Source organism: Aulonocara stuartgranti, assembly GCF_965226115.1.
Source record: "Aulonocara stuartgranti genome assembly, chromosome: 7".
Taxonomy (NCBI): Eukaryota; Metazoa; Chordata; class Actinopteri; order Cichliformes; family Cichlidae; genus Aulonocara; species Aulonocara stuartgranti.
Window position 1 is genome coordinate 39,635,748 of NC_138945.1, and position 141,186 is coordinate 39,776,933.

The 141,186-nt window shown below is 41.1% G+C and overlaps 12 protein-coding genes and 2 long non-coding RNA genes across 18 annotated transcripts in view; 7 read left to right on the forward strand and 7 right to left on the reverse strand.

Moving 5' to 3' along the window:
* The window catches only part of LOC309712238 (uncharacterized protein), a 31,255-nt gene extending 26,394 nt beyond the window's left edge, over positions 1-4,861 (reverse strand). The window contains exon 1 of the mRNA XM_082542901.1: positions 4,809-4,861. The gene's annotated coding sequence lies outside the window, so the exon portion shown is untranslated. The remainder of the gene's footprint in view (positions 1-4,808) is intronic.
* Positions 4,862-5,146: 285 nt separating this feature from the next.
* LOC309712255 lies at positions 5,147-18,149 on the forward strand. The gene is made up of 3 exons (XR_014278217.1): positions 5,147-5,336; positions 14,404-14,452; positions 15,020-18,149. It is a non-coding gene; the product is annotated as an uncharacterized lncRNA (long non-coding RNA).
* Positions 18,150-18,261: 112 nt separating this feature from the next.
* Positions 18,262-28,498, reverse strand: hsdl2 (hydroxysteroid dehydrogenase like 2). Its single transcript, XM_082542903.1, has 10 exons — positions 28,350-28,498; positions 26,894-27,057; positions 26,695-26,793; positions 26,473-26,587; positions 23,619-23,722; positions 23,427-23,525; positions 23,084-23,350; positions 18,820-18,969; positions 18,584-18,712; positions 18,262-18,491 (listed from the first exon to the last, which is right to left on the reverse strand). Exons 1-10 carry the CDS (start codon positions 28,364-28,366, stop codon positions 18,376-18,378), a joined length of 1,260 nt encoding a protein of 419 aa, XP_082399029.1. The 5' UTR covers positions 28,367-28,498; the 3' UTR covers positions 18,262-18,375.
* Positions 28,499-32,987: 4,489 nt separating this feature from the next.
* On the forward strand, positions 32,988-49,995 carry LOC309712237 (polypyrimidine tract-binding protein 3-like). The gene is made up of 14 exons (XM_082542900.1): positions 32,988-33,279; positions 33,974-34,037; positions 34,127-34,293; positions 37,527-37,670; positions 37,800-37,961; positions 38,070-38,180; positions 38,479-38,635; positions 39,202-39,261; positions 39,405-39,517; positions 44,867-44,900; positions 44,989-45,081; positions 47,166-47,388; positions 47,484-47,561; positions 47,970-49,995. The coding sequence occupies exons 2-14, from the start codon at positions 34,013-34,015 to the stop codon at positions 48,100-48,102; spliced, it is 1,500 nt and encodes a 499-aa protein (XP_082399026.1). The 5' UTR covers positions 32,988-33,279; positions 33,974-34,012; the 3' UTR covers positions 48,103-49,995.
* Positions 49,996-50,042: 47 nt separating this feature from the next.
* Positions 50,043-61,734, reverse strand: ugcg (UDP-glucose ceramide glucosyltransferase). Its single transcript, XM_082542906.1, has 10 exons — positions 61,326-61,734; positions 56,117-56,261; positions 55,740-55,842; positions 55,528-55,629; positions 55,329-55,441; positions 55,069-55,247; positions 54,906-54,992; positions 54,445-54,552; positions 52,599-52,677; positions 50,043-52,139 (listed from the first exon to the last, which is right to left on the reverse strand). The coding sequence occupies exons 1-10, from the start codon at positions 61,421-61,423 to the stop codon at positions 51,969-51,971; spliced, it is 1,185 nt and encodes a 394-aa protein (XP_082399032.1). The 5' UTR covers positions 61,424-61,734; the 3' UTR covers positions 50,043-51,968.
* Positions 61,735-64,366: 2,632 nt separating this feature from the next.
* LOC309712251 (molybdopterin synthase catalytic subunit-like) lies at positions 64,367-71,880 on the reverse strand. 3 transcript variants are annotated; one of them, XM_082542917.1, is made up of 5 exons: positions 66,195-66,310; positions 65,913-66,024; positions 64,805-64,961; positions 64,581-64,704; positions 64,367-64,493 (listed from the first exon to the last, which is right to left on the reverse strand). In XM_082542917.1, the coding sequence occupies exons 2-5, from the start codon at positions 66,022-66,024 to the stop codon at positions 64,386-64,388; spliced, it is 501 nt and encodes a 166-aa protein (XP_082399043.1). In that variant the 5' UTR covers positions 66,195-66,310; the 3' UTR covers positions 64,367-64,385. The 3 variants fall into 3 exon arrangements, with proteins under 3 accessions (XP_082399043.1, XP_082399044.1, XP_082399045.1); XM_082542918.1 differs by lacking the exons at positions 64,367-64,493; positions 64,581-64,704; positions 64,805-64,961 and adding exons at positions 66,413-66,551; positions 71,675-71,880 and having other exon boundaries at positions 65,914-66,024; positions 66,195-66,334; XM_082542919.1 differs by lacking the exons at positions 64,367-64,493; positions 64,581-64,704; positions 64,805-64,961 and adding exons at positions 66,413-66,537; positions 71,675-71,828 and having other exon boundaries at positions 65,914-66,024; positions 66,195-66,334.
* A 298-nt stretch (positions 71,881-72,178) lies between these two features.
* Positions 72,179-100,497, forward strand: LOC309712239 (uncharacterized protein). The gene is made up of 14 exons (XM_082542902.1): positions 72,179-72,509; positions 85,580-85,632; positions 85,737-85,849; positions 87,453-87,526; positions 89,068-89,266; positions 89,739-89,940; positions 90,026-90,194; positions 92,574-92,667; positions 92,759-92,794; positions 92,897-92,950; positions 93,091-93,218; positions 99,362-99,497; positions 99,737-99,807; positions 100,100-100,497. Exons 5-14 carry the CDS (start codon positions 89,071-89,073, stop codon positions 100,328-100,330), a joined length of 1,317 nt encoding a protein of 438 aa, XP_082399028.1. The 5' UTR covers positions 72,179-72,509; positions 85,580-85,632; positions 85,737-85,849; positions 87,453-87,526; positions 89,068-89,070; the 3' UTR covers positions 100,331-100,497.
* Positions 73,236-75,880, forward strand: LOC309712250 (uncharacterized protein). The gene is made up of 4 exons (XM_082542916.1): positions 73,236-73,787; positions 73,929-74,180; positions 74,749-74,838; positions 75,012-75,880. The coding sequence occupies exons 1-4, from the start codon at positions 73,658-73,660 to the stop codon at positions 75,269-75,271; spliced, it is 732 nt and encodes a 243-aa protein (XP_082399042.1). The 5' UTR covers positions 73,236-73,657; the 3' UTR covers positions 75,272-75,880.
* Positions 75,974-77,423, reverse strand: LOC309712252. Its single transcript, XR_014278213.1, has 2 exons — positions 76,904-77,423; positions 75,974-76,243 (listed from the first exon to the last, which is right to left on the reverse strand). It is a non-coding gene; the product is annotated as an uncharacterized lncRNA (long non-coding RNA).
* Positions 77,427-79,182, forward strand: LOC309709455 (uncharacterized protein; the record flags this gene model as incomplete). The annotated part of the gene is made up of 4 exons (XM_082538073.1): positions 77,427-77,924; positions 78,066-78,317; positions 78,886-78,975; positions 79,148-79,182. The coding sequence occupies exons 1-4, from the start codon at positions 77,795-77,797 to the stop codon at positions 79,180-79,182; spliced, it is 507 nt and encodes a 168-aa protein (XP_082394199.1). The 5' UTR covers positions 77,427-77,794.
* LOC309712249 (uncharacterized protein) lies at positions 79,174-82,498 on the reverse strand. The gene is made up of 4 exons (XM_082542915.1): positions 82,016-82,498; positions 81,623-81,874; positions 80,965-81,054; positions 79,174-80,792 (listed from the first exon to the last, which is right to left on the reverse strand). Exons 1-4 carry the CDS (start codon positions 82,143-82,145, stop codon positions 80,533-80,535), a joined length of 732 nt encoding a protein of 243 aa, XP_082399041.1. The 5' UTR covers positions 82,146-82,498; the 3' UTR covers positions 79,174-80,532.
* Positions 100,498-101,614: 1,117 nt separating the features above from the next.
* Positions 101,615-111,658, forward strand: LOC309711895 (uncharacterized protein). Its single transcript, XM_082542437.1, has 11 exons — positions 101,615-101,937; positions 103,948-104,146; positions 105,132-105,333; positions 105,423-105,591; positions 106,715-106,808; positions 106,936-106,971; positions 108,413-108,466; positions 108,639-108,766; positions 109,122-109,254; positions 110,316-110,386; positions 111,001-111,658. Exons 2-11 carry the CDS (start codon positions 103,951-103,953, stop codon positions 111,229-111,231), a joined length of 1,314 nt encoding a protein of 437 aa, XP_082398563.1. The 5' UTR covers positions 101,615-101,937; positions 103,948-103,950; the 3' UTR covers positions 111,232-111,658.
* A 9,571-nt stretch (positions 111,659-121,229) lies between these two features.
* capslb (calcyphosine-like b) lies at positions 121,230-128,622 on the forward strand. 3 transcript variants are annotated; one of them, XM_082539195.1, is made up of 6 exons: positions 121,230-121,535; positions 123,885-124,022; positions 125,580-125,757; positions 126,052-126,261; positions 126,415-126,531; positions 128,364-128,462. In XM_082539195.1, the coding sequence occupies exons 1-5, from the start codon at positions 121,336-121,338 to the stop codon at positions 126,514-126,516; spliced, it is 828 nt and encodes a 275-aa protein (XP_082395321.1). In that variant the 5' UTR covers positions 121,230-121,335; the 3' UTR covers positions 126,517-126,531; positions 128,364-128,462. The 3 variants fall into 3 exon arrangements, with proteins under 3 accessions (XP_082395321.1, XP_082395320.1, XP_082395319.1); XM_082539194.1 differs by lacking the exon at positions 128,364-128,462 and having other exon boundaries at positions 121,231-121,535; positions 126,415-128,355; XM_082539193.1 differs by lacking the exon at positions 126,415-126,531 and having other exon boundaries at positions 121,240-121,535; positions 128,364-128,622.
* A 75-nt stretch (positions 128,623-128,697) lies between these two features.
* il7r (interleukin 7 receptor) lies at positions 128,698-138,520 on the reverse strand. The gene is made up of 8 exons (XM_082539191.1): positions 138,246-138,520; positions 135,961-136,102; positions 135,727-135,875; positions 135,372-135,523; positions 134,642-134,798; positions 134,443-134,557; positions 134,292-134,364; positions 128,698-133,581 (listed from the first exon to the last, which is right to left on the reverse strand). Exons 1-8 carry the CDS (start codon positions 138,331-138,333, stop codon positions 133,180-133,182), a joined length of 1,278 nt encoding a protein of 425 aa, XP_082395317.1. The 5' UTR covers positions 138,334-138,520; the 3' UTR covers positions 128,698-133,179.
* Between the last annotated feature and the right edge of the window lie 2,666 nt (positions 138,521-141,186).

A 141,186-nucleotide genomic window follows, 5' to 3' on the forward strand; every position in this document is an offset into this window, starting at 1 on the left:
TCCATGGTGTACCGCCCCTCTTCCCCTATGACAGCATGGATAGGCTCCAGCCCAGATATGAGGAATGTGTTTTTCAAAAAAATAAATAAATCTAATTTTGTTCAGTGTTCAGTGTCAAAATAATTCTAAATATTTTAACATAGTAAAATTTCAAAGAGAAACTAATTTATACTTATCTTTTTTATGGCCAATTTGGTAAGCAGGTGAACACTTTGGAGAATCCAGGATTTATTTTTTTATTTTTTTTTTATTTTTTTTTATCTGCTCCGTTTTGCTCTTTTGCCATCAGAATTGTTGTCTAAAGGCGAAGAAAGATGCCCAACGGATTTACTTTACCAAATGGACCATCCCAGCCTTGCCGTAATGGTCAATTTGATTCACATTTTTTTGTTGTTTATTTTATTTCATTTTCACTCGCTAAATACGGGACAGACATGACTGGGGGGGAGGAGGGAGAAAGAAAGAGAGCAAGGGCGTAGATTTCGTTCTGGCATTGGTGGGGACGAATGATTCAGGGGTTTTTTCCTTTTTGTCTTTGCTTCTTGATAACAAAAGGATAAATGTACTTGCCTACATATGCTATTCTACATGCTTTTAACCCTTTAAGACCTACCATAGAACCAAGTCCGCCAGAGCTTATATTGTATTTTTACATGCTGTAGTGCCATTATTGGGAGCATTTCAAGTTGATATACATCAATACAACCATTATAGCCCAAATTTTAATAATATGTCTGCATTAAGTGCATAGTAATTACATACATTGCAAAAAAGTGCAATAAAGTACAAAAAAATTTAAAATCGTTTTTGTTTTTTTAACATATATTTCTAGTTAGAGAAATTTAAGAAGCTTATCCCTCAAAACTGCAAATACAAAAAAGTTGCACAAAATAGTTTCCCACCACAGGAAATTTATTTTAATTGTCTTCAAAGTTTTATTTTTGAAATACACCAATTTTTATATACTGCAGGAAAAACGAAAATAAATATTATAATGCAAATTTGCAAAAAAGCAGCATATGCATCAAAATAAACTATTTCCAGCAGTGCAACATGAGTCCTAAGCATCCCAGAAACGACACAGAAAGTCATAAAGTCAAAGATAACTTTTAAAAACACCAGTATAGGCTCATGAGGCCCTGATGGTAAAAAACTTCATTTCCACAAAATGACGTCACTTCCGGTTTTGGGCAGGACATGGAGGACATGCGATAGTTCGAGCTGATGGACGTAGGAAGTGTTATGAACAGCTGATCGGATCGGCAAAGCGTGTTTCTGGAATATTATGTTTTTGTTGCTGCAAGTGCTTTTTATGCAGTTTTTGCAAAGCTATATGTGGAAGGAAACTGTGACCTAGGACAAGCTGATGGCGTAAGATGTAAGTACAACTCCTCCAGTTTCATATGCAAAAAAAATTATTGCGCTAGCTTACGTGGTTGCAGAGCTACCGGGATTTAAAAATAGTTACGCAAAACAGAGCGTACCCGCTCTGACCGGCTTTAAAGGGTTAAACCATTTAAAATTACAATTGATAGTTTTATATGTGAGTTATATAATGCTAAATTACAATTAAACAAATGACTAAGTATTTTAGACTTTAGTTTACTTCAGCCATATTCAATATAAATCAGGTATCATACAAAAATAAAAATAACTTCAAATTCAGCAGGGCTGGACTGAGACAAAATATTGGCATTTTGACTAGTGACCGGCCCACCATGGTATTATAGGAAAAGTCATAAATCCTTTAAAGCCTTTATAATAAGCTTAAACCTACACCACCTTCCCTATTCTGGTATTCTAAACAGTAACACCTAATTTATAATTACATATACCTATAACTAATAGAGCTGCCAACTCCCAGCAAAAAAAGAAAAGAAAAAAATAGGGAACCACTCCCCCACCCTCTGCCTCAAGATGCTTAACTAACAAAACTGATTTAAATTTAATGCACGTATAAAACAAATGCACATAAATCTATTATTTTTCTCCAGTAATTAAATAGATTCAACATCTTTCTTCAACAGAATTGCAGACTGCACAGATGGTACTGTTAGGTTTTGTATTGTTGATTGTCATTTATGCTTAGAAATATTTAACCATATATGCTTAGAGGTGTATAATCAATTGTGTAGTGATAGGTTGTGTGATCTTTAACAGGCTGCAAAGGCTTGGTGTGTATTCCACACTGGAATGCACACCTACATCCTGGGAGCATGGGAAGAGGTCGTACCTTCTCTTATTGTTTTATGGTAGGATAAACGTGGCTACGTTTGTTTTAGTCTAAGTGCTTTTTTGTTTAGATGAACTGTTGGATTTTCCAGACCAGCAGGTTAAGGGAAGTTGTTTATGGGGTCACACTCTGACCCCACACACGCACACACACACACACACACACACACACACACACACAGGCAAGGTACTCTTTGTGTGTATGTAGACGTCGTATGTTAATGAACCTATGCATATTCATGTAACCACAATAAAAGGAGTGCTATGGGGAACCTGGCTGAGAGTCTGACGGAGGTCAAGTGGTGGAACGACACTTGGCTCCAGGCAGGTCTCCCTCATGCATGAGTAACAAGAAGAACTTTGCCTACTTCGTGTCTTGCAATTATTATTATTGTAATTATATTGCCTTCAACGTTCCAGCGAATAGGTTCAAGCTACAAACCTATCAGGTACCTTCCCAAAGTAAAGAATACTATAACTTACTAGGGTGTATACTAACTAGACTTAATATTTACTGAATACAATAATGGATTTCTATACATTTTACATCAGATGAAAACGTTAGTTGAAAGATTCAGATAATTATTTGTTAAAAGCGAGACATTTTAAATGAGAATAAGAAAGAAAAGTATTTCTTTGTGCCCCCCTTTCCCTGTTAATGGCCTAACTGGCCCCCTGGCAAAACTTTGCTAGATCCGCCCCTGCACAGTTACCAGCTGTCAGCTACATAGAAAAGAATCCTGGTGTTATTTGTCTCTCAGAAACAGTTCATAACTTCCCTTGAACTCATTCATGTTAACTAAAAGGTAAACCTGTTTCTCCATCACCTGTTCAGCTCTGATGATTCAGTAAGGACATCTCCTGGTTTCATCTTCATGTTTCCCTCTCACCACATATCCAAATCGACATCTTGACCAGCAGCTTTTACAGCTGTGGCTCCAGCAAACATCAGCTGATACGAGAAATTAATATTAAATAAATGCTAACAACAGCTGATCAAGCTTAAACGTGCTGCTGTTGTTTAATGCGACCTCCGCTGGTTTCCTCTTTCTGGCGCAGAGAGAAAAGCTGATCATTGATCAGTTTTAATGATTGAATTAGCAACTTTCTAGCTGAAGTGGTACGGGACAAATCGCGTTCCTTTTCACCTTAACTTTAAAGTTTAACCTCCTCGGCTGTAATCGGTCCAGCCCAGAGTCGATCATGACCAACTGGCCAATCCACCACCATTCATTTATACCGTTAAAAAAAGAAAAGGAAGAAATCCCCATTGGCCTGATACAGTCATGACAATAAACGAATATGAGTTCAAGGACTTAACAACATTACTTCAGTTACATTACACCAACATCTCTGATACATTAGCACTAAGGGAACACTGAATGACCTGGTGGTTTATGTCCATCTAAGATTACCACAAAGTAAAAGATCTCTCAGCAAAATTATGCAACATTTTAGCCACACTATTGCCCCGATCAAATCAATGAGTTGGGATTTTTTATTCTAAGCATGAGCTACTGTTACAGCAACAGACATTTATACTACTGGTGTCTCACACAACAACTCAATGTCCACTATGTGAAGGAGCCAAACACATGCCTTCTCCTCTCGTTAACAGAGATAAACTGCTGGCATATTGGTTTTACATCTATACTGTCCAGTTTCTCCTGGTGGACATGGCATACAGCAGCATTGTTTAATCTCATTTGAGTCATTGTTGACTTTAGCCATGTTTTTAATCTTCTGAGAGCACTGAAGCTTCTTTCAGCCTCAACTGAGGATACTGGGATGACTAAAATCAGCCTGACAATTGTCATGATAATAAATACTAGTTAATCTATAGCACCAAATCATCAGTCAGTGACCCGTGACCTCGCCTCTTCACCTCTGTCTGAGCTACAACATGGCAGAGCTGCCTCTGTCACCTGATAAATAACAATGAGACATTCCAAATACATGCAGTCACACATGTGCTTCAAATACAGTAATGAACCACCAAATCATCATCCAATTTCACCTGTGATCTTGCATCACCATTGCTCTCTGAGCTTTGTGTTGGTTCTTTTGTCACCTGACAAATGGGACATACATGACAATAAGAATAAAATGTGTAGCTGCTTCAGTGTTTCTGTCAAATTGTGCAGATCTTGACTCATCAGTAATGTTTGTAGGGTGAGTGCATTTTTACAACAATTTGTGTAAACTGCACTACAAGGTGGAATATTTGCAAAATCGTGACTACATGATATTTTGTCTCAAAAATTAACACTATGAATATGTCAGTACCATTAGGATGAAATTATTGTGTCACCGACATTTTGACGTTAGACCTATAATTTTAACAGCCTCTGTAAACTAATATCCTGGCTCGCTAGAGGCTGCCGTTTTCTCCGACAGCTTCAATCAATATTAGAAATGCTACTCTGGGAGGCCTGCCTGTTGTGCAGTTAGTTTCCAAAACACGTTATTAATGGTTACATACAATTTTAGACTGATGTGGGCCAAAGCCTAGCACAGCCTGTAACGTTATTATGACGGACACATTTTATGAGTGAACTTGACTTTAAGTCACTTACAGGTTTCTTTGAAAAATACTTTCTTATATCCAGGTTCTTCCTTTTGGCTGTCATCCTCCTCTCCTCCTGGCAGCGCAGGATTTCCGCTGCTAAAACTAAACAGAGCTCACTGAAAGGCACAGCCAATCACATTGGCCATATTTGTCACATGACGTACACTGTAAAATGTAATATTGTGTTTAATTAAAAATATTAAATAGGGTGAACTCAATTTTTAACAATTTTTTATTAGAACTCGATTTAAATAAGTTACCAGTACTTTTTATGCGAAAATGCTGATAAACTCAATTTATTTGAGTTGTCTTAACTTAGAAAAACTAAGTAAGCTGGAAGTTTTGCTTCTCAGTGCGGAAGGATGAAAGATGTGTTTTGAAAATGCCACGTGACTACCGTCCTCCTACCTCTCGGATCAGTCCGCATGTTCATGGTGCCAGCATTTGTTATGGAATATGTTGAGCAAACCTGGAGAAGCGTCAGTTCAAGAGATTATTGTCATTGCTGTGGATCTTTACCTGATACACTGACTTGGTGAGTAAATGTTTACTCTTATTCAAACTGATTTTGTGGCTTCTCTTAGTTTTGCACCAGGTTTATAATCTTGCTAGCTAGTTAGTGTTAGCCTAGCGTTGCTGCTGCTGCTGGGCTCATGTTACTTAAAAATTAACACCACAGCCTTAAAAACCTTACATAAAACTATGTCTGTGAAATTTTCTGTTGATTGTTTGAAATAAAAAAAAGTGAGATAAGAGCTCAGACAAAATTCTTCGGGAGGTGCAGCCGTTAGGGGTGGGGTGTGGTGTGGTGTGGTGTGGGGGGTATTTTCAATCCATAGCCATAACTAACTAACTAACTAAATAACTAATTATATATATCGTGTTTAACCTGAGTAGCAAAAGAGTGCAGGGGGCGTTGAAAAGAATAAGACAGGAGTTAGCTGTGCTCCCGGACTCTATCCGGTTGTTCAGTCTGACGTCACTAGCAGTGTCTGGGTCTAAACTCCGCTGCGGGTCCATATATCAAACGATCACTGTGGCATTACTGAGAGTTGAAAAACTGTCTAAAGTCTTTCATCTTTAATAAAATGATCAGCGTTCTGCTCTACCAGGTGTAACAATTGAGTTTAACATCCAGGCATCCATGAAAACAGAATTTATGACATTTAACGGAGTTAGAAGTTAGCAGGGAGTTAGCTCGCTAGCTTCTATCTAAATACAATATAGCATGTCCTGACTGCGGGGTTTTGGAAACAAATTCAAACGTACAGCTCTGTTATCACTTCCAGCATAAATGAAGACAGAAAACTAAACAGCAGTGACGTTTGTAGGGTTACTGAAGTTGGGCTAGCTGGTATATAATGATGTGCTACGTGACCGCTAGCGACACAGCTATGTTAGCATAATATAAACAAGCTAACTTTTTTTCCACTCGATAAAAGTTAACGTGAGTGTTCTCGGTGGTCAGAAACAAATGTAATCACATGGCAGGATGCTGTAAAAGGACCAAACTTCAGCCAGGAGAACAACTGAGATAATCCATCCACAATACGAGGTTAGTCATTCATATACTGCTGCATGGGCTGGGCTGTAGTTACATCCTAAGGTTTTAAAAACTGAGCTTAAATAAATGATTAGTGGTAATAAAAGCCGAGGGAGGTCAACAGTGATCACTGACTGTTTTAGGAGCTTTTTGAGATCAAATAGAAGAAAATACATAACATTAAACATGTTAACAACACAAAAGCCATATTAAACGCAGACTACTTTAGACCCGGAAGTAGGATTCGTCGCGTCATCACTGAACAACCGGATTGAGCCTTGACCTCCCGGCCAGCTATCGCGCTGGTGGATAACAGAGCTCTCCGAAAACGTGGAAGCACTTTTGCAAATATGTGATATTTTGATAAATTAAGTAGATATTTGAGCATTACACAGCTACATTCTCGCCTGAAAATATCTTAAAAGGTTATTTTGTGACCCAGAAAGGGTAGTCTGGGGAAAAGGAGGATCGCATTTGTCGCAGGTTGTCGGAGCCTGTGCGTACGGTGGCCCCTAGAGACAAAGCACTTGCAAACTCCAAAACACTTGCAAACTCCAAAACACATGCAAAATCCAAAACACTTGCAAACTCCGAAACGCTTGCAAAATCCAAAATACTTGCAAACTCCAAAACACTTGCAAAATCCAAAACACAACGGAAGTGCTCCAGGACGCTAGGGGCAGTGTTGAGCTTGATTTGCAAAATAAACGGCAAGTTTTTCTGTATGGGACGGTCTAGTCTCCGTTGCGCTTCCCAGGTTGCCTAGCAACCATGATACTAACCGCTGGAAACGTGTCATACAACTTTGTTTGACAGAAATGAAGGAGAACATATTTTGTTCATTTGTTTGTTTGTTTCTACAAGAGCTTTGTGTGATTTGATAAGTATCTGAGGCTGAGACCACAGGACAGTAAAACATGATTTTTGGGCTTCATTTCTGGACTGAACAGTCATTTAAGATTAGTTAGTAAATAACAATTAGCTAATGTTGTTCATGAGACTAAAGTCATATCACTTTGGTAATGTAAATATAATATGGCCAATATTATAGTTATTATATTAATCATTATTAGCTATTACAGCAGTGAACATGAACTCTGTGCCAAATACTGAGCCTCAGTACAGATTCAAGTTGCAGCTATTTACAGTGGGGCAATAAAGTATTTAGTCAGCCACCGATTGTGCAAGTTCCCCCACTTAAAATGATGACAGAGGTCAGTAATTTGCACCAGAGGTACACTTCAACTGTGAGAGACAGAATGTGAAAAAAAAATCCATGAATTCACATGGTAGGATTTGTAAAGAATTTATTCGTAAATCAGGGTGGCAAATAAGTATTTGGTCAATAACAAAAATACAACTCAATACTTTGCAACATAACCTTTGTTGGCAATAACAGAGGTCAAACGTTTACTATAGGTCTTTACCAGGTTTGCACACACAGTAGCTGGTATCTTGGCCCATTCCTCCATGCAGATCTTCTCGAGAGCAGTGATGTTTTGGGGCTGTCGCCGAGCAACACGGACTTTCAACTCCCGCCACAGATTTTCTATGGGGTTGAGGTCTGGAGACTGGCTAGGCCACTCCAGGACTTTCAAATGCTTCTTACGGAGCCACTCCTTTGTTGCCCGGGCGGTGTGTTTTGGATCATTGTCATGTTGGAAGACCCAGCCTCGTTTCATCTTCAAAGTTCTCACTGATGGAAGGAGGTTTTGGCTCAAAATCTCACGATACATGGCCCCATTCATTCTGTCCTTAACACGGATCAGTCATCCTGTCCCCTTGGCAGAAAAACAGCCCCATAGCATGATGTTTCCACCCCCATGCTTCACAGTAGGTATGGTGTTCTTGGGATGCAACTCAGTATTCTTCGTCCTCCAAACACGACGAGTTGAGTTTATACCAAAAAGTTCTACTTTGGTTTCATCTGACCACATGACATTCTCCCAATCCTCTGCTGTATCATCCATGTGCTCTCTGGCAAACTTCAGACGGGCCTGGACATGCACTGGCTTCAGCAGCGGAACACGTCTGGCACTGCGGGATTTGATTCCCTGCCGTTTTAGTGTGTTACTGATGGTGACCTTTGTTACTTTGGTCCCAGCTCTCTGCAGGTCATTCACCAGGTCCCCCCGTGTGGTTCTGGGATCTTTGCTCACCGTTCTCATGATCATTTTGACCCCACGGGATGAGATCTTGCGTGGAGCCCCAGATCGTGGGAGATTATCAGTGGTCTTGTATGTCTTCCATTTTCTGATGATTGCTCCCACTAGGGCTGGGCCATATTATACCGTTCACGGTAATACCGGTATAATGTTAGGCAACGATAGGAAAATGAAATATCGCGATAGAATGGGAGTAAAACGCGCATGCGCAGTGCCTTTGTTTTCATACGCACATGGCCGATTGTTGAGTGAAACAGATGAACCAGAATTGGTTTGTAAAAATGGTGCAACTTCCGTGATGTGGAACTGGTTTGGTGTTTATCCATCAGATACACAACAAAGCACATTTTTTTGCAGAACATGCAAGCAGCCGTTGTTATTGTCATATTTGTCGGACTAAGATGCTCTTAAATCTGGGAGTAATCTGGGTCCTAAACTCCGTATGCTTCAGGTCAAACAACACTGCAGCATCACTTAGAGTTAAAAACTGTCTAAATTCTTTCATCTTTAATAAAACGATCAGCATTGCTGCTTTACCAGGTGTAACTATAAAGTTTAACTTCCAGGCATCCATGAAAACAAAAGTTATTACATTTAACGGAGTTAGAAGTTAGCAGGAAGCTAGCGGAAGTTAGCTCGCTAGTTTCGCTAGTTACCTAAGCATGATATTGCATGTTCTGACTGAGAGATTTCTGAAAAAAATCAAACGTACAGCTCTGCTATCACTTCCAACATAAATGAAGACAGGAAACTAAACAGCAGCGACGTTTGCAGGGTTACTGAAGTTGGGCTAGCTGGTATATAATGACGTGCTACGTGATCGCTAGCGACACAGCTATGTTAGCATAACATAAACAGTGAAGCTGGAGGACGAACACTAACACTTTTCCACTTATAAAAGTTAACGTGAAGGTTCTTCATGGTTAGAGACAAATGCAATCGCATGGCAGGATGCTGTAAACGGACCAAACTTCAGTCAGGAGAACAACTGAGATAATCCATCCACAATACGAGGTTAGTCATTAATATACTGCAGCAACATGGGAATAGAGCAGCTGCCAGAGAATTCAACATTAATGAATCAATGGTACAGAAGTGGCGGAAGCAAGAAGAATGAGTTTAATAAAGTTTGATTTATCTGACTGCTTTGTTTCGCTTAATGTGCCTTATAATCCCGTGCACCTTATGGTCCGAAAAATGCGTACTGCACACTGCAGTTTAATGTTGCAAAGCACCTCTTTTTAACTTCAGTGGATATTATACATGGTTATGCTCAGGATATGTCAGCCCATTTCTACTGGAAATGCCTTTTGGTTAAACTTTCAGCAAGGAATTTGCATTTGCACTGTTACATTTTTATAAAGCTTTAATGTACATAAAAACCAGCTTCTTGTTTAAGTGAAAATAAATGGAAGGTTGTCTTTTTGCGCTAGTAATGTTGTGGAGTTGTATTTTGTCTCGCATCAATTATATCGTCGGTTATATCGTTATCGCAAATTTTCAAATATATATCGTGATAAATATTTTTGGCCATATCGCCCTGCTCTAGCTCCCACAGTTGATTTCTTCACACCAAGCTGCTTGCCTATTGTAGATTCACTCTTCCCAGTCTGGTGCAGGTCTACAACACTTTTCCTGGTGTCCTTCGAGAGCTCTTTGGTCTTGGCCATGGCGGAGTTTGGAGTCTGACTGTTTGAGGCTGTGGACAGGTGTCTTTTATACAGATGATGAGTTCAAACAGGTGCCATTCATACAGGTAACGAGTGGGGGACAGAAAAGCGTCTTACAGAAGACGTTACAGGTCTGTGAGAGCCAGAGATTTTCCATGTTTGAGGTGACCAAATACTTATTTGCCACCCTGATTTACGGATAAATTCTTTACAAATCCTACCATGTGAATTCATGGATTTTTTTTTCACATTCTGTCTCTCACAGTTGAAGTGTACCTCTGGTGCAAATTACTGACCTCTGTCATCATTTTAAGTGGGGGAACTTGCACAATCGGTGGCTGACTAAATACTTTTTTGCCCCACTGTATATGTCTTATCACCTTAAATCTTCACTCAAAGACAAGTATCTTTGACAGTGCATATATAGGTGTATCATATATAAGAGACAAATGTTGTTCCTTCAGTATGTTGGCATTACTAAATTTGGCTCATTGCTTATATATATTTATAAAAAGAAAATGTATAAGCTGTGATAACTGTTTCTGATAAAATGAAGAGTAGACTGATATATTAAATATTCCTTTATTGGGTGAGAAAATCAGACCATGTCATAACTGCTTTAAGTCATACAGAATAGATATCAGAGCCTTAAACAGGCGGACTTCTGCTAAATGGGTCAAACTGGGCAGAAAGTATACAAACACATAACATCCTTATAGAATATGATGTAACACTATAGATCAACTTACCTCAGAATATATAAAGCATATAAACAATTACACCAATATGATGCAACAAACACAGCAGTGCTACTAATCCAAAATACTCAAAGCTTCATAGAACTGAAACAAACATTTATTTTTAGCTCCATTCTGCTGCTGATACGTACTTTAGGTTTCTGAACATTACACTTGTTGCTGCCTTTCATAGTGTGTAACTTGAAGGCCCTGAGTACTTTCTCCCACACTGAAAACACTGGAATGATAAAATTATTTGAATATTACCTAATAAGACTGATTCAGGACAGACTGTTAGTTATTTCAAACTTTCCTAGCAGTCCTTCACAAACAGGGAACAGTCTGTCTATTCTCTCCATCTGTCAGCTGCTGCTGGCTCTTCCTCCTCCTCTTCCTCACACACTGCTGAGTTTGTCCTGGTGGATCATCAGGGGTGCAAAGCCTCACAGATGATGTGCAGCAGTGGGTCCCTCAGTCTGTCCTCACTCTTGACACTTGCAGTTGTCACTAGGGATGGGTATCGTTTAGGTTTTATCCGATACCGGTGCCAAATCGGTACTTTTGAAACGGTGCCGGTGCTTAAACGGTGCTCAAACCGGTGCTTAAAGAATGGAGAACACAAAATTGGTCCAAAAACCTCTCATGTTCAGCTGTTTTTTGTAAAAAGATAACCATGTTAGCCTTTTCTGCAGCTATAGGGCATATATGGTATCACTCTTGGCTGGAAGCAGTGCTTAAACAATGGAAAAAACACAAACTTTGTCCAAAAACCTCTCATGTTTAACTGTTTTCCACTTTTTCTTTGGCCATTTTAGCCTTTTTGTCCAGGGTAAAGGGAGTATCTGCCATCAAACAAGAAGACAGCCGCATGTAGCTATGATGATGTTTGCTAGTTCACCTTACATGCATTAATGTAATAACGTGGTTAGCCTACTCAACGTAAATTACACATGAACAACATTAAGCTACTCACGCAGAGAAGAACGGCTGCTGCTGCCATCATCATCCTCATCATTTCTGCTACACTGGCAGGGCTACGGGCCAGGACTCTCCTCTTCGTGTTTTTGGGGGATGTTGCATAACAGGCAACCCACCCGCAGTAGATGTGCTCGGTGTGAGGTCTCGCAGCAAGCTATCAAATACGGCGCATTTCTGGGCTTTTAAAAAAAACGCTATGCGTCGCCAGGTGTTTCATCGGATTTGAGGTGTTACCTCCTTTGACAGTATCACAGTATCAGCTTAAAGCACTTGTTGCAGGCTGCTGAGTTTGCATATTTTGCTGTGAAGTACAGCCAGACTTTTGACCGCTTCGCCTTGGACATTTTTAATCTGTAGCTGTGCTCTAAAAGAACGTACGTACCTGGGCCCGCCTACTATCCTCGGAAACGTAAAATGATTGGCTAGAAGTGTATCACAGCTCAGGAAAAAATAGCACCGAAATAAAGCACCGAAATGTGCGCTGCTTTTCGGTCTGGTTACTACCGTTTATGTCAGAACCGGTGCCATCATGGCACCAGACACCGGTACCCATCCCTAGTTGTCACACATGGAAATCAAATGTGTGATAAGCTGCAGGATTCAAACACAAGTGTAACGTATAAATACACGTTCATACTTTTATTACACAATCAGAGAGAAAGAAACAGAGAGAGAGTGCAGGACAGACAGACAGGTGTCTCAGGTGTACACACTGCTACAAAACAGCACAAGAGAATTCAATGTTTGTGTTATTACGAAACAAGAAGAGTTCCCAGATGGTGCAGTGGACACATGTGTGACTCCTGTGATTAAAGCATCTTTCTTTCAGCTTAACGAGTGAACCGTCAGCTCGTTCAAACACACGTTAAAGTCCGTTTGGCTCGACACCACCGAACAGAGGCAGCAATATAACATAGCTAACATTAACAGTGCAGTGAATCCTGCTTGTGCCGTGATATTCAGGACTGCAAACCGAGCAGCATCACTGACTTTCAGCCTGTTGTGTTTGTGGATATACGACTGACTTTAATTATCCATGAAATCATCACAATCTCTGTAAGATTAAGGTCGACTATTGTATTATTATATTTTAAAGGCTTTAAAAGCAAGTTAACGCTGAAAGTACAAACATCGCTAATGTCACACAACTTTGCCGACATGTGGCCAACAGTAATGTTTTAATGTTCTTCATTATTAAACTTTCGCACATAAATAAGTGACACAATATTCAGTACTTGCTTTTGACAGTTCACTCTTCGGCCGCTCCCTTCTGCCGTATTTTGCGGCAAAATTATCCACACCCACCGCCGCGCTATGAATTGTGCAATATATGGGACCACGAAGCGCGCACCGGACCACGCTTGATATTTGGGGAAATCGACGGCGCATTTGGAGTACGCATTTGAAGTACACTTCGAATTGGGACAGCCGTCGTCGCGTGGCGGTAACGTAATCGCACTCAAAATGCGTACTTCAAGCGTGCGGTCTCTTAATTGGGACACAGCCACTGTAACGAATAGAACACCTGTCCTGTCTAAGAAATAGATCAATAAAGTAAAAAAAAGAATTATGAAGGGACTCCGTTAAATAGGAAAAACAAAGGAATTCAACAAATTCAAATCTAAATTGAATTTGTGGCCAACAGTAATGTTTTAATGTTCTTCATTATAAAAACATTCGCGAATAAATACGTGACATAATATTCAGTACTTACTTCTGAAAGTTTACTCTTCGGCGGCTCCGCTTCCGCCATTTTTTTCGGCAAAATTATCCACACCACAGCCGGGCTATGAAATCTGCCATATGTTGGGCCATGAAGGCTACACCGACCCATCCTTAAAATTCAGGGAAATTAAGGACGCATTTGAGGGCCGTATTTCGAGCAGCCTTTGAATTGGGACAGCCTTCGTCATGTCGCTGTGACGTAATCGGCCTTAAAATGCGGCCTTTAAGGCTGCAGACAGTCCAAATCTGGTCATTGGTACTTCCTGGCTTATGTAGTTACTAGGTAACAAAAGCTCAACACTGCCCCTAGCGTCCTGGAGCACTTCCGTTGTGTTTTGGAATTTGCATGTATTTTGGAGTTTGCAAGTGTTTTGGAGTTTGTACGTGCTTTGTCTCTAGGGGCCACCGTATGTGCGTACTTGTAAGCGTGGCAATGGCGGAGGAGCGTGGCTAAAAAACTTATTACTTTTTCTGGGTCACAAAATAAAACTTTTAAGATATTTTCAGGCAAGAATGTAGCTGTGTAAAGTTTAAGTATCTGCTCGATTTATCAAGACATCACATATTTGCAAAAATGCTCTAACGTTTTCGGAGACGTCCATTTTTTTCATGCTTTGTGGCAGCTTTTGAACATCTGTGGCATCTATTAATGTCAAATCTAGCCTTTATTTAACAACATAAGCAATCTCTATGTTACAATAATTGCACAGCCATTAAGGATCAAATCAGTTTCTGAAAAATGTTCTGTTTTTTCTCCCTCTGCTTGCTTCTTACTGTCTTTGAGGCTCGGGACCAGCACTCCTGTTGTTGGACAGAAAGACATCAACTCAGCGGTAAGTATTTTGGTTTTCCAATACATTAGCAACTGTCAGTGACATTTATATTAATCAGGCTAAACTTTAATCATACTTTAGATCAGCCTGTTTTACTTATTGTTTTATTTGTGCTTTGGTTTGGGGAAGTTTTGCTGTTGACTCCAGTTAATTCTACAAGACATGCTGTGTAAGTAAACAAACAATAACAGTTTGGTCTGCATTTCTTGAAAGATCACATCCCCCAAACTTAGTTTAGAGGGTCTACACTGTATATAGTGAAGTCTGCAAGTTTTCTAACAGCAAAATTTGTTTTGTTCCCAAATCATTTTGCACATCATTAGAATGAAAGTTATTGGCCATGTTTGCATAGCCCTTTTTAAAACGATGCTTTCATGACATTATTGTGTGTCGGGTGGGGGTCAGGGCTATCCAGACTGACAATTGGGACATTGAATGTCACCTCTCTGGTGGGGAGGGAGCCTGAGATTGTCTAAATTGGAGTCTGTTTTATACCAAATGCAGAAAAAAATGTTTTAAGAAAGCAATTAAGTTCATGTTCCAAAAAATATGATTGTTTGCTTGCAGGACACCAGGAGAGATGAGTCCTCCGTCACAGATGGTGTGGTCAGTGAAGATGGTCGCCTGCAGGTTCAAGCTCATTGCATCTCCAACCCACATCCACTGCCACTGTACTTCAGGGAAGTTAAAGACTTTCTTCTGCACTTACATTTGGATCACCTCGATCCATGATAGTCATTCAGGCAGTAATGCCTGGACTGGAAACAAGCCATCCTTAAAACATTACAACATTCCAGCTCATGTGTTGGAATGAAAAACAAATGTGTTGTTTAAATCAGAGACTGCACTTGTGACAGAACAACAAATATTTTATTTTGATTATATAAGTAATGTAAGTACGAAACAAACTTGTGGTGGGCCTAAACTTATTTTCAGAATAATTACATCTGAGACTTTGTTTCATTGTGAGATTATAACAGTGATGGCAATATAATTGTTTGTTGTTCAGCAGAACAGTGTCCAGTATGTTGGCTGTTATACTTTGTTGTGTTTGAAAATAAAAGTTGGGCTGATTTTAACATCATTACAAAAAGTGTTGTTAATTATTTTTAATCATATTCAGGTTACCACAAATTGTTTTTTCATTTAGTTGAACTTGAAATGTTTGTCAGTAGGTAAACAATTAAAATTGTACAGTCAGAAACATCAAGTTATTCTTAATACTGCAGACTTGCAATGTGTAAGTTGTCCTAACAGTCATCTTAAGTAAGCTTTACTTACTCTTTTTGAGGCAACGAGTTTCCTCAATTTCTTTGAGTTCTGGGAACTAACAAGGCTGTACACTGTACTCAAAATGAGTAAGTTGCCCTAACTTGGTCATCTTACGTAGACTTGATCGAATTTTCTTGAGTTCTGGGAACAAATGAGCTTGTACAGAGTACTCAAAATAAATAAGTTGTCCTAATTTAGTCATTTTTAGCTAAGCTTTACTCAATTTTTTTGAGGCAACAAGTTTCCTCAATTTTTTTGAGTTCTGGGAACTAATTAGATTTTACAGTGTAGGACTCCAGTAGAGAACGTAATTTAACTCTTTCTGCACCTCTGGGTGAATGAGATGCTGACAGATCGCTTTTTTTTTCTTTCTATCGGGTTGTTTTTCTTTACTCGAAGAGATCAAATTATTGGTGGGGACAATTCAATAATCGCTGGATATTGGTGGGGACATGTCCCTTCCGTCCATGCCAAATCTACGCCCTTGGTGTGTGCCATTATCTATGCTGAACCAGACATTCCAGCAATAGCTGAGTGACAAGCAGATACAAAAGGGCTGACCTGTCACAATAAAACAGTCCCAGGTCAGTGCCACATATGCAGATGATACGCAGTTATATTTCCACCAGAAGGCAGAGAATACAAATGTAAATTAAATAACAGGAAGGCCTTACCAACATAAATATTAAGAGTATTCATGATATCAAGAACTACAGTATTGATAACTGACATTTGTTAAGTGATACAATTTAATGCACCCTTTTCTAAATAGAAGTAGTTTTTGGTTCCCAACTGGCACGTAAAAAAAAAAAAAAGGCAGACAGTAATAATGAGCTAGTTCTCACCTGCTGCTCCTTGTTCCTGATGTTGCTATCACTCTGTAGCAACGTGTTTTTCATGTCCTTACTTGAATAAAAGTGCTAAAGACAACACAGTTAGATAGCCATATATTTGCATCAACAAGGTGATTCCCAAAATGCCTTCAGCCTAAGCCTATCTTTGCATGCCGTGCTGTCCTTAAAAATGTTAAGGAGCCTGGACAAGTGGAGGACAGAAGAAGTATGAGGCCTAAAAAAACTGCAGTGGACAAACAGTATGTGAAAGTTATGGAATTGGAAAAACAAAAACCTGACACTGCATCTGGACCTTCTGCTGATTGTTTGCTGTTCACTAAAATCTCATCAGAAATGGTGTCAGAATGGTGGCTGTCAAGAAGACATTGTTAAGGCCTGGAAAAAGGGCAAAAAGGCTGAGGTAGTCAGACAAGAAGATGCAGCTGTCTGATGGATTTATGACTGCAAATTTGAAAATTGTGGTTTAAATTGTTGTCAGTATGTAAGGAGGAGATCAGAAGAGAGGTCCAGCAGCCATCTGTAAAACACTAATAATTGAAGCAGAAAAAAGCCTCTAAAATTAAGATGACCCATCAAACATTTGTGGACATGCTATTGCATCAGTCTTACCTACAAACATTTGTTTACAGATGTTCTATAAAGTCAAGTTTTTAGTTTTTGTGTTTTACACTACGGGGCCACCGTAAAGAGCTCACAGGAAATTTAAATCATTAAAGTTTCACTGAAGCCTTCCTGCATGCACACTGGCAGCGTCATAGTTTAAAGTCAGAGACAATCAGGGCGCCTTCAGAGCAGCAGCGCCCCCTGGTGTTCCCGATTTGTATGAATAAAAATGCGTGCATTTTAACTTCGGTTTTACATTTTAAAGCTGATGCACTCAGGAATCTTTGAGTTTTTTTGTTAGTGTGTAATTAAAATTAGTTTCTGTTTTTAGCACCATGAAGAAATTAACCTGATTTAATTTCGGACAAGACAGAATAAGGTAGAAAGGAAAGTGGGAACAAATTAGAGAACAGACATGCAGGATTAGGGTTGTACTTAAACCCAACATGGGCCACCTGCTCAACCAGGTAAGCAGATCCCAAACTGATTTATTAGCAGTAAATCAAAACTGGAAATTAATCTAAATAAAATAGTAAATAGTATCAAAGCTACTCATGCTTTTACAGATTCACATAAGACCTTATTCAGGATTAAACAGGGTCAAACCAAAGACACACATCCATCAATTAATTCTGAAGGAAACTTCTAGTTGGCCCATTAATAATCATCAACTTACACCCATCTGTATTTCTTTCATTTTTTTGCAATTAAAATCTGATAATCTGTTAGTGTTTATAACTACTGATATGAAAACACATTTCACTTCAAAATGTGAAAGACACAGAACTATTAAAAATAGTCAGTACTGCGTTAATCCCCTGCATGCACTCCAGCAACAGTACTGCTGCAGCAGTACTGGTGTCTGATATCTGGCTGTACTTGCCTGCTGCTGTCATAACAGCTGTTATCGAGGGGAATAGATCAAATCAGTCTCTGTATCAGGCTGTAAACACGTTTATTTCTGCTGTAAAGCTGGGCATTTTAACGTGGGGCTGAGTCACTGCTGGAGCCTATAGTGGACATTGGTTTCTGATTGGCTGTCTGAACTCAGCTGAAGGAAGGTATTGGACACACCCTGGATGTTATTAAGGTTGCTTTATTGAGGTGTTAATGTGTTTTTATTATTAAGGCAACATGTACAGGAACAAAGAGCAAGAGGGTGGGGCCTGTATACATGTGGGTGGGGTTTCATTTTCACAGTTTGGCCTTGTTCATGCGATTCATGAGTTTCTCCAACTTGATCGCCAGCGTCATGTCTCCTTTGATCTTCAGCTTCCCTGACATGAATGCCATCGTGGGCTTCAGTTTCCCTGAAATAACAAAACTGCAGCTTCACTAATGTTTCCTATAGTCATTTTTTTTTTTTTTTTTTTTTTTTTTTATTGCCATGGTGACAGGTTACCTGAAAACATCTTGCTGAAGTCACTGGAGTCCATTTTCATGACAACATCAGCTTTGGTGGGGGGCTCACCCTGCCCCACGCTGCCCGAGCCAGTCTTCAAGTCCAGAAACCAAACGCCAGTGTGCTCTCCTATATGAACATAAACAAGTGTTGAAGACACGCCCATTGAATCTCTTTATATGGACATAAATGTTAAAGACACGCCCACTGGACTTGCCCCTTTAATTCCTTGTTACCTGACAGGTCAAACTGATAGATGCCCTGAGTAGACTTGACAACGTCTTCATTAATGACTCCTTTGATGGCATCAAACGTGGTTTCCACTGGGCCTCCAGAGGTGGGCGTGGCTGATGATGAGGATGGTGGTTTAAAGGCTGGGGTTGCCCCTAGGAAAAAATAAGAAGGTGTTAAAAATGGTAAAGACCCCGGGGCTGCTGGGATGTCAAAGTCAAAGCCAACGTCTTTATTTTTTTTTAGTTTTAGTCTTTTCACCAGGTGACTGGCTAAAAGAGCTCCAGGGTAATAAACTTAATGTTCCCATTTATTCTTGATAATGTCACAGTGACTGAAAGTATTTCTCCTAACACAAATTATTGCACTGCATTTTATTTAGATTTGAATTTGTTGAATTCCTTTGTTTTTCCTATTTAACGGAGTCCCTTCATAATTCTTTTTTTTACTTTATTGATCTATTTCTTAGACAGGACAGGTGTTCTATTCGTTACAGTGGCTGTGTCCCAATTAAGAGACCGCACGCTTGAAGTACGCATTTTGAGTGCGATTACGTTACCGCCACGCGACGACGGCTGTCCCAATTCGAAGTGTACTTCAAATGCGTACTCCAAATGCGCTGTCGATTTCCCCAAATATCAAGCGTGGTCCGGTGCGCGCTTCGTGGTCCCATATATTGCACAATTCATAGCGCGGCGGTGGGTGTGGATAATTTTGCCGCAAAATACGGCAGAAGGGAGCGGCCGAAGAGTGAACTGTCAAAAGCAAGTACTGAATATTGTGTCACTTATTTATGTGCGAAAGTTTAATAATGAAGAACATTAAAACATTACTGTTGGCCACATGTCGGCAAAGTTATGTGACATTAGCGATGTTTGTACTTTCAGCGTTAACTTGCTTTTAAAGCCTTTAAAATATAATAATACAATAGTCGACCTTAATCTTACAGAGATTGTGATGATTTTGTGGATAATTAAAGTCAGTCATATATCCACAAACACAACAGGCTGAAAGTCAGTGATGCTGCTCGGTTTGCAGTCCTGAATATCACGGCACAAGCAGGATTCACTGCACTGTTAATGTTAGCTATGTTATATTGCTGCCTCTGTTCGGTGGTGTCGAGCCAAACGGACTTTAACGTGTGTTTGAACGAGCTGACGGTTCACTCGTTAAGCTGAAAGAAAGATGCTTTAATCACAGCAGTCACACATGTGTCCACTGTACCATCTGGGAACTCTTCTTGTTTAGCACTCGTAATAACACAAACACTAAATCCTCCTGTTTGTAGCAGTGTATACACCTGAGACTGTCACCTGTCTGTCTGTCCTGCACTCTCTCTCTGTTTCTTTCTCTCTGATTGTGTAATAAAAGTATGAACATGTGTTTATAAGTTACACTTGTGTTTGAATCCTGCAGCTTATCACACATTTGATTTCCATGTGTGACAACTGCAAGTGTCCAGAGTGAGGACAGACTGAGGGACCCACTGCTGCACATCTGTGAGGCTTTGCACCCCTGATGATCCACCAGGACAAACTCAGCAGTGTGTGAGGAAGAGGAGGAGAAAGAGCCAGCAGCAGCTGACAGATGGAGAGAATAGACAGACTGTTCCCTGTTTGTGAAGGACTGCTAGGAAAGTTTAACATAACTAATTGTCTGTCCTGAATCAGTCTTATTAGGTAATGTTCAAATAATTTGATCATTCCAGTGTTTTCAGTGTGGGAGAAAGTACTCAGGGCCTTCAAGTTACACACTATGAAAGGCAGCAACAAGTTTAATATTCAGAAACCTAAAGTATGTATCAGCAGCAGAATGGAGCTAAAAATAAATGTTTGTTTCAGTTCTATGAAGCTTTGAGTATTTTGGATCAGTAGCACTGCTGTGTTTGTTGCATCATATTGGTGTAATTGTTTATATGCTTTATATATTCTGAGGTAAGTTGATCTATAGTGTTACATCATATTCTACAAGGATGTTATGTGTTTGTATACTTTCTGCCCAGTTTGACCCATTTAGCAGAAGTCAGCCTGTTTAAGGCTCTGATATCTATTCTGTATGACTTAAAGCAGTTATGACAGGGTCTGATTTTCTCACCCAATAAAGGAATATTTCATATATCAGTCTACTCTTCATTCTATCAGAAACAGTTATCACAGCTTGTACATTTTCTTTTTATAAATATATGTAAGCAATGAGCCAAATGTGTTGCCAACAACAATAATAAAAGAACAATATTTGTCTCTTATATATGATACATCTATATATACACTGTCAAAGATACTTGTCTTTAAGTGAAGATTTAATGTGACAGGAAATATAAATAACTGCAACTTGAATCTTTGACACAGAGTTCAAGCTCACTGCTGTAATATATCCTGTAAAATATATATCTATTTATCCATCTATATATATCATAATAATCTGACAATACATATAATATTGGCCATATTATATTTACTAGAGATGGCACGATACCACTTTTTTATGTCCGAAACCGATATCATACATTTGGATATCGGCCGATACCGATATGAATCCGATATAGTGTGTTTTTTAATTAAAACTGTTTTTTTAATATCTTGCTGCATTTTGTATAAGTTCATACTCAAGTTTAAATAAACAACAACACTAAAGCTATTCTGTTATACCTGTATGCAAAAACTACACTGCACCCAAAATATTTCATAGTTCAATACTGATCAATCTAATAAACTTAAACCTACTCCATCCATCCTCCCTATTCTGGTATTTTAAAGAGTAAGCAACCTAATTAATAGGGTTGCAAACTCCCAGCAAAAAAAATAAATAAATAGGGAACCACCCTCCACCTCATGATGCTTAATCGACGTAAAAACTTTAATTTGATGAAGTGTGAAATAAAATGCACAGAAATCAATTATTTTTCAAGAATAATTAAATAGATTCAACATCTTTCTTCAACAGAATTGCAGACTGCACAGATGGAAAAAGTACTATAGCTTACTAGGGTATATTAGACTTAACGTTACTATATACAGTAATGGACTTCTATACTTTTTACATCAGATTAAAACTTTGGGTGTAAGATTCAGATAATTATTTATTAAAAGCTCGACATTTTAAATGAGAATAAGAAAGAAAAGTATGTCTTTGTGCCCCCTTTTCCCTGTTCATGCCCTATCGGCCCCCCTGGCTAAACTTTGCTAGATCCGCCCCTGCACAGTTACCAGCGTCAGCTACGTAGAAAAAGATCCTGGTGTAGAAAGTAATATTAAATAAATTCTAACAACAGCTTATCAAGGTTAAACGTGCTGCTGTTGTTCAGCTGCTGGTTTCCTCTTTCTGGCGCGAAGTGGGCGATAAACAAACAAGAGAGACGGACTCGCGACAGAAAAGCCGATCAGCTGATCATTGATCAGTTTCACGATTGAAGTAGCAGCAGGAGACGGAGGGAGAGAGAGAGAGAGAGAGGCAGTCGCTCCATATATCGGTTGTTAAGCTTAACGCTGGAATGCTTTACAAATATTCAGAGATGAACTTACACACTTGCTTTACTTCTCTCTGGGATAACTTCCTCGGAGATGAATGCCAGTTTGGTAGCGAGGCTCCAAATGCTGAACCAGACAACAGATCTCGCACGCCACAGCCGCTCTATCACGTGACACACTGCTCCGACGTGCTACGGTTATGAGCCGAGTTACGCCGTGTTGCAAGTTTTGTGAGGTGCTTTTTTGATATTTAATGGATCGGATTACATTTTTTTATTTCTCTCCGATATCCGATCCAGTAATTTAGGTCAGTATCGGACCGATACCGATACGTAATATCGGATCGGTACATCTCTAATATTTACATTACCAAAGTGAGATGACTTTAGTCTCATGAACAACATTAGCTAATTGTTATTTACTCACTAATCTTGAAATGACATCAGTACAGAAATGAAGCCCAACAATCATGTTTTACAGTCCCGTGGTCTCAGCCTCAGATACTCAACTAATCAAAGTGATGTCATGACAAAAATGAATGACCAAGAAAACATTTTTCTCCTTCATTTCTGTCAAACAAAGCTGTATGAAACGTTTCTCGCGGTTAGTATCATGGTAGCTAGGCAACCTGAACAGCGCAACGAAGGCTAGACCGTCCCATTTCACAAGCCTCTCACTTCCGCACTTCTCGTACTTATAGTACGCACCGTACGTAGTACGCGTAGTGCGCGTACTTCAAGCGTGCGGTCTCTTAATTGGGACACAGCCAGTGCCTGGCAGGCAGCAGTGTGTTTGTTTGTACCGTGCTGCTCCATCTTCTCCACCAGTGACTCTGGAGTCTCATCCAGGAAGAAGTCTGGCAGCAGAGGGTGACCCGGCTGGACAGCGTACTGGTCGAAGTCTTTGACGCCCTGCTCTCTGAGGAACTCCTCATCCACCAGGAAGTGACCCGTGTAATCTTTCGGACGGGACAGGATGGCGTAGGCAGCGTCCGCTATGATGTCAGCTTTCCGACACTGTTTACTGACACCCTCTCCCCCCAGCATGTCCATGGCTGCTGTCTGAATCGCTATGGCAACAACACAGAGCAGGGTTAATATTACAGAATAAGTGTTAGCATTGTTAGCATGCTAACAGCTGCTCACCCGTCCTCGGCCAGAGGGCGTTGACGGCAATTTGACCTCTGAACTCTTCAGCCATTCCCAGTACGCACATGGACATGCCATACTTCGCCATTGTGTAGGCTTTAAAAAAAACAAACAAAAAAAACAAATCAGACATGTAAAGGTTGTACAGATGCATGATGGGACACAGGGCCAGATAGTTGCTATAGTTACCGGTGTGGTTCTTGAACCAGACGGGGTTCAGGTTGAGAGGCGGCGACAGGTTCAGGATGTGAGGATTCCGACTCTTCAGCAGGTGAGGGATGACCAGCTTAGACCTGAAACACAGACCCATCAAACACGTGTGACCACATACATGTTACTGTCCACATGTATTTGAAAACCTGTTCCAGTACCACAAGTGTTTTCCTAAGTGTCTTGTTTTCTAATCATTGAAAGACAAAGCTGTATCTGATTACATGAATACGCTACACTCTGCTCCAGTTCATACTGCCCTCTGCTGGTGTTGTCATGCTTTGCCCCACAACACAGATCTCACACAGTATCAGTTTAAAAGGAGGAGCATCTTTCCCCCCCCCTCACAGGACTGTCAACCTTACACAAATGACTTTAAGTTTAAATGTTAAAGTCACTTTCATGAGTGATACTGAGGGGAGGCAGGAGGAAGTGACACGCAGCTGACAGGGCGACACGTTCACCCTCTGAAACCCAAAACACACAAAGCGCTCATCAGCCCACACCACGAGTTTATTCCCAACTCCCAGGATGAAGACACGTTTACATGTTCACAGCGATGCATGAGTTCTCTTTACTGTGAACAGATGTGGGCGAATATCAGCTGAGCAGCAAGATTAACTCATAACATCTGCCCTGAGTTTCCTTTTACACCTGTACTCATACCAACTGTCCATCGTGGCCTCACAGCCAACTTTTCACTGATGGATATGAGAAAGTTTCGCCTGAAATAATGATGTGTACAGAATAAATGGCTAAAAATCGAGTTGTCACTGATCACTGACCATCATCCATCAGCTCACCCTGATCTGAAATGACTTAATCTAAAACTGGACTAAATGCAGTTTAAATAGTTTTTGCACTATGAGCTGTTTAGACACCGTTCCAAGTTCAAATATGATGCAGTCATTAAATGCTGCAGGGCAAAATTTTAAATGTTCAACAGAGTCTAAAATTATTTAGTTTGACTCTCGAAGTCACCAAAGTATCTGTTTTTATCTGAGTCCTATACGCAGCCACTCTTTTTTTATTTGGGCTCTTCAGCCTGTATTTTGACAGGCTAGACAAGAGAGCACGCAGGCGTAAACACACAAACACAGCAAATAGCTTGAGCCCAACTCAAACCAAGGCCTCTGAATTAGTCTCAGGGCAAAGGTGTAACCTGCTCAGCCTGCTGAGGAGTACTGGCAGCACTGGAAGGTTTTCAGCACGTATCGAGTTCTGGTTTTTCCAGTCTCATGAAACTCTGAGGACACGTGGCTCCTTAACTCCTCCTTAACTTGACTCACAAAATGCAAACCGTCCATCTCCTCAACTCCAATACTAAGTAATGACACCCAAATCACAGCACATCGTGTTTTGACGCACACAGAGAGCAGTGTACTGATAGTGTGGTAGATTACAAGCGCGACTGGTGTTTAGACCAAACCTGTTTAATGAGTGCTTCCATCATGCTCCGCTCATACCAGCGGCTCGTGAAGTTATCAGGCAGGAGTGTTTATGGAGAGCTAGATTATGATGTTATAGAAAGACTGCTGTAGCACCCATGTATGCTCATTGAGTGCCACCTAGTGTCATTTCAACTTTACAGCAGGACCATCTGAGGACAGAGGGTTAAAGAAGCTTAAACAGACATGCACCTCTTACTTGTGACTTCTCTACCTTCAACTTGGTGGGAAACATGATGTGAGGGAAGTGTTTGAAAGCAGAAACTATAAGGCGATGTTTGGTGCTCAGAGAATATGACTTTTAACCACACTATATGAAAATTTAAAGAAATAGCAACAGATGTCTTATTTCAGTGATCCAGTGAAACCTTTCCCTGCTCCATGTCTACGATTTCTATAAGTGAAGAAAAATTCCTTCCATTCGTCAATTATCCTAAAGGGTGAAACACACATTACTAATGTAAACTGAACTCAAGTGAACACTGAACTCACTTTGATAAGTTAATCTTTCATGATCTGAACAATTTCTATAAATCATGCAAATCAGTTATTACAGCAGTGCAACGTTTAACAACCTGCTGGTGGAAATTAAAGGACACCAGCAGCATTTCCACGATGCGCTCCACTCACTCACGTTTCTGAACAGCCTGATGAGACGGTGTCAGCTCGTCTCCTAAAGTGTGGTCTTCTTCCTCTGCTATGAGCTGATAAAAACATGTGGCTACTTTATTCCCGCTAAAAGCACTGAAACTTGTTTCTTTGATATTTAGTGCACTTCAGCTCAGCTCACGGTGCAGGGGTTTACAAATATACTTGGCAAACAACAGGTTGCAGGACAAAAACACCACCGGAGAGTTGTGTCACTCCGTCAGTTTCAAAACTTGAAACCGTTTGACGACCTTTATGTTTACTTTGGTGGTACGTGTTCTCATGAGGTGTAGTGTGTGTTTGGGAGTCACACCGTTTTGGTTTAAAGCTACAAGAAATGTAACTATGCTGTTGTGCTCACATCATCATCAGGTCACATGGAAACATCTTTTTTTGATCCACTGGATTAAAAATGCAGACTCTGCTCTTTATTTGCCCGTTGTCATGGTGAATCAGTGATGACAGCTTTCTTTTATCAACTCAGAGCTGAATGATTAACCCTGATCAGCCTTTCTGGCACTCAAACAGTCACCTGTAACTCCTCACTGTAAACATACTTCCTGTATGTGAACTCACAGTTTACAGGAGACAAGCTGGTTACCTGCTCTACCTGTTCTCACCTGTCACAGACCTGGAACTACCAATCGTGTCTGCGTGTGATGGATGAGTTGCTGTAGCTTTAAGCGTCTTAGCTCACTTCCTGTTTAAAAAAAACAAATGCAGGTATGTGCTCATACGTCAGGTAAGTTCCTCTCAGGTTGATTCCCAGCATCAGGTCGACCTTTTTCATATGCGTCTCCAGAGTTCCTGTCAGACTGATGGCACTTGCATTGTTCACCAAGATGTCGATGCCTGCCAATCAGACAGGAACTGATGATGTCACTGATAAGGTGGTGTGTTGCCAGGATAGAATTTACTTCCTGTTCTGATTAAAGGTGATTTTGAAAAAGTGTCTTTACCTCCAAATGCGTCAACGGCTTTCTGAACAGCATCTCCGATCTGCTGCTCATCACGAATGTCCACCACGCATGGCAATGCCTTTCCGCCCGCTGCCTCCACTGCAACATGCGCGCACACACACACACACACACACACACACAAAATGTAAGTTCAGAGACAAAGGTTGCTCGTTACCTTATTGACCTGTCAGCGCCTCACCCTCCTGTGCTGCGGTGTAGATGGTCCCGGGGAGTTTGGGGTGGGGCTCAGCAGTTTTGGCAGCAATCACGATGTTGGCACCATCTCTGGCAGCTTTCAGAGCTATGGCCTTCCCGATTCCTCGACTCGCTCCGGTGATGAAGAGCGTGCAGCCAGCTAGCTTCCTGCAGCAGGAAGAAAGTTAACCTATATGCCAACACCTCCCTTCTCCCCTCAATGAAAATAAGACAGAAGAAAATTAAAAGAACCTAAATAATCCGCCCTACATTTTTTATTTCTTGTTTTAAGTTAATTAAATGTTTAATATTCTTAAAATAGGAAACAAAGGAATGCGTTAATTTCTTTAAAAACAAATTAAAGAAATTTCATCGGTTTGTACGGGCCATATTTGAGATTAAATTAATAAAATGTATATATTTGACACACACAGGACTCTGAATTGTTTGTCAATTCCAAATATGCAAGTTTCTGTTGGTTTTTAATAGTAAAACCTACACAGCAACATTGTTTTATTTTGAAAATTCACTTCCTGTAAGGTTAGCTTAACTACACTAGCGTTCAGCGGCTGTTCGAACAAAAAAATCATCTGAATAAGTCTCAGTCCAAAAACGAGCTTCAGGCAAACTTTTCCTGCTAAAAAACAAATAAAGGAGGGAGTGTTTAATTAGGCCGGGAGCTAACAGACAGAGGTAGTTACACGGTAGCTGCTGCTGCTACAAACTCCTACATCTGACGCTTTGAACGCTACAACTCAAAGGTCAAAGGGCAGACAGAGTACAGCCAAATTGCGAATTATTTATGAAAGACAGTTATAACAGTTCGGCTCCACTATGGTCGAAAACGTTTATTTATATTAAAATGGCCACTTGTTAGTGGGTTGATTCCTTGGGATTGTCGAGTGGATGCCGATGCAGCTAATTAAATGTTTAAGCTGAATTCAGACTGATCACCAGTGACCAGACGCTGCAGATAAGATCCTGTAATTTAAAGCAATGCCACCAGCTCAGTTCCTCTCCCGTGAGGTACCAGTTTAAAACTGTTTACATACACTACAGTTCTACAGCTTTTCTCTGCTCTGAACTCTAAATCAGGTGGTTAATAAATGCAGACCACACAAGTTTCTGAACAGAAACAGCCTGTTTGCATGCAAGGGCAGAATCTCATTGTGAATAAGCAGTTGCCACCAGATCCAATACAATAATCTTGGACTTCATAATGCCTTGCTCAAAAACACAGACGACAAGAGAAGAAGAACAAAGTATAGCAGATTTACACAACGGAACTCTTCATCATTAATTCGGCTGCGTTAAAACCCTCAAATCGAACCATTTTATTAATTTAAAACCTCCGCTTGTTCCAGGGCTGCGTAGCATTCTGTGACGACACTTCGGGCGAACCGCGGACTTTACACAGCGAACTTTTGAATGGACTTCTGCGTGCAGGAGAAGGCACTCACCCTGTGTTCTGGAGCATGGTGGGGCTCAGGTGAGTTGAAATGTAGAGGAAGCGATCACAGTTTGTGCACAAATTGGCTGCGGGTCGTCTTCTTCACCTTTCACCCAATTCAAGCGCCCCACGCCACAGCCGGAAGTCAGACATAACTTCCGGTCCGCATACCGACGAGATGCATCAATCGGACTATAATTTTTTTAATTGCTTAGAGTTTGCTCAAAATTCATTCACTTGTATAAAATACTGCATTTTGTTCAGTTCAATTGTTTTCATATATAGTACAAAATCCCAACGGTGGCAGTCTAAGGTAAACCCGACACTAACACATGTATGCAACCAAAAACCTTTTTTTTTTTGACTGTTTCTTAGATTTTCCTCTCACTGAAACATTCAAAAATATATATTTTTTAATTCCATCTCGTCAGGTTTGCTAGCAGAACTCACGTTTTTAGTTTAATTAAGCGTGCAATGTCCCTTTTAAAACTGAAATTTGGTATCGTATACTTGAGTCAAAAAAACATAACCAATAATTATTTCTTACATTAATGTAATATTTCTAGAAAATGAAATAAATTGAGGGGGGTCAGTAGGAGTGGGAGGGTATCGTAGGTTTGGCGATGTGAGGAGCTCAGATGATCCCCAACAGGTTTGTTTTGTTCATAGGGAAAGGTAAGGAATCTCAGAAAAATTATGCATAGTATTGAAAATCAAATATTGATTTTTGTCATTGCTGTTGTGCTTTTTATAATGTCAACTCCTCATGTTTTGCAAAAAAACAAAAAGAAAACAAAAGAAAACTGTACGCCATGGAGGCAACTGAAGATCATTTTTTGAGTCAACACCCTAAAAAACATGAAATTTACCAAAAGTATTCCATGCAGCTGAACAGTAGCGGTTTCTGATACGGGCGACACGGGCGGTTGCCCCGGGCGGCATCGTGGTGGGGGCGGCATCACGGGCATCGGCAAAAAACAAAAACAAAAAACTTGCTCGTAGGCTACTCATGCTGCCCCGACATCAGCCAGCGCATAGTGGGAATGGCGCAGGCACCGATGGGTTTTCTATCGCCCATTTGCTGGGAGTAAGGGCACCCTCCGTTTGCGAGGTGCGCCTACTGCTTGCGGCACAGGGAGGAGAGGGCGGGGCGGCGGGGGATTCTCTGGCTGGCTGGAGCAGCGTCTAATAACCAACTCGGAAAATAAAACAAAATAAAAAACAAACCAACGAACACGAAAACACCAGAGATCATGATACAGACTTATAATTTGCACCGATGTTTTTTCCAAATTCTGTATGTGAAAAGTGAGCGCGAGAGCCCTCGGTGCGCCTGCTTGCTGCTGAAGTCAAAGTAAACTTTATTGTCATCTCCGCTACATACAGTCCAGTAGAGAGACAAGATGACGAGGCTCCAGTTACAGTAGTGCAAGTAAACAAACAATAAATATAAGAAGAGTGAGAAAATAAATATACACTTTAGGACCAGGGGTAAAGGGATCAATAACAATTTAAAATTTATAATAATTTACAGTTTGATGATTTAAAGTCTCACACAACCCGAGGGAGTGTTCGCCCAGGGCGCCAAACAGGCTAGGACCGCCAATGCAGCTGAATTTTTATTTTATTTTTTTCAGACCTGTGTAATGCAAAGAAAACTAAAAACACCAACAATCACATGGCTCCCTGTGAGCAAGCACTTTAGCGACAAAGGGAAGGAAAAACTTCCCTTCAACAGGAAGAAACCTACAACAGGGATAGGTAGCCATTAGAGCAGGAAGACAGGACAAAGACACACTGTGTAAGAAGTTAAAAGCTATCTTGTAACCAATTTATTATACATATATATTAGGGGTGCAACGATACTCGTATCGATATTGAACCGTTCGATACAGTGCTTTCGGTTCGGTATGCATATGTATCGAACAATACAAAATTTTTAATTTATTTTATCAACTTTCCTTCTGACGATGCTGTCTGTGTTGAGCGCTCAGTGGATCTGCATTCGACTACTCCGCCTAGGCTGCACTGTCGAGTGCAGATCCCCTGAGCGCAGCGCAAGCTAGCAAGACAGAGACCCTTTCTCAATTCTCAAGTACTACTCGCCGAGAACGCACGGGAGTACAGACTCGAGATTTGTACAATTGGAACACCAGCGTACTTGATGATGTCACAGGTCCGGAGTTTTTACTGCTGTCCCCTCTTAATTTAACTGGGAGTAATATGTTATGAAGCTTAACTTTAATCACAGCCAAACCGGTTTACTCAGGAACAAATAAAACACTGAAATAAACCAAACATTAACATTTAGAAGTGATCTAAGTGACTTATATATCATGTTTAACCTCAGTAGTGAAATCTCTATTAATAAAAATGTATTTTTTCGATCCAAAAAAATGTTCATGCCTTTTTAATTTGTCATTTATTAATATATATATGCACACACACACACACACACACACACACACACACACAAAATATAAATATATGTGTGTGTGTGTGTGTGTGTGTGTGTGTGTGTGTGTGTGTGTGTGTGTGTGTGTGTATAAAAGTGAGTTGAAATCTTGGTTTGCACCAATAACTGAAGAGTTAGCAGATGTTGAATCAACAAACAAGAAATCAAAAACAGAATTGTGCTAAAAACTGGCAGAGTTCCTGTGTTTCAGAATATAAGACCTTATATAAAATATAAGACCTTATATAAGGTCTTATATTTTGAAGGTTGCAGTGAAGGTGAAGGTGGCAGTGCTGAGCAGACTGTGACCATGAAGCTAAAATGTTGCAGGAGAAACATATTGGACAGTGAGGATACTTTTGTAATCATGCTTGGACAGAGTTAAGCATCTTGGGTTATGATATTTGATAACAAAAACTTCTAGTCTTAGCAGGAAATGTAATGAAAATCAGGAACAAACTGTCCACCTGTGGCACCATGAACTAATTTTTTTTCATCAAGAGACAAATAAAGGAAATTTGTTCATCCCCTCCCAGATATGTGCTTCCAACAGACTGACAAGGCTGGGCACACAAAACAAAAACAATTAGACCAAAAAGGACACAGGGAACAGTTTGCACTGTTGTCACTGATGTTTACAAACTGATACAAGGAGGTTTGGTGTCTGTCCAGGGTCCTCTTCAGAACTACATGTATAACTCACCTGTTTCCTCTTTAGCCGCTCCTTTAGGGGCCTCAAACACCAATTCTCTGCATGTTTTCCTTCAGTACATCCATCAAATGTCTGAGGTCTAATGTCAAAAACACCTCAGACTTTGTCTCCAAACCGCTGAGCCTGAGCTCATGTGCCCTTTTCTAACCCCGCCCATCCTGCTCAGCACCAAAAGAAGAGATTTTAACATCTCATCTTTAACATCTAACAGCTCACCCTCCTGCCTCTTTTAATCAGTGCCACCATCCCTGAACCATCCATCACAGCAGGTCTCACTACGAGCTTATCAACTCTCCCTTTCACACATCACCCACTCATCTCTGTCCACTCCACCTTCCTTGTGCACTGTCTGTTGCTTTGGACGGCTGACCCTGGGTAATTAAACACTACCTTCACCATCAGATTCTGCTCCTTGCATCTTCACCTTTATAACTCACCTGATTAAACTGTATTGAGGCTTAGAGTTTGCATTATTAGGGGTGGTCCTCAGACAGGTGCTGTAGTTTCTAGCTACCTGCTAGGCTTCACCTCAGCTAATTTAAGTCCCTTTTACTGGACCTGTGGACTGTGTTTGAGCGGTTGGAGCTTTTTATTAAATAGTGTTATAAAATCTGCTGTGGAGTCAAATGTACTAACAGACATTAAAAGTCTGAGGTGGAGTTCTGATGAGTGAAATTCTACAATTCAGCATTTAGCAGGTATCTGTGTCTGTACAGTAGATGGGTGATGTCATAGTGGCTACAGCTGGTCTGTCTTCAGTCAGATAAAGTTAAGAAAAAAGAAAAAGGATTACACTTCAGACAACAGTCCGATTAATTTCTCCAAAATATACTAATACTAGAGGTGGTAGTCCAATGTGGAACAGCCATGGCAGGGAAACCAAATATGACAGTCTAAAATAGTACAACACTGCTCTCCCCTTTAAATATTAGGCACCCAAACAAGAACACTCAGGAGTTCAACAAAAAGTGTGAAAAAAGTGCTTCTTTTTTTTTTTGTTTTTTTTTTTTTAAATAAAAGGAGTAGAGCTTTTTTTGTTCTATTTTCATAAAAGCTGCCAAAACTGGTAGAATTGCATTGCAATAATTTTTGCGATTGTTTTCAAATGTAGAATTTCAGATTTTTTCAAACACATATTATTTTACATGAATGAAGGCCTAATACATTTCAACATGTATTTTATTATAAATTACATTTTTATTTTACTTGAAGCAATTTTTATTAGTATTTATTTAAATTTATACCATATTTTGAATTTAAGGCAGAAATTAAATTTATTTAATGTGTTTAATGGAGTTATAATTGATAAGCAATTTTAAATTGATTTTATTTATCTTGCTTTGAAAAAAAAATAAACTAAGTACTTTTTATTTTATTCCATATTTCAGGAATTATTTTTCATTTTAATTTATGTTAATTTTACATACAAAACATGCATTTTCTTTTAAATGTCATTTTGTAAAATCTTTTTACATTTATCTGTTTGTAATAGTATTTTTAATTGTACATGTATTTGATATTGTTTTAAATACAATGAATATATTTGACTTATTCTTAAGTCTTTTAATTGTTACTATAATTATTTTTTATAATTATTGTATTTCTTTTTATCTGAGGTGTGTCCTCCAGACGCCATGTTCTGTCGTGACGTCACCAAACGGGAAGTGAGCTCGTTGTTCTCCTTGGTGGCTGCCTGGCTGCGAAGGCTCGCGGACCAAAACAACTCCTTCTCTGCTGCGCTTCCTCCTCTTCCTCAGCACGGACCATGGACGGGTGAGAACGGGAAACCGTCCCGAACCTTCTCGGAACCGTTCCCACCGCACTTTTACCTTCCTTCCTCCCTTCGTTTCCTTGGTGACTGAACCGCACCTGCGCGAGCCTCAGATGCGCCCCTCCCTGCCTGTTTGTTGTTGGTGTTTACTGAAATGCTCTCCCAGAGCCCCGTTTTCCTGTTGCTCGTGCGCTGTGCTGTGCAACTCTGCTCTGTTCTGTTCGGCTCGGCGTGAAAGTGTCACGGGGCAACAGTAGCGACAGCCGCGGTGTTTTATTACCTGAAATCTCGCGATATGTGCGTGTTCACGCAAAGAGCCTCTCTGTCTGTGTACAAACAGAGAGGAATTACTTTCATTTTCTGTTAATTAGTTCGACTTTGGGGTTCTAAAATGTCACTAGCAGAGCCCGAAGCTTCTTTAACTGATCCCGGGAGAAGGTTAATGGTTAAAATGTTAGCGGTAAAGTTAAACAGAAGCTCAGAGCTGAAAATGAAGAAGTCATCAATCATCTCCTGCAGTCTGTCTCAGGAAACAGGCTTTAAAGATCAATCACGTCTCAAAAAAAAATTGCAAAAGAAGACAGGATTTTAAATATGGAGGTTCATGTGCTGCTGATTTGATAAATTCATTAATAAATTGATGAAATGTGATATAACTTTGACATTTCAATAACTGATTATTGTGTTTGTTTCCAGGAGTCAGAGTTCAGCTCGTCTGTCAGCAGCTCTGAGAACATGAGCTCCTCTCACCTGTCCACAGGTGAGTCTATGAAAGTCTATGAAAGGGAAGCTCCTCCCACCTGAACCCTTTCCATCATAATTTACCTGTCTGTTTCTGTCTATCTGCAGTGGATGGCACTGATAGACTGTGTGTTTCAGAGCGTGCTCAGTGCGTCCCATCTCGGGTCCTTCACCTGCGTCAGCTTCCCCCTGACGTCTCTGAACAGGAAGTGCTTTCTCTGGCGCTTCCCTTTGGTCGAGTTAGTCAGCTGATCACACTGAAGACAAAGAATCAGGTGAGCGCTAACGATGCCAGCAAGGTGCGCAGTACACAACTGTCTGAATTCCTCTTAACCTGTTCTTTATTATTATTAAGTCATTGCTGGTGAAAGTGTGCAGGTTTATGTGGTTTAGAACCCTGAGCAATTCACTTTTACTGTACAGCACATGTGCTCTTGTTAATTGGAGGAAAAGTGAAATAAAAATACACAAAATAAAAAGAAATCCACTAAATTGTTGAGAGCGGCGTTCGGCTGCGACTGCTTGCGACGTCATCTTGCATCCAAATTTATTACTAACACATTTGGTAGCTGTGTGGGGGTTTGTGAGGTTGTACTGAGTGAGTAATCACTGTGTGTCATTATATAGCTCTTTAGTTAGCCACAAGAAGGCACTTTGTTATTCACTTCAGTTCAGTTTTATTTATACAGCACCAAATCACAACATGTCGTAAGGTAAAGACCCTACAATAGACCCTCACTATCCTGTCTCCCTTCCCTCACCCCCAACGCGAGTTGTACCCACCTATCTTTCCTTCGTCTGGATTCACTTACCCTAACATCTGCAATCAGGATAAGCAGTCACACAAAGCTGCAAAGGGAGATAAAGCTGTAATATGAGAAAAATCTAACAAGATTGAACACAGTATACAGATGCCTGCTTAACGAAAGTAGTGGTGGAGGACCAGCGCTTTATGAAGGCGTGAGTGCTTTAAATGCTTCGGTCAGTTAGACTGGACAACAGCTTAGCCTATTTAAAGCCTGGAAAGAACGCCAGTTAAAATGTGACTGTGTGAATGTGCGACTGCAATGTTTTTTTCTGACGAAAACAAGGCAATATCTAAATAAAAGCTTGTGCAGAAACATGAAAATGATGATAAAATGTATCGAGACTTTTGTCAAATAATAAAAACAAGATGACATCCAATCAGAACAAATAAGTTGTGTACAAAGGCGGGACGAGTTTGGAAGGTATCTGTTTAGAAGATGGAAGGCTTTTGGAAATGGCACTGTTTCTCATAAATTCGACAAAATGTAACTGCTTAGGAGGAATAGAAGAGCAGACAGATGAACACGTGCCAGGCACTTTTGATGTCTAGGAAAATAAGACGTTTTGCAAACTGTGGAGCAGCTCTCACTGATAAAATCATCACAGATTTTAGACTATTTCATTCAACTGAATCAACTTCAGATTTAGTCCATTTAATACTATAATAACGTTGTTGTAACTTGTTTGCATTAAACAGGTAAAAAAAAAAAAGAAAAGAAGTAAAGCTGCATCTAACAATCTATGTTTATACTGATGCTCATTGGGGAAGCACAGAGACATTCAGTTTAGTTCAGTTTTATTTGTACAGCACCAAACAGTCACCTCACACCTCGCATATTGTAAAATAAAAACTCTACAATACTGCGGAGAAAACCCCAACAATTAAGCAACCCCTATGAACAAGCACCTAAGCGACAGTGGGAAGGAAAAGCTCCCTTTTAACAGGTAGAAACCTCCAGTAGAAACAGGTTCAGGCAGGGGTGGCCATGTGCAGCGACCGGTTTGACAGGACAAAGACATGCTGTGGAGGGGAGCCAGAGATTAATAATAACTAATGATTAATTTCAGAGAGGTTTATTAACACATAGTGAGTGAAGAAGAAACACTCAGTGCATAATGGGAATCCCCCAGCAGCCTACACCTACTGCATCATAACTAAGGGAGGATTCAGGGTCACTTGGTCCAACCCTCTCCGCGAGAGAGACTCTGCGCAGCAGTCTGAGGGCTCTGCCAGGAGTGGAGATGCTGTTTTCCAGAGAATTGATTAGTTAGTAGGTGGGAGTTACACACCTGTTGATGTGTAATCTGGAACATAGCCTGTTTGCAGCATAAGTAACCATAGCGATATATCCCAGTAAAAAGTGAACCACCTTTGAAAAACAGAAAAAAGAGTTAAACCTGAAGTCACATGGATAAGACCAAATCCTGCTTTGTAGCGCAGGCCTCTGGACATCAGAGTGAAGGAGCGGAGAGACGGAGCAAAATGAATTCCCGCCCACAACACCTCTTCGTTGAATTCAAATTTAGTGGGAAAATGGGCATGTCAGTTTTGTTTCTTAGTAAAAACAGTTAATATGATTGTACCCTGTATATGCAGAGCTCCAGCTGAGCCAACCAGCACACTGTTTATTTGTATTTTATCTTGTCTATGTCATCACGCCGCATGTGACTCAGATTGTCTTTTTTTAATGGCTTCTCATTGCTTTAGTGCCCTCTCAGGTTCTTACAGCTGACCTCTCATCCAGAGAGAAATAATCCTTCATTGATGCATTGGACACTACAAGTTATTTTAATAATCGTCTCATGGGTCTGTCACTAACAGTGACATGTTCATGGAAACAAGTAATGACATGTTTCAGGTGTGAGTCATGGCACCAGAGCTGAACTCTTATTTCAGCTTGTGTTGTAATATGGTGTTGTGCAAAAGTTTCAAGTCAGCCCTCATTTCTTTGTATTTTGATGAAACGATGGGAAATTGGTTCAGTGAAACGTGTGCAGAGATAAATGGTTCCACCTGCAGCTGCTCTGAGGCATGTGGAAGTATCGGGGGGACAGATACTGAACCCTAAATTACCCACGATACATCCATCAGAGTGCAACAAGTGTATGTGAATGTTAGGCAGGGTCTAAGCCACTCTTCCACTGAGTGGTGTGTTTTTATGACAGGCTGTAACAGGCGAGTAACAAAGAGTCTAAAATTATTTAAAGCTGGTTCCTCACTAAGTTTTCTGTTGTGCATAGACACTTGTTACTCTTTGTGTTTGGAGCATTTTCATTCTTGAATGGCTCACAGAGAGCGGGTTTACAAACAAAAAACAGTCTTCCAAAACTGGTCAGAAATAAGGGGCGGTTCAAGACTTCTGCACAGCAGTGTGGTTCACTGTGTTGTGTAATTTGTGAGGTAGTGAAAGTCAAACACATGATGGCTGAGGCTTTGTGTTCTCTTCAGTCTCCTTTGTGGTCTGATCTCAGCGTGGATTAAAGTAATGAAAGGCTTTTGTACTGCTCCCTCACTGCTTTATTTTGTTTACACCTGTCACATGATCCAAGCAAATCTTTTTTTCCCTTCTGTGTGAATGGACAAATTTTCTACAGAGAGCAGCTCTAGCTAATGTTAGCTTAGAAAAGATGTCCCACCGTGACAGACTCACACAGAGAGGAACACATGAAATTTTTAAGTAATCGTTTTTTTTCTTTTCAGGCGTTTTTAGAAATGGCGTCAGAAGAAGCCGCTGTTACCATGGTGAACTACTACACCTCAGCCACTCCCTCCATCAGGAGTCAGCCAGTCTACATTCAGTACTCCACCCATCGCGAGCTCAAGACTGACAATATGACCAATCAGGTGAGGAGCAGCAGCTCAGGCCCCACCCATGGTGTCTGTTTATTTGTTTGAAGTTTGATCTGTCATCTGTTTACAAAAAGCAGCGAGATGGTCCTTTAAACAATCAATAATATGTTTGTTTGCTGACAGAGGGCTCAGGCAACGCTGCAGGCCATGAATGCAGGAGCAGTGCACTCTGGGAACATGGCTTCAGGTGGGGAGGGCCGGGGCATAGCTCCAGGTCAGAGTCCCGTCCTGAGAATCATTGTGGAGAATTTATTTTACCCTGTCATTCTGGAGGTCCTCCAGCAGGTCAGGACTGCAGATATCATCAGTGTTATTATTGTTATTATTATTGAAGTTTTTATTATCATGTCCTTTCTAACAGTTCTTGGTGGTATTAATAAAATTTTTTCACAGATCTTTAGTAAGTTTGGCTCCGTGCTGAAGATCATCACGTTCACCAGAAACAACCAGTTTCAGGCTCTCCTGCAGTTCAGCGACACCGTGCATGCTCAGCACGCCAAGGCTGTGAGTCATACACCTACACACACATTCTCTCTCTCTCTCTCTCTCTCTCTCTCTCTCTCTCTCTCTCTCTCTCTCTCTCTCTCTCTCTCTCTCTCTCTCTCTCTCTCTCTCTCTCTCTCTCTCTCTCTCTCTCTCTCTCTCTCTCTCTCTCTCTCTCTCTCTCTCTCTCTCTCTCACACACACACACACACACACACACACACACACACACACACACATTTAGAAATCCAGCTCCAGTTCTAGGTCTGAACTGGTGCGGGTCCAGTCAGATCACAGTATGTGTCCTTCTGTCTGTCAGACTCTAGACGGTCAGAACATCTATAACGGCTGCTGCACGCTGAGGATCGACTTCTCCAAACTGAGCGTGCTCAACGTGAAGTACAACAACGACAAGAGTCGGGATTTCACCAGAGCCGACCTGCCAAGCGGAGAGCTAGAGCCCGCCGCCACCTTCGGTAAGAGTAAGGGCCTGTCTCAATATGCATACTTTTGCGTACTTGTGTTCTCGTGTACTCGTGATAAGTCAAGCCGTAAATATTCCCTGATGCCTCCGACGTCTTCGGAGACGTCTGTTACCCACCAGCTCCATAGCAGACTGGGAGGTCGAGGATCACTAGAGCCGGCGAGAACAGCGGATTCCCGGCACATCATTTTCAACCCCCCCCGCGGTCTTTTACTACTCAGGTTAAACATGATATATAGGTCTCTTAGATAACTTTGAAATGTTAATGTTTGGCTTTTTTCAGTGTTTTATTTGTTCCTGAGTAAATCGAGTTGGCTGAGATTAAAGTTAAGCTTCATAACATATTAGTCACAGTTAAATTAAGAGGGGACGGCCGAAAGAACTCTGGACCTGTGACATCATCAAGTACGCTGGTGTTTCAGTTGTACAAATTCATTACAACTCAATAAGCGCACACACCTCGACTGACCAGCAGCTGTCATTTCTATAACTCTATGCAGACCTCAGAGTCATTGTATGGGGGCGGGGCTAGTGAGCTAACCTGTATGTGTGTTTCAGGTGTAGCTTTGCCTCCGTATGGAGCAGCGGCATTCCCACCCACTTTCCACCAACACACAGGTGAGTTGCACATGAACATCACCTTTGACCATTGACATTTACATGTTTTAAGATGAGTCCATGTTTAATAATCCGGCTGCTGGATGCGCTGAGCGTGAATATGGAAACCACTGAAATAAAGTTTTGGTGTTTTCCGTCCTCAGGTCTGTCCATGGCGCCTGTCCCCGGCTCGCTAGTGTCTCATCCTCGCGTCTCGCTGCAGATGGCGCCTCCTGCTGTCCATTCGGTGCTGCTGGTGTCGAACCTGAACCCAGAGGTCAGAGGTCACACATGCTAGCTCACACAGTCACTGGTCGTGTCCAAATTCATGGGCTGCATCCTCCTGAGGACACCGGCCTTCGCGGTCTACGTGGGCCGGGTCCTCAGAAGGTCGGGTAGGCCGGAAGTAAACGGCCGTGAAATTGGACGGTCTAGCCTTCTGATTAGCGTCACCGCTGTCTCGGTGGAGTTTAATAAACTCAGCCGTCTGCTTCTTGCTATCTAAAATATAACGGGACACTGGCGTAAATTCTCGACTGTCTCATACTTATGTTTAATCAGGTTTCTGTTTGACGTTTAGTCAGCTGTGTAAAAACCAAGGAGGAACCCACCCGGGGGATTAATAAAGTTTTATTTTATCTAATCTTATCTAATAACTTTAATCTCAGCCAAACCGATTTACTCACGAACAAACAAAACACTGAAAAAAGCCCAACAATAACATTTTTAGGTTGTCTAAGTGACTTATATATTACGTTTAACCCGAGCAGCGAAAGTCCGCGGTGATCTGAAAATGATGTGCCGGGAGTTGTGCCCTTCTCGGCGGCTTCAGTGACCCTCGAGCTCCCGGCTAGCTATCGAGCTGGTGGGTAGCAGACGCCTCCGAAAACCTCGAAGCACTTTTGCAAATATGCGATATCTTGATAAACCGAGCAGATATTTGATGTTTACACAACTACTTCCTCGCCTGAAAATATGTTAAAAGTTTATTTTGTGACCCAGAAAGATTAGTATGAGTAATTTTAAAACTTAGTAGCGGCCGCCATTGTTGGAAACTGGAGTTTGGCTGGGCCGCGCTATGAATTCTGGGATATGGTGGGCCACGAAGGACACACCCGACCCATCCTTAAAATTCGGGGAAAAGGAGGACGCATTTGTCGGCTACATTCGGATGAGTCTACAAATTTGGACAGCCTTCGGCGCGTCGCTGTGACGTAATCGGTCTACAAATGCGGCCTCAGGAGGATGCAGCCCATGAATTTGGACACGACCACTATCCAATCAGAGCACAGCTCACTGAGCTAACTTGTTTTTTGTTTTTGAACAAAATAACAATTACAGCACTCATTTTACATGACAACAAAAAGTTACATACAAGTACAAGTGGTTAAGAACAAAGCAGCCATCGAATAAAGAACAAAAGAACAGTATAGGTCAGAAATACCATAAAGCAGCATACAAGTACAGTAAGGTGATCTATCATATAAAAGTAAAAAACAAAAGTACGCACATACAATCAAGTAAGGTGTGAGCTTTATTTAAGTTACACTTGTCTAATGAAGCCTTCCACAGCAGCACTTCATTTTTAAATCCAGCAAAAATCGGAGTAATTTTCAATAAGCGACCTTTGTGAATGAAAAATTTTGCAACTAGAATCTAATACTTGAAAGGTTAGAGAAGGGCAGTCAATATTTATGGAGGTTAGCCAGTACTGAAAATCATCCCCAAAAGATCTGGAACTTTCACATGAATAAAAAAAGATGCTCTGTAGTCTTAATATCAGTATTGCAGAAAGTAGGGCTGCTCGATTATGGCAAAAATGATAATCACGATTATTTTCACTGAAATTGAGATCACGATTATTTGACGATATTTATTTAACCCTTTAAGACCTACTATAGAACCAAGTCCACCAGAGCTTATATTATTTTTTTACATGCTGTAGTGCCATTTGTGGGAGCATTTCAAGTTGCTATACATCAATACAACTGTTATAGCCCATATTTTAATAATATGTATGCATTAAGTCCATAGTAATTACATAAATTGCAAAAAAGTGCAATAAACTACAAAAAAAATTGAAAATCGCTTTTGTTTTGTTTACATATATTTCTACTTGGAGAAATTTAAGAGGTTTATCCCTCAAAACTTTAAATACAATAAAGTTGCAAAAAATAGTTTCCCACCACAGGAAATTTATTTTGAGTGTCTTTATAGTTTTATTTTGGAGATACAGCAATTTTTATATACTGCAGGAAAAACAAAAAACAATCCTATGATGCAAATTTGCAAAGAAAACAGCATGTGCATCATTTCACTGTGGGAAGTGTTACGAACAGCTGATAGGAACGGCAAAGCGTGTTTCTGGAATATTATGTTTTTGTTCCTGCAAGCGCTTTTTATGCAATTTTTGCAAAGCTATATGTGGAACGAAACCGTGACCGAGGACAAGCTGATGGCATAAGATGTAAGTACAACTCCTCCGGTTTCATATGCAAAACAAATTATTGCGCTAGCTTACACGGTTCAGGTTCTACAGGGATTTAACAATAGTTACGCAAAACGGAGCTTACTGCTCTGACCGGCTTTAAAGGGTTAACAATGACTTAAAAAAAATAATATAAAATAGTGTGCAACACCACTGAAGTTTTTTTTTTTTAACTCTCTTTTCAACCAACGGCAGTCACTCTCCAAATAACTTCTGCTTAGCTTTCCGAGCTTCCCTCGGGTCCTCTTAATCAGCGGTCTCCAACCTTTTTTGCGCCACGGACCGGTTTATGCCCGACAATATTTTCACGGACCGGCCTTTAAGGTGTCGCGGATAAATGAGGGAGGGGCTAATAATCGGCTCAGTCATTTTTAATGATCGTTGAAAGCCCAGATCGTAATCGTGATTAAAATTCGATTAATTGAGCAGCCCTAGCAGAAAGTGCATGCATTCGTATCTACAGGGTGGGCCATTTATGTGGATACACTGTAATAACATGGTTGGTGATATTAAAGTCCTGTTTGTGGCACATTAGTATATGTGAGGGGGCAAACTCCTCAAGATGGGTGGTGACCATGGTGGCCATTTAGAAGTCGGCCATCTTGGATACAACTTTTGTTTTTTCTATCCGGTTGTTCAGTGATGACGCGACGAATCCTACTTCCGGGTCTAAAGTAGTCTGCGTTTAATATGGCTTTTGTGTTGTTAACATGTTTAATGTTATGTATTTTCTTCTATTTGATCTCAAAAAGCTCCTAAAACAGTCAGTGATCACTGTTGACCTCCCTCGGCTTTTATTACCGCTAATCATTTATTTAAGCTCAGTTTTTAAAACCTTAGCATGTAACTACAGCCCAGCCCATGCAGCAGTATATGAATGACTAACCTCATATTATGGATGGATTATCTCAGTTGTTCTCCTGGCTGAAGTTTGGTCCTTTTACAGCATCCTGCCATGCGATTACATTTGTTCCTGACCACCGAGAACACTCACGTTAACTTTTATCGAGCGGGAAAAAAAGTTAGCTTGTTTATATTATGCTAACATAGCTGTGTCGCTAGCGGTCTCGTAGCACATCATTATATACCAGCTAGCCAAACTTCAGTAACCCTACAAACGTCACTGCTGTTTAGTTTTCTGTCTTCATTTATGCTAGAAGTGATAGCAGAGCTGTACGTTTTAATTTGTTTCCAAAACCCCGCAGTGAGGACATGCTATATTGTATTTAGATAGAAGCTAGCGAGCTAACTCCCTGCTAACTTCTAACTCTGTTAAATGTCATAAATTCCGTTTTCATGGATGCCTGGATGTTAAACTCAATTGTTACACCTGGTAGAGCAGAACGCTGATCATTTTATTAAAGATGAAAGACTTTAGACAGTTTTTCAACTCTCAGTAATGCCATAGTGATCGTTTGATATATGGACCTGCAGCGGAGTTTAGACCCAGACACGGCTAGTGACGTCAGACTGAACAACCGGATAGGAAGAGGGCCATGTGACTCATCAAACCTATTGGTAATGTCACAAGAAAAACAATGGTGTGCTTGGTTTCAACGTAACTTTATTCTTTCATGTGTTATTTACAAGTTTCTGACCACTTATAAAATGTGTTCAATGTGCTGCCCATTGTGTTGGATTGTCAATGCAACCCTCTTCTCCCACTCTTCACACACTGATAGCAACACCGCAGGAGAAATGCCAGCACAGGCATCCAGTATCCGTAGTTTCAGGTGCTGCACATCTCGTATCTTCACACCATAGACAGTTGCCTTCAGATGACCTCAAAGATAAAAGTCTAAGGGGGTCAGATCGGGAGACCTTGGGGACCATTCAAATGGCCCACGACGACCAATCCACTTTCCAGAAAACTGTTCATCTAGGAATGCTCGGACCTGGCACCCATAATGTGGTGGTGCACCATCTTGCTGGAAGAACTCAGGGAACGTGCCAGCTTCAGTGCATAAAGAGGGAAACACATCATCATGTAGCAATTTCAAATATCCAGTGGCCTTGAGGTTTCCATTGATGAAGAATGGACCCACTATCGTTGTACCCCATATACCACACCAAACCATCACTTTTGTTGTTCCAACAGTCTTGGAGGGACCCATCCAATGTGGGTTAGTGTCAGACCAATAGCGGTGGTTTTGTTTGTTAACTTCACCATTCACATAAAAGTTTGCCTCATCACTGAACAAAATCTTCTGCGTGAACTGAGGGTCCTGTTCCCATTTTTGTTTTGCCCATTCTGCAAATTCTGTGCACCGATCTGGGTCATCCTCGTTGAGATGCTGCAGTAGCTGGAGTTTGTAAGGGTGCCATTTGTGAGTAGCTAATATCCGCCGAAGGGATGTTCGACTAATGCCACTCTCCAGTGACATGCGGCAAGTGCTACACTGTGGGCTCTTGCTGAATGAAGCTAGGACAGCCACTAATGTTTCTTCATTAGTGACAGTTTTCTTTCGTCCACATTTTGGCAAATCCAACACTGAACCAGTTTCACGAAACTTAGCAAGCAGTTTGCTAACTGTAGCATGGGAGATGGGTGGTCTCGTAGGGTGTATTGCATTCAAATCTGCTGCAATGACCTGTTTACTGCGTTCACCAGATATCAACAATTTCGATCCGCTCCTCACGTGTTAACCTCTTCGACATGTCAATGGCTGTGAACGAAGAGAAACTTGTAAATAACTCATGAAAGAATAAAGTTACGTTGAAACCAAGCACACCATTGTTTTTCTTGTGACATTACCAATAAGTTTGATGTGTCACATGGCCCTCTTCCTATTGAAAAAACAAAAGTTGTATCCAAGATGGCCGACTTCTAAATGGCCACCATGGTCACCACCCATCTTGAGGAGTTTGCCCCCTCACATATACTAATGTGCCACAAACAGGACTTTAATATCACCAACCATTCCCATGTTATTACGGTGTATCCATATAAATGGCCCACCCTGTATATTGAATTTCTTGTGAAGAAGTCATTGGACAGATATATGGCATTTAAATTTTTAAATTGATTTTCTTTTGCTTTCGGTGGAATTGGAAAGGAACGATACTTAGTCAAAAACTTCAAGTTATAATCTTTAAACATATATTTTCCACTGAACTAATTTTATTCACCTTCTGCAGAACGTCACGCCTCACTGCCTCTTCATCCTGTTCGGTAGGAAAACTCAGATTTTATTTCTTTAACGTGTTTGAAAGGTGTTTCTGTGCTGATTCATTGACAGTTTTGTTTCATGTTTTTTCAGGTGTTTACGGAGACGTTCAGAGAGTGAAAATCCTCTTCAACAAGAAGGAAAACGCTCTTGTTCAGATGAGCGACGCCACGCAGGCTCAACTCGGTCTGAAACAATTCAGTTCATTTAAAAAAAAACAAAATTAATTAATTTTAACATTTTTTTTCTTCATTTTTAATGACGCTGTGAGCGATGATACAGAAGGTCAGAGCTACTTTAGTTTTTAATTCCAGTTCAGTGAATTAATCTGTGATGATGATTAATTCAGCATAATCAGGGCTCTAGACTAACTTTTTGCCATGGTTGCACTGGTGCGCCTAAAAATAAAATTTGGGTACGCCTAAATTTTGTGCTGGTGCGCCTAAATTTTATTTTTAGGTGCACCAGCACAAAATTTAGGCGTACCCAAATTTTTTAACTGCATTACTTAACATTACTTTACATGTTCACGTTTTTTTTTTTTTTTGTAAATGATTAACTAACAACCTTTCAAAATGATTAACTTGACACCCCCTTTGCTGCCCAAATTAACAGCAGCTCCATCAGCCCCCATAGCAATGATTTTATCCAACCAGTTACTGCACTGGTCCCCAAGAGCAGCAAATGCTTTCTTTGAGGCAGCATAAATTCCTAAACAAATAAAAAAAAAAAACCATTTACTTATCAGATCAAGAGTTTACAATGCAGTCTTTTTCAGTTTGAGTTTCTATATTCATGTATTATTGCTATGTTTAATTTTCAATGATAAGAACATGCTAGATATGGTTAATTCAGTAACACGACGTAATATTATTAATCATATACATAGGCTACGTGACATGACATGGCTTACCTTGGGCATGGGCATGCTGGACCTCAATGTGTCCAATCAGTATATTCGCTGGTCTTCCTTTTTGCAAGATACGAGCGTACACAATGACACATTCTTTTGTGGCGATGTCTGTGTCTCCATCGATCAGGAAGGCCATGTATGTACTGTTCGCAATTTCCACTGACGTCTTTTTTTTCAGTGTGTCAGCGATTACGCCTATAAACTGGGCGCACGCAACATCATTGCTGTATGTGGGGTTTATGTCCAAGCCATTTTTCCTGTGAAGAGTTATTTCTGACTTGAACTTAGTAAACGGAACTTCTTCTTTTGCAATATTGTAGGCGATGTTAAACTTAATGATCATCTCGGCCTCCTCCGATGACCTGTTTACTCCTGCCTGCCGCTGAAAGGCAGTGGGGAGCGGGGACATTTTGGCAGAGCATTTATCGCGGCATATAATGTGTCTTCTCGATGCTGTATGCTTTTTCAGCGTTTCAATTCGAAACGTATTAGCACCAGTGACAAATGCTGTGTTGCCGGCCATGGTCTTTCCACACTCGCGACAATAAATGCAGTGCATCATATTGTCAGCTTGGCTGTATCTTAGCCAGGGAAACTGGTCAAGCCACTCGATTCGAAATCTATACATTTTCTCACTTTTACTTTCAGTGGACTCCGGCTGGGAGTCGATCGTATGTGGCTCATTTTCTGATGCCGTCTCCGGACCAGTGTTTGACAAAAACGGAGAGGTTGATGGCTCCGTGTCAGAGCGCTGGCTCAGAATTTTGGACTGATCAGGCCTTAACTTAACGAAAAAGTTATCAATTGTTCTTTTCATATTTTCTCAATACCAACTTCATACACTTCTGACCTGGGCTACTCACCCTTCTCTATCTGCCCGCACTTTCAAACGTAAACACAAGTAGGTCTGCAGGAATATCTGGACCACGGCCAATCACAGAGGTCCCCGCCTCTGAGTATCTCTGATTGGTTTAGAACACGACATGGGCATAATGTGTGTCTGTTGTTGAACACACGGAGACTTTCAGGGTTGCTGAAACGTTTTTTTTCCGAGAAAATACTTGGTTGCACCGGTGTGACCAAGTATTTTTTTTACTTGGTCGCACCGGTGCAACCAAGTATTTTTTATTAGTCGCACCATGGAGAAATTTGGTCGCATTTGCGACCAAATTGGTCGCACTCTAGAGCCCTGATAATAATAAATATTGTCATGAATAATGACTAAATGCACGGGAGTACAGTGGTCAATTGAATTATAATGAATGAAAAGTTCGGAATTGTATTTTTAATGATTTTAATACTGTAATGGATGAGCAGAAGACAAATTCTTGTTTATCTCTTTGTTCTTCAATGACAGCGATGAGTCACCTGAACGGGCAGCGTCTCCATGGTAACGTGATCCGGGTGACGTTGTCCAAACACCCGGTGGTGCAGCTGCCTCGCGGAGGGGCTGGGCAAGAAGAACAAGCACTGACTCGGGACTTCTCAGGCTCTGCCCTCCACCGCTTCAAAAAGCCGGGCTCCAAAAACTTCAACAACATCTTCCCTCCGTCAGCAACGTTGCACCTCTCCAACATCCCGTAAGACCGCCTCGCTTCCTGTTTGATGTGTTTGACTCTTGGAGACTGATATGCATTTAAATATCGTTGTCCTTCATTGTTTCCTTGTTTCCTAGCTCTTCAGTGAGCGAGGAGGCGTTGAAGGATTTATTTTCTTTGAATGGATTTGCAGTAAAAGCTTTCAAGTTTTTCCAGTAAGTAACAAAGCAACTCCGTTCACTGATTTGTGCTTGTTAACCAATCAGAAAAAGGCAGATTATTATGATTTATTTAAAAAGAAAAATACTATTTAAATGAAAACAAAAAACATATTTTTTAAATACAGATGTTACTGAATAATTTTAAATTTAAATTTTTATAAAATATTATTTAAATCTATAATTGTTTACTGTATGAAATGTTTACTTTACGAAATAATGAAAAAAGAAAAAAATAATGAAATAAACTGTTTAAAAAGTTCAGTTTTTTCTTCAGTTTCTAATGTTAAAAAAAAATATTAAAAATTCTTTAAACTTTTTTTTTGTAAGTGTTTATGTACTCCTTTCCTCTCCCTCCTTTCTGATGGGTTGTGGGTGATGATGTCACTTCCTCTGATGTCACAGGAAGGATAGGAAGATGGCGCTGATGCAGCTGGCTTCGGTGGAGGAAGCCATTGAGGCTCTGATCGCCCTTCACGACCACCAGCTGGACCACAACCAGCACCTCCGGGTGTCCTTTTCCAAGTCCACCATCTGACCTTTGACCTCTGAGCGGCCGCTCAGAGCGCAGGGCTTCTGATTGGCCCGCGGCGCAGACAGACAGACCACGGGGATATCTTTCTGTGCCTACAGCAAGCCTCGTATCATGGTGGCAAATGATGTCACAACCGAGGGTCATGGCCATGGCTACAGAGGTTACAGAGCACATTCCGGAGCAGACTGAGTAGCAGTGCATTGTGGGTAATGAAGTCCATCATGGAGGTGACGTCAGTTTGTGTTTGTTAATGTGATGCAGGAAACGAAATCAGGAAGTAAAAAAAAAAAAAAAAAAGAAGGAAAAAAACCTGCCTTTTATCAAAGGTTTACTTTAAATTTATCTTTATTTAAAATTACCAATGAGCATTAAGTAAATTATTATAGATATTATTTTTAAATGAAATGAAATGATTTGACCCTTTTTTATGTTTAAAATTCAGATTCCAACGTTTTTCTTTTTACTTCAGGTTTTTATTTTTCTCGTTCTTCACAAACTTCCGCCTTGTTATTTTTGAATTTTCAGCCTCTCTGCACACTGCCGTCTGATTGGCTGGAATTATGTTAATGATTATTATTTTTAATTATTATTTTAGGGTTAAGCTGCGATCTCAAATCTTCTTCTGTGCCTTATTTTCTGAATTATTATGCTGGGTTCTGGTTTTTTACGTGGTGTTTGGAGGTTTTGGTGATGGATTGTTTTGTGTGTCTTTAGATTTTTTTTATTTTTTTTTTAAGTAGAATTTTTCTACTTCATTTAAAATATTTTTGTTGGTGGTCAACATTTTGGGTGGGTTTTTTAATCATGAATGTATTTATACTGTACAACATGTAAGGCTTTCTGTGTGTTTGTGCGTGGGTATTTATGTGTGTGTGTGTATGTGTGTATATTAAGCTGAGTTGTGAGTGGTTGAGCTTCAAATGTCCCATCTTTTACTGAATTAATTTTATTAATTTCACTCCCTTATTTTAATATTTTTTTTCATTTTCTGTTTGGATTCGATTTTTTTTTTTTTTTTTTTTAAATGGGAAAAAAGCCACAAAATACAGGAAGCTGCCGATTCCCAGTTTGCCTTCTGACCTCAGACCTGCCTACCGCTGCCATTTAGTTCATTTTCTGTTCAACTTTCCCCATTTTACATTTTTAATTTACTTCTTTTAATATTGGAGTTTTTTTCCACTTATTTAAAGATTTTAAGCACTTTATGTGAAATTGTTACAAGCGTTGTGGGTGGGTGGGGTCAAAACAAGCCAAAGTTCCTGTGCCTTTTAATTGGACAAATCCATTTGCCCCCATTATGAAATCACTTCCTGTTTGAATGGCCTAGAAAACTGTTTTCCTTCATTTAAATTTAAATGTAAACCACACCGTTTTTAAAAAAAAGAATTTTGCGATAAACCCACCTACTATTGCCTTTCAAAATAACATTCCCTGCTAATGTTTTGAAAGCATTTTTGTTTACAGTTGTCTACATATTTATTCTAGCCTTGGTTAATTAATTAATAAACAGTTGGGATTAAAAAGCGTGTATGTGAAAACATGAAATCTTCAAAATATATTTTCCCTTTCAGAATAAGGTTAGAAATGGTTGTTTAAAATGTTGGGATTTTATTTTGATTTTTATTTAAACTTTTTGTTAAAACAAACTGTTTTTATACCTGAATGTATCAGCTGATGTAAAGTAGTTGTGGTGCATTGTGGGAGCTGGTGGGACTTTATTGTTATTATATGAAATATTTTTAACATGGACCAGTGCATGATGGGAGGGGGCAGCGCTAAGCTAAGCCGCACTCTGCTCCAAAACAAAGTTTGTTAATTTTTATTTATTCTGAAACTTTGACAGGAAGTTGTAGCATGAATCACTGAATAATTAAATAAAATCATCTGACTGCCAAAGACTCCCCCCACTCAATCAACTGAGCCTGTCACAAAACACTTACAGATTTTAGGTTGAGATAAAACTTTATTGTTCCTATCGTGACACAGTTGTGAACTGTGATTGGTCTGTTCCACATTAGATAAGTCTTTAGAAAAAATAAACAACAACAACAATAAACAAACATGATTCATCTGACTGGCCACGAGGGTTCATCCGACAGAGTGATGTCATCAACCAAACCGCAAGTGGCTACGGTAACAGCTAAACGCTAACATTGAGCTTAAAGAAACACTTTCTCTCACATCCTCACACACATACACAGTGTTCAGACTGAAAACTTCAGAAATGTGGATTTTTGGTCTTTTTTTTTTTTTTTTTTTTACATTAAGAGAAATTCTTGAAATGCTACGACCGTTCCTTACAAAAAATACTGGAATTCATTCAGTGCTAGATTCCCAAGTGTTTTCCAGGGTCAGAGATTAAATCAGGGGAGAAAAAGACATTTGAGCTCCCAGAAAAGTTATTGTCTCATTTGGTAATTTAGTTTTTTAATTAAGACAACTCTTTTCCCACTGTAATTTTTTTTGTTTCTGGATTTTACTCAAGAAGACAACAATCCCTTTAGAAGTTTTCTAATCTTTTCAGTTTAAAATTTAGATCAATTTTATACTTGTGTTGTTTTAACAATTTAAAATGAAATGGCAAAGAAATATTTAATTTATTTTTATTTTTAATAATGATGTGCATCTCACATCGGACTAAAGAGTATTTTACCGTTTATGGGTTTTGCAGCTGAACTGATGATTGAACTTGTTGATTTTGTGACAATAATTTGTCACGTTTCCGTACCTTTGCACCTTCACAATGACAAAATAATGACATTCTGACGATTTCATTTCATTACAAGGATTTTTTTTCTTCAAATAACTTAATGATGAATTAAGAGAAAACTTCACTTGTTCATTGTTCACTTCATTTTTTTTCCTAAACGACAGTCAGCGGCCTCAAGTCCTTCAGCTGCTCATGTTTGCATTTTTTTTTATGTTTATCCTAAAGCTGCACAGATTTTATGGACAGAAGCAAAAACCAAGCAGCTGCTTTCCTGTAGTGACTCACAAGGCTCAGAAGCTGAATATAATTCACCTTTCACGTAAAGATGATTCCGGAGCTGAAGATTAGTTTCAGCTGAAGTCTCTTTATGACTCCAGAACCAGAACTGGACGACTTCAGCTCATCCAGTCAGAACCACCCAGGACAGATTTTCCTCTTTTATCCAAAAGGTTTTTTTTGTTTGTTTACTTTTGTAAAACAATGGAAACGGATAAAAGTCGTGATAATCAGAAGGTTTCAGATATTTTACTCTGAAAACAGCACAGTCCTCCAGCTCCAGCTTTTCAAAAACCACCGAAGAAGAGAAGGCTTTGCAATAGAAAAACAGTGAAAGCTGACTCTTGTTCTTCTGATATGTGAATGTGACGAATGTCACATTCAAGTTTGTGCTGCAGTCTCAAATTAAGTAGTTTTTTAAATATCTGACAGCACAGAGGACTTTCAGAGTAAAACGTCTGCTCTCGTTCATGCCTATTTTATGCCCGTCAATACCTTCCATGCAAAATAATATCAGCCAATCAGGTGGGAGTATTGTGTAGTCCTCTGTCCTGATTGGCTCACGGTCGTCCTGTTTTCTTGCTCTGATCAGAGACCAGATGATTCAGTGCATGTGTCGCTCACATATTTCCTTGCTTCCTGCTCTCTCATTGGCTTGTTCTGGCGTCTTTCAGCTTTTAGCACCAAAAGAAAGATAAATAGTTAAAACACGCACACACACACACACGCACGCTCATGTGCACACGCACACATGCACACTCTTCAGTTTTTCCTCATAAAAAAAGAGAAAAACAAAAACAAAAACAAACATCAGTCTCTTCCTCTCCTCGCTGTAATGAGGAGGTGAGGGTGGAGGGGCAGATGAGGCCCGTCACCGAGGTAACTAGACATCGAGGATCTCCTCAGCGGTGCCTCCGCAACGTAGCCGGTAGCGTCCAGTCCTCCAGCTGATGGTTGGGTCCCACAGAGCCGACAGGAAGATCTGCACCGCCATCGACTCCCTGATGAACCAGGCGACTGCAAAGTCGAGCTTCGAGAAGCACAGAGGGCCGCCCTGTGGTGATGTCATCAACCAGTAATCAGTCACACTTTTAAAAAAAAAATCTCCTTATTTTTCAATTTCATTTAAATTTATTAACTTTCTTACATTTGTTTGTATTGTTTTTCATTAAAAAAAACAACAACTTTTAAATCTAAACATTTTTACGATTATTTATTGAACTGAACCTTCAAATATTTTAATCTTTTTGTTCCAGTTTTTAATGTTTTTATTTTTTAATTGGCTTAAGTTTTTTTTTTTTAATTTAATTAACCTTACTTACTAAACTGTCATCTTTTCTATTTAAAGGAAGAAAATTAAGACAACATTCATATTTTTCATATTATTATTAAATCAATCGGAAAACATCAGTAATTGGCAGCTTCATATTTGTGTTTCTGAATTCTTAAAAATGAAAAAGTAATTGTTGTTGAAAAAAAATATTCCTTTTAAATTAGAAGTATGTGATATTACCTGGACCCCGGTCAGCTGAATGTAGTCAGATATAAACCAGGCGAGACAGTGACACATGAAGAACACCATCATGTCCCATCTAAAGCACACACACACACACACACACACACAGATCAATATACAGTGGGGCAAAAAAGTATTTAGTCAGCCACCGATTGTGCAAGTTCCCCCACTTAAAATGATGACAGAGGTCAGTAATTTGCACCAGAGGTACACTTCAACTGTGAGAGACAGAATGTGAAAAAAAAAATCCATGAATTCACATGGTAGGATTTGTAAAGAATTTATTCGTAAATCAGGGTGGAAAATAAGTATTTGGTCACCTCAAACATGGAAAATCTCTGGCTCTCACAGACCTGTAACGTCTTCTGTAAGAAGCTTTTCTGTCTCCCACTCGTTACCTGTATGAATGGCACCTGTTTGAACTCATCATCTGTATAAAAGACACCTGTCCACAGCCTCAAACAGTCAGACTCCAAACTCCGCCATGGCCAAGACCAAAGAGCTTTCGAAGGACACCAGGAAAAGTATTGTAGACCTGCACCAGACTGGGAAGAGTGAATCTACAATAGGCAAGCAGCTTGGTGTGAAAAAATCAACTGTGGGAGCAATCATCAGAAAATGGAAGACATACAAGACCACTGATAATCTCCCTCAATCTGGGGCTCCACGCAAGATCTCATCCCGTGGGGTCAAAATGATCATGAGAACGGTGAGCAAAGATCCCAGAACCACACGGGGGGACCTGGTGAATGACCTGCAGAGAGCTGGGACCAAAGCAACAAAGGTCACCATCAGTAACACACTACAACGGCAGGGAATCAAATCCCGCAGTGCCAGACGTGTTCCGCTGCTGAAGCCAGTGCATGTCCAGGCCCGTCTGAAGTTTGCCAGAGAGCACATGGATGATACAGCAGAGGATTGGGAGAATGTCATGTGGTCAGATGAAACCAAAGTAGAACTTTTTGGTATAAACTCAACTCGTCGTGTTTGGAGGAAGAAGAATACTGAGTTGCATCCCAAGAACACCATACCTACTGTGAAGCATGGGGGTGGAAACATCATGCTATGGGGCTGTTTTTCTGCCAAGGGGACAGGACGACTGATCCGTGTTAAGGACAGAATGAATGGGGCCATGTATCGTGAGATTTTGAGCCAAAACCTCCTTCCATCAGTGAGAACTTTGAAGATGAAACGAGGCTGGGTCTTCCAACATGACAATGATCCAAAACACACCGCCCGGGCAACAAAGGAGTGGCTCCGTAAGAAGCATTTGAAAGTCCTGGAGTGGCCTAGCCAGTCTCCAGACCTCAACCCCATAGAAAATCTGTGGCGGGAGTTGAAAGTCCGTGTTGCTCGGCGACAGCCCCAAAACATCACTGCTCTCGAGAAGATCTGCATGGAGGAATGGGCCAAAATACCAGCTACTGTGTGTGCAAACCTGGTAAAGACCTATAGTAAACGTTTGACCTCTGTTATTGCCAACAAAGGTTATGTTACAAAGTATTGAGTTGTATTTTTGTTATTGACCAAATACTTATTTTCCACCCTGATTTACCAATAAATTCTTTACAAATCCTACCATGTGGATTCATGGATTTTTTTTTCACATTCTGTCTCTCACAGTTGAAGTGTACCTCTGGTGCAAATTACTGACCTCTGTCATCATTTTAAGTGGGGGAACTTGCACAATCGGTGGCTGACTAAATACTTTTTTGCCCCACTGTAGTTTCTCTGGATGATGTCCAGGTGATAAATGTTTAACCTATTTTTTGGTGATTGAGGCTAAAGAACAATAAACGCCCAGTCAACCAATGACCTCATCCCTGTGTGGTCAACTGTGTACCTGAACACATAATGAGCGGCCCAGCCGATGATGAGACTGGCGAGGAAGCATTCGGAAACAGGCTCAAGCACGGTGCCGGGAAGCATGTTGATCCTCAACTTCGTCCACCTGCAGACATAAAACTTGATTAATATCAGCTGCTTTGAGGATTCAGGTCAAAGAGGAGATTCAGAATTATGAGCTATGGTCCAACAGCTACAACCACTCTTTAGTCAAAAGCCCACGCCCCTAATAACGCTGCTTATAACTAATAATAAAAACTAAATGCTAATGGCTTATTGTGAAAAACAAAACAGGTAAGAAATTAAAGAACACAATAAATGTAAATAAAATTATGTCTTGCTGCAGGTCATGGACCAAAAAAAAAAAACCAAAAAAAAAAAAAAAAAAAAACAGGCAAAATGGAGGGAAAAACATTTAAAAACCATCACTAATCAATCAGTAATGAGTACTGAGGTCACCTGATCATGCGGGACTGGAACTGGCCAATGGAGTAAGATCCAGAATTCTGCAGCGCCACCTGTGTCGCCATGGAGAATTTCCAGCCTCTGCAGAGAGATAGGATAAGTGTGAAGTGAAGCTCTGACAGCAACATCGACAGGGTGCTAATGTTAACGTGCCAACCTGTCAGCAATAGCTTTAGCCATGAAGTAATCCTCAGCAATGTACTGGGCGAAGGCGACCAATCCGCCGGCCTGATCCAGAACATCCTTCCTCATCAGACATGACATACCCGTCACGCACTTTATCCCAGTCACATTAGCCGAGATGTATGAGCGGGGGTGGGATGTCCCAAAGTACACCTGGAAACAGGTTAGTGTTAGCATTTGTTAGCATCAAGACAAGTAAAGAAAATAATTCCCATTACATTAGTGTGACTTTACCTGTTCCAGTGTGGCAGCGAAGCCTTGGCGGTCGGCAACGTACGGTAACCCATGTACCAGTCCCACCTTCTCTGTCATCTGATTAGTCATATCTGTCAGGGTGTCCGGTTTCACTGCAACACACAAACACAAAGGGAGTTAGCTTTAGAATCAACAATGAAAACAATGATAGCCATCACATCAGTGGTGAAGAACTGACCTCTGATGCCACTGTCGCAGATCCACACCAGGCCATATTTAGCTCCTTCGTAGCCCGGCATCAAGTTATTGATCTTGGGGTTAATTCCAACTTTCTTCCCTCCTGAGAACCAGAGACATCACATGCTAATGTTAGCTGCTAACAGATGAAAAACATGTAAGAAAAAAAAAAAAAGAAAAAAAAAAGCATAATTTAAAGTAATTTTTTCTCACCAATGAATAATCGAGCGTCTACATTCGGGTATTTTCCCAACAACTTTTTGCAGACGTCAACAGCTGGATCGTCTTGATCCTGAATGCACAGCAGGATTTCAAACTGTAAAACCAGATGTTTCAATTAGTCTGAGAAGCGGTACAACAGCAGACAGATGTTTATTATTGGAGCTCAAAGGTTAGTAAATGTTACAGGGTAGACTGAGGCAATGGAAGGTCAGTCTGTGGAAGGACAGGGATGGTAGCCCAGGACAGTGGGATGGTAACTGGGACTGTAGGGTGGGACAGTAGGAGTCTTGGTAGTCAGGCAGTCATGATAGGTTAGCTGGGGGGAGTACTAAGGGGTAATTATCTGGGTTGGGAGTATTTGGCTTCACCTTTGGGTAATCCAGTGTAAAGAATGTCTCCAGGTTGGAGATCAGGTTCGGGTCAACTCCTTTTAGTGGCTTCAGCAGAGAAACTCCAGCTAGCTGCATGAACGGCTGTTTGACCTCTGGTCTTTTCTTGTGGAGGTGAAGACGTCTGAAAGAAAGAGGTCAAAGGTCAGCAGGTAAAAATCAAAGAAACATTTGAAAAAACAAACAAATAAAAACATTATTTAAAGAGAACATCATAACCAACATATTTTAAAATCTATTTTGAGTCTCTGGGTTTATCAAGAATGGAAAATCTGCAGCGCCTGGGTGAAAAAGTTCCTGTTAGCATAATCTGACTGTGATGTATCACTGGGCTAAAAAAATAAAATCATTCATTCATACAGATTGCGTTTTATCTAACGGGTGACCTTTGATTTATTTCAGTGTTTTATTTTATTATTAGGAAATCAGTTTGGCCAAAGGAAAGGTAAAGATTTATAGCTCCAGGTTCTATTTAACTTTATTGTTGTACTGGAAGTAGGGCTGTGCGATATGACCAAAATCTCATATCCCGATATAAGAATTCTATCATCCTGATAACGATATAAATCACAAAAATGTAACATTTTCTGTAAATTCTGTGAATCTCGGGCAGCTCGACTTGCATGAAGTGTTTCCTGCTGCAAGTCATGTAGCTGGAGTCGAGTGTTTTAACCGACGCATGAAACTATACATTTTTAGACATAAGTTGTAACGGCCGCCGTTTTCTTTGTGAGTATTTATTACACGGCGTGCTGTGGAGAAAAGCCTGTTTTAACGTTTGAGTCTACGGTTTAGTTTTTAGCACCTGCCGGCTCTTTTTTACTTCTCATCTGTAAATAATCTGCTCTTTCACGTGATTCAGTTTATTTTGAAAAGTCTCAACAGGATCTTGAGCTTTATGTGAAAGGTTTATGTGGAACATAAAGAAGCGGACACGCGATGCTGTTACCGTCGTTGTTGCTAACCACAACGCATAAAAACAGGCGCTTGTCCGTCTCTAGTGTGGTTATATTAAATATAAGAGAAAGAGAGAACTTTAAGAAATTAATATAGCCCCTACAGTGACCACCAAAACGATGAAGAAATATTGCCGTAAACAGTTTATTTTGCGACACCACGAAACAAATGATAGCGTAAAATGAAACGACAGACGTTTTTATATCGTCATCTGATATATATCGTTATATCGAACAGCGCTAACTGGAAGGGAGCTAGTATATTTTCCTGTGTCAGACCTGCTCCAGCAGCTTACTTTAACTATTAAAATTAATGCAAAGTGTTCTGATCCAGGGAGGACAATGATGGCCTTTTAACTGGAAGCACAAACACGATATCCAGACTGAGGTTTTCCTAGTGAGCTCAAACTAAGCCTGTTAAGAGATTTTAGTTACTAAAATAAAAACAAGAACCAGACTTCCAAAGAAATAAAAACTGGGAACTAACTGAACCAAAAACACATTTACAAAATTAGAAAAACAAATTGAAATGAACTTTGTAAAGGACACAAAGAGTTCCTCCCTTCACATCACAGCGTTCAGCGATCCTGTAAGAATGGAGTGGTGAAAAAAAGCAGGTGGAGGTGTCTGTATTTATATTAATGACAGATGGTGCAACAGCTACACACTATCATAGTGATGTTCTGTCCTTGTCCTTTAGACCCATCTATGGAGATTGTAAAGTTTTTTATAGCTTATTTATATTAATCAGAGAGCAAATACTTGGGCTGCAGCAGAGATAAGATACGATTAGGTAAGTAGGTTACCAAATGTTGTTTCTAATACCCTGTAAACTCTACTGAGGAACTTCAGAGCATCCTACCAGAGAGGAGAGGGACCTGGATTTATATTTTAGCAAATATAAACAAGGCACTACAGGGTTCAGAACACTTCTCTACACACAGCCGCTTAAAACCAGCAAACCTGAGCTACAATCAGTGAGATAAGAATAATGACAGTGCACTGTCTCACAGAAAGCTACGGCATCTTCATAGGCTCTACAGTTCTCTTTTGATAAGGGAAAGTTTTGACACAACATAGAGATTTTTAAAAGATAAACTATGGGTAGCTGGAGAAGTAAAAGCAGAAACGAGGAAGCACAAACAAGCTGTCTGCAGGGGAACAAAGGCGACTCGCTTCTTTCTCCTCAGAAAGAGGAAATTAGACAATAAACAAACAGATTTCAACACAGACCATAGTTGATATTGTGGAACAATCCTGGCCAGGAAGTAAATGTAAAAGCAGAGGAAGTTTCTCAGACTTTTAAAATTATTAATATTCGAAAAGCAGCAGGAGTGAAAGAGGGTCTTCTTCAGTCGCCTGTTCCAAATCTGATTCATAAGACCTCATATTTGAGGTTCATAAGAACATTCATAAGACCCATCGAGTTCCCAGAGCCTGAAAGTCCTCATTAACAGTTCCTGTACCAAAAATATCAAAAGCACAGGCCATACAGGAAATGCTCTTTTACATGTACCGCACAAAATACACAGTCATCTCGACCAAACCTGTGTGTGCCATGTTTCATCTGCATTTAGTAAGAGCACATATCAAAGGCTGCACAGCACAATCATCAGATGTGCTCAATCCTTTTTAGCTGACTGATCACTGCACGTTAGAGTGAAAGCTGCAGTATCATCTGTTGCCACGACGGCCCTCCGGGGTGTACTGCAGTACATCTCCATTCATTACTCTGTGAATGCAGTACATTAACTCATCTGAAGTCTTTAATTTACTGAAGGTGCAATGATTGGTGGTTTGATGAGAGAAGATGAAACAGACTTTGTTACTCTGTGTTTTCTCCATTTGAAAACAGAAGAGATAATTTTTGCTTTTAGAGCGAGCGGGATGGCTTTGAGTCATTTAGAGAAGGATTACAAGGTTTGTACTTGATGTGGAGATGGTTGGAGGTGGACAGAAGTACAGAGTGTGTTTTGTGCAGACCTTAATATGTCTGTAAACACTGCAGGTTAGGAACAACATGGTATGATGCAACTCTGGGAGTTCCAAGTGCTGGAAAAAGGTGTGACATCCTCAACAATGTCTCACACCCTCCTCATGGTGAATATATCCTCTACCATCAGGACGGAGTTACAGGGCACCACCCTTACAAACGCTTCACACCCAGAGGTCTGTGGTACAGGCGTCACTCGCACATAGCTGTGCATAGAAGCACTTTCTTGCTGTTGATATGTTTATCTGACAGTCAATATCAACATTTTATCGAACCACTCTTTCTGTCATGCTTAAAAGCTCCTTTTTACTCCTAAGTGATACAGTTCATTTAGATTAAAATATGATTCATTTTCTCTCAGCTTCTGTCAGTGATGCTTTCTGTCAGCTCAAGGCATCACTTTAGGTTTAAACTATGTGATGAAGGAGTTTAGCTGGTGTTTTCCTGTGAAAACACTGCCTGTGAGACAAAAGGCTCTTCATGAGAGTCCGTTTCACATAGGCTGCCTCACTCGTCATGCTGACATTGAGCATACGTCCTGTTAATGGTCATGAATAAGACCAAAGGCTGTTTGATCCAAGGATAAGAGTGAGGGAAAGGCGATCAAGGTGAAAGCACATGGCTTTGCTGTCCTTACAGATAATTTTATGTTAAGATAATAAACAAACTAGCTCAGCTTTTAATTAGCCTTCCCAATTATTTCATCCTCATGTTATCTGTATAGATTCACATGTTGTCAAAGTGAACATATAACTTTATTTTCTGGCAATACACATCTTTAGAAGAGCGCATGTGTGATGTGTCATTTTCATTCCAAATATTAATCCCATTGAAAGCAGGCATGAATGCTGCAGTCCTCCCTACATCTTCCAGGGAAGTGTGAACATGTATGAACGTGTTGAACACACTGTATGTATGAACATACTGTGACAGATTCCCGGATTTCCAAGAAACTTTGGAAGCATGTTTACCTCCAACAGTTCCACATCCTTGTGCAGATCAACTCGCGTTATCTTTCACCTTTAACAGCCAACTAAAACACATCTCCCATGTTTGTTTGAAGTATGCTCCAATTTTCTTTCCCTACTGAAAAAAAGGAAGCTGTCACATGACTTCTTAAGAATTTCAGGGGAAGCAAATCTCACAAAACCTTCAGTAAGTCAGCTGAGCTGCTTTTTGCTCTTTCAAAGATCTGGAGGGGTTTAAAAGAAACTTCTTTAAGTTTTCTAATCTTTACGAAAACCCGGCAAATTAAAGGGTTTAAATCCTAGACTGCCTGGAACTTTTACTATAGCGGTGGAGATGAACGAACCATGTTCAGACCAATGAATAGGAGCCTAAACTTTAAAGTCCATTTACAGGATATGTTGTTTTGTTTTTGCCAGGTCAGGTGCTGCTATAAGACCTGCAGCATGAATTCACTCTGTTGAGTCCAAATCATTAAAAAAAAATTTAAGCTGCAAAGATAAGTTCCACAAATTCCACAGCACCAAAGCCCATGCTCATTTTCAGCTTCCCTTATGGTGCTGCACAAAGGTATGGCTTCTATGTACGATGCTTATCTTCTGTCCTACTAAAAGTTAACTGATTTAGTCATGCTCTGTGTACAGAAGTATAAACATGACCAAAAACATAGAAATTCATGGAATTAAAAAGTAAAAGATAAAATGGGTTACAGCCGAATTAAACAACGGCTCACAACACTTAAAGACAACACTAAACATACACTCCATAATGTAAGAAAAGCGGCTGCTGAATGAAAATTCTAAAATCCTATTTTAATTAAGTGAGATTCTGCGTTAAGAGGAAGCAGGAAATTAGGTGCGTAATAAGCTACAGAAACGTCACCTAAACATCTACCGCCATTTAAAATGTTCTGTACGATGAAATACGGTTACTTCAGGTTCCTTGTTATCGATTCACGGTTTATAAAACTATAATTAATGACGTGATTTAGTTAACTACCACCTGAAAGGACCGCAGTAACCGGAATATCCCGTCCGAGCTAACATTACCCGGCTAGCGGTAACCAGGAAAACGCCCAAGAGCTAACCGTCCAGGCTGCAGGTTCACCTCCTGTCATACATCCACAAACCCGTCCCCAGGAGCAGGGGGTCGGCTTATTTCCGAGTTTAACCCCGTTCACACATAATCACACGGGGACAGACAGAAATAAAGGAAGGAGCTGTGCCGAGGCTAGCTGTTAGCAATGTTGAGCCTCGCTCCGCGATGCACTCACACATAGATGATGGACATGAAGTGCATGAGCCACAGCACGAAGAACAGGATGAAGCCGAACACGGCGAGGCCCTGCATGGCGAGGTCCAGCAGGGCCATGGCTGTCAGCGGAAGCTGCCTGGGAGGTGGGCCGGCTGGAGTCACACGGGCTCGGGATGGAGACGACCAGATGAGCGGTCACGGAAGACAGGGAGAATCCGGCTGTTTCCGCGACTTTGGCGTGTTTAGGCTAACCGTTGCACTTCCGGATCACAGCGGAGGGTGTCAGGTGGCTGCCCGAGAAAGGAGCTCCGATAACATGGCCAGAGCAGGGTTCGGCCCGGTGACGGTAGTCTCCCAGTATCAGTGCAGACTTGGAGGGTTTGACAGTCAGCAGACCGACTCTTGGTCAGCTGACCGGAATAGCGGAGGGTTGGGGGATAAAAACTGTTACCAGACTTCCGGGACAATTTCAAAGTAAAGCTGTTCATTTAAAAACATCAAACGCATTAGTTTTTACTCGTTGTTGTTGGTATTTTTATTTAGACTTGTAGTTGCTGAGCTGTTACATTTAACCTAGCTTTTCTACTTCCTTGAGCGCTTTTATTTGTAGTAACATCTACTGAAAAGTTAATCTAGTTTATTTTTTTTGTTCCTGGTTGTGTTTCCTGTTTTGAGTTGCGGAATTCGGGAATTTCCCATTTTAGGGGTAACTAAAGTTTATTTGTTTATGGTGTTTTAGCAATCATAATTATTTATTATAATGGTTTCATATTGTTGTTCTGTTTAATTTCTATCTCTATAACTTAACAGAAATAACTAAATCCAAACATTGTCCACTGTTTGCTTCAGAAACATCTAATTTATTGCTGAATCGTTTTATACATCATTCATATGGGGCATGTTATCCTCTGAACATGTTAAGAAAAAAAGAGGTTAGATAAAAGGTGCACGATCATTTAACGGCCAACGTAAAGGCTCCTGTGAGAAGCAGGCATGTATTAATTGATCAGGTTAGTTACAGCAACCCAATGCTTGCTTCATTTTCCTCACCCATTTAGCAATGGGTGAAATGAGAGGCGATGACCTATGGAAACCTTTTCTTAAAAAAAAGAAAAAAAAGAAGAAGTAGTCTAGTTTCACCTTCATCAGGTGACTCAACAGGTTCAGAGCCTGTTGAGTTTGATCACCTGAGCAGGTAGCTCGAATGTCTACTAGTTTTCACACACAGCCAGTGAAGGAAAGAGTGAATCACTGAAGGGTAGAGATCAGGTTTCGTTTGAGGAAACATAAAAATTTAAAGACACAGAAATGTTATCTCCTGCTTTCTGCTGAAATTGTAATCCCTAATTTATATTCCCTGCATTTTGTTGTGGAGCAAACGTCTCTACTCACGTAAAGGAAACACAAGCATCAGTTTAACATGATCTGGAACGTAACACAGTGACATAGTTACCCCCAGTAGAAGACAGATTAACCCTCTTGAAACACCTCTGGGCACTTATCATGGCGGTATTAAAAGAAACTGAATTGGACATAACTGAATACACAAATGTAATATTCTGTCCAAAAATAACATCTTAAGAGCTTTTTTCTTCCCTGGAACTCGACCTCTTACCATGATTCTGACAGAGGTTTCAATTTGTTTTTCCTGTATTTATAAATATCATAAAAACTGCTCCACTGTGGTAAAATGCAGCTGGTGTGCTGTATGCTAGTGTGAGCACCAGCTGTTGTGCAGATTTATTATCTGCTTCACTGTTACACGCTTTACTTCATGTCCTTTTGTTTTTATCTCTGGTGACCACGTGCTCTAGATTTCTTAAGCTTCTTGGATGACGTCGTTGGTTTTACAGGAGATTTTATTGTTTGACACGATCGCAAACATGATTCACATGCAGATACACTCCGCCTGTTAGTCATCATGATCTTATCTCACTGCAGGAGTGCCTGCAGGCACAAGAATGGTTCTTTTAAACTTGCCACAATTAATATTTCCCTTGCTGAGTCAAACATTCAGACCTTCTACTGTCTTTATGGTCTCTTGGTTTCAGAGGTGACGACTGATATCAGGTCATTTTTTATGCTTTTTGTTTGAGAAACCAATTAATCTACGATAAATTCAATCATTCACGTCACACGTGAGTATTTGTAAAATGTTTTTACGAAGCCTGCGTCGCGTCTGTTTGACGCCCGATAACGAGGACAGGAAACATCTTCAGATTAATCAGCAAACTGACAGGAACAAATCTTCACCTCAAGGCACAGCAGTTCACATCTTATCAGATTTTCAGCCTTTTGTCCTCTCTCTAGTTCACGTTCACCACTCGCAGGAATTCTTGGTTCATATTTTGTGCGTGAACCAGACGCCCTGCTTCCTGCTGGAACACCAATACACCAGACTGACCCTCCTCCTGTGGACTACAGAGAAATCTTTCAACCTGTGTGCTTGCCTTCATCCAGAGGAAGATGATGCTTTTCAGTTTAATCTTAACTGCAAAGTTCAGATTGAAAATTTTACCACCAGAGGGCAGCATTTTATCAGCAGGTGTGCGTACTGCTTTTTTTTTTTTTAAACCTTTATTACATCTTCAGATCCTCCGTCTCCCCAAGATTTACTTTTCCCAGCCTTCCACTGTAGATACGAATATAATCTAATAACTCACGTGGTTCACTCAAGGTTACACAGATTTAACCTTAATCACTGCTCCACCTTGTGGTATAAATTGGTATCACACCAAATGACAGCACAGACATGCTTTTACCTTCAAGATAACACACAGATATTTTGGACACTAAGTTTTACAGCAGTTTTTTCTTCATGTTCTGATGATGGTTTTTAGTTCATTTTGGAAGATTTTACAGCATTCATACATTTAGTATCTTAGGGGGAAAAAATCTATGTGACCGTCAGACTCAGTCAATACAAAAATACAAATTTAAAACATTTTAAGCTTTACATGATCATTAGTTTTTTGAAATATTGTGTTTTAAATGAAGAGAATTAGAGTTAAACTCAAATGGTCTAAACATATAATTATGGCTCCGCCCACCACAAGTATCTGTGTTTTATCACATTTTTTTATTTAGGTTTTCCCTCAGACAATGTGTTTTCTGGCGGTTTCTTCTGATTGGACCACGAACACTCAGCGTTCTCCTTCCAGTTCACCTCCTGCGTGTCATAAACTTCCTGTTGATCACAAGCACACAATCAATAATCAATAATCATTGACATGATGTGTCGATCGCGCTGATCAGACTGGCTCCGAGGTATCACCTTCTTCCAAATGGGGACATTAGCCTTCAGCTGGCTGATGCAGTGCTGGATCGCCTGCTGGCCGTCATGGCGGTGAGGAGATGAGATCGCCATGACAACACTGGTTTCGCCCACCTTCACCCACCTGATGGTGGAAGCTATGTGTCATATTTTTTATTTAAGTTAAAAACTACAAATGTAACACCAGCGTGGCCCCGCCAACCTGCCACATTTAGCGTCCTCACCCGAGCCTGTGGTGGACGCAGATGTGTGTCACGCTTTGCCAGCGCGCTCTGATGTCAGCACACAGCTTGTTGAACTCTGATTGGGCCATGGGCTCATATGCCTCGTACTCCAGTCCAACCACCTTCCTGCCGTCTGCCTCGTCCTCGCGGGTGGTACCTGTGTACACACATAGCACGCACAGGCGCATGCACAAATTTGTATAGCCAGCAATGTGAGGACTCATGTCTTCCCCTCATCCACACCTGGTCCTGAACCACTAAACAGCTCTTTGTAGTCTGACACACAGTGAGGAGGAGCTTGATCTCAAAAGGACGACTCATTGCTGTGACTGTTACTGGTTATTGATCTGCTTTAACAAACCTCTATATTATTTTTTTTAAACTTTAAATACAAAACACTAATAATATCTTTGAGAAATACTTGTAGAAAATATTAAGACTGAGCAGGAAATCTGACTGTCATGCTTCAGAAATAAAAGCTGAGTATTTTAACCCTCCGGGGTCGACGTACTCACCAGCGTGTCCAAATCAAACAACAGATTTAAAATGACATAGCAACAAGATGTTATTATTAAGTAAAGTATTTTTATCTGGCTTTTGCAACAGTTACTCCAATTATTGTAAAGCATTACCCTGAAGTGTTGTAGTTTAAAAGAAAATAAAAGAAAACATACTTTGTTTTGAAAACAAAGTAACTAGAAGAGCTTCCTAAAATAATGGAACTGCAGCTTTGTCCTCAAATGTTTTTACTTTACCTTCTTTCTTAAATACTGGCATTTCACACAATTTTACATGAAATGTTGAAATGCTGTATTGGAACATTAAATAAAAATTCAGCTTTTGTTTTTCTAAAATGCCTTTACACAAATTTGAGTAGTTATAAGAAGTAAAATTTTAAATATTTTATCAATATGCTAGATTTTCTTTTCCTCTCCAGCATTTGACACTTTACATCCCCATCCTATATTAAATATATCACTTTCCCCTTTATCAAATGCTTCTGACTTATTTTCCTCTAAAATATTTAAAAATAAAAGAAACGTGCCATATTGCTTCTTGATGCATGCTCAGTCATCCAGGTAAGTAAATAAAGTAAATGGGAACAAACCTATAAATACTGAAATGGCTCCACACGAAGGGCTGCTGACAGAGTCGACCACTTCCTGCACAGACAGCCAATCACGGCTCAGCTTGAAGACATCGCTCAGCTCCTTCGACATCTTTGAAAAGAAATGGTGGTTTAGATCAAACTTGTTGACTCTTTATCATTAATTTATTGGATTTAAAGTCACAACAGGAAAATATGCTTTGATTTTTAAATTGTGCAGTGAAGCAAGAGCAAATACCTGACATGGACCTTTTTCTTGATCTCTGATCAGTAATTACTTACAGTCTCAAGTCTCTTAGCCCCCGCTAAGCGGCGGCACTACGGCGACTTCGTCTCCGTCTCCCAGAGTCAGCACCTGGTCGCCGATGGGAACGTACTCCTGACGCACTGCCAACACGACGCCGTCCTGCAGCTCGCACAGTCTGGACACACAAACACTTGTTAGACCTTGATTCGTCTTCACACGTATGTTCATGTGCGCTTTTTTTTTCTTTTTTTACCTTGGGTGCCGCTGTAGCAACAGCTTCCAAAGGTCGTGGCTGCTGATTGGTGTTGGCACAGCAACAGTCTTCTCTTCCTTCACACCTGCCAGCTCAACGCTTTTCGCGAAGTACAACACGCACACCTGAAGGAGAAAAACTGAATCCATCAGATTATTTACCGTTAAACAGTGAGTTCTGAGTCATTCTCAGGGTTTCAAACTTCCTGTTTCCTGTGTGGAGTTCGTGTTATATTTATTTATCTGAAGCTTTTGTGTCAAAAATGTGCTTCATAAATAAAACAGGAGCTTCATTAAAAGATGTTTTTCCATCACATGAAGCTGTAAATGGAATTTGCCAGCTCAAAATGAAGACTTTCTTAAAGATACTGTGATGTAACACTGAGGCTACACGTCCCAGGAAACCATGAACAGGAACACTTAAACGTTTGGGAAATCTGTTCATTAATCTATTTATTGGAGACTAAACATCAAAAAGCTTCAGGATCAAAGCATTTCTAATATTTTTCCGATCATCAGCGTGTACATTTCTGCTAACACGGGAAAACTCAAACTGCTTCCTGTTTGTGTTTGGAGACATGATGAAGACTTCCTCCTCCTACTCTTCATCATGACAGCTGATAATGAATAATGATGATGGAAGATATTGATATCAAAGTCAGCTTTGAACCACACAATTCTGACTTTTGGCAGTTTTTTTGTGTTTTTTTAACATTTTAGTAAATATTTATTTATTTTTTGTTTTTTAACCAAAAACTGTCATTCTGAATTTATTACATACTTTATCCCCCAAATACTAAATAAATATTTTTTGAGACTTTTGTGATTTGGTTCCCTTAAATACCCTCTTAACTCATCAATTCTCCAGATTTATTACAAATTCTGAGACTTTCGCTAAAGAAGCATCATAAAAACATAAACGGGGGTCAAGGCCCATCTAAAAAAGTCACTGTGGCCTTCAGCTGATTTCTAATGATACCCTTCAACTGTAAATGACATGAATTCATACAGTTTGGTCATGAAAAACTTAAACGCCCACAGAGTTAATGCAGTGTAAGCTCAGTTGAATTTGTAGTAACCAGCATGAGTGAGGAGGCCAGAGTGGCTGGGCCTGTGCAGCCCAGACTCTGGGAAATACCCGTCGTGTCTCTCTGAAACTGAAGAGGTCGTTCTCCAGCCTGTGAAGCTCATCTTAAAGCATGACAAACTCAAACACTGCAAAACAAATGGACACGTGTTGGGAATTTTCTACCCTAAACGTCAGCTTTACACCTGTGGCTACAACTTAAAGAAGTCCAGACGCTTTTCTTTGCAAGCTCCTTTGACTACGATGACCTGGATGACTGAGAACCTTCACAGACATATTGCCGTACATTTTTGGAGGAACACCCTTCAACTGGTGCGGGAGTATGAAAGGGAATCAAGGAAACTAGCGGATCATAGGAACCATCTCCATTTCAACCTAAGATGCAGACAAAGCAGAGTTGTTTCTAAGAGCCTGCGCCTTGGATCCACGGTCAGGGGATACAGAGCAGACTTGATTCTACAGAGAGCAAAAAATCACTTTTTAAGTGAAAGGATAAGACAGGTCCATTTCACCATAGATGCCCTCCAGATCAAGATCAGCCAGACTCTGCAGGAACTGGAAACCCTTCTACCCTCTCCAATCTTAGAAGAGGTTTACAAGTTTGTGGACAAGGCTCAGCGGGTCCAACACTCTAAAGGAAAAGAAAGACAACGCAGGACATTTCACACCTTGCTTTCAAAAACACACACTCCTCATCCTGAACCTACACAACCCAGAGAAGAAAACACACCTGATGCCAGTCAGGAGAAATGGGTTAAGAACTTTTCAGACAGGATTCTCACTGAACCTGAAAAGAGAGTATTAGCCAAAGGACTCAATTTTGCCATTTCTCCACAACAGTTGCCCATAGTGGACCTCATCACAGCCACAGAATCTGCCATACGGATTAATAAATTATCACAGACAGAAGCAGAGCAAATCAGGATGAAAGTCTCAGCCACGCTCTCCAGTGCCAAAGTCCCTCCGTCCAACCTCACAATACAAGAAAAGAAGGCCGTCGCTTCCCTGAGCAAAGACCACAACATCACTGTTTTACCAGCTGATAAGGGAAGATGCACCGTGGTCCTAAACACTACAGATTACCATACAAAGATCACTACTCTCCTCAGTGACAACAATACCTACGAAGCCTTAAAGCGAGACCCCACAAGCAGCTACAAAAAGAAAGTTATAGCTTTCCTTCAAGACTTTGAAAAGGACAAAATTATTGACCGCCTTAAATATCACCGCCTTTACCCAGGGGATGCCATACCCTGCATCTATGGACTTCCTAAGATCCACAAGGAAGCTGTCCCACTCAGACCCATAGTCAGTAGCATAAACTCAGCCACTTATAACATTGCAAAACACCTTGCTACCATCCTTGCTCCTCTCGTGGGGAACACCCCACACCACATCAAGAACTCCACCGACTTCACTGACAAGGTCCAGAAACTTACCCTGGATCCAGATGAAACCATGGTGTCCTTTGATGTAGTCTCTCTCTTCACTTGCATACCCACCACGGAGGCCGTGGAGACTGTCAGAAAACGACTACAAGAAGACAGCTCCTTGGAGGACAGGACACCCGATCAGATTTGCACACTGTTAGACCTCTGCCTCATCACAACATACTTCAAATACAACGAAGGCTTCTACAGACAAAAACATGGCTGTGCCATGGGCTCCCCCGTGTCACCTATTGTAGCCAACCTTTACATGGAGGAAGTGGAAAGGAAGGCTCTTGGCTCTTTCAAAGGAAGAGTACCCAGCCACTGGTACAGATATGTGGACGACACCTGGGTCAAAATCAAGACAAAAGAAGTGGAATCCTTCACTGTGCACATTAACTCTGTGGATAAGAACATCAAGTTCACCAGGGAAGACACAAAGGACAACTGTTTGCCTTTCCTGGACTGCGCCGTGCACATTGAAGAGAATGGCAACCTCAACATCGAAGTTTACTAGAAGCCCACACACACGGACCAGTACCTCCTCTTTGACTCCCATCACCCTCTGGAACACAAACTTGGAGTAATTAGGACCCTACACCACCGGGCAGAACATGTTCCCTCTAAGCCTGAAGGGAAAAAGAAGGAACACACACATGTAAAGGAAGCACTCAAAACGTGCGGCTATCCTAAATGGGCGTTCTTAAAGTCAGCAAAGAGGCACAGAAAAGAAGACCAGACACCAGCAAGGGAGGATAAGGACAGATGCAACAACATTGTCATCCCCTATGTAGCCGATGTATCAGAGAAACTCAGGAGAGTTTTCTCCAAGCATGACGTCCCAGTGTATTTCAGACCCAGCAACACGCTCAGGCAAAAACTGGTTCACCCGAAAGACAAAACGCCAAAACACAGACTTAACAATGTGGTGTATGCTGTACAGTGCAGCGAGGAATGCCCAGACCTCTACATTGGAGAGACCAAACAGCCACTTCACAAGCGCATGGCACAACACAGAAGAGCCACCTCCACAGGACAAGACTCAGCAGTCCATCTGCATCTTAAGGATAAAGGACACTCTTTCGAGGATGCCAATGTTCACATTTTGGACAGAGAGGACAGATGGTTTGAAAGAGGAGTGAAAGAAGCCATCTATGTCCACTGTGAGCGACCATCTTTGAACAGAGGCGGGGGTTTACGACACCAACTCTCTGCCATCTATAATCCAGTTTTGAGTTACCTCCCCAGACGCCTGAACGCCCACTCACATCCTGGGCCATCTTGAGCTCGCCCGAAACTCTGGCTGATTGGGACCCACACCCAGTTTCACACCTTGGCTCAGGCGATTAGAGGATCATCAGGGGGTCCTTTTGTCCCTCTGTGGGGGGTCACTCCCACTAGGTTTATATCTGGGACTCTCCACCATTTGACCCTCGAACTGAAGAAGCTTCTCGGATGAGAGGTGAAACGTCTTCAAGCAACTTAAAGAAGTCCAGATGCTTTTCTTTGCAAGCTCCTTTGACTACGATGACCTGGATGACTGAGAACCTTCACAGACACCTGTGGCTACATTTCTCTGAGGTGTACTGTGTATACATCTTTGGTTACATACTGGTTTAAAGTAGCTTGTTTATCCTTAAATAAGCCTGTAAATTTGACCCAGAGTTCAGGTTTAGTAATCATAAAGGACTGTAATCTTTAAACTGTGATTGCTGACCCCTTTTTAAAATAATACAATAATAATAATAGTAAAGTCCCCTTATCCAACCCACCCTTTAAAGGGGCTCTGGTGCTGATCCTGCAGAATGTCTTTTAAAATTACATTTAATCACAAATGAACCTGAAAATTAAAGTTAAAAATCACATTAGGCCTTTGTTGTTTACCGAAACTGTTACAGACGTGTTTATTCATTCAGTGCGGCTCGCATCTGAGCATGCCTCAGATATTGACTCCTACACTCTCATATGTTCAGCAGCAGGAGGGAGGACAGAGCATGGAGGTATTCAGGAGACGCATGTTCCTGGAAGTTAGCAAACCGGTATTTAGGTCAGATTCTTCATTCAGCTCAGCAGATACCCAACACTTATGGTTCTTATTCTACCGACAATGGGAGAATAAATCACTTTAATGCCTTAGATGTTTTTAAATATTAGAAATGGTTTAAATATTAATGACAGTTTTCCTTAAAACCATCTAAAAACTCATAAAAAATACAAATGTTACAACTTTTTACCGGATATGTTTTTCCCCTCAACATAACCTGATAAAATACTCAAACTAATTTTGTGTCTTTATCCTTTTAATCCTCTCCCTTCATCTCCAGATTTCACCATCAGCGCAGACCTGCAGACACACGGAGGACAGACACCACCGCAGGTGTGCTGGCTGAAAGGGGGAGGAGCCTTTTGGAGGATCAAGTTTGACCTTTCGTTGTTTGATTAACCTTTTCCTGCTGATCAGCCATGGCGCCCTTAGTTCGCCTCCAAAAGTCCGTTTGAAAAACATCAAATCTGAACATTTTTCACCCCAAACATACGTTTCAGTCTAAACACCGCTGATGACGTCATCGTGACATGAGCCGGAGTTCGGCTTCGGTTCGGCTTCGGTTTCCGATCACATGTCTGAGTTTTGTTTGAATGTTTGTTTCCTGCAGCTAGTCTGAACTTCTGTTTCTCTGACAGGTAAATGTGATACAGTCAGCGTGGTGTAACGTCAGAAAACTCGCACAGGTGAGAAAAGACTCACCTGCGCAGTCATGAAGAAACGTGCAGAGGTCAAGCATGTGAGGAAGGTTTCCAGCTGTCGGTGAGCAGCAGGAGACAGGAACGCGTTTGCTTTCTGCAACTTCCTCTTCAGCTTCATGAGCGGTCTGCAAACAGCACAGAGCTGCAATGCTGCCACCTGCAGGTGTAGGTGCGAACATAGAGCTTGTCCTGATGGAGGTGCTGTCTCTAAAACAGCAATAAGGATAATTATTAGGCCAAATGTAAATAACAAAATAACTTTACAACTTAAAGTAAAATTGGGAAACGTAAAGTCTGGAACAAGTCTTTATATTAAGGGCCATCAGTCAAACAATATTGTTTTGTCTCTGGGCCTAAACAGCGCCTTGTGTGTGACGTCTTCTTTTTGCGCATGCGGCCGCTTTGAGGGTTCACACAGGGCTCAAGACTAACCTTTTGCTACGGTTGCACTGGTGCACTGGCGCACCCAAATTTTTTAACCACATCGCTTAACACCGCAGTTTTACATGTGCACTTTTTTGCGGGGAAAATTGCTGTCCATAAAGACAATATTGATTTATAAATGATTAATTAACAATCTTGTGCTTGTGCATTGGCACTCTTTGATAATATTGTGGGTAATGTTAAACTTATTCATCACGTCGGCCTCCTCTGACGACCTGTTTGCTGCTGCCTGCCGCTAAAAAGGCAATGGGGAGAGGGGACACTTGGGGAGTGCATTTATCGCAGCGTATAATGTGGTGGAAGCAAAAATGCGTCTGGACGCTTTTCTTTTCAAGATCCTTAGACTACGATGACCTGGATGACTGAGAACCTTCACAGACAAAAATGCAAAAGTAAGAAGGAATTCATGAGGATGTTTATCAAATGTGAAGCGTAGTTTGCTGCTGGTTCAGTGAATTTTGGTTGGAGAGAGACAAAACCTGCTGCTCAGAAGCTAGCCCAAAAAGAGTATAGCGTGGACCCGACGCACCACAATCAGTGAGCTGTCGGCTTTCAGCCCCGACGGCGTGTCCGTGTACGGCCATCGGGTGAGAAAGCCGAGAAAGCCGAGAAAGAGAAAGGTAATTCTGATGCATCGGGTCCGCGCTCTGTGTTTACGTCCTTGTGCAGAATCCATTTACCTGCTCTCATTTACTGTTTGTTGAAATTGTTTTGTGAGCTTTAACCTGAGATTCTGGTGTTTCTGGCCAAATACATTATATTTAAAAGTCAATTCAGGTTTTAATGAATCGATATGGCTTTATTTAAGTTACTCACCTCTCTATCTGCCTGCACTTTCAACTGGACCACGGCCAATCAGAGAGGTCCCACCCCTGACTATCTTTGATTGGTTTAGACCACGATAGGGGCACAATGTGTGTCTGCTGTTGACCACACGGAGACTTTCAGAGTCTTTTGCTTTTCTTTTTTTTTACTCGAACATTTGGTTGGACTCTAGAGCCCTGTCACACTAGAGCACATTTGCTGTCACATTTTATTTGTAGTGTGAACAAGCAGACAAAAAAAATCGGATTTGATCAAAAAATCGGAATTGAGCATTAAGACCTGCAGTGTAGCCTAACGGTGTGTTCACACCGAACGCGATGGACGCGAATAGAGCGTCAGGTTTACATGTAAAGTCAATGGAAAGGCGCGATGACGCGCGATTGCGGGTCCCGCGAAAATTCGGAAGCAGATTTGCGTCGCGAAAACGCCAAAACGCGTGAAACGCGCGTCAGTGTAGCGCGTCAGGCGCGTTTGACGCGCGAAACGCGCGTCAGTGTAGCGCGTCAGGCGCGTTTGACGCGCGAATAAAACCACGCGCGTGAGTTTTTGTGTTGCACTTTGTGCATACGCGCGTTTCGCGTCTACCGCTCGAGTTGGAAAAATCTGAACTCCAGCGTCAAATCGCGCCGCGACAACCAATCAGGAGCCTGGTGACGTGGCTGTTACCTAGGTCAAAGGGGCAGATCCAGCCAAAGCCCTTCATTCTTCATTCAGTATGGAGGAAAAGCTGATCAGCGCCGTGGCTAACCACCCCGAGCTATATGATGCCAGCTCCTATTTCTACCGAGACAGGAATAAAAAGGACCTAGCTTGGAGACACATAAGTGAGGAGATCGGGCAACCTGGTAAGTTCATTCCTTCTTCTTTTTAATTTTCAGACTGACCCGATGAAGCCGTGCAAAAGCTAGCAAGCGCGCCTACTGTCCCGCGATTTTCCCACTGTTGTACAAATACCTTTCCGCTAACCAGATAATGCGTTTATTCAGAGGACATCTGCAGGAGAAAGTGGAAGAGCCTCAGGGACACATATAATAAGGAGAAGAGGTCAGAGAAGGAGAAGAGGAGTGGGTCTGCAGCAGGATCGGGGAGGAGATGGAAGTTCTTCGCGGTCATGGGGTTTCTGGACCCCTTCCTCACCCCGCAGGAGACCAGCGGTAATATGGTGCGGACCGTGGAGAACTTCTCCCCCGAGGACCAGGGACAGCCCGAAGAGGCAGCAGGGGAGTGTCAGTCAGAAGGTATGTTTACAATTAATTAATGTAGGCAGTTAATTTATGCGTGTTGTCATACAGGAATATATTTTGTTTATTAATAAACAGTATAAAGTAGTCCCGCTGTTCATCCGTCACTGCCTCGCCTTTTCGCTGATTTTTTTTATTGCACCGTACAGCTTTCAACGATGCGCATTGCATTCTGCAGCCCAAATGACAAATCTCCTCCGTGTCGTGTCTCCTGCGCTTGCCAAACTTATCATGTTTGGTTTTGATAACCATCACTTCAAATAGAAAAAAACAGCACAAAAACACTCATAACTATGACCCTCATTCGGAAATAGACACCTGCACCGGGAGCGAAAAAGGCGCACGAAAGTGGCGCCGCAGACGGAGAAAAAGCGCTGCATAATACTTTTACGTTTTAACATCGACAAAGGTTTGCACTTTGAGAATCAACTTGTGAGAACTGTGACTACTGTTCATGTGCTGCAATAAATGGGAGACCACTGTATATAATAATAAGTATATAATAATATAATATTCTCTATGACTATTGTCTTCAACCTGTTAACATTTAATATTGTCTTGATAGAGTCAAGTTATCATGCAGCAGAGTCCTCCCCTGTTGCTTCTCCTGACTCCCCAGTCCCTGGTCCCTCCACTCCTGCTGCTGCACCCACAGGTATGAACATCAAGCACTGATAGCTTTTTACTTGCTTGGATTCCCTTGTGATCACCTTTACTAAATATCTACAACCAATCTGTTCATATCCTGTTTTTTTTTTCAATTTTGAAAATGACAATCTAGTAGCAGCCTTCTCATTTCTTTGTGGTGTTTTGTTCTGTTTTTTACAGGCCCACAGAGGAGGAGAGCTCGAAGGCGGTCGAGGGAAGGGTCCCAGGATGGTCCATCGGCGGTGGAGCTGGCTATCCTGGAGTCCCTAAAGAGGCCACGCCCGTCTGCAACAGAGTATTTCCTCCTCGGCCTTGTTCCTGCTCTGGAGAGCATGCCGCCTCAGACACGAGAATTCGTGAAATTCCAAATTCATAAATTAGTTTTTGACAACAGCACAGCTGTGCTAAATTTGGAAACATTGGACCCTAATGATCAGTAGTTTTCTGATGAGGCAGCAGCTCTCCAGGGCAGAAACAATGTTCTTATTCTTCTCCTCCTTCTCCCCTGAGGCTCTTCCACTCCAAGCTGGGTCCTTTTTATTCCTGTCTCTCTGTAAATAGTTAAATTTCATATATTTATGTTGAATCTTTTTATTACTGAATTTATATATTTTATCAAATAAACATTTATAATGACAAATGTCTCTGTTCTACTACACAGCAAATATTGGCACCCGACTTGACACAAGTAGAATTTATTTCATATTATACTAATGACAAAATATACTGATACAGTGGGATGCAAAAGTTTGGGCAACCTTGTTAATAGCCATCATTGTCCTGTACAAATCGTTATTTGTCACAATTTAAATTGTCAGTTAAATACATCATATAGGAGACACACACAGTGATATTTGAGAAGTGAAATGCAGTTCACTGGATTTACAGAAAGTGTGCAATAACTTTACACTAAATAAAGCAGGTGCATATATTGGCAACACATAAAAAGAGAAATAACATAAATATGTAGTGTATATCAATGTGTGTGTCTCCTATATGATATATGTAATTGACATTTTTTACTGTAACCGATTCATACAGGAAAATAATGACTATTAATAAGGTTGCTCAAACTTTTGCATCACACTGGTTATAGGAACATAGTGAAGACAAGTTACTTAAGAGAATAAAGAGAGGTTAGGTTATTTTGGAGTAGAGATCCATTTATTAAGAAAATTTTAAAAAGGAGAAAGTTCCCTTGTAGTTGTGGAACATGGATCCTGAGTTGGGGGGTGCCTTCGTCTGGACGTGCTTCCCATCCAGAGCTCCACAACAGAGGGGGAAGTTCCAGCGCTCCTGGAATCCCTCTGCGATGGACCGCCAGTCTTCAGTTGAAGGCACAGCCGTGAAATCGTCCACTAGACAGTCCCAGATGGCCGTCGCTACCTGGGGGATGATCTGGCTCACCATACCTATGACACCACAGCCATGCTATCATTCAACCACTGAACTGATAACAGCATAAATCGAATTAAATTAAATCGGGACTTGATGAGACCATCTGAGTATCACTAGAAATATTATAAACAGTACCAGTTTGCTATCGGTAAACACCGAGAGCATTCACTGTTAGCATAGCACATCCATGTTAGCAGTGTATAAACGATACACTGCTAACATGGATGTGCTATGCCATCAGTAAACACCGACAGCATTCACTGTTAGCATAGCACATCCATGTTAGCAGTGTATAAACGATAGTTTATACACGCCGACAGCATTCACTGTTATAGCACATCCATGTTAGCAGTGTATACACGATACACTGCTAACATGGATGTGCTATGCCATCAGTAAACGCCGACAGCATTCACTGTTAGCATAGCACATCCATGTTAGCAGTGTATAAACGATAGTTTATACACGCCGACAGCATTCACTGTTATAGCACATCCATGTTAGCAGTGTATACACGATACACTGCTAACATGGATGTGCTATGCCATCAGTAAACACCGACAGCATTCACTGTTAGCATAGCACATCCATGTTAGCAGTGTATAAATGGATGGTTTAGCATATATTAGCACAGGTATCAATAAAGGACTACCGTATTGACCACTTTTACTAACCTCAGGCAGACGGACAGGCGCTCTGCAGGTGGGATTGAGCGCCTGTAATTGGTGTCTAGGCGGGCGATTCTGGGACCGACACGGGAAAGCAGGTCCTCAAACTGGCCGGGTGACAGACGATGATATCGCTGGAATCTGCCGTCATCCAGGCGCAGCTCCTGGAGCAAATGGTGAAACTCACCAAACTGCTCACGCGCCTGGAGGACCTGATGGACCCAGGTACGGCGAGGACGTCTTTTACGCTGCTGCTCTGCTCTCCACAGTACATAGAGAAGGGAGACTCTCTCTTCAAGCGCTAGCTCGATAGCTGCCATCTTGCAAAACCAGGTCTGGCACAACTCCCTCCCACATTCCTCCCACATTTCCGGTTCACGCGCGTGACGCGCGTCAAAATATCATATTTTGACGCGCGATGGATTTTTCTTGGACACGCGTTGAGACGCGAATGTACACGCGTCAAATTAGGGGCGTTTGGGGCGTTTTATTCGCGTCCATCGCGTTCGGTGTGAACACACCGTTACATGTAAAGTCAATGGAAAGGCGCGATGACGCGCGATTGCGGGTCCCGCGAAAATTCGGAAGCAGATTTGCGTCGCGAAAACGCCAAAACGCGTGAAACGCGCGTCAGTGTAGCGCGTCAGGCGCGTTTGACGCGCGAAACGCGCGTCAGTGTAGCGCGTCAGGCGCGTTTGACGCGCGAATAAAACCACGCGCGTGAGTTTTTGTGTTGCACTTTGTGCATACGCGCGTTTCGCGTCTACCGCTCGAGTTGGAAAAATCTGAACTCCAGCGTCAAATCGCGCCGCGACAACCAATCAGGAGCCTGGTGACGTGGCTGTTACCTAGGTCAAAGGGGCAGATCCAGCCAAAGCCCTTCATTCTTCATTCAGTATGGAGGAAAAGCTGATCAGCGCCGTGGCTAACCACCCCGAGCTATATGATGCCAGCTCCTATTTCTACCGAGACAGGAATAAAAAGGACCTAGCTTGGAGACACATAAGTGAGGAGATCGGGCAACCTGGTAAGTTCATTCCTTCTTCTTTTTAATTTTCAGACTGACCCGATGAAGCCGTGCAAAAGCTAGCAAGCGCGCCTACTGTCCCGCGATTTTCCCACTGTTGTACAAATACCTTTCCGCTAACCAGATAATGCGTTTATTCAGAGGACATCTGCAGGAGAAAGTGGAAGAGCCTCAGGGACACATATAATAAGGAGAAGAGGTCAGAGAAGGAGAAGAGGAGTGGGTCTGCAGCAGGATCGGGGAGGAGATGGAAGTTCTTCGCGGTCATGGGGTTTCTGGACCCCTTCCTCACCCCGCGGGAGACCAGCGGTAATATGGTGCGGACCGTGGAGAACTTCTCCCCCGAGGACCAGGGACAGCCCGAAGAGGCAGCAGGGGAGTGTCAGTCAGAAGGTATGTTTACAATTAATTAATGTAGGCAGTTAATTTATGCGTGTTGTCATACAGGAATATATTTTGTTTATTAATAAACAGTATAAAGTAGTCCCGCTGTTCATCCGTCACTGCCTCGCCTTTTCGCTGATTTTTTTTATTGCACCGTACAGCTTTCAACGATGCGCATTGCATTCTGCAGCCCAAATGACAAATCTCCTCCGTGTCGTGTCTCCTGCGCTTGCCAAACTTATCATGTTTGGTTTTGATAACCATCACTTCAAATAGAAAAAAACAGCACAAAAACACTCATAACTATGACCCTCATTCGGAAATAGACACCTGCACCGGGAGCGAAAAAGGCGCACGAAAGTGGCGCCGCAGACGGAGAAAAAGCGCTGCATAATACTTTTACGTTTTAACATCGACAAAGGTTTGCACTTTGAGAATCAACTTGTGAGAACTGTGACTACTGTTCATGTGCTGCAATAAATGGGAGACCACTGTATATAATAATAAGTATATAATAATATAATATTCTCTATGACTATTGTCTTCAACCTGTTAACATTTAATATTGTCTTGATAGAGTCAAGTTATCATGCAGCAGAGTCCTCCCCTGTTGCTTCTCCTGACTCCCCAGTCCCTGGTCCCTCCACTCCTGCTGCTGCACCCACAGGTATGAACATCAAGCACTGATAGCTTTTTACTTGCTTGGATTCCCTTGTGATCACCTTTACTAAATATCTACAACCAATCTGTTCATATCCTGTTTTTTTTTCAATTTTGAAAATGACAATCTAGTAGCAGCCTTCTCATTTCTTTGTGGTGTTTTGTTCTGTTTTTTACAGGCCCACAGAGGAGGAGAGCTGTCGGTGTTTACTGATGGCATAGCACATCCATGTTAGCAGTGTATCGTGTATACACTGCTAACATGGATGTGCTATAACAGTGAATGCTGTCGGCGTGTATAAACTATCGTTTATACACTGCTAACATGGATGTGCTATGCTAACAGTGAATGCTGTCGGCGTTTACTGATGGCATAGCACATCCATGTTAGCAGTGTATCGTTTATACACTGCTAACATGGATGTGCTATGCTAACAGTGAATGCTCTCGGTGTTTACCGATAGCAAACTGGTACTGTTTATAATATTTCTAGTGATACTCAGATGGTCTCATCAAGTCCCGATTTAATTTAATTCGATTTATGCTGTTATCAGTTCAGTGGTTGAATGATAGCATGGCTGTGGTGTCATAGGTATGGTGAGCCAGATCATCCCCCAGGTAGCGACGGCCATCTGGGACTGTCTAGTGGACGATTTCACGGCTGTGCCTTCAACTGAAGACTGGCGGTCCATCGCAGAGGGATTCCAGGAGCGCTGGAACTTCCCCCTCTGTTGTGGAGCTCTGGATGGGAAGCACGTCCAGACGAAGGCACCCCCCAACTCAGGATCCATGTTCCACAACTACAAGGGAACTTTCTCCTTTTTAAAATTTTCTTAATAAATGGATCTCTACTCCAAAATAACCTAACCTCTCTTTATTCTCTTAAGTAACTTGTCTTCACTATGTTCCTATAACCAGTGTGATGCAAAAGTTTGAGCAACCTTATTAATAGTCATTATTTTCCTGTATGAATCGGTTACAGTAAAAAATGTCAATTACATATATCATATAGGAGACACACACATTGATATACACTACATATTTATGTTATTTCTCTTTTTATGTGTTGCCAATATATGCACCTGCTTTATTTAGTGTAAAGTTATTGCACACTTTCTGTAAATCCAGTGAACTCCATTTCACTTCTCAAATATCACTGTGTGTGTCTCCTATATGATGTATTTAACTGACAATTTAAATTGTGACAAATAACGATTTGTACAGGACAATGATGGCTATTAACAAGGTTGCCCAAACTTTTGCATCCCACTGTATCAGTATATTTTGTCATTAGTATAATATGAAATAAATTCTACTTGTGTCAAGTCGGGTGCCAATATTTGCTGTGTAGTAGAACAGAGACATTTGTCATTATAAATGTTTATTTGATAAAATATATAAATTCAGTAATAAAAAGATTCAACATAAATATATGAAATTTAACTATTTACAGAGAGACAGGAATAAAAAGGACCCAGCTTGGAGTGGAAGAGCCTCAGGGGAGAAGGAGGAGAAGAATAAGAACATTGTTTCTGCCCTGGAGAGCTGCTGCCTCATCAGAAAACTACTGATCATTAGGGTCCAATGTTTCCAAATTTAGCACAGCTGTGCTGTTGTCAAAAACTAATTTATGAATTTGGAATTTCACGAATTCTCGTGTCTGAGGCGGCATGCTCTCCAGAGCAGGAACAAGGCCGAGGAGGAAATACTCTGTTGCAGACGGGCGTGGCCTCTTTAGGGACTCCAGGATAGCCAGCTCCACCGCCGATGGACCATCCTGGGACCCTTCCCTCGACCGCCTTCGAGCTCTCCTCCTCTGTGGGCCTGTAAAAAACAGAACAAAACACCACAAAGAAATGAGAAGGCTGCTACTAGATTGTCATTTTCAAAATTGAAAAAAAAACAGGATATGAACAGATTGGTTGTAGATATTTAGTAAAGGTGATCACAAGGGAATCCAAGCAAGTAAAAAGCTATCAGTGCTTGATGTTCATACCTGTGGGTGCAGCAGCAGGAGTGGAGGGACCAGGGACTGGGGAGTCAGGAGAAGCAACAGGGGAGGACTCTGCTGCATGATAACTTGACTCTATCAAGACAATATTAAATGTTAACAGGTTGAAGACAATAGTCATAGAGAATATTATATTATTATATACTTATTATTATATACAGTGGTCTCCCATTTATTGCAGCACATGAACAGTAGTCACAGTTCTCACAAGTTGATTCTCAAAGTGCAAACCTTTGTCGATGTTAAAACGTAAAAGTATTATGCAGCGCTTTTTCTCCGTCTGCGGCGCCACTTTCGTGCGCCTTTTTCGCTCCCGGTGCAGGTGTCTATTTCCGAATGAGGGTCATAGTTATGAGTGTTTTTGTGCTGTTTTTTTCTATTTGAAGTGATGGTTATCAAAACCAAACATGATAAGTTTGGCAAGCGCAGGAGACACGACACGGAGGAGATTTGTCATTTGGGCTGCAGAATGCAATGCGCATCGTTGAAAGCTGTACGGTGCAATAAAAAAAATCAGCGAAAAGGCGAGGCAGTGACGGATGAACAGCGGGACTACTTTATACTGTTTATTAATAAACAAAATATATTCCTGTATGACAACACGCATAAATTAACTGCCTACATTAATTAATTGTAAACATACCTTCTGACTGACACTCCCCTGCTGCCTCTTCGGGCTGTCCCTGGTCCTCGGGGGAGAAGTTCTCCACGGTCCGCACCATATTACCGCTGGTCTCCCGCGGGGTGAGGAAGGGGTCCAGAAACCCCATGACCGCGAAGAACTTCCATCTCCTCCCCGATCCTGCTGCAGACCCACTCCTCTTCTCCTTCTCTGACCTCTTCTCCTTATTATATGTGTCCCTGAGGCTCTTCCACTTTCTCCTGCAGATGTCCTCTGAATAAACGCATTATCTGGTTAGCGGAAAGGTATTTGTACAACAGTGGGAAAATCGCGGGACAGTAGGCGCGCTTGCTAGCTTTTGCACGGCTTCATCGGGTCAGTCTGAAAATTAAAAAGAAGAAGGAATGAACTTACCAGGTTGCCCGATCTCCTCACTTATGTGTCTCCAAGCTAGGTCCTTTTTATTCCTGTCTCGGTAGAAATAGGAGCTGGCATCATATAGCTCGGGGTGGTTAGCCACGGCGCTGATCAGCTTTTCCTCCATACTGAATGAAGAATGAAGGGCTTTGGCTGGATCTGCCCCTTTGACCTAGGTAACAGCCACGTCACCAGGCTCCTGATTGGTTGTCGCGGCGCGATTTGACGCTGGAGTTCAGATTTTTCCAACTCGAGCGGTAGACGCGAAACGCGCGTATGCACAAAGTGCAACACAAAAACTCACGCGCGTGGTTTTATTCGCGCGTCAAACGCGCCTGACGCGCTACACTGACGCGCGTTTCGCGCGTCAAACGCGCCTGACGCGCTACACTGACGCGCGTTTCACGCGTTTTGGCGTTTTCGCGACGCAAATCTGCTTCCGAATTTTCGCGGGACCCGCAATCGCGCGTCATCGCGCCTTTCCATTGACTTTACACGCTCTATTCGCGTCCATCGCGTTCGGTGTGAACACACCGGACTCATCATGATTCTCTGTATTAGAGCTCCTGAGATCCCGAGGAGTCCTCGGACCAGATACAGCATCCAGGCACTCATCCCAGTTTGGCGTGCCTGGAAAAACCTCCAAAGGAAGCTCCACCTTTCACCTGAGCACCACATTAATCCACCTTCAGTGTTAAGATGCTGAGACTCTTCAGCTACCTCGCTTCAGGCAACTTCTAAGACGTGGAGGGCCATTTACCAGTAAATAAGTCAAACACATGTGCAAAAATATGTTTACTCTCCCCCACTATTCACACGAAAAGCCCTGCCTACTGCTAACTGGAGAAATTAACACTCACTGCCTTATAATATTTATTTATTTATTTTTGTGTGTCTAATTTTCACAGCGCCTCCCTGCAGATTTGAATCTACTCTGAAAAGTCAAATCAGATTGTCTGAAGTAAAAAGGAGGCAGAGGTATTGATAACCATTTATGTAGATTAGAAATTTCACTTGTATATAGTAAATAGTTCCCCCCACACACACACTTTTTCCTTTTTTTTCGTGACATAACTCTAACTCACCTTTTCTTGCTGACCTCTGTGCTTCTGTAACACGAGTGAGTTTCGCCTGTGTGGCATTAAGTCTACATCTATCCTCTATGCTTGTTTCTGTCCAGCAGAGGGCGCTGACAGGTCAATGCAGCAGCTAAACTCTGTGGAAATGAACACCAGGAGAAAAGTAGCAAAACCACAGCCTGATCACAGGTTAATTTCAGAGTGCACAGATAGATGAGGACACTGACAGACCTCTAGCTCCTTAGACTGCGATGACCTGGATGACTGAGAACCTTCACAGACGCTCAGACTTGACCTTCAGAAGCAGAGCTGAGGTTTCTGACAGAACCTGAATTGAAGAAGACAAAAGTCTGAAGAAGTCAAAGCTCAGTAACACGCAGAGTATAAAGAGAATTTTATTGTTTCATTCTATTTATTATTTAGCTTGGCTCTTCATCGTAAAACCCATTACAGACAGAGAGTAGAAAACTATAAACCACAAATGATAAAGATCTAACAACAAGGCAGCAGCACGACTATGAAACTAATTCATTACTTCATGAAGTAAAACAGTAAATAACAGCAAGACAAAAACACAAACATATAAACAATAATCAAAACCTGAGCCAGATGAGCAGAGCTTAAAGAAACTTTCACTTTACAGGAACTGACTTCAGCCTGAAAGACGTTTTTACAATAAACCACAGTCCAGTTTTCTTTCTTGTCAAGAACAAACACAGAGCTAAGAGGTCTTTAAGAGGTTGCAGATGTGAAAAAAGAACAACTATGTCGACGTTTATAAGCCTCCATTTTCTTCAGTGTTGCTTCATTTTAACCACACATCAAAGGAAAACTGACGCGTGGTTAAGAAACGAGAAGGTGTTATTTTTCAGATGAAGCTTCCTTCACTCACTTTGGCCTTTAACACAGTTTTTCTGTTCAGAGATTTTCCCTTGGGCTTCACAAACAGGCAACAATTCTGTGTAAGCCAAACTGTGTCCCTAACCCAAGATGGAGGGCGATGTTAGTCTTACATGCCCACATATATGAAAAAGTTTTTACTGGTTTTTATTACCCCAACACAAAACTCTAAAAAGCAGAAACACGCACTTCAAAGAGCTGTCAGCTCCTCAAAGTGCATGTGTCAGCTAAATAACAGGTTAAATACACCACATCATCTCTATCAAAGTCAGCGTTAAGCCTTTATTTAGGAAAACTTCATCATAAAACAGTTACTGTCCACCTCCTGCTGCGGTGGGCACAGAAATCTTTGTTCTGGCAGGCGTTCCCGTGACACTGTCCCTGTAGCAGGGTCCCTGTGTCAGGTGTCTTTTTGTTTGCTGTCACCATGGTTGAAGCTCGGTAATGCTGCTAACCTTCACAGACAGCAGAACATCATCTCTGTAAGGTCAGGTCACAGAGCACACAGACAGACACAGGTAAAGCGTGTCAGGGTGGAGCAGGTAATTGCACAGCAGGGCAGGGAGGAGGAAACAAAGGGGAGTAAGAAGCAGAAATCACTGCTCACTGACATTTAGTTAATCTTCTTCTTTCTGCTCCTTTCAGGGATCGCCACAGCAGCTCATTTGCGCATTAAACAACAGCAGCACGTTTAAGCTTGATCAGCTGTTGTTAGAATTTATTTAATATTACTTTCTAGTATCAGCTGATGTTTGCTGGAGCCACAGCTGTAAAAGCTGCTGGTCATGATGTCGGTTTGAATATGTGGTGAGAGGGACACATGAAGATGAAACCAGGAGATGTCCTTACTGAATCATCAGAGCTGTGATGGAGAAACAGGTTTACCTTTTAGGTGACATGAATGAGTTGAAGGGAAGTTATGAACTGTTTCTGAGAGACAAATAACACCAGGATCCTTTTCTAAGTAGCTGACAGCTGGTAACTGTGCAGGGGCGGGTCTAGCAAAGTGTTGCCAGGGGGCCAGGTAGGGCATTAACAGGGAAAGGGGGGCACAAAGAAATATGTTCTTATTCTCATTTAAAATGTCTGTTATTAAATAATTATCTGAAGATTACAACCAAAGTTTTTATCTGACGTAAAATGTATAGAAATCATACATATACCAACAAGACTGTACATCACTGTCACAACAGCGTCTGTTTTCATTCAAAGGCTTTATGGCTTTTCCTATAACACCTGGGGGGCCGGTCTCTAGTCAAAATGCCCGGGCCAATTTTTTGTCCCAGTCCAGCTCTGGTAACAAGCAGAGCAGCCGCAGGGCTCGACGGATGTGATCGTTGATAATAACATGAGCCACTTTTTCCTGTTTACGGCTCAGTCCATGAGCTGGCAGCTTACAGGGAGGACTTTGTAACGTCCTGTCTGACCGCCTCCTGTAGGAAAAAGGAAAATCTGCTGATAGCTGATAGTATTTTGGAAAAAGTTTCTTCATTCTGACTCTGTTAAAGTCTCCCAACACAATAAAGTCTCACTCTGGGTTAAAATCCCTGATCTGCTAATGACGCTGCACCTTCATCCACAGCGGATGTCAGCTTGTGATGGGATGTAAAGATGGGAGAGGAGAGCTGAGCTGAGGTAAGCGGGTCTAACTTTAACACTATGTTACTAACACTCAAACGTCTGTGGCTCAGAGTTCCCTCCCTCTTCTTGATTTGCATAAGTGCTTCTTTCTGTCTCAGATGGATGATAACACTGTCCAGTGTGATGGCAGCTCCTGACGTGTCTGCTTCTGCCCGATTCTTTCTGTGTTTGCTTCGAGTTTAGCTGAAGCTTGGACATCGCCTGCCTTCTGGTATGTTTTCCTTTTATTGATTCATTTTCACCATCATGTTTCCTTTCAGTCAGCCTGGCGCAGCATTGTATTCAGACCTGCTGACATCTTCTGTTACCTGTAGTCTACTTTTCATACTTAGATGTGTGCAGGTGTTAAAAAAATGAAAATAACACAGTGACTACACAATTCTGACACCAATTAAAATCATATCATTTAATTTGATGAATGTTTGATAGAGACTAAACGTTTTTTTGGTAGTGTTTGTGGGTGTGCCGTCATTCTGTCTGTAACACGATGAGATTTTAATGAATTCTGATTAAAATTTGCTTTTTTCCCCCACAAAAGTGGACAAAAAGCTGTTGAACTTAGAGGCTATGATTCTTACAAGTGTGCTGTGTGTTGTCATTATATAGACATTTAAAACATCATGTCACGTCATTTGACCTCTGACCTCACTTTTACATTGCACATGCGCCTTTCTTTCAAGTTTCTCGAAAATGTGTTAAATGTGATATATGTTTAAAGAAAGCAGAAACAGAATGAGCTTCCTGCTTAGGTAGAAATATACTGTAGTGTAATATTATTAATCAGTACCTATCATCCATCACCTACACCCACACGATATTTGTGTGTAATGTTGTTAATGTTATGTGGTTCATCCTGATGTAACCTGGTGTCGATAGTCAGACAGTAACTGTGTTTGTTACATTCAGGCGCTGATAGAGTCTGTTTAAAAAGACAAGAGAGAACAGATGAATACTGTTTCCTTAAAGGGTGAATGCTGCCCGCTGGAGCTTTGCGCTCTCAGCTTCTTGTTTGCTTTATTTTTTTGCCTCAAAGGAAAGTTTTAAGTTGCTTATTTGTTTGCTGACAAACAATATGAGTCCATCATCAGAAATATTTACCATGCAATAATTCAGTGACAATACTAATAATTGGCCTTTGAAATGTAGTATTTTCTTCATCATACTAGTGAGCGGCTCCATTAACAAGAGTCGGAAGCTCATTAATCAAAGAATCCATGATGAAATCAGACGCCACATCCCAAACCACGTTTCTGAAATAAGCAGTTAAGCGTGCAGTCAGAGGATGTTATTGACTGTTTAATGGTGTTCAAGCATTTCCTATTATGTTGGTGGTTTTTTTTACTTCCTGTTTTTAAAGTTTATTTAGAAACTTTTTTTTCATATAACCACTCAGGTTCCCTTTTTCACGCGAACACCCAAACTGTGAACTTTGTGACTAATTTTCCACACCCAGCCTTTTTTTAAGAACCCACTGAGTGAAGGCCATGCATCCTCCTCCTAAAAGACTCGTGCACTTCTTTGATATGCAGCTGATTATCAGCAGTTAATAAACAACAGGCAGGCGAATTCAGTTGACAACTTCTATTTTCTCTTATCCTGATAAGAGCCACAGATAAAAGAACCACTGCAGGCAGATTATAGCAAGGCTTTTATATGATTTCTTAGCATGGCTTTTTATATGATCAGTGCAATAAGGTGTCATTTATAATAAATTTATAGCCTTTGAGGGTAGCTGTTTTTGAAAAGTGTAACTTTCAGCTGTTGAACTCTGCAGGCATTGAGGTTAAAAACACCACACTACTCATTTCCTGTAGGTCGAGGACCCTGATACTCCTGAAGCTGCAGAGAAAGCGAAACAACAGTTTAATTGGCATTGAGGACGAGCACGGTAAGACTAGTGTTTCCTAGCTCTGTGTTTCAGCTTACCTCGTGTTATTTTAGGCAGCAGAGTGACACCAAAACAACAAGGTGTTTTAGTGGTGTCTGCGCCCACCACTGTAAGCTACAGTCGTAATCCTGCAGTGCAGGTGAAACAGCGCTTTATTACTGAAGGATCAGTGTGTGCATCCCTGTTGAGCTTAAGCTTGTTTATGTCTGTAGTGCTAATGGGTTTCCTGATTGCTGTGTGATCAGTGAACACATCATTTGAGACACTTGTATTTTGTTAAAAACTAGTTCAGCTGATTATAAACTCTGTGTCTGTAAAAATGCGGATATCTCACCATAGATTAAACATGAGATAATGAAGATATTTCAGCGCTGTGTGACATCTGCACAGGAAACACTTGTATGTGCAGATTAAGTGACAAAGTCTCTGCTCAGAGCAGACTGTACATATCTGAATAAGATGAGAAATTATTTAGAATTGAAATAATTTAGTAATAACTACAGAAAACCTTCAGATCACACCACCATGAGGTCATCGCTGAAGAGAATGAGAGGGTTCAGTGTTTGTAGGAGTCGATGCAGCACCATACATTTCTATTTTTAAGAAAGTAAAGTCTTTTTAGAACACACAGAAAAAGCACTGTACAACAAAATAGAGTAAAATAATATATTATAGAAAAACAAGTTGAGCCGCAGAATAGAGTGAACATCAGAAAAACCTGACTAAACAAAAACGTTTCAGTCTTGGAGCCACAGACTGAAAGGCTGCGTTCTCCTCCAGCTTCCATCTGGTACGATGAGTCTGTGAGCAGCAGAGTGTTCAATAAGGCTGAAGCCTGGCCGTGGAGTGCTTGTTATCTCTTCTGGGAGTCAATGTAAAGAGTATAAAACAGGATTAATGAGCTTGCTTACTGAACCTGTTAATAAATTTACTTAGATTTGATTATAATTTCAACTTCCTATCACAACATTCTGATGTTTTTAGTGAACTGTGGATAAATAAAATAGGCGATTAGGAAAATACTGATGCTGATGAAAACAGTTCACTGGAGGTTAACTCCTATTTGTATGAAATGGTCGAAAGAATTGGAACATTTTAGAACAACTGTCATAGAGAACGGGAACACTAAAAGTTTGAGAGACACAAATAGAAATATTTAAATGGTTATAAATCGTGTCTGTTTTTCAGATGGTTTTGAGTGACGTGCTGTAATCAGATACCTTTCACAGACACAACATTTCTCAGTTTCAGTGTTTAATATGTTGAACTTTTAGCATTTTGAGTGGCTCCATACTGCAATGTTTTGGTAACGATCAGAGAAACATAGCTTTATTTTTACTCTTTTATATTAAATATTGGGTTATAAGGATTTGCAAATGGCTGCATTCTTTTAGATTTGCATCTTAGACAGTGTCCTATCTTTTCCTGGACGCAGGAAAAGTTGATCATTTTTGCAGCATTTGGATAAATCTGCAAATTAACCATTAAGAAATCCATGCAGTGAATTGAAAACAGCTGTGTTTGTTTTATTGTCTCCACAGAAGATGTTTGCAGCTGAGGCCAAAAAACTGATTGACAAGGTGGGAGATAAAGAGCTCATCTATAATGAGAGCCTAATCAAGAAAGTAGATCTGCTGACTCTGGTCAAAGTCAGCAAAGGAAAATTCTGGCCAGTGCAAAAGTACAAGATAATGCAACTCAGTCTGCCCGAGCTCATGGAGGTGGAAGACTTCAGCCCAGGTGTGTATTCAGATGCATAAACACACACATATTTTGTGTCACACAATATAAATACACCTTTTTTTATGACTGAGTCCCATTGGCCTGGTGATGATGATATAATACTGTAGTTCACATGCTGACCTTAATTCACAGAATCTATCTTATTCATCTCTGCCCCTCATCGTCCATACTTTTGCCAGAAAGAAAGGAAGGGTGATAAAGTAAGACAGAGGATGATGGGTTGTGACCTGCAAGGCAAACAGGCTCACCAGTGTCACAGTGAACTAATACATTCCTTAATCCACAGAAGGGAGAATCAGCTGGGAGTGTGTGTCTTTATGCTCCAGTTATACCAGAGGTGGCGGTGGGTGTGCCTCTGTCTCCTAAATAACTCCCCCTCATTAAGCTGACCTGTGTGTTGTGGTACATTGACCTCATAATATATAGAACGACTGTATCATGTGTAAGTGATGCTCCTTTCTCCCTCCAGAGTGCACAGATGAGCCCTTTGTGAGTAATTTCATGACTTCAACAAAGACGAGCGGGAGAGGAGGGTTAGGTGGAAAAGACATTGGTGTGTATGAAGCTGAAGTGAATGCAGGCGCTGACAGTATGGATGGACTAGTTCAGCCCGTCGACATGATGTCGAAGAAAGTCGACCTTAAAGCCCTGAGGAGCGCGCTCAGTGACGGGTAGGGCTCTGTCTCTGCTCAGCGATCGTTGTTTTCCAAACATGCACTAACCTTTTTACTCTCTGCTGCTGCTTCCTGTTTCCAGGACCATAAAAACAGACAAAGTGAACCTGCTGGCACTGAAAACGAAGGATAAACTGGCTTTTGTTCACCAGACAATTTACAACTCTTCTCCTGTCACACTTATTAGAAAGTGCACGAGGGATGGGTCCTTGTTAGCCTCCTGCATAAAGATACTGAGTCTGTTTGCAAAGGTGAGTGAATCTCCAAAGGATGAAGACATTCTGGGCTCAGCTTTGTTTTCAGTAACTCATGTTTGAGCTGTATTGGTAATGAATTGATTACTTGTTTGTGAAGAACAAACTGTCCAGAGTGCAGGTGCAGCATGATTTGTCTGTAGTGATTAAAGTGATCGAGTTAATGAATTTGAATCAGGAATTCTTTATGTATTCAGTTCCTCTGTTTGTAAGTTACGTGAATGGTCGGTTCTTCAGCATTTTGAAAATTTGCCACAGTTCTCCGGCAGATTTAGACTGTTGGTAACTTCTGCCTCATTGTTTAATCAAAACTGATTCTGCGGACATCAGGACTCTGGGAATCCAATCCACTTCCGCAGGACTCCACTAACTTTGTTCCACTTCAGGAACTCAAAGGCTATTTGTGGTCATAAACGTCCCTGGCAGGCCTATTTCAAGGCCACATTTGAGGAAGAAACAAGTTCCTGTATAACCCCCCAAAAATAAACTCCTGAGTAGCAGACTGGTTAAAGTCATAAAAATAAGTATTGTGTAAAAATTCAACAACTATGAAGAGCATAATTCCCAAATTACTATTTAGAAAACAGCATTTGCCACAGAGCACGGTTTCCACGGTTTCCTGGTTCCTACACTGCAATGCTAACAAGCAGGCAGAATACCCAGCACTGTAAACCCTGGCACCAGGCCTGACCCGTGGTGTAGCCAGGTCATTTTATTAGAGTGACGTGATTATTTACCGGAGAGTGGCACATAAACAGATGCTCTGCAGCAAGAACCATTGTAGACATCATCTGATGGAGCTGTGTGTAACATTTAAGGTCAAGGTCAAGTTTATTTATATAGCACATTTCCAAACAGTCCATGCTGCACAAAGTGCTTAACAATGTAAAATGCCACTAAAATAAATAAAATGCAGTGATGCAGTAAACTATAGAAAAGCAATTAAAAAAACTAAAACAACAGCAACAACTAAGGCTGTTAAAACCAAAAATGTTTAGGTCAGAGTGTGTTAATAGCCAGACTTAAGTGTGTGTCTTTAGTAACGATTTAAAATGTTTGAATGTTTGTGCAGATCTAATATTAAGAGGAAGGCAATTCCAGAGTTTGGGACCTGCCGCACAGAAGCCTCTGTGTCCACGATAGTTAAGTTTAGTCTGTTGAATAGTTAAGGTTAGTTTGGACCTCATGGTTCTTTCTGGAGCATAAATATAAAGGTGGTCAAATAGGTAAGAAGGCGCTTGGCCGTTAAATGATTTAAAAACAAAAAGTAAAAATTTAAATTGGATCCTGTAAGGAACAGGGAGCCAATGTAGAGAGGCCACACCCAGGATAATATGCTTCTTCTGTTTAGTGCCAGTTAGCAGACGAGCAGCTGCATTTCAGACCAACTGGAGACGATAAAGAGAGGCCTGGTCCAAACCAAAGTACAAAGAATTGCAGTAGTCCAGTCTGTAAGTAATGAAGAGATGAATAACACGTTCAAAGACATTAGCTGGAAGGTACGGCTTAACCTTGGCTAGCTGTCTTAAATGAAAAAAGCTGGATTGGACTACTGAACTCACCTGCCTACACAGTTTAAAGCAACCATCAAGGTACACACCGAGGTTTTTAACCACTGTCTTACAATAGGAGGATAAGGGGCCTGGACTGCTGTCAATGGGCTTAATGAAGCTACCAAAAATGACAGCTTCTGTTTTGTTTTCATTTAATAAAAAAATAAATAAAAAATTAAAGACATCCACTGTTTAACACTATCAAGGCAACATAATAATAACTGAAGTGGGCCTGTCCCTGCTTTTAAAGGCAGATAGATCTCAAAGTCATCTCCAAAATAGTGAAAAAAGAAGAAAGTGAAGAAAGGTTGTACTGTGAGAAAACAGATCCCAGTGGCAACATATGCAGTGCAAACAAGGCAGGACCCAAACTAGAGCTTTGAGGTGCACCATAATTAAGGGGGGCTATTTTGGAGCTGTGATGGCCCATGTTGACATAAAAAGTCCTTCCAGATAAGGACCAAAACTACTGAAGAGCAAACGCTATTAGGCCATCATATGATTCCAGCTGTGATTGCAGGATATCATGGTCGACCACGTCAAAGGCTGCTGTCAGTTCCAACAACAAGAGGGCAGCAGCTTTAGAATTTGGGTGTTCACGCTGCAGCAGCTCTTTAAAATGTTTGGAAGAATTCAAGCAGTCTGTTGTAAACCTGATCCCTTCACCTCAGCAACTTCAGACCAAAGGTCTCCAAAACTCTTGGAAATGGACTGAAGATCATCTAAATTGTGTGGCAAATGGAGAACAATGATAGTGTTTCTTCTATGCTTGTGTATTGATTGTGCAGTTATGTGTAATTTAACAAAAAATAAATGTTTTTAGGGCCACAGAAAAGAGAAGACAAGCTTCACTGTTCCAGAAAAATCCACCTTTGCTTACGGCCTGGTGGAGATAAAGATAGAGGATGAGAAGCTGAGTAAGAGCACAACACTGTGTTGATTGCATGTGTGTGTGTTTGTGTGTGTGTGTATTACTGAGTATAATTTCTGTCCTTTGCTCTCATTTAGAGATCTCGTGTGAACCCTGGACTCGAGGTGCCCTCGGTATGTTGCTGTGTGTGGTTGAAGTTGATGCCATGTTTGTCTTAATGTTCACATCAACATGAAGTCTTTCTCACTTTTAATAATCTTGAGGTCTGTTTTCAGATGGACTCTTTGGCGATGACATAGAGAGTGCGATGCTACAACAGATTAAAGAAGGTGTGTCTGACAGTTTGAGCTTTTCCCTGTTCTGAATTAATCAGAGTGAAGCTTTTGGAATTTGGGACCTACAGCACAAACTCTGCTTTAATTTATTGAGTGTGATCGTATCAGTTCTGCTATTTCTGTGTTTGCCGCAGAACTAAAGATGAAGGATGCTTTTCTGCAGCCGCTGGCAGATCTTCCTGAGTCGACCCGTCATGATCTACTGAAGAAGCTCAGCGAGCTTGCTGAGGATGGGGATACTCTCTCTCTGCTGGAGCAAACAGTAAGAAGAATGTTTACAACATCTGAAGCTTCTTTGTGCTCATCATGAGGTTTCATCTCCCACTGATCTTAATTCTTCAACTGATGCTTCATCAGTTACTGCAAGGAACAAAAAGTGAAGAGATGGTTAAACAGGCAGTCACGTGAGAATGGAGGTTCCACAAGAATAAACAAGCATCAGTCTAGCGGATTATCAGCAAAGGAGAGTGCCTGTATAAAAGCAAATGTTTTGGCAGTTTGCTGATCTGGTGCATTCAGGTGTGTTAACACAGTGCTACAGTTACCCCACCAGTGGACATCCCAGGTCAGACCATGTAACCTCAGATAAACTGCAACAAACCCAAGCGCTACATCTCAGACTCCACAGGCCTTAGGTTAAATGATTAAGTTCATGACAGCAAAATTAGAAAAAGAATGAACATGTGGGGTTTGTTCAGAAGGGTTGCCTGAAGAAAGCCTCTTCTTTCTAAAAAGAACGGAAAAGCTCAGCTTAGGTTTGCAAAGTTGTTTCTGAACAAACTCCAAGACTCCAAGAACACAGCTGAGATGTCTAAGCAGCTGAACAGAGTAAACTGTAAACTCTTCCATAACCAGAGTATTCAAGATTCAAATGTGAGGCCATCTGTCCCACAGCTAAAGCTTAGATCAAAACTAGGTCAATGATCAGAGCACATCAGCACATCTCTGAAAACTGTAAGAGTGGCAGGATCTTAAGAATCCTGTGCATAAATAAATCCTCACAAACCTCAGTGCACTAAGAAGAGTGAAGCAAAATTGCTCCACTTCTATGGAACGCCAGGACTGCCATAATGAAATAATTAAATACACCATTAAATAATTAATTAAATGTGTCAATAATTAATTAAAATTGGAATTAATTAATTAAATAAATAGTTATGATACATGTAATTAATTAATTATTGACACATTTAATTAATTATTTAATGATATATTTATTTATTTCATTTTGGCAGTCCTGGCGCCTGGCTCTCATCATGAAATAATTTTATCTGTCAGCCTCACCCATCAAACTCAGGGGGCGGGGTTAACGCTGCCCATGCAGCTTCTCTAACATTTGATTGGTTGCCGTGGAAAGTAAGTCAAAACAGGTCGATCCTAGATAATCGATTGCTTGTGTAGACTTGGGGCAGCCAGGTATCCCAGAATGCAGATCAAATCACAGGCAGCAATGGTGGTGGTGTAGTTTTAAAATACCCCGTTTTTCTGTCACCAGCTACACTTTTAACAGTGTTTTAGCCGCAAATGTCGCGACGTATGTCTGGTCAGGTTGTCAACATAGAACATGTTTGCAAAAGTGCTCAGATGTTTTCAGAGAGTTCACTAGCTCTGCTAACAATTAGCATGCAGAGTGCACCGAGGGGGTACATTAACCGGTTTGTTTACATATTCCACTCTCCGTGTTCCACATGTTGCATTCGCAGATTCTCATTTTCACCGAACGATCGTCTCTTTCCGCCTGGTCTTGTGTCTCTGTGCTTCTGTAACATAAAGAACGAGCTGACATTTTTCTCACGAAACCAGCGATCAGCTCAACAGACCCTCAGTTTACCTGCATGCATCCTCCTCCTCATCTGTCAGCTGTTTAACACCTGCTGCTAATTCAAGAAACACGCCTACGTTACCTGATGATAGTCACAGTTTAACTGGGCAGCCGGTGCTCGATATAAAGCAATGTCAGCGCAATTTTCTGCACAAGATAAGTAAATATAGTGTTTTCCCCGAGCGCAGAGCTGCTGGAGTTTGTTTCCTTACAGAGCACTTTATAGGCGAACCAGCTTCATCAGCGGCTGATGTCCAATCACCGGCACACAGCTTTGAAACCTCAGCTGAGTTTTAGCTCTCAGTGGTTAAACGCTGGACTTCATTCACTCAGGTTCTGTCTGTCGGGTCACGTTTACTTCGCTGTTTTATTCACAACTGAGCAAATCGGTTTGGCTGAGGTTAAAGTTACGTTTCATAACTGCATAGTTTCACAGACGTTTAATGGTTCACTGGCACATGTGTGAGACTGAACTATTCGCTTTTCTTTATCTGGTGTGTTTTGGATTTAACTGTGAATTTTGAGATTAAACTGACTTTTAAAATGTTTTTATACAAAGAGGAAAGAGAAGGCGCATTTCCACCGAGAGGAGCAGAGTTTGCAACAGCATGTTCATCATGAAGTCTGCAACCTGGACAGAAATATTATATCATCTGTTTTTTAATAGTTATTCAACTGTATTCTAAGCACCAGCTGTCTGTTAGAATGTGATTTTTTTTTTTCTCTCTGTTGGCAGAGGTATAAAAAATGCGCAGGAAAATCTGACGTGCATGGCGAACTTCACCGACGATATTTAGGGAGGAATAAACACACATCAAACATAAATGAACCATTTTTTTGCTTTTTCGGTCATGTTATGTTTACCTGTCAAAGGCTTGTTACAAACTATGAAACACATCGTGCAGACTTCTGGATGTTAGAAGAAAAGTAATACTGCTCATGAATGAGACTAAAGGCAGGAAGGTGTCCTTTAAAACTAAACATGTTAGTAGGACCTCCCTATTTATATCATAGTTTATGATATAGCACGTGTATTTCAGTAATAGCCTGCTGATTTCAGTGTAGTGGTGAACAGTCGCACAGCTCACGTAGGCGTTATCTGTGATACTCCTTAACTATAATTTATCCAAGTTAACTTCAGTTAACCATTCAGACAGTTCTTTTGCAATGAAAAACATAAACACCCATGCTGCCGGTAGGTTTTCTCAGTGCCAGCTGTTAACATTATAGCTGCTTATGCAGTAACCATGGTAACCACGGACTCTGAGCGGCTGGATCGACGGAGGTCAGACAACAATTTTACATGTATGATCTTAAAACAGGACACAGCCACTATACGTGCTGGCCTCATATCAAATGTGAAGGCAGACTGAGTCTATGTTTGACGTTTGTTTATATCTAATCTTCCTTTTCAAACATTTAAACAGCAGCGAGTCTGCAGCTGAGGGAATACAAACTCAAATTGTCGGAACAGGTTTGCTCGTTTCTTGGATTCATTTGGTGATTTATTAAATGTATAACTGTTATTCTAATCTGCTGCTGAGTCTCTTACACTTTTCTTTATGCTGTATATTTTCATGTCTCTGGAATAGTTGGCAGTTAGATAGTCAGCTGGGAAACTCTGTGTTAACTCATGGAGCTGAGGATATCGTGGATATGCTGACCTCGCTGCGTGGTGTACAGAGCGAGGTCAGCATGATTAATATTCACAATAAAAATATTAGCCAAACATCATGAAGTCTGTATGTGTTTCATAGTGTCGAACAACCTTTGTACAGTTAAAGCCAGCAGTTACTACATGACGGAAACACCAACGTTATCTCTTTTATGCGTTTATACACAGGTCACGCTGATTACTGAACAAAAACCCAAAGATCAGATGTTAAACAGATTTATTTGCTCTCTCCTCCTTAAACATGTTTTTAATGTTAGAATTCAGAATTGGCGACTGAAACACGTAGGACACATAAGAACATCAGGAAATAAAACACCGATAAATATAACCTCAGTAAAAGAAGTCAGCGGGGGTTACTACAGCTGTGTACCGGGGCCTGAGCTTTGTCGGTGGGATTGCTTGCGAGGCGAGCGGGTCTATCCCACGCTTTGCCGTGAGACTGGGCAGACATCTCCGAAATCATCGAAGCACTTTTGCAAAGAGGCTGTATCTTGACAAACCGACCAGACACATGAAGATTAAACCACTACATTCTCGGCTAAAAAAATATTAAAACGGTATTTGGTGACACACAAACAGGGTTTTTCAAAGCTCAGTTCTGTTAGCTTCCACATGCCGGTTGTTGTGTGCTAGAAACAATGGCCACCAGGCCAAAGCAATGGTTTTGACTCGATCAGCGTTAACCCCGCCCCCTGAGTTTGATGGGTGAGGCTGACAGATAAAATTATTTCAAGATGAGAGCCAGGCGCCATGACTGCCAAAATGAAATAAATAAATATATCATTAAATAATTAATTAAATGTGTCAATAATTAATTAAAATGTGAAATACATAAATAATTAATTAAATGTGTCAATAATTAATTAATTACATGTGTCATAACTATTTATTTAATTAATTCCAATTTTAATTAATTATTGACACATTTAATTAATTATTTAATGGTGTATTTAATTAATTCATTATGGCAGTCCTGGCATTCCATACACTTCAACGTGAGAAACTGATTAAAAGGATCGCTTAAAGTTATTGCTGCTTAATTATATTTCTAAAAGCTCTTTACTGATATTTCTCAGCTATCGGAACCATGGATGCTGCTGGTTATCAATCATGTATGCACAGGCCCAACAACCAATACTGACAACAGGCTTGGGGCTTTACAGACAGCAAGTACAGTTAGGGCCATATATTTGGACACTGGCACAAGTTTTTCTTTTACCCATTAACTGAAACATGTTACAATTATAGTTATATAACAGACATAAATGTAGACTCTCAGCTTTCATTTGAGGGTATACACATTACAAAAGTAATTGGACAGTTGACTCAAAGGCTACTTGATGTGCAGATGTGGGCAATTCCTTTGTTATGTCATTGTCAGTTAAGCAGATAAAAAGCCTCGAGATCATTTGAGGTGTGGTGCTTGCATTTTGACGATTTTGCTGCGAACAAACAAGGTGCGGCTCTGTATGCAGGTGCAACAAGCAATCCTTAAGCTGAAAAAACAGAAGAAAAAAACAATTGCTACAATATCAGGAGTGGCAAAAACTACAGTTTGGTACATCCTGAGAAAGATAGAAAGCACTCGTGAACTCAGCACCTGGACCTGGAGGTCCACAGAAGACAACAGTGGTGGATGATCACAGAATCATTTCCATGGGGAAGAGAAACCCCTTCATTTCATGTCTTGATGCGTGCTCAATCATCCAGGTAAGGAAATCCCAAAAAGGGGATTCTGTTCACCTGGACAAAGTGTTTTCAGTGGAAGAAACATTTTGTCACTCATCCAAGTGACTTCTTCACTCTCAGCTGGCTGCAGGTTTCCCCAATCTTATAAACAGTAAATTTGCACAATGACTGAAACTGGGCAGTGGGCTGTGAGGTCATAACCTCACAACATCCAACCAACTGAACTACACCGTCTACCATAAAGAGAAGACTGAATGAAAGTAAATGCAAATGGTTCACTGCAAGGTCCAAGCCACTCATAAGACTCAAGAATAGAAAGGCTCAAAAAAACCAAACAAACACAGTCCTGGAAAAGTATTCTTTGAACAAGAAAAACGCATGCAGAAGGCGTGGAACAGCTCATGATCCAAAGCATACCACAACATCTGTAAAACACGATGGAGACAGTGTGATGGTTTGGGTATGCATAGCTGCCGTAGGCACTGGGACACTAGTGTTTAATGATGATGTGACACAGGACAGAAGAAGCTGAATTAATTCTGATGTCAGAGACATACTGTCTGCTCAAATCCAGCTAAATACAGTCAAATTAAATGGGCGGTTTTTAATAATACAGATTGACAATGAACCAAAACCTACACCCAAAGCAACCCAGGAGTTTATTCAAGCAAACAAGTGGAATATTCTTGAATGGCCTGGTCAGCCACCATATCTTAATCCAGCTGAGCATTTCACTTGTTGAAGACTAAACTTCAGACAGAAAGGCCCACAGACAAACAGAAATTCGATGCCGCTGCAGTAGAGGCCTGGCAGAGCATCAAAAAGCAGGAAACACGTCCATGAGTTCAAGACCTCAGGCTGTCATTGCCAGCAAAGGTTTGTCAGCATTAGAGTATTAGAAATGAACATTTTATTTTCAGTTATTTAATTTGTCTAAATACTTAGTCTCTGAAATGGAGGGATTGAGTTAAAAATGGTTTAGTTCCTCACAATTTTATGCATCTTTTTGTTCAACCCACTGACTTAAAGCTGAAAGTCTGAACTTCAACTGCATCTAAGTTCTTTCATTTAAAATTCATTGTGGTAATGTACAGAACCAAAATTAGAAGAAAGTTGTCTCTGTCCAAACATTTATGGACATAACTGTAGTTTTATGTTCTCCATGACTAAACACCACCCTGCTCTGATACTACTACTAATAATCCTCTGCTTCTCTCAGTTGGATCACTGCAGTAATGGAGCATTTGAAGGCACTTTGTCTCAGGCTGTCTCCACCTTCATGGACCTTCTCGATATTTCAAACATCTCCACTGCTGTGAAGGATGCTGTTCACCTGTTGGTCAGCGCGTTGGACAGTAAGTCAGCTGACCTGCTCTGAGACATTTATCCCATCCAGTAACATGTAGATGCTCCACATCAGGTGTGGTATGTGAGCTGGAGGTGGTGGGGCTGAGATAAAGGTGTTCAGGTGTGATTTGGGAGTGTGTGAGAGCTCAGCTCACAGTTTTATTGACACATCTGAAGCAAAGTGTTTCAGTGTTTCAGTTCATCACATCGTCATCAAACTTTGTCTTTCTTCTTCATGTTTGTGCAGCTCTGCCAGATGAAGTGCCGCCACTTCTGACCTGCTGCAGTCCAGACACTCTGAGAGTCCTCAACCAGTTGGTGGGTCCATTCACTCATTCATCTGCATTCATCTACATGCTCCTCTCAACAGCTGCCAGCCTGATCACAGCTTATCCTACAGACTGAGCACACTGAACATGTGTAATCTGACACCTTAAAGCATCGTCTGTCATGTTTTTGTAATGAAGAAGAATAAACTAAAACTAAACAGAAAATCCCACACGTGTAAAAGCACATCAACAGCAGCTCCGCCCACTATCAGCAGCCTGTGGGCGGAGTCTTCCTCATGTTTGAATCTGATCAGACAACAGCTCCCTCTCTGCTTCTCCAGGTGGATGGTCTGAAGGACGGTCGGGCCACACTGCCAGAGTCCCTGCCCGTCCCCCTGCAGGAGGGAGGGGAGCTCCGCTGGGCGGCCGAGTTCATCTGTTTGAACGATCAGAAGCTGAAAGAGTTGAGTGACGGCTGGGACCGGCCCGAGCTGCCCCCAGAGGTTCTGCTGGAGGTTCTGTGCCTCGCTGTGCAGGGACTCAGCCTGATGCAGCCCACAACAAACCCTTAATGTCAGCTGCTGTGATCTTTGTTAACCTGTTTTCACAGCAGCGTTCTGCATCTTTGAACGTTTCTGCCATTGTTTCCTGAACTTTCATCTGTCAAAGATCAAAAATAAAAAGAATAATCTAATAAAATATATATATATTTTTAAATAAATAAAACTTCATACTTTTATGTTCGGCTCATGGTTTTAATATTTTATTAGTTTTTGCTGCACTCCTTTATGTTCTGTCCTGTTCCCTCCTCTGTGCCCCTGACCCTGTTTCCATGCTTGTTTACTGTTAGTTATTTTTACAATATTGATATAGAACTAATCTCTTGAAATATCATATATCAGATTTGGTACTTGAGAGACAAGAAAAAGAAGTGACAGCATGCAGAGAAGGAGGCTAAACATTGTGCCCTCTGCTCCAGAGACAGTCCTCACAAACAGGCGATAGAAACTGTAGGGTCAGAGTCTGGACTGAACCTTATGCCCTTTTTAAGAGGACTTTCTGTGTTTATGGTTTCATCCTGCAGATCTCCATCTGGAAAACGTTACAGTCATTTATTTTTCAACCATCAAAAAAACATTTCAGTCCAAGCAACCTTTAATGAAAGATTTAATTTATCAGACGGAGTTTCAGTTCTGCTTTAGGGTTTCTCATTATTACTCACATTTTAAAACATTTACTTCTTGTGGCTTGTTGGAGTTTCCAGAGATGTGAGAGGAGACTTACCGGCGCCATCATGAGGAAAAATGCTGCATCTGCAATTCTGAAGAAAGTTGAAATCAATTTGAAACAGGATTTAATCTACACATCTGAAAAAAATATACTATGCTAATATTTCTTATAATCAGGGTTGAAGACATGTAACATGTAACAGGAGACTCAGCGCTGCTGTAAGGTCGACACAACAGGTTCAGATGTTAACGAAAGTTAAAACGCTGCTGTTAAAATTGATGAGTGGGAGTCTCATTTTCACCGTACACCTCAGGATTTTCCTCAAGTGATTTTGAAGTAAAACTTCAGTATATAAGGAAGTGAGAGCACAGCATGTAGATTTGCCCAACTTAAATACATTCTTTGTTTCACTTTTCTGAAGAAACAAAACAAAAACATTGTGTTGCTGTGTCACAGTTCAGCAGAACTTACAAGCTGCTGCATGCACAGTCATGTCCTTCAATGTTTGGACAGAGATTACCAGAGTAATCAGCAGTCAGTGACAGTTTTACTGAAGAATCTATTGTTTATAAAGAGAGAGTTTAAAAAAAGCAGTCTCACAGGTTCCTACAGGTTTTCTGTGAAGTTTTTTCGCTGTAATATGAGCCAACAGGTTTTTCTGTTGCAGCGTGTTTACCGTCTTCAGCACACGCCCTGCTGCTCTTCACAGACACTGCAGCATATTTTCAGCTGAGAGACTCAAACACAGGCTTTGTGTTGTTTTCCTCTCTGGTTTTAAATCTGTTAAACGCAGAGTTTAAACTAAATTTTCTTTTTAGAAGAAGCTTCCTGCTGCTTTGTGGGACCTCCAGCTGTTGCACTCTGCATTGACCTGACCCTGACACGTGTGACTGTGCAGTGATTCATTGTCTGAACTGGTTTAGCCGTTGGGTGTGAAAATCTGCCGGAGGTAAGAAACTCTTTAAGATTCATGTTTCACGTTAACTTTGCTGTCAGGACACAGGCATGAAAAAGTTTTACATGCTTACAGCCTGATGAACAGTTCAAAATTATATCAGATCCATCTGCATGTATGCACGCATTTAAATAGTAATCAAACAGTAGGTAAAGCATATTTGAGTGTATTGAACATCATATTTGGTTTTACATGCATCAGCTCTGCATAACATTGATTCTGCAGGTGATGAAGTTGGAGCAGATTTTATTATTTATAAAATCTCAGTATCTCAATTCTTGTCATCATATTCATTCGTATTACTAACAAAGTAAATGCCATAACCTTTATAACATGTTACTGGATAATCCCACAAAGAGAGCATCAAATGTGAAAAATATCTTATTTCTGCTCAGATGAGAAGTGATGAAGATCCTGTTTAGAGCAGTTTGTAAGTGCACCCCTGTATTAACATGCACATGCAGGAACACTAAGGAAAAGCAAGCAGATGTCATTTAGCTTCCAGCAATGCCATCAGTGAGATCATTACTGATTTTTTACTGCAGGAGTCAATACATGTAAAGCCATATTAAAAAAACAAACACAAATACATTTATTCCCAGACTCATTGCCTCTGACAGTGATACCACTGTGGGCTAAAACAAGGCGGTGGAAAATCTGCATACTGATGACTTTAACTTGTGAGATGATCGGGGTAAAAGGAGCATCTTGAAGAAGCTGAGTGGTTCAGAAGTAAAGACGTGCAGGCGATCAGCTCTGTGTGAGCAAATTCGCTCTGAATGACAAAACTACGGATTGTTATGACATCATCTTTTTGTTATAACCTCAGAAAGATTCAGAGACTTTTGAGTGTTGGTTGTGTTCAGGCAGCGCTGCAACAAACTCTCACTTGACTTTGAGGAGGACTTTTGAGGAGGTATTAACCTGGCAAACTTACTTTCAAAAAGTCACAAAATCCTCAAGACTGGTGTGTAGCACAGATGCTTTCATTTATTTATTTTATTGTATTTATTCATGCACATATTCCATTATGAAGTCTAATCAGAATGAGATTAATATAAAATATAAATCAGCTAATAAATTGTTGTGTGGTTTAGCTTCAGTGAATTAGCTCCAGCTGTGTTGTACACTTTAACTACTCAACGATGATATATAATTGAATTATTTTCATGAATAATATTTGTACTTTTACTTAAGTAAAATGTACTTTTACAGAATGTACATAAATATAGTATTATTACTTTTATATAAGTAAAGGATTTAGGTAACTACAGATATAACCACAAAGCATTACAACTTAGCGCACCTGTCACACAGCAGCTACAATCACTGTGTGTAATGTAGTAATAGGAGCCTTTAGATTTCCAAAGCATGATGCAACAGCTGTTTATCAGACACTAGTTCAGACCAATGAGCTACTTACCAAATGACAGCCTGTCACATCCTGCTCTCCAGTCCACTCCACAGTCTGTCTGTTCAGAGGACCCAAACATTATCTGGATGAAATATTACAGTGGAGCCTGAACCCACAGGGAGCTGAGTAATCTGGTGTCCATCAAAGTGACCCCGTCCTGCCTTAGGTTCTGCCTCCAACTGTCAAAAGTAAATGTAGTCGTGCGAGCAGGATTTCTCTCCAAATGCAGAGAGCGTGAAACTGTAGAGAAATGTAATTGCGCCAGCGAAATGAAATTATTTGCTTGGATTATCTTTTTGCTTGTGCATTTGTTATGACATATAATTCGTAGCAATGCATCAGGGAGGGCACCTGGTATGAAAATCTGCACCAACCATACAGACACCCGCTGAGTGTTTTAATCTCAGTTTCCCTGTTAATTCTTATTTGTTGATTATATTTTAACTGAGTCATCTGCTTTGACTGATGCATCTAAACCTGCCAAATAACTAGAAACTACTTTCCTCAAGATCTTCCTGTGCCATAAATGTAGAAAAAAAAATGGAAATCTTCTGTGCTGACGTACAGAAATGTTATTCTTGTTTCCACAGAAGATGTTTGCTGCTGAAGCCAAAGCATTTGTCCAGACGCTGGGAGGAACAGACCTCATCTCTAATGATAACTTAAACTGTAAAATGGATCTGCTGACTCTGGTCAAAGTCACTGAGGGAATTTTTTGGCCGGTACAGAAGTACAAAGTGATACACTATAGCCTGCCCGAGCTCACCGAGGAAGAAAACTTCTCTCCAGGTACGTTATCAAGAAACAAGGCGTTACTGAGTAACCATGGTTCTATGAAGGAAGGTCAACAGGTTCACCTGGTGAGCTGTTTAGGAGACAGTTTAAAATTTACCCTCCATTGCCCCTGGTACTGGGAGCAAGAGGGCAAAGTTCCCGTTTAATTGTCTGTAACATGGACATGGTAATAAAAGTCCCGGTGTTCCGGCATACCATCCCATCATACATAATTTATGCACATTAATTCACACAATAATTCCAGCATAAATTTAAGTAGGATTGTTTACCACTTAACTTTACCTATCAAAGTATACTTGTAGTTCATATTCACAAAGATAGGATGGTTTGCAAGTTTCATCACAATGTGACAAAAATTCACCAAACCAGCCACAAAAGAAGATCATAATATTTTTGATAATCGACAATCAATAACATGAAAATCGGGCTTACCGTGCTCGTTATTTCCAATGTGTAAACATCCATTTGGCACTACAGAATGTTTCCTTCCTTACTTCATCTTCCACAATGCCTCAGAGACGTTTCCGTTAAAAATCACCATTCTCTGCCCAGTTACAGACATTTGATTGTTACAGGGCAAGTGTTGTAATTTAGGGTCATGTGTATTTTTCACCTTGTAATTTCTAATTAGTGGAACTGACATGAACAATGCCACATTGCTGTGATTCATTTGGCTGAAACAATTCAAAAGAGATGTCAATCATGCAAATTGGCCAAAAGAAGCCGAAGCCACAGCGCCTCAGAATGTAAAGTGAAAACACACATTTCCAGATCTTGATTATGCACAGTAAAAAAAGACCCAGCGCTGTAAAGCCTTGAATAAAAGGTTTCTAAGCCCACTAACCCTGCCACTCATGAACCTGTGTCTCCTAAACAGTTCACCCTCACTGAGCTGACCTGCATGACAGCATGCTGACCTCATATGAAACAGAAAAAAATGAAACCGAGTATGAAAAATGATGCTCCATTCTCCTGCCAGATTACACCGAGGAAGTCTTGGTAGAAGACTTTAGGATCACTACAGAGAAGAGTGGGAGTGGAGGTATAGGTGGAGAATGCAGTAATGTGGGTGAAGCTTATATTAATGCCAGCACTAGTTCTGTGGATGGACTGGTTCAGCCCGTCAGCATGATGACAAAGAAGGCCAATGTTAAAACTGTGGTGAGCAGATTCAAGGGCAGGTACGTCTGTCTTTTTGATTATTTATTTATTTGTGTATTTTCAAAATAAAAGCCAATTTTTCCTCTGTGTTGGATCCTTTTAAATCCAGGAAAATACACAAGGATACCTTGAACCTGCTGGGACTGAAAGAGAAGGATAAACTGATGTTTGTCTCTCAAATAGTTTACAACTCCAGTCCTGTCAAAATTATTAGAAAGTCTACGACTGATGGCTCCATTTTCACTTCTTATGTAAAGATGCTGAGTGTCTTTGCAAAGGTGAGTGAGTGAATTCAGCGGTCTGCAGGGACAAGAGTATCTGTTTCTGATCTTCACATACAGGAACCCATAGACTGTTTTAGGGCAAACCAAGACCTTGTAGGAGTCATTTCAGGGCCACTGTTAGGAGACAAACCTGCTAGGTGGGGCACTAAGGTAGTTTATTTGAAATTCAACAACCATGAACAGCAGACTTCTCTGACTGTTATAATCAGTACATAATATGCCAATGTTTTTGGTTTATTTACAGACATAGTGTTTGAAGCCTTTATCCATGTCTCATGTGTAAAGAGAGTTGGACACTTATCCTGTCACCCCAATGTTCCTTCAGGCTCAGTGAAGAAATGCAGACTAAACAAGGCTTAAAGCCTGGCACTGAACTTAAACCGTGGCTGGAGGTGTTATTTATCCTGGGTGGCACTGCAGGTCTGAACTTGTCCAGATAATATCTGGTGGAGCTGATTGTAAGAAGACACAGCTCACTGTGACTGGACATTAAACAAGCTTTAACCTGCAGGTTTGGTGGCATGTGAGAACAGTGCAGGTAGTAAACAGTGCAGTAAAAGAGTGACATAGACATGAGTGACAAAGAGCGATAAATACAACTTTCTACTGTTAAAGTGACCATGTGGGAACACTGAACATATAGCAACGATTTTGAAATGAGACCACTGATTCAAAACCTAAACAGAATTAAACTGAAACTAGAGTTAATTGATTTATTGAGAAGTATTTCTAGAAGTAACAGTTATCAGGCAATGTTTAGTTGTCTTTGATAAACGCATTTGTATGATCGGATCTAATCTTTAAGTGACATTTTGGTGCACACTCGATAAACTTGGTGGGGTAATGCACCAATACGTTGTTTGTCAACCGCCAATAAACACTGAGCAGAAGGAGAAATCATTTGCAAATAGTCAAAATAGTTGTTACTTACTATAACTCCAGTTCTCTGAGTATATCTGTGGTTCGTGTGGGGTTGCCCTCTGTGGATCTGTTGCTGTCAGCAGCTCCAGAACTCTCAAAGTCATAGTAAAGATTCTCTGACCTTGTCTCCCTCTCGTTGTGATTGTAAAGATGTATTATTGGTCTAAATAATAATAATAATATTGTATTTCTTCAGGGGAGCAGTAAGGCGGAGACAAGCTTCACTGTGCCAGCAAAATCCATCTTTGCTTATAGCCTGGTGGAGATAAAGATAGAGAATGAGAAACTGAGTAAGAGCACAACACTGTGTTTAATGTGTGTGTGTGTGTGTGTGTGTGTGTGTGTGTGTGTGTGTGTGTGTGTGTGTGTGTGTGTGTCGGTGTTACTGAGTAGTCTTTCTCTTTTTCTCTCATTTAGAGATCTCATGTGAGCCATGGACTCGTAGTTTACTCGGTAGGTCACTGGGTGTCTGAACTTCTCTTCTTTTGCAAATTTGAAAACATTTTTTTGATGTCATATTTGTATTCACAGTTGCACTCACAGTTACTCAATGTTACTAAGAGAAAAACACTGTATCAAACTGTAAACCAAAGACGACGGAGCATCGAGCTTTCACTTTAGACTGCTGAGTTTATTCAGAGTTTATTTATTCAGCATCAGAGTTAAAATCAGACACTTTCCAGATTGAAATGCTTACATCAGTAAAAAAGTCCTTATGCTGTTTCTCTCTTTGTCATAAATCCCTCCTTTTCCTGTTCAGGTGAACATTTCAACATTTCAACCAACCACGATTAGACCTCTGCTTAGTGTCATCCTCATTGGACTATGAGCTTTGTTTTTTTTGGGTTGTTTTTTTTTTTAGGTTCCACACCAAAAATAATTATGAATAGCCAAAAAACTTCACAGACAGACACAAAGGTGCTCACATTTCATTATCCCAGGAGAGAGTGCTCTCTACACAGAGTCTCTACCTTCAGAGTTTTACTTTCTGCAGATACAATTTGCAGGAAATAACCAGCAAACATTTTAATGTTGAAAACCAACTGACTGTCTTTCAGTGTCTTTTTGAACGGTACCTAGAGGTCTTTTTTGGCGTTCCAGCAGGAGGTAGCAAGTGTGGAAAAATTGCTTGAATGGTGTTATTGAAGAAGAAGAAATTAAAAATACTGTCAAGAACTTCTCTGGATGCATTGTGCTTAGTATAAAGTTTGATGGAGCGAGTATTATGGTATTCGGCTGTTTTTCAGCAGCAGGGCCTGGCACCTTAGTTCCAGGGAAAGGAAGTGTTAGTGCGTCAACATAACAAGACATCTTGGAAAACTTCCTACTACCAACTTTGTAGAAACAATTTGGGGACAGCCCCCTCCCGTTCCAACATAAATGCGCACAGTAGGTCCATAAAGACATGGATCAGTTAGTCCGGTATGGAAGAACTTGACTGGCCTGCACAGAGTTCTGATGTCAACACGATAGAAAACATTTTGGAAGAATTAGAGCAGAGTCTGTGTGTCAGACGTTCTTATTGAAAACCCCTGTCTGACTTCACAAATGTGCTTCTGGAAGAATGGGCAAAAATTCCCATAAACACTTTTAAACCTGTTGAAAGGCTGAGAAGAGTTGAGAGCTTTTTTATCTGTAAAGGGTGAGTCGACATCATAATAAACCCAGTGGATTAACAATGGGATGTCACATGCGTGTCATGTCAGACGAGTGACTTTTGGCAATAAAGTGTAGTTATCAGTTGAATATCAGTAGGAAAAAAAAACTAAGAATAAACAAAGAGTCGGTCTGTCCAGACTTTTATTGTAAAATGTGTGTTTGTCTGTGGTTCAGTTTTGTAAGAGTAAAGACTTTCAGAGTTTCTGGTGATAATCACTTTGAGATCTGTTTCCAGATTGGCTCCTTTGTGATGACGTAAGCAATCCAACTGTGAAAAAAGTAAAAGAAGGTAAGTGTGTGTTTAAATCTGCTGAGCTCTTCACAGTTCTGAAATAATCCGCTTGTTATCTTTAGAGATTTAAGACCTGCTGTTTAACAAACTGCTGGTTCCAGCACAAACTCTGTTTTCATGTACTGACAGTGTGGTCAGCTCATTGCTGCTGTTTCTTTGTTTGCTGCAGAACTAGAGATGAAGGAAGCTCTACTGCAGCCGCTGGCAGATCTTCCTGAGTCGACCCGTTGTGATCTGCTGCAAACACTCAGCAAGCTCGTAGAGGATGGAGACAATCTCTCTCTGCTGGATAAAACAGTAAGGAGAATATTTACAAAAAGCTCCTCATCAGGTTTCATCTCTCACTGACGTCTTTATCAGTTAATGCAATGGTGGAAACTTCTCTCTCTTACAGGCAGATGGACAGCAGGCCTGTCTTATTTTTTATTTGTTTATCTGAACAAAGAACAGACCTGCTGATTGTATTTGTGATCTTAAATCAAGCACAGCTTTAGTTCAGGTACACCACGCTGCCAAGCTGTGTGTCACTTTCCTCCCATCTGGAAGCTGCTCTGTAGCCCACCCCCAGCTCTTGCTTTCTACAAATGTATGCTCCAGAACAAGACTATTAACAATAATATTAATAATAATCACAATCCTCTGCTCCTCTCAGCTGGATCATTGCAGTAATGGAGTGTTTGAGTGTGAGTCTGAGGCTGTCTCTTCCTTCATGGACCTTCTCAATGTCTCAAACATCTCCACAAGTGAGCAGAATGCTGTTCATATGTTGGTCAGCGCTCTGCACAGTAAGTCAGATTCAAAGATTCAAAGTGTTTATTGTCATCTATACAAAGAAAAGCATTTCTCTGTGCAATGAAATTCTTTCTTTGCTGTCCACACACAGATGCCCAGTTAGTATATACAAATAGAAATAGAACAGATAAAATACAAATAGTATAAATAAATAAATGAAGACAAAATTTAAGAGTGAAATAAATGTGTGTGCAAAAGAGCTATGAGCTTAATATGCAAGATGACCTGATGTGCAAAAAATAGTATTACTGTTGAAATAGGTCAGCTGCTCAAGAATCTGATAGCAGTGGGGAAGAAGGAGTTGTTGAATTGGGATGTTCTGGATTTCACACTTCTAAACCTTCGTCTCGAGGGCAAAAGTGTGAACAGACCGTGTTGGGTGTGCGTGGGGTCTTTGAGGATGGAGGCAGCTCTCCTTTAGACTCTGCGATGGTAGATACTCTGCAGAGAGGGCAGTGGAGTCCTAATGATATTCTCGGCAGTTGTTATCACTGTCAGCAGGTGTTTGCAGTCCATAGCAGTAGTGCTGCCGTACCATGCAGAGATGCAGCTGGTCAGTGTGCTCTCCATAACGCAGCTGTAGAACCTGCTGAGGATCTTGGCTGACATACCAAATTTCCTCAGCCTCCTTAGGAAATACAGCCATTGACCAGCTGTGTGGTGTTCAGTGTCCAGGTGAGGTCCTCACTGATGTAGACGCCCAGGTACCTAAAGCTGCTCACCCTCTCCACTTCAAGTCCCCTAGCTTGAAGCCCCGGATAAACTTCAAGTTAGGAGACTTGAAGTGGAGAGGGTGAGCAGCTTTAGGTACCTGGTCACTGAACCCAGTCAGATGACCCGCTCTGAGACATTTATCCCATCCAGTAACATGTAGATCCTCCACATGAGGTGTGGTATGTGAGCAGGAGGTGGTGGAGCTGAGATAAAGCTGCTCAGGTGTTATTTGGGAGTGTGTGAGAGCTCAGCTCACAGTTTTATTGACACATCTGAAGAAAAGTGTTTCAGCTCGTCACATCGTCATCAAACTTTGTCTTTCTTCTTCATGTTTGTGCAGCTCTGCCAGATGAAGTGCCGCCACTTCTGACCTGCTGCAGTCCAGACACTCTGAGAGTGCTCAATCAGCTGGTGGGTCCATTCACTCATTCATCTGCATTCATCTACATGCTCCTCTCAACAGCTGCCAGTCTCATCACAGCTTATCCTACAGACTGAGCACACTGAACATGTGTAATCTGACACCTTAAAGCAGCGGTCCCCAACCTTTTTTGCGCCACGGACCGGTTTATGCCCGACAATATTTTCATGGACCGCCCTTTAAGGTGTCGCGGATAAATACGATAAAATAAAACTAGTACCGGTACCGAAATTTTTTTTTATTCATAACACACGTGAAAAGACCCAGGAAAACCGAGTAAACGATAAAAACGATAACAAAATAACGCTGAAAACCGATAAAAACCCTGAAACTATACATTTCACACCTGAGCCTCAACTCTCACGGCCCGGTACCAAATGACTCACAGACCGGTACCGGTCCGAGGCCCGGGGGTTGTGGACCGTTGCCTTAAAACATCGTCTATCATGTTTTTATGATGAAGAATAAAACTAAAACTAAACAGAAAATCCCACACGTGTAAAAGCACATCAACAGCAGCTCCGCCCACTATCAGCAGCCTGTGGGCGGAGTCTTCCTCATGTTTGAATCTGATCTGAGAACAGCTCCCTCTCTGCTTCTCCAGGTGGATGGTCTGAAGGACGGTCGGGCCACACTGCCAGAGTCCCTGCCCGTCCCCCTGCAGGAGGGAGGGGAGCTCCGCTGGGCGGCCGAGTTCATCTGTTTGAATGATCAGAAGCTGAAAGAGTTGAGTGACGGCTGGGACCGGCCCGAGCTGCCCCCAGAGGTTATGCTGGAGGTTCTGTGCCTCGCTGTGCAGGGACTCAGCCTGATGCAGCCCACAACAAACCCTTAATGTCAGCTGCTGTGATCTTTGTTAATGTGCTTTTACAGCAGCCGATGCTTGTGATGGTTCAGTGTCCAGTCAGGTGAATACAGCATAGTTTTGATGTCCATGGTTGATTCAACAATTGGTGAACTTTATTTCAATGTCTCACTCTGATTTTGTTTCTTGTATAACTCTGTCATCTTTCAAAGAGACAAAAATAACCAACAGAATTCACATTTTATTAAAGTAACATACTTTTATTAAGTTATTTACATTATTGTTATAGTTTATGTCATGGTTCCTGTAATTTGATGGTTTTCTTGGATTCTTTGTGTTTGCAGACCCCACTTTAATCATCTGGTCTCCAACCTCTTCGTGTTCATTTTGAGGTTTTTTTTTAACAAGTTCTTTATAAATACTTTTTAAATTCCTGGTTATTAAAGGTTTGAAATTATGTGAGGGAACAAGTGGAACAGTTTTTCTATTAGAATGAAAAAAGAATGTTTAAAAACATGAATGATGATGCATGATTAAGGCTGGAAATAAAGTTAATACTTAGAGAATAGTTGTAATTTTGGGGGCAAGTCAGAAAATCATACACACTGTATGGAACATATAACAATTAGAATGAGCTGCCTACCTATATCATTTTTAGGAAAATCTCATCTTAAATTCTGTAATCCTAAAGTGTATATGCTAAACGCTGATCTAAAATGGGATTGTGCTAATGAGAGCTTAATGTCATGCTCAGAGGTAAAAACAGGGTCAACAATGTAAATGATATAATACAGTGATGAGGTGTTACACCCTCTGTAACCCCTACTTGCCTTGTACTGAGTCTGAGCGTCTGGGTGTTGTTGAGGCATAATTGCTAATTATCTGCACCAGATGAGGTGTGGCGGGTGGCATGTCTGGGGAGAGTTTGGGGGATGTTACTTCTAGCCTTGAAAGAAGGTTGTTATTTTTGATTGGATGTTATTTGGTCATTTAAACTAAAAACCAAGGTTTCTGCAAAGTTTGGTATCAGTATCCACTTCATGTTGCAGGTTCATGTCCAGATCCAATGATGAAGTAATATAGTAAATATATGTTTGGCTCGATGAACATGCACGAAACATTTTATCAGAATGATGAATCATTTAATTTTTGCTGGTTTCAGCATAAAACACATCTGATAAGAAGCCTCAATAATGTCACATACTTAAACTTAGGTTGGGCCAGGAGTGATTGACCTGATGATCTTAACGCTCAGCGAGGAGTGTACCGATTGAGAAGATCAGTGAGATAACTGACTGGGTGCAATATTATTCTGAATTTTGAAAGGGAGTAGCCAAATTTTAAACTGACCGCAATATTTGATAGGTAACCAATTTAATCAACAAGAGCTGGAGTGATAGAATCAATTTTTCCAGCTCTGGCAAGAAGGTGAGCCGCAGGATTCTGACAGTTGTAGCCTTTGAAGAGAGACGGATTGGAGACTACAGTAAAGAGAATTGCAATAGTCACACCTGGAGGTCACAAAAGCATGGATCAGTTTTTCAAAGTCTCCTGTATTGTATATAACGCTTAGCTTTAGAAATCTGGCATAGTTGAAAGAAGCTAGATTTAACTACAGATGACACTTTTTTGGGCTTAAAGGAGCTATCCAAATAGATGCCCAGGTTATTTATAGAATCAGAGAGAGAGTTAACAAGGGGCCCCAATAGGGCAACAAGCTGTTCTTGAAGAATATAGAATAGAATAGAATAGAATTCAACTTTATTGTCACTGCACATGTCACAAGTACAAGTGCAACCCAGAGTAAAATCTGTTTTACTAGAATTTAGTAATTTCCTGCACTTATTTCCTGCTAATGAACGCATCACAAATGCATGACTCCAACCACATAACTTTGCTCAGCCAATAGGTTAATTGGCTGCTGCCGGTCCAAACAATTTGATTTTGATTTTTGATTTGACCGATAGTTGTTGAATAACAAATGTTGTGAAGCTATATATTATGTGTATCCGGTTGTTCAGTCTGACGTCACTAGCCGTGTCTGGGTCTAAACTCCGCTGCAGGTCCATATATCAAACGATCACTATGGCATTACTGAGAGTTGAAAAACTGTCTAAAGTCTTTCATCTTTAATAAAATGATCAGCGATCTGCTCTACCAGGTGTAACAATTGAGTTTAACATTCAGGCATCCATGAAAACGGAATTTATGACATTTAACGGAGTTAGAAGTTAGCAGGGAGTTAGCTCGCTAGCTTCTATCTAAATACAATATAGCATGTCCTGACTGCGGGGTTTTGGAAACAAATTAAAACGTACAGCTCTGCTATCACTTCCAGCATAAATGAAGACAGAAAACTAAACAGCAGTGACGTTTGTAGGGTTACTGAAGTTTGGCTAGCTGGTATATAATGATGTGCTACGTGACCGCTAGCGACACAGCTATGTTAGCATAATATAAACAAGCTAACTTTTTTCCCCACTCGATAAAAGTTACCGTGAGTGTTCTCGGTGGTCAGGAACAAATGTAATCGCATGGCAGGATGCTGTAAAAGGACCAAACTTCAGCCAGGAGAACAACTGAGATAATCCATCCACAATACGAAGTTAGTCATTCATATACTGCTGCATGGGCTGGGCTGTAGTTACATCCTAAGGTTTTAAAAACTGAGCTTAAATAAATGATTAGCGGTAATAAAAGCCGAGGGAGGTTAACAGTGATCACTGACTGTTTTAGGAGCTTTTTAAGATCAAATAGAAGAAAATACATAACATTAAACATGTTAACAACACAAAAGCCATATTAAACGCAGACTACTTTAGACCCGGAAGTAGGATTCGTCGCGTCATCACTGAACAACCGGATAGCAGTTGAAATGTTTTAGTTAAATCCTTATTGGTTAAATATACTGTTTGTTTATCTATTTATATGTTGTGTAAACAGGAATAACTTAATGTATTTTAGCTTAACTGGCTGACATTTTTGTATTATTCTTGTGATTTCTTATTGGCCTTGTTTATTTAATGCAGGCCAGGTGAACCTTTTGGGGTATGGAAAAGGATGGCGAGCCAATGAACGGCTAGGAGCAGGAATCATTCTGCATTGAAGCTTTCACTGGTTGGGTAGGAAGCTATCAAAGACGACGCTCTGTCCCCATTTTCCGAATACACTGATTTCCACAATCATACACACCATTCCCCCCGTTTATGGACAATAGCGCTTGGACATCTCTCATGGCCAATATGACAAAGAAATCACATATTTGCTTCAAAGGGGTTAAGTGTTCTAAAATCATGAAATCACGAAAACTAGCTTAATTGTTTTTTGACATAGTAAAAAACAACATGTATCACTTTAGATTTTAAGCTAATTGGGCTGAAGGGTGTCTTGTTTCGATTGGTAAACAGTTCTTAGCAAATGTATTTGTCCGCTCCTCAATGAAAGTTTTATCCCAAATATTGACAGTGTTGATAATTAAAGGAATCCTTTTTGTGTTTTCTGTAATGGTTAACTGAGCAGTATATGCAGGCTATTTAAATAAAATAATATTTTTACTGCAAAAATATTATTGATGTTTTATCCACAATTTTTTTTATTTACATTTTTACAAAATAGTCGGAAAAATAGTCAAGCATATTATTGTGCCTTGAGGCAATTGCTGTTGTGATTTGGTGATATATAAATATAATAAAATAAAACTGAACTCAGTTATTATTATTATCTTTATTAAGATGCCAATTTAGAGTTATTTACTTGCTTACTTGATTGATTTCTGATTTCTCAGTGTGCCGGCTTAATTTTGGGTAAAGAAACATTAATTCAGTTTGTCAATTGCCTAATAAAAAAACAACAATTATTGTGTTAAAAAGCTTTTGGCATGTTTCTAAAATATTTGTATTTTCATGCATTTACGACGGGTGGTCTAATAAATTTGCTCACTCCCGCACTTCAGGCAGGAGATCTTGCATGTTTATGCATTTACAGTGGCTTGAAAAAGTATTTGAACTTTCCCACATTTTGTCACATTACAGCCACAACCATGAATCAATTTTATTGGAATTCCACGTGAAAGACCAACACAAAGTGGTGTACACGTGAGAAGTGGAACGAAAATCATACATGATTCCAAACATTTTTCCAAACATTCCAAACAAATAAATAACTGAAAAGTGGGGTGTGTGTAATTATTCAGCCCCCTTTGGTCTGAGTGCAGTCAGTTCTCCATAGACATTGCCTGATGAGTGCTAATGACTAAATAGAGTGCACCTGTGTGTGATCTAATGTCAGTATAAATACAGCTGCTCCATGATGACCTCAGAGGTTGTCTAAGTCAGGGATAAAGTTATTGAGAAATTTAAAGCAGGCTTAGGCTACAAAAAGATTTCCCAAGGCTTGAACATCCCACGGAGCACTGTTCAAGCGATCATTCAGAAATGAAAGGAGTATGGCACAACTGTAAACCTACCAAGACGAGGCCGTCCACCTAAACTCACTGGCCGAACAAGGAGAGGGGTACAAGTGTGTGTGTACCTAACCTAATAACACACCTAATTGTGTGTCCACCACCCTAATTTACGAATAAATTCTTTACAAATCCTACCATGTGAATTCATGGATTTTTTTTTCACATTCTGTCTCTCACAGTTGAAGTGTACCTCTGGTGCAAATTACTGACCTCTGTCATCATTTTAAGTGGGGGAACTTGCACAATCGGTGGCTGACTAAATACTTTTTTGCCCCACTGTATACACATACACACATATACACATTTTCAATAACCCCAGTAACACCTCAAGGGATACAAAACCTACAGATATATATATACCCATACCAACATACCCGTGCACCCGCACACATATGAAAATATTGGACAAGAACACCCTATCAACTCTCAACCTCTTCCCTGCACCCTGCAAAAACCATATCCTTAAACCACTGTTTAAATTGCACCATGATCGGACATTGCTTCATATCTTTACATAGTCTGTTCCACAGCGTTACTCAACACACAGAGATGCAAAAACTTTTTAATGTTGTACGGATACAAGGATGTTTTAAATTTAATTCCCCCCTCAAATTGTATCCCCGTTCCCTTTTAGAAAACAATTTGAGAATATTGTCAGGAAGTAGGTTGTTTATTGCTTTATATATAATTTGTGCAGTTAGAAAATGAACCAGATCTGTGAATTTTAGAATTTTTGATTTTAAGAATAGTGGATTTGTATGATCTCTGTAACCACTTTTATGGATTATCCTTATGGCTCTTTCTTGAAATTTTGTTATGTATATGATTTATATGTGACTTCCAGCTTAATTTATCATCTATAATCACACCAAGAAACTTATGCACTCTTTCAATTTCCACACAATCTAAATGAATCTGCACTTGTGCATTTCGAAGGAAATTTCCAAATAAGACTATTTTATCCATCCATCCATCTTCATCCGCTTTATCCAGGGCCGGGTCGTGGGGGCAGCAGCCTAAGCAGAGAAGCCCAGACCTCCCTCTCCCCAGCCACCTCCTCCAGCTTATTCGGGGGAACACCAAGGCGTTCCCAGGCCAGCTGAGAGATATAATCTCCCCAGCGTGTCCTGGGTCTGCCCCGGGGCTTCCTCCCGGTGGGACACCCCCAGGAGGCGCCCAGGAGGCATCCTTGTCAGATGCCCGATCCACCTCAGCTGACTCCTTTCGATGTGGAGGAGCAGCGGCTCTACTCTGAGCCCCTCCCGGATGGCCGAACTATCTCTAAGGGAGAGGCCAGCCACCCTCCGGAGGAAGCTCATTTCTGCCCTTTGTATCCGCGATCTCGTTCTTTCGGTCACTACCCACAGCTCGTGGCCATAGGTGAGGGTAGGGACGTAGATCGACTGGTAAATTGAGAGCTTCACTTTTACACTCAGCTCCCTCTTCACCACGACGGACCGGTGCAGCGTCCGCACCACTGCAGCCACTGCACCAATCTGTCTGTCGATCTCCGGCTCCCTTCTCCCATCACTCGCGAACAAGACCCCGAGATACTTGAACTCCTCCACTTGGGGCAGGAACTCATCCCCGACCCGGAGTGGGCACTCCACCCATTTCCGGCTGAGAACCATGGCTTCACATTTGGAGGTGCTAATCCTCATTCCCACTGCTTCACACTCGGCTGCGAACCGTTCCAGTGCGAGCTGGAGGCCCTCACCCAATGAAGCCAACAGAACCACATCATCCGCGAAAAGCAGAGATAAGATTCTGAGGCCACCAAAGTGAAAGACCTCCGCCACTTGGCTGCGCCTAGAAATCCTGTCGATAAAACTTATGAACAGAATCAGTGACAAAGGGCAGCCCTAGCAGAGCCCATTACCCACCGGGAACCAGTCCGACTTATTGCCGGCAATGCGACCCAAGCTCTTGCAACGGTTGTATAGGGATTGAATGGCCCATAGCAATGGGCCAGACACCCCATACTCCCGCAGCACCTCCCACAGGACACCCCAAGGGACACGGTCGAATGCCTTCTCCAAGTCCACAAAACACATGTAGACTGGTTGGGCAAACTCCCATGCATGCTCAAGTATCCTTGAGAGGATAAAGAGCTGGTCCAGTGTTCCGCGACCAGGACGAAAACCGCATTGTTCCTCCTGTATCTGAGGTTTGACTAGCGGACGAACTCTCCTTTCCAGCACCCTGGCATAGACTTTCCCAGGGAGGCTGAGGAGTGTGATCCCCCTGTAGTTGGGACACATCCTCCGGTCCCCCTTCTTAAAGATGGGGACCACCAGCCCGGTCTGCCAGTCCAGGGATACTGCCCCTGATCTCCACGCAACAATGTAGAGGCGTGTCAACCAGGACAGCCCTACAACATCCAGAGCCTTCAGGGGCTCTGCCACCAAGGAGTTGTTTAACTGCCTCAGTGTCCTCGCCTCCGGAAATTTGCGGGTCATTCCCCTCATCCCCAGACTCTGCTTCCTCCTCGGAAGACGTGTCAGTGGGATTAAGGAGGTCCTCAAAGTATTCCTTCCACCGCCTGACAATTTTCTCAGTCGAAGTCAGCAGCGCTCCGCCAGCACTATACACAGTGCAGGTAGAGCACTGCTTCCCCCTCCTGAGACGCCTGATGGTTTGCCAGAATCTCTTCGAGGCAGTCCGAAAGTCTTTTTCCATGGCCTCTCCGAACTCCTCCCAGACGAGTTTTTGCTTCAGCCACTGCCCGAGCCGCATTCCGCTTGGCCTGTCGATACCTGTTGGCTGCCTCCAGAGTCCCACAGGCTAACCAAGCCCGATAGGACTCCTTCTTCAGCCTGATGGCTCCCCTCACCTCTGGTGTCCACCATTTGGTTCGAGGATTACCACGACGGCAGGCACCAACCACCTTGCGGCCACAGCTCAATGCAGCAGCTTCGGCAATGGAGACGCTGAACATGGTCCATTCGGACTCAATGTCCCCAGTCTCCCTCGGAATGCTGTTGAAGCTCTGCCAGAGGTGTGCGTTGAAGATTTCGCGGACTGGGGCCTCTGCTAGACATTCCCAGCACACCCTCACTATGCGTTTAGGTGCACCAGGTCTGTCCAGCGTCCTCCCCCGCCACCTGATCCAACTCACCACCAGGTGGTTATCAGTTGACAGCTCAGCCCCTCTCTTTACCCGAGTGTCCAGAACATATGGTTGCAGGTCTGGTGATATGATTACAAAATCGATCATCGACCTGCGGCCTATAGCGTCCTGGTGCCACGTGCACTTATGGACACTCTTATGTTCGAACAAGGTGTTCGTTATGGCCAAACTGTGATTTGCACAGAAGTCCAATAACAAAACACCACTCGGGTTCAGATCAGGGAGGCCGTTCCTCCCAATCATGCCCCTCCAGGTCTCGCTGTCATTACCCACTTGAGCACTGAAGCCTCCCAGCAGGACAACCGAGTCTCCAGGTGGAGCACCTTCCAGCACCCCACCCAGGGACTCTAAGAAGGCTGGGTACTCTGAACTGCCACTCGGCGCATAAGCGCAGATGACAGTCAGAACCCATTCCCGGACCCTAAGGCGCAGGGAACAAACCCTCTCATCCACCGGGAAAAACCCCAACATACCGGCAGCAAGCCAAGGGGATATTAGAATATCCACCCCAGCCCACCGCCTCTCACCAGGGGCAACTCCAGACTGAGACCAAGTCCAGCCCCTCTCCAGGAGACTGGTTCCAGACCCCAAGCCATGCGTAGAGGTGAGCCCGACTATATCTAGCCGGTACCTCTCAACCATACGCACTAACTCAGGCTCCTTCCCCACCAGAGAGGTGACATTCCATGTCCCAATTGCCAGTCTTGGCAGCTGGGGATCAGTCCGCCAGGGCCTCCGCTCCTGGCCGCCGCCCGGCACACAATGCACCCGACCCCTTATATTTAGCAATTGTTTGTTCCTTTTAAACCATTTTTAAATTTTGAACATTCCTGAAGTAATTGTATCGAGCAACTCCTTTAGATTCCCACCAGAACAAAAAATATTTGTGTTGTCTGCAAATAATACTAATTTTAATATATCAGATCCCTTGCAAATATCATTTATATAAATAATAAATATTTTTGGACCCAGTACAGAGCTTTGTGGAACACCACAAGCAATGTCCAAGCATGATGAGGACTGGACACCTAGCTTCACAAATTGTTTCCTGTCACTTAAATAATTCCACTTAAATAACTGTTCCAAATGTTACAGGCCCCGCTATGGTGGGTACGCAGCCAGATTACAATCCTGTAAAACAGGAGAGAAAGTGAACACAGGAGACTGCCATTCGCCCAGTCAGTCTTGCCAGAATTTATTCATACAACACAAGCATATCTGCTCCACTCTTTTTGTAACTCAAAACACTTCAATATTAATCAACACTACTGGGATAAAACAACAAACGGTTGAAATGAATGAAACAAATGACAAATACACCTCTTTTCCCATGAAACAGATAAGGAAAATAATTCAATGGACATTTAGATGAGAAAATATATATTTGACACGTTTAAGGAAAATACTAATAAAATAAAATAAACAAAATAAATGTTCCCTTTAGAAATTTTTTTTTGCTCTTTTTTGCTCTATAAAATAGTTGTTTTCTTTTAGAACCACTCATCTTAGCAGTAGGATATATATGAAAAGAGAAACAATTTAAGTTTGAGTGAAAATATACATTTTTTGCACTCTCTGGTCAACTGACTCAGTGGCTCAAATGGCTCAAAAAACCTGATTCACTTTGGTGAGTGACTCATTAAAACTCTATTCAGTAAAAAAAATCAAATTTACAATCACTAAACAGTGTCCAGCTGTGTATTTGTTTATGTTTTTAACCACAATACTTACCTGTAACACAGGAGAGAATGTGAACACAGGAGACACGCTGCCGTTTGCCTGGTCAGTCTTGCCAGAATGCAAGCTTACGGCAGCTATGCACCCGACTCAGTTCACAAAGCACGCTGCTGCCCCCTACTGTCCAAAGTGTTATACACTCTCCTGGCAACAGAGAATTTACATGACGTTGCAGATTTAAATGACACCAATAAACCAGCAACATAAAACATGTATAATAATCTCCATAAATCACGCCACTTAACTCAAAATTGTGACCACATATTTGTGTGGATCACACAAACATATAACTAACCACAGATCTTCTGCGGATGTAGGCTTCCTCCCATCCTTCTGTGTCTGCATGTAATCCCAGACACACTTGATGATGTTGAGATCAGGACTCTGTGGGGGGCAGCATTTCTTGTTCTTTGTGATGAAGATAGTTCTTAATGCATTTGGTTGTATGTTTGGGGTCATTGCTCTGCTGCAGAATTAATTTGGGGCCAATAGACAATCATTTATATTTCTGAAAGCATTCTTTGTTTACAGCATTTTTTTCACACCTGCCTAAAAACTTTGCACAGTACTGTATATTTTAAAATACATATTCTAATATATATTTCTACATCTTTTTTATTAATATGTTTGTGGAAGAAGTAAAAGACCTAATTAAAAAAAATACTATCACGGGCTCTTCAGTTTACCGGATATTAACGCCATAAATTTAGTCTCTGTTGAACTAAACATATACCTCCGGTTACTCACAGAGAAACACCGGAACTCCTCCCACTGAGCATGGGAGAGCCAATCACAACGCAGAATGGATCAGCAAGTCTCCATGGTAACGGAGTATCGTTTGGGGAGGGGCAGACCGGGAGAAAGCAAGAATCTAAAGGTTAAAGTGTTAAAACTCCTCAGTCGGACTCCTCTCTGTGCTTACACTGATCCTCCTCCTCTTGGGCTTCGTGTTTACCTCTTCAGCCTCACTAAGCTACAGACAGCGGACACACAGCAGGACAGGTAACACACCTTCAGATCCTCCATTACGCTTCCATTTTCTCGCTTTTGGAAATCAGAACCTTTGAGGATGAACAAGAATCAACAGGAAGTGTGGAGATTTAAAAATAAAAGCAGGGAGCAGACACAACAGTAAGAGCCTCAAACTAACAGCTGGAGCATCGGCTGTTGTTGATTTGTATGTCTGTGTATGAAGAGAAGCTACTGTTTTCACAGGCCCACACAGTTTACACATAGACGACACAATAAATACACACATTTATGTTACATTTATGTTACATTTATGTTATGTCACTCCACACACAGAGAGATAGATATATATAATATAATGAGGTCATCTAGTGGAGGCAAAGCAGTAAGGTGACGGAGGCTGAAGCTTCATTTAACATTCAAATGATTTAGTGTGACCAGCAGGAAAACGATCCTGCTGTCTGCGTTTGTTTAACGCATGTGGTCATTTTGCTGAAGGTAGCTGCAGTTGTCAGAAAGATGAAGGAAATCTGAAATATTTCACTGTACAAACTTTATTTGTAGAATAAAATAGAAATATTCCATGTGGTACTGTGATATAATGTACTTCAAATCTGAAATACTTGTACTTCAGTTTTTATTTTAACCATAATTTCGTAAATAAATATTTTGCTTCATTACAAACTGCTGCTGATATTGGGCCTGCTCTCTCATTTTTAACTTCTTTCTTGGAATGAAATTAAAACTTTTCCTTCTTTAATTTTTAATGTTCAGCCTGCAGGTGCTTCCAGCCTCCAGCAGGTGGAGCTGTTTGTCTTTTAGAATCAGAATATTTTATTAATACCTAGGGAAATTATGTGGGTTACAGTTGCTCCAGTACAGTAGCATTGACAAAAACAAACTAGACTATTTATCAATACAATATGTTAAGATATGAGGAAAAGCGTAATTTATACAAGTCACCAAGTGAAACATTCAGGGTTGACAAATTATAAATAAATATCAAGAAACTGACAGCAACATTAGAGTAAGAAGATGTGCGGGCTGTGGATCAGGTTTTTTTTTTAAGACTTCAAGCTGTTATAAATATCTGGATCAGTTTAGACACAAACTCAGTGAGCCTCTCTTTTTTTAACATCTCTCATACAGGTGAGAAAATTTAGTCTTCAGATGACTGACAGCAAGACAATGTAATATGAAAAAACAAAAGAAATAATAAAACAGTACAAGTAACTTGAATCTAACATTAACATATAAGAACAAAAGGATCAAAGGCAACAAAAATGAATAAAACAAAACAAATGCTGAATAAAGCAGATAAATTAGAACAGAAAAATGAAATAGATTTAAATGTATTTACATGAAATCTAATCAGTTAATAAATGAAAGTAGGGCTGAATGAAACTTCATTTAAAAGCCAAAACAATAAAATAATACAGAGGGCTTCCACAGTTTGTTTTAATTTCTTTGATGTTTTGGTAAAATAGCAAAATAAATAAGTTCACAGAGTCGGTGAACGTGTAAAAAGGAAGATTACAAAATTGTTTGCATTATTTAAATATTTAATATTTGTGCATTATTGATAATATTGATATTTATTTTTTAAATATCATAATTAATGTAACCATGTCACTCTTCTACAGTAAAGATAAATCACAGTAAATAAAACAAAAGAAATAATGCTTATAATGCAGACTCAACAAAAATCCAGACTGAAGAGTTCTTAACCCGTTGTGCTGCTCGCAGGTTCTCAGTTCAGACTGATCCAACAGCTCAGAGAGAAACACAGGAAAAAAGTAAAATACAGAAAAACTTAAACGTAATAAACTAAAATCTCTAAACGACCAACTAAAACCAAAACACAAGATGGATAATAATCAATAAGAATTAATAAGAAAGAGTCCCACAATATCGATCCCAATGTTCAATGTTCCGTGACATGATCTTCAAAGAAATAAGAAAGAAATGAAGAAACAGTTATCAAAACAGACTATCTGACCACAGCCCTCATGTCCAAACACACCTGAGCCTGTAGACAGCGCTAATAGGGGGTCAGGTGTGGTTGTGGCCTCAACCTAAAGTCTGGTCATGCACACAACAGTGAAGATAATCACAGGGATAGAAAAACATCCATGGATGTGGTTTTCTGGAGCGTCCTGGTTGGCTGATCATGGCGGTTCAACGGATGACGCTTTGTCTAAATATGATTTAAGAGGTATCTGTCACACCTCCAGGAAGTGACATTAAAAAAAATTTTTTTTAACATAACATTTCATATTTTATCTGGCTGAGGTCAGACAGACACACACAGCACACTGTAGGCTGAGTTAAGGTATAGATCAGCTGTCAGAGTGAAACCTGATTGGTCTGTGTTATGTCAAGGATGGCGGGCACATCAAGACACGACAGAGAGATGGCGATGAATGCCAAGCGCCAGCTGTCCGAGTGTTCAGACCCCATAGAGAGACTCCGGCTGCAGTGTCTGACTCGAGGCTCGTCTGGGATCAAAGGTTTGGGCAGGTGAGCTTCACACACCTGTTCACACATTCAACATTCCAATCCAGAAGAAAAAAAGAAGGAAATTCTGTGTTTATAAAGATGTCAAATCAAATCACTTTTATTGTCACATCACATGTGCAGGTACACTGGTACAGTACATGTGAGCGAAATTCTTGTGTGCGAGCTTCACAAGCAACAGAGGTGTGCAAAGTACAATAACATAAGAACAAGCAAATATAAGAATGGCTAAATCTGAGAATTATATGAATAAATATATGTACAATATAAGAGTGTATACATATTACTGAATGTGTATACTAAATATGTATGTCTACGTGTGTGTATATATGTGTGTGTGTGTGCACATATTTTACAAATTAAATAGAGTAAAAATAAAATAAATATATAAAATATACAGAGGTTGGTAGTACCAACATAAAAAATCTGAGTTAAGAAACAGAATCAAAATTATTAAAAGTTCGCAAACACGTAAAGATGCCCGAGCTTCATCATCACACTGAAAAATAGACTCCAGTCACTCGTTCCTTTTTCCATTTTATCAAACTGAACAACAAACGTCAGCTTCTACAAAGACGAGAACCTGCTGCGAAGCTGCTAATTCTTCTGTTGTGTTAGCCCCCCTAATATAAAACCCCTGGATCCTTAAAAAAAGATTTTTTTTATTCTCTTTAGAAGTAAAAAAAATCTGTGTTTTTAATTTCAGACTGCTTCAGAGTCCTTCGCAGGTCTCTTTTCTCCATGATCAGAAACTATAGGGACCTCTATAGTCAACCAAAGCTTGTCACTTCCATCTGCAGTCGTCTGTTCTGGGCCCTTCTCTCAGATCGGTTCATGACTCAGGCAGACATTCTCAGTTATTCTTTAATGCAGTGGAGTAAATGTCGTGGAGTGTAGGTCCTCTGCTGGCTGTGATTTGTCCCTTTAATGCAGCGGCGGTGGGTTTCGGGGTCAGATGAGAGTAATGAAGCACTCACATCGATGTTTACGCTGAGGTTTTCCTGTCAGATCATCGCTGAGTCGGCACGGCTGCAGGATGTTGTTGTGTTTGTCTTCGTCGTGTTGTTGCTCTTCTTGTGGTTTTCACTCCGCTGATGTTCAGCTGTACACTGTGCAGTAACCTCAGGTCCTGTAATACGCACATTTACTCCCAGCACTGCAGTACTGGAGTACTTTCAGTTTGAGCTGCTGCATACTCTGCTGCTCTACAGCTGGATGATGATTTAAAAACATGAGTTCATAAGATCAGTTGGTGAGCTGCAGTCACAGTAATGACATTATTCATACTTCACACATCAGATCTGAATCCTTCATCCAGCGCTGACTAAAGGAAACAATGTTTCTTTTTTCTAAAGCTACATGAAAGCGGTAAAGACAGAAGTGAAACTGTCTGTTCTGAAGCAGCTCAAATATCAGGGGACTCAGGACTAAAAATACAGTTTACTACTTATTTACTTTAACTGACATATAGACAGTTATAGTTTTTTTAAAATAAAGTTTTACTTTTCAATGGTATAAAACTGAAATGCTGCTGTCTGATTCGCTGATTTTGTTTGTCAGGACCTTCAGAGTGATGGACGACAACAACAACCGCTCGCTGGACTTCAAGGAGTTCATGAAGGGGTTAAACGACTACGGGGTCTTGATGGAGAAGGACGAGGCCACAGCTCTGTTTCAGCAATTTGACCGTGACGGCAGCGGGACCATCGACTTCGACGAGTTCCTCGTCACTCTCAGGGTAAATCAGACCAACGATGAGAGCATGAGATGAGATCGCCTCCTATCAGTCAGCCAGAACTAAAAAATACCCCCAAAGCCCTCCTTCCATACGTTTTTAACAACTGTGGTTTCAGTGCTCGTGTTTCAAGGTGAACAGCTGCTCTGAATAAAAAATAGTTGTGAAGGCCCCTAAATGGCATGGATGTTTTAATCTGCAGTCAGCGATCGTCTGTTTCAAACTACTGAATGATGTGTCATAAGCTGGACTGAACTGAATCTTCACTCCTTTAACTTCCCCTTCTGTTAACTGCAGCCGCCAATGTCCAAGGCCCGGAAGGAGGTGGTCATGCAGGCGTTTCGGAAGCTGGATAAAACGGGTGACGGGGTGATCACCATCGAAGACCTGCGGGGTGTTTACAACGCCAAGTACCACCCCAAGTACCAGAACGGAGAGTGGACGGAGGACCAGGTCTTCAGGACATTCCTGGATAGCTTTGACTCTCCGTATGACAAAGATGGAAAGGTAACGAGCTTCTGACAGGAATGCCAGACAGGCGGTGTCTGTGTGGGTGGAGGTCAGTGACTGTGGCCCACAGACCAGTAGCTCCTGCACTGAAACAGACTTTAGGTGTGCACTTTCCTCAGCGTTGATGAAACTGTATGCTCCTCTCTGAAGGTGACCCAGGAGGAGTTTATGAATTATTACGCTGGTGTGAGCGCCTCCATCGATACAGACGTCTACTTTATTGTGATGATGAGAAATGCCTGGAAACTCTGAATTAGCGGCGTTCTGGTAATCGAGCTCCGTGGTTTTTGGGTGGTGGTAGGAGGGCGGCGAGTATTTCCATTTTGAGGTGTTTTCCATTGTAGAAAAGCTGTGATTAAATTTCCTCCCTGGGGAATCTGGTAATGTTCTGCAGGGTATGTTGTATGGTTTTACTTGTAAATGTGTTCCAATGAGATGGACTCAAAGAACCAGACAACATACAAACTCAGCAGTGAAATCGTTCATTTAGCGTGTTAGTCCACGCACTGCAGGCTGCTTCACTCTGGCTTCTTACTGTGGTTCAACCTAACCAATCAGCTTTTTCTCTTTCACTTTCTGGATGTAAACAAACTGCTGTGTAAACAAACACAGCCGCGCTGTTTCCATGCAGATATGAAACTCGCGCAGAGGTGATCAGTTCTCATCATTTCCTGCTCCACATTTTTATTCTTGCACTCTCCCAGAGCAGCTGTGCATGATTCACACTTCAAAATCATCCTTCTTTATCTTATACTGCGCCTTAATGCAGCCTGCAGTTCAACCTCTGTTTGAAACAAGCTGCTTTATCTCCTCCTACTTTTAAATCAGCTTTCTTCTGATTGGATGATTTGTGAAGTCTGCCTTGGTTCAGCACCCAGTGCTCATGAGCTGTAATATTTACAAAGATCTTTTGGCTCATAGGGAGTATTTTTACATATCATTACCTTTATATTTTAAACTTTAGCATGAGCATCTGACACCATAATATCATGCACAGGTTGGAAAATGTGGAAAATAAGGTGATGAAAAATTAAACATCTCTTAAAAGTTAAGTAAGTATACCCCAAGTAACATGACTGTAACACACCCAAAGAAAGATTCTAGGTCTGACCAACCGTCTCAGTCGTGGGCAAAAAGATGACAGTCAATAAAATTCTAAAAGACAATTTATTGACAAAAAATCAAGAGATAAAGGATAAAACAGTCCAGTGTCACATTTATGAATCAAATAAAAACACACAGTCCCAAGGCCAGAGCCGGCTATGCCACAATGCCAGTTGCACTCCACGTGTTGCCTTTAACAGGGTTAGAAGTTGTCCTCTGAGACCCACCACCCTGCAAGCATATAGCCAGTGGTCACTCCAGCCTCTGCAATTCTGCTGCCTTTAGGCTGTGGCATATAATAGGCCCTGGCCTATTATATGAGAGACAGAGAGACAGAGAGACAAAACGACACTTTCACTATAGAATTCATAGCGCAAAGCCCATCCATCCCAAACATATCTGATTTCATCACATTACTCTCTTTATTTCATAAATAACTTCATATCTATCCATAAACCTGTCTTTAAAGATTTACAGTTAGATTCAGATCACCTCTGTCTAAAGAGCCATCTGACTGCAATTTAAGGTGTTTACAGTTTTTAGGGAATTTCATAACTATTTGAAATGTTACCCCCATACTTTGCTTCATTTAATTTTTTTGTACACAGAACACCTCGAGATTATTGCCTTATTTTGATTTGAGTTTTTTGTTTTTTCAATAATTTTTTGTGCAAATCAAAATGGGCCTATATTGTTACTTTGTTTTTCCAATTTTAAACAAGAAAAAAAATTGATTATCCTGTATGGATGATTGGATGAAAGAGTGGATGGATGGATGTCAATCAGGTGAGGCACCTCATTTTTTAAAATTTTCCTTTTAAACTTTAAAGCCACACAAGAAGAAACGGGCCGCTGTTTCATTCTGATCTAACCGATGAAGTTGGCCCCTTCCTCTTCATCTCTGCTGTTTGTCTTCATAGTAACACTTTGAAGTACTGTCGTGTTTGATCTCTGTATTTAAGCTGTCATTAAAGCAGGTTTCTTGTACTTGACAGGTGACCCATGATGAGTTTATGAACTATTACAGTGGCGTCAGCGCCTCCATCGACAGCGACGTCTACTTTATACTAATGATGAAAAACGCTTGGAAGCTCTGAATCACATTAAAACTCCAGAATCTAAGCACCTCATGGATTTCCGACAAACAGAATTTGTTTTAAATGATCATAATGATGTGTCTGATCAATTCTGCAGCCTGAATTCTGTCATATTTTCAGTTAGAAGTCATATTCTAAATAAATGCAGTTACACAGATTGGTCCGACTTTTATCATTTTTGTATCGTGTGCACATTTTTCATTACTAATTACATCACAGTGAAACAGCAGGATTTCATTTTCCACTTTATTACTATATACACTGATATGCATTGTGATTAAATAAAAACAATTCCACGTTACATCAACACGAGTACATTTAGACATTTCCATAAAGTATGTACGTTGTATTTAGTACAGATTACAGACTTCTTGTTTCTGAGTATAAAGCGTACATTCCTGTTTTTGTTTCAGCCATTGTGAGGTCGGTTGTGTCAGATATTGAAGCAGCAGCATTGGGTTTAGCATCTCCATGACTACAAACAGAAACAGTTGCTACAGCAACGCATCCACAACCCGCCTACAGACAGCTGAGCTTGCGTGGACATGACGTACACGACTGCTCAGAAGTTGGAGATCACTTTGAAACCTCATGTTTTCAGGAAGAAAAGCTGATTGAGAGAGTCATAAATGGATGTTAAAGTAGAAATACTAATTAATTGTGTAATTTCTATCTAACTAATCATTCTTTTTATGGAATATCTATGTATGTGTAAAGAGGCCCATTTTAAGCAATCATCTGTGTTCTAATGGCACATGATGTTCTCTAAAGGAGTTTTATAATATTAAGAGGCTTATTGATTATTAGAAAAACCTTTTCCCACCACGATGGCACACCTAAAAACTGCTTTACTGATTATAGATGTACTAAATCTGGCTAGTTGCATCTCTGGAGCATTTCTGTGTAGATGTGAAGCTTTAAAATGGCCAAAAGAAGAATGTGTTCAGGCTGTGTGCGTGTTCTAAGAAATGAAGGTGATGCCTTGCAGCCACAAGACGAAAACAAACCAAATAACACTGGTGTGTATTACTCTCAAGAGAGCACTGCTAAGACCGGTTGGTGGCAGGCCCCCAGCAACCACAGGTTGCTAGGAGAAAAAGGTGTATTCCCCAGCCGGCTGGCAAGTGGTTGCTGTTGGTTGCTGGCAGTTGCTGTGAAACTAAAGCCACAGTCATACAGGCCTAGAGACCAGTGAGTTACTCACTGTCAACCAGCGGCTGCTCGGGAAAAATGTGTATTTCCTGCCCGGTTGGTGAGCAGCTGCTGAAGGTTGCTGATTGTGACTGTGGCTTTGGTCACTTGCAGATTATCGCGGCCGCCTCAGTTTCCATGGAGGGTGCCGACTTCTCTGCAAACATTTACTAACTACTTGCCGAGTAGAAATAAAACTGTAAAAAAGTCAGACACAAACTGGAAACAGCGCAAGTTTCCCTTCAAAATAAAAGTTTTGCCTTTTGAATCGTGTTGATTGAGGCACAACTTTTACTCTGAATTCAAACATTCTCCGTTTGCAGTTTGTGTCAGACTTCATTTTCATTTCCACTCAGAAAGCAGTTGGAGAGTGTTTGCAGACAAGTCTGTGTCTTCCATGCAAACTGCAGGCGACCATAGCAGCCTGCTAGTGACCAAAGCAACCATGCAATTGATTTCACCCAGCAACAGCTAGCAACCACTTGCCAAACAAGTGAATATGCACATTTTTCCCTAGTGGCCTGAGGATGTGAGGAGATTGCCAGTGTGTAACTACTTAAGTAGTACAGCACCTTTACCCACATGATTGGACGGTTTTTCCAACAATGAGTCAGCCTTTTAATGTGATAAACCTGCACTGCTTGCCTCTGATGTAGATATTCCAATAAAAAAAATCTGTTTAAGGATTCAGTTAGTTAATATTTATGTTCACTTAACTGTAAATTAAAGCAAATTAGCTTTTCCTTCAAAAACATGGTAATTTCTAAGTAACCCCAAAGCTTTGAGTGCTGTACTATGATTCAGATGAGCTTTAGGAGGCTTTACATGTGATCCTGTTTGATATGCATGGTGAACGCTGCAGCATGAGTTTCAGTTCCCAAAGAGTTTAAGTGCAGATGAGTTTAGATACAAGCAGCTTTAAATGACCTCACTGGTGTTGTTCGATTTTTTTGGTTGAGGAATGAGAAAAAAATAAAATACAGATGGTGAAAAATTGAAAAATCTGATAAACAGGTCTTATACCAGACTAGTTTTTGTGAGATGGAGCACTGAGAATTTATGAGTAAATCCATAAGCCGAAGTTTAATTAAATTCATTTCTACAAGACCTGGAGAATAAAAAGCAGGTCCCAAGAGTTCTTCAGGTTGTGGTCATGTGACTCAAGGACTCAAGGTTTAGGTTGTAGAGATCTTACAGGCCCTTTTAACCAATAACAATGTTCCACAGATTGTTTAGGTGGTTCTTCTGTATAGGTCTCTTTGTGGGTCCTTGTTTAATTGTAGTGGCTCCTTTTGGACACTGAGAACGTACTCGGGTTCATTTACAGGGATCGTGGTTACACAGGAGGTATCAGGGATGTTTTATGTGGTTTTAATGGCCTCCAGTATGAGCTTCTAGTAATATTTTTGTTATTTCTTGTGGCCCTTTAGATGGATAAAGTAGGAGCTTTGATCTAGCAACCAGTTAGGTGCTTTGAAGGCTCATTCAGTTGGGTGTTTTGGTCATTTAGGTAGTACACTGGGTCAATATAGATGTACTTTGGGGGTTTAAAGGGTTTCTTTAGATGAGCCACACTCTTAAATATCAAAGAAACTTTCATTTCTCTCTCATCTGTCAACTGAAGCTGTTCACCACCTCCCAGGCAGCCAACACGATCCATAATGCTGAGTTAAAAGATAAAGTGATCACTTAGACGCTGGGATGCCTGGAAGGTAGTTTTATCTGAAAACCACTATTCTATGCTATGTAGTAAAACAGGCAAAAACACAGGTATATATGATTCCTCCAACGACAAATGACTACATGTGGAGGTGTGTCAGTAAAAACATGAAAACACACTTGGCCTCAAAGCAACAAAATAAATCCTGTATTTCAGAGCTGCAGGTCAACAGCCTGCTCTACTCAAAGCTACATTTTGGGTTCAAGTGAAAGATTAAAGCTAAAAAAAAAATCTGTTGGTACAAGCACAAGAATAACAGCCAATTTATCACTTTAAAAATAACAGCAGTGACTAAACATATTAAAATAAACCCGATTATAAAGGAGCAGAACTAAGTTCATATTGTTAGAATAACGTGTAACACATCATTACTTTAGTTGTCTCAAATGTTTTTGGTTTATGAGTCACAAAAATTAACCACAGGCTGTGTTTTGCTGTCTTTGAATATGAGCTGTGAGCAGCTCCACTGCATAAAAACGTTTTTTCCTTTTTCTGTTTTTTTTTTCTTAGCAAGCCTGTTGATGGCTGACTGTCCAAGAAAATGACACAGGAAGCGAGAGAAACACCAAAGTGAGGACAAATTTACACGTTGGTGATTTTTTTTTTTTTTTTTTTTAAACGAGTCAATGATGGAGACTCCCCTCACCCCCAACCAGTCACAGCAGATGGCGGCACATGAGCCTGATTCTGCTGAGGCTTTCTGTTATACAGTGGTTCTTAACCTGGGTTCGCTCGAACCCTAGGGGTTCGGTGAGTCGGTCTCAGGGGTTCGGCAGAGCCTTCGCCATGACATGCATGGCTCATTTTGTGCACCAGTAAAAAAAATCACATTTTATTTTTCACTAAAGAGGGGTTCAGTGAATGCGCATATGAAGCTGGTGGGGTTCGATACCTCCAACAAGGTTAAGAACCACTGTCTTATGAAAAGGGAATTTTTCTTCACCCTGTCACCAAATACCAAATGTTGTCATGCTGTCTATTCTCGCTTTACAGCCTGTAAAATGTGACACTCCCACTAATCCTATCACGGCTAGCACTTCAAAACCTTTTTCTTAAGTCCCAGCTGGGAGCCAGCTTCTATACAAAGATGAGACGATTTATTTTGGGTTAAAATGCTGGTGCAAAAGATGCAAAAATATGTTCATGAATCAGAAAAAGAACCCATTCCATGTTAGTGGCAATGGGGAATAAGAGTCTCCACTCATGTTAGCAGCTTGTTGAGGCTGCTACACTTAAAAAACTCTGCTAAACTCAGAGTGTAGCAGAGACAAAGTGATGGATGTGTAACATAATGAACTGAGGATGGTGTGAAATTACTAAATGTTATCACTGTTCATCCTGATGGGAACATCTGAACCAAACGTCATAGCAGAAACTGAGTAATTCTTGTGTATATTTGCTACAGAACTCCAAGATGGAGTTAAAATAAATGTCAAAAGATGACAAAACCTAAAAGAATTTATCCTCTTAGGTTTATGCGCAAATGGGAATCCAGATGAGATACTTCACCAGTAAAAGCTTGATTTCTGTAAAGTGAACCAAACTTCAGCACTCCATTCAGTGATTTTTCTTTTGGTAATGAATGCCAGATGTCTCGTTCTCTGGACAGAGGTCCAGCATCATTGAAATCCAGGTGAAATGTAAGTGGTAGATAGGCACATCCAGACAAAAAGGCAGCATGTTTGTCTTTCTGTTCTTTCACTTTGCTCTAAAGACCTCGTGAAGTTGGAAGCCCTTTGCTTTAGAGCATCCTGAAGTTTGATAAGTACAGTCTCTGATCCTGTTTGCTCACCACTGCATCACCTACTTGATCTTATAGAAACTGGACATGGTGACGTAAGCCTCCTCCTGTCGATTTGCTCCAAACACCTCAAAGTCATTGACTTCAAATTGTTGCTCAGGCTGCTCGGGTCTTTCCCCAAGCTGGAGGATGTCGATGGGGGAAGGACTGCAGCTCGACAGGCTGTCCTCGGCTTCAGACGAGCTCCTGCTCAACAAGGCAGAGAGCTCCAGCTCCTCGGTGCTGGCGCTGGCAGTACTCCTGCAATCTAAGCTCTGGGTGGAGCAGGGTTCGCTCGACTGAGTGCTGTAAGCAGCAGCAGATGCAGGACTGATCGCAGGCTCTGTTTCCTCACGTGCTGTCGTCTCCACGGGGTAGACTTTGAGATCACTGAGCACCTCAGGTCTGAAGGTCAGCAACAGAGGCTGCAAAACCAGAATGACATCATATTTGTCTACAGCCAATCAAAAGCTCCTTTGTCATGTTCTTTGTCTTAACAATTACAAGTAAATTCACTGGTTTTAACTACCCTACGGTGCAACAGTTAAAAGCAGCTTGATCTAGTACCTCTAAAAAAAACTAATCACAATGTTAAACAGCAAAAACCAACGGGCTGTGCAGAGGCACGCCAGAATTTCACACAGTTAAATGTCTGCTGCAGACAGCTAATTTTTGTGCTTCTTATTAGTCAAACTGAAAGTTCCAAAGATTCATGTCAAAATGAGTTTCATGAACCTGTAGTGCCTGTTTGATATCTTTTGTACCAGAGAGGTCAAGAGTGCAATGTCAGCATTAATCAGTACAACCGATGCACCGCTCACTGTGCTGTAAAATCCTGGTGTCACATCAAACAAAGCAATGCTTGAGGTTTTACAAACTGTGTTTATAAGCTGATGTGCTCAGCATAGCTCAGCAAGTTGGTCAATAAAAAAGTATCATCAATATGAATGTTTATGTTACTATGTTGATGCCACAGTTTTGACTACAATTGCTCTTTGGTAGGGGTACCACCACCTGAAATCTCATCTAAGTAAGATTTTGTGTTGTGATTTCTACAACTGGTCCTGTCGCTCACACGTGACCTGATGTTGCTTTGCAGTGTTTTTATTTTTTATCTGACAGTAGAATAACTCACATTGTTTGGCTTGCAGATCTGCACCAGAGTCTGTTTAGGATGCGGGATGCTTGGCCACATGTAGGTAAATATCCTGTGGAATAAAAAGGAAAGAAACTTAGTGAAGGGAACTCACTACTCAGATTGTTCTGACAGAAAGTAGACGTCATACTTGTTTTTCCAGAGGATGATGATGATACTAAAGGTCACCATCAGCAGAGAGACCAGACACACTCCGACTTGGTACGGTTCCACCTGTACTCCACTGGTCTGCTTCTGGAGGTTTTCTTCAGGAAGGAGAACAACACAGATCATTACTGATATCAGTGTTTAAAAAAGGTTGTGCAGCAGGACTAGACTATTGTTCTTACCAGGGGTAAGGAAAGTGAACGTTTCACTCCACTCACTCCACGTGCCCTGAAACATCTTTGGGAGTGTTCGCGCCCGCACTTTGACATAATACTTTGAGCCTTTTTTAAGGTATCCCATGTTGATATTTATGAAGTCCTGGGATGAGGTGTTCTGAATCTGTGGTCAGAGAGAAAAGAAAACATTTCAGTCATTGCAAAACATTGTGTGATATTGTTGATGTAAAACAGTCTTTTTATGTTGAAGCACGTCCTCATACAAGATAGGACAAGTATTAAATTCCAGATGACCTGTAATGTAGCGCTGGTCCCTTTTGACTCTACTGGAACTACAGTTTTCAAAAGAAACAACATATTTTACACAATAAGGTTTAAAACTGGTGAATGGAACCATTAAATTATCAGGAGAGTGCTTAAAATTTATCATTGTGTGAGAAACTGTGGAAATCAATTTGACCTCGATTGGAACCAGGTGCTTTCTACCAGAGAAAAGGTAAGACGATGCTCTCAGATTTGTCTGCATTACAGTTAATATCACAGGAACTTCAGAGACTACTACTGGGCAAACCAAACACTGAAAGATTTACTCATTAGATTGTTTAACATTAAAAACAACCCACAATACAACAGTCTCTCTAGGAGAAACTATGTCTGATGTTATAGCGAAAACCTGAAAGTCTTGAAGTAGAATGTGAGATTGCACTTCTGAGCTATACTTTTTAGATCACTGTACCATGATTTCCCCAGCTGTCTCGATCTGAAACTGGAATTCCTGGTTCTTCACTTTCAGGTAGTCCTTTTGGTACGGGATCTGAATCCAAATCTTAGCCTCGTTAGACTCTTCTTGGAAGGTGATGTTAAACACCTGAGGACTCATTGGTTTAACTGCAGGGACAGCACACAGAGAGAGGACAGCAATGATAGCAGCTTTGGGCACGCAGAATTCAAGACTTTTACATTTCTATACTGGAAAAAAGGAAATGAACATGAAGTCTGACAGGCAGTGCAGTGGTGACTCTTCACCAGGCAGCTACTGATGTTTAGAAGCATTTGTAAAGTCTGAAAATGTAACCAGATGACATGTTTACCTATGTTCTTCAGGTAGAGTTTTTGTGAAATCCTGCCGCCACTCTTTAAGTAGACAGTCAGCCTGAGTTCCGACAAGGGCTTCAGGTCTGGGGAGCTGAATGTATCACTGTATGTCTCCATGCACTTCTCCATTACGTTGCTGTCATAGCTGAACAGAAGAGCAGTGACCTGCATCAGTATCTGAATTTCCTCTGACATGCAGCACAGTACTGAACGTTATATCAAAGGTTTACCACAGGGTCATCCTCTCAATGCTGTCGCCTCCATCACCTCCACCCTCTTCATCATCCTCGTCATCATTTCTGCCTTCAAGCAGCTTGCAGGTCAAATTGCATCTTTTCATCATGATGTGAGACGTGCAGCTGATTCTGGGCTCTGAGATGAAAAACACTTTCAGACATTTCTCCACTTTTTGAGTATTACACTCTTGTCTTTTAACTTTTTTTTTCTGTCAGTTAGCAGTATATATATCATATACTACCAAAGATGTCTAACCACGGCTGATTTGCAGCCCATGTGCCTTAAGCTGATTTAAGATTAAGCTTTACATACAACATGCCAACACAGACATGAAAACAATCAGGAAGGGAAACAGCAGTGAAATAAATGCAAACTACATCAAAAAACTTCCATGTCACTGATCAAATATTTGTCTTTATCATTAACACCAGTTTATGCTTTTATCTCTGAGTGTTTCAGATCTTTAAGAGTGAAAAAAGACTAAATAAATGTTTTTTGCTTGTTCAAAGCCCCACTGACTGTTCCTGTGGTTAAGTATGTTGATTAAGTAGATTGTGGGTGATTTAATTTATTAAAATGTAAAACTTTGAATTTCATGGTGATGCCAGTTTATTATCTTCTGGTCCAATATCTTGCATCATGAACACTATTTATTGCTGACTTGTTTAACCCAAACAGTGACATAGCATGAAAGCTGTGATAGACTATATCCAAATTGCTGAATTGATTTCTTTCTAATCAGAGGTTACTGAGAAACCATCACATAACTCAACAGCACACTGGAGTCCCTCCTGATACGCAGATAACTGCATCATCAGCATAATTTTGAAACCCTGCCTCTGCAGCTGCCTGTCACTACAGTATGAAGTGCTTTGAGAACATTTTTATTCCAATTTGTCACAGTATAAATAACTAATTCTCTTTGATTTTAGGGATGCAACACAAAAATAATTATTCTGTAGTAACTCGTTGAAGGAAAACTGACTGTGCATCATCTGCATAAAAATGAATACCGAATTTTCTTCAGTTTTTAATTATAAGACTAATTGGAAGCATTTAAGCAGAGGGGGGGGGGGGGGGGGGTGCAGAGGTTAGCACTGACTACCTGTAGCAGCCTCTCACACTATGACAGCTAGGTTAGGCTCCAGACCCCCCGCCCTCACTCTGGCAACCCCAGGACGATAAACTGGGTCGCGAGAAAGGAGAAAACGCTGAGGCTGTAGATGTCTCTGTTTACCAAACACAATATGCTGCATGACAAAATCTTACCAGTGACTTGACATGTTGACCTTACAACCATGTTCAACACCACAACACTTTGAAGCTGCCAGCATGATTAAATCGTGTTATACAAGTTGTTAAAATAACCACAACTTTTCTTCCTGACTTTGCAGTTATTTATAGTCACTGCTTTACTTCGCATTAACTGCCTGAACGCCGAACAGTGTCCTTGCTCACCTTAAATACGTGCATTTAACTTTATTCATACCATTGCTTATTATAAACTGCTTTTATGTGTTTTTACTGCTAAATGGATGGCTTACGTAGGGTGTTGCCAGTACACTAAAACTGCATGCACTAAGCAGAACCTCTAAACTGTCAGCTATGTGTGAAGATTTAACCACAGGAGGAATTTTAAGCACCTGATCCAGTCCACCGCGGTGCAGAAACTGAACCGAGTGAAGCTCTGATGGAACAAAAAGCAGAGCATCAGCGCAGCCCCACGAGCACAGAGACGAAGCTGTGTTTACTCCCAACTGTCACGCTGATAACATCACTGCTTCTGATTTTGTTTGTGCCTACGAGCCGATGTGCACGAGAAGGCTGATTATTAAATCAATCCCGGATATCGAAAGCTGATGATGGGACTTAACAGGTGTCTCATTTTTCTTCCGAATTTGTGCCCCAAAGCTGAAGTGAGTGTCTCATAAAACTCCTGAAATGATGATTATTCATTTGTTTTTGTCTTAAGAGATACAAATTGTTCACGCTTCTTCGAAATTAACGGTAACCACACTTGAGCGCAAAGTCATTTAAGGATTTTAAAGAGTCTCTTCATGAAGCTTTTTAATTTTGAGCCATTATGCTCAGGTAAGTGCTCCACAGGTGCAATAATTCATCTCAGATAATATGTGCTGCAAATATAGCCCCCATCAAAGATCCAAACTTTACATTTTCTAATATTTTTTCTGTATTTGTATTTCCGTGAAAGATACTAATGTAAAAAAAATCACCCCCAACATTCCTGTGCTAACCGCATGTTTTAAAATCTTCTTACCCATGTCGGGGTCTCCATCTCCGCTCTGAGCCTCACACACAGCTGGCAGCAGCAGCAGCATCACGGCGATCCTCCAGCCGAACTGCATCTCATCACCGAGTCTCCGTCCAGCTGCACACACGCTCACCTGCCGCTCTGCTCTTTCATAACCCGCCGTCACACCAGCTGAGAGCTTTTCTCGTCAGCAGGCTGGGAGAGAGGAAGGAGGAGTGGCTAGTCTGCAGAGGAAGGAGGAGGAGGAGGAGGCGGGGGCGATGCTGGGTAGTTGAGGTCTTACAGGACGCTCTGTAAATCAGAAAACATCCTTGATTTGGAGACTGCGGGGTCTGTGTGGTTAGAAGGCTGACGGACAGTTAACTCTCAGATGACAGATTATTAGGAACGTTCAGGGCTCAGTCACATGGACACAACAACATTTTTTGACACCAAATGAAATTAAGCCCACATAGACACATTTAGAGCAAACATGTTTGAGTTCATTTATTTTTGAGCAAATGTAAAATAAAAAGCGGCAGCTCAAAGAACAATTAATATTCCTTTACTTTATTGTCTCGGACAGGAGAAAATCATCTTAGATCAATCAACAAACATCACAAAAAACAACAAACAAACCAGACAACATCAAACAACTAATAGCATAATAAAAAGCTTAAAAAAACATTATAAAAACAACACAAGGAAAAAAAATACAATAAACAATCAGTGCTCAGTCTGGTGTAAAAGTATGCTGATGTGTAGAGACTCGGTCCCTCCACAGTTTAAGAGCAGAAACAGTGACAAGCTGATGTTTTAACCTGGACCTCGATCAGAACCGTCGCCCCATCAGACCTCTGACATCTGTGGGAGCGTGCAAGTTCAGAGAGCAGAGCAATGAGCGGGTGCAGAGTAATGACTGGAAAACAAGCAGAGAACTCTAAAAGTGACTGGAGGTGAAGAAGCAGTGTTTGGACCAGCTGCAGTCCTGAAAGTAACCACAGACTGACACCCGAGCAGCGACCTGAGATGAAGGTGTGAAGAAAGTGCTCAAAGTCGCTGATGGAGGAAAACAGCTTCTTCTTCACAAGCTCATTAAGGTGAAAGTTATTAATACATTCTTAGCATATATTTAAACCATGTTTCCCTCTGGTTACATTCACACATGCCAACTTTAGTCATCTAAAGACCCCCTGAGCAGACCCCCCCTCCCAAATCACTCCCCACCTACAAGCCTGCCCTCAGAAAGTCCCCATAAAGTCATACAACCAGAACTGTGGCCAGGTTCATGAAATCCATCCCACCTGTTCATGTGTGATCTCACTGACTGACAGACATAAAACGTTCCTCCGCAGAGGGCTGAGACTTGCCCCAAAAACATGAAGAAATGAGCAACGCTGAAGTTAAGTCTTGAACATTCAGACTCACTCATGATTTAATGAGCGATGGAGCTGATCTGGGGTCAGACAGATGCTGCAGCAGCTCGGTGATGATTCCAGGTCTCTGTTTTTGTTGTGTTGGCAAGAGAATAACAGCAGAGATGGATGCATTTTTGCTGCTTTTAGAGTTCGTGTTCACCTTTAAACCAAAACATCAGCAACTCTATACAGGTGTGCCACGGGCAGGGGGATGGACCCACGGTATGGCACAAGTGTTTGTGTTATGTTGTATATTGACTTCAAATCAAATGTTCAGAGTGTCAAACTTGAGTGTCCTGGGAGGCGGAAAAGAGTGAAAACAGGAATTCTTTCGATAGTGGTGAGGCGATGTGGAGCTTTGTGTCTAAGGTTTGTTTTGGGGGTTTGTTATTCGTCCAGAGTTAGAGCTGACAAAAGCTGCACAGACTATAAACGTATCTGCTGTATAAATAAACTCAACGCGCCGGATGTAAAGAGCCAGAAGGTAAAAATAGCAGTTATCAGTCTGTGGGAAATATTCTCTCTGCCGTGACCAGACTGTACACTTTTTATCTTTTCTAGCCATCTTTGTGCGCAGACCTGTTGTTTTCCAGGCTTGTGAGAGGGTGAAGTTTGTGCAGCTCTGAGCGAACCTTTGCCAAACAGCAACCATGGAGCTGAAAGTCTAACCAGTAACCTACAAACCACTTCCTGTCTACTCTGGTTTGTTTTCAAATGAGGCCAGCATCTGTTTTAGTTTACTACGAGCTTCAAATTCAGAGGCAAGGTCGCCGATCACCCCGAACTTGGTCATATGTTAACGCGCCATTATTCACAGAAAAAATAAAGACATCAGCTTTGACGTCAGGAGTTCAGATTTCTGTCAGTTTGCAGTTTTGCTTCATTCCCCTCACACCAACAACTTCTCTGTTTCCCTAAATGAGTATTTAGTTTCTCTGCAGCCCGCAGCCTCAGCGTGGTTTGCTCTGTTTCCTTCTCAGCTACAGGGCCAGACGCACTGCATGTTTCAGGTCGCAACACAGGGCATGCTGGGAAAACTGTGGTGCAATACCTGCTGCCTCAACCTCTAATCTGTAGAGTCGACTGTATGAAGGCAGCAGGAACTGCACAAACACCGCAGTCGGAGGAGAAAAGGGGTTAAAGTTTGAAGCAGCACTGGTTTATTTTAAGCCTCCAAAGGCTTCAGCAGCACAACTCATGAGGTTCAAAATGCACAAAACTGGAAAAATCCAACACTAATGACTATTCAGAGAGGCTCAAGGAACACCAGCGGGGTTTAACCTCCACAACAACCAGCAAATCTGCAGTTTGAAGTTACAAAGTTGCAGGCATGGTGGGAGATGACAACTGTGCAACGAAGACACAAACTGCAAAAAGAAGACGCTTCACAAACCTCTTCAACTCTGAGCCGGAGAAACACTAAATGTAATCTTGCACTTGTGTTCGTTGCCTGGTTAAGTTTTGGCACCTAAACGAGTCACTCAACAACAGAAACAAGGTCACGGTTTGTGTTGTGATAGAACAGTTTCCTCTTTTTTCACGACTCGAGT

Bases quoted from the DNA above. Each gene is read 5' to 3' on its own strand.
- hsdl2 (XM_082542903.1), bottom strand. The intron at 26,794-26,893 runs GTGAGGCGCTGA...CGCATGTTGCAG, and splicing joins CTACACCGCAGCACAGGAGG to TGGAGGCAGCGGGCGGAAAG. The intron at 23,351-23,426 runs GTGAGCAGCTGT...TTGTTGCCATAG, and splicing joins CGCCCTCTGGCCGAGGACGG to CGATTCAGACAGCAGCCATG.
- LOC309712237 (XM_082542900.1), top strand. From the start codon at position 34,013: ATGAGCTCCTCTCACCTGTCCACAG. The intron at 44,901-44,988 runs GTAGGAAAACTC...ATGTTTTTTCAG, and splicing joins CTGCCTCTTCATCCTGTTCG to GTGTTTACGGAGACGTTCAG. The intron at 45,082-47,165 runs GTCTGAAACAAT...CTTCAATGACAG, and splicing joins CGCCACGCAGGCTCAACTCG to CGATGAGTCACCTGAACGGG.
- ugcg (XM_082542906.1), bottom strand. From the start codon at position 61,423: ATGGCCCTGCTGGACCTCGCCATGCAGGGCCTCGCCGTGTTCGGCTTC. The intron at 55,843-56,116 runs GTGAAGCCAAAT...CTGGTTTTACAG, and splicing joins TTACACTGGATTACCCAAAG to TTTGAAATCCTGCTGTGCAT. The intron at 54,993-55,068 runs GTTGGCACGTTA...ATCTCTCTGCAG, and splicing joins GCTAAAGCTATTGCTGACAG to AGGCTGGAAATTCTCCATGG.
- LOC309712251 (XM_082542917.1), bottom strand. From the start codon at position 66,024: ATGTCGAAGGAGCTGAGCGATGTCTTCAAGCTGAGCCGTGATTGGCTG. The intron at 64,705-64,804 runs GTGAGGACGCTA...TTCCACCATCAG, and splicing joins TGCGTCCACCACAGGCTCGG to GTGGGTGAAGGTGGGCGAAA. The intron at 64,494-64,580 runs GTGATACCTCGG...TGTGATCAACAG, and splicing joins ATGTCCCCATTTGGAAGAAG to GAAGTTTATGACACGCAGGA.
- LOC309712250 (XM_082542916.1), top strand. From the start codon at position 73,658: ATGGAGGAAAAGCTGATCAGCGCCGTGGCTAACCACCCCGAGCTATAT. The intron at 73,788-73,928 runs GTAAGTTCATTC...GCGTTTATTCAG, and splicing joins TGAGGAGATCGGGCAACCTG to AGGACATCTGCAGGAGAAAG. The intron at 74,839-75,011 runs GTATGAACATCA...TGTTTTTTACAG, and splicing joins TCCTGCTGCTGCACCCACAG to GCCCACAGAGGAGGAGAGCT.
- LOC309712249 (XM_082542915.1), bottom strand. From the start codon at position 82,145: ATGGAGGAAAAGCTGATCAGCGCCGTGGCTAACCACCCCGAGCTATAT. The intron at 81,875-82,015 runs GTAAGTTCATTC...GCGTTTATTCAG, and splicing joins TGAGGAGATCGGGCAACCTG to AGGACATCTGCAGGAGAAAG. The intron at 80,793-80,964 runs GTATGAACATCA...TGTTTTTTACAG, and splicing joins TCCTGCTGCTGCACCCACAG to GCCCACAGAGGAGGAGAGCT.
- LOC309712239 (XM_082542902.1), top strand. From the start codon at position 89,071: ATGTTTGCAGCTGAGGCCAAAAAACTGATTGACAAGGTGGGAGATAAA. The intron at 99,498-99,736 runs GTAAGTCAGCTG...ATGTTTGTGCAG, and splicing joins GTTGGTCAGCGCGTTGGACA to CTCTGCCAGATGAAGTGCCG. The intron at 99,808-100,099 runs GTGGGTCCATTC...CTGCTTCTCCAG, and splicing joins TGAGAGTCCTCAACCAGTTG to GTGGATGGTCTGAAGGACGG.
- LOC309711895 (XM_082542437.1), top strand. From the start codon at position 103,951: ATGTTTGCTGCTGAAGCCAAAGCATTTGTCCAGACGCTGGGAGGAACA. The intron at 106,809-106,935 runs GTAAGAGCACAA...TCTCTCATTTAG, and splicing joins GATAGAGAATGAGAAACTGA to AGATCTCATGTGAGCCATGG. The intron at 108,467-108,638 runs GTAAGTGTGTGT...TGTTTGCTGCAG, and splicing joins TGTGAAAAAAGTAAAAGAAG to AACTAGAGATGAAGGAAGCT.
- capslb (XM_082539195.1), top strand. From the start codon at position 121,336: ATGGATCAGCAAGTCTCCATGGTAACGGAGTATCGTTTGGGGAGGGGC. The intron at 125,758-126,051 runs GTAAATCAGACC...TGTTAACTGCAG, and splicing joins AGTTCCTCGTCACTCTCAGG to CCGCCAATGTCCAAGGCCCG. The intron at 126,262-126,414 runs GTAACGAGCTTC...TCCTCTCTGAAG, and splicing joins CGTATGACAAAGATGGAAAG to GTGACCCAGGAGGAGTTTAT.
- il7r (XM_082539191.1), bottom strand. From the start codon at position 138,333: ATGCAGTTCGGCTGGAGGATCGCCGTGATGCTGCTGCTGCTGCCAGCT. The intron at 136,103-138,245 runs GTAAGAAGATTT...TTTTCATCTCAG, and splicing joins AGATGGAGACCCCGACATGG to AGCCCAGAATCAGCTGCACG. The intron at 135,524-135,726 runs GTAAACATGTCA...CTGTCCCTGCAG, and splicing joins ACTCTACCTGAAGAACATAG to TTAAACCAATGAGTCCTCAG.